This window comes from Eschrichtius robustus, chromosome 6, assembly GCF_028021215.1.
Source record: "Eschrichtius robustus isolate mEscRob2 chromosome 6, mEscRob2.pri, whole genome shotgun sequence".
Taxonomy (NCBI): domain Eukaryota; kingdom Metazoa; phylum Chordata; class Mammalia; order Artiodactyla; family Eschrichtiidae; genus Eschrichtius; species Eschrichtius robustus.
In genome coordinates, this window is record NC_090829.1 from 98,701,277 (window position 1) to 98,816,058 (window position 114,782).

Consider the following 114,782-nt stretch of genomic DNA (forward strand, 5'->3'; position numbering starts at 1 on the left):
TCTGCGTTTTAGTTTTTAAATTATGCACCTACTATAATAAGCCCTGAATACAGAAATGTTCTGCATCTCTGAATAACCTCTGACTTTAAAAAGTTTTTATTTGCATGGCTGTATTTACATTAACACTGATATTTTCTTCTCTCTTCTCGCTTCCTACCCCTTGGGGTTCAGTAGAAAACACACAAAGGAAACTGAAGCATGTACCATTCAATACTAACATTCCAAATCCTCATGGACTATTATTGCCTGTTCTGAAAAATATTTGAAACTGCACTGAAAGCTGCGTCTGTCTGTGTCTTTTCTATTGTAAATGACCTCACATGTAAATTCACCAAATAAATATTACATTCAAGCTTTTCAATCTATTCTTTAAATAGAAAGATAGGTAGCTTATTCATTTACCATAGTATTGGGTAAATTCATAGTCATTCTTTGTGGGCTCAAACTAACTTTGAAAAAAGGGACATACTGGACACATTAGTATCTGAAGCACAATAAGTTTTGGGTATTAAAGATGGAGTTTCCCCATCCTTCCTCCTGGTGAAGCGAAGCTCTAAGAACTGCTAGTAGAGCCACTTACTTTATTCCTACGTATACCTTACCCATACTTGCACAACAGCCTGGAAGGTTACCAATCAGACCTGAGGCCTGTGACTAAGTTTATACTCAAACTGGTTTCTCCAGTGAGTTTAGATCAGTTTTCAACCACTTGGAGCCTTTAAGAGAGGATACCTGAAAATATCTACCACCCTTGAGTATTTGTGGTATGAATAGGGAACAGATCTCAAAGCAATAGTAAGCAGCTTTGGCTTTAAGACACAATTCAGATCGAACTTTCTGCCCTGTGGAGACTCAAATGGTAGTTTAAATAGTCCTTTTTCCCAGGAGAGCTCAACTAATTGTCATCTTCTTAAGGCTGTTTACAAACAGGAAGACTATATAATTTACCCAAGAAATTTTTGAGCATAAAGTAATAACTACTCAAGACTGTCCTGGGTAAGTTGGGTTGTATGGTCTTTGTATTTATAAAGAAATAATATGGGAGTGGTGATGGGAGCAGTAATAATTAATCAAGCCTACCTTTAGTTCTCTGCAAAAGTGATTTGCAAACAAAGTGACAAGAATTTTAACTTGATCTATTTGTAAGCCTTAACACACTGTGACAGAATGAATAATGGTCCTCCAAAAGATATCCAGATCTTGATCCCTGGAACCTGTGGATGTTACTTATTTATGTGGCAAAAATGGACTTTGCAGGTGTTATTCAGTTAAGAATCTTGAGATGGGGAAAATATCCTGGGTTATCTAGGTGGACCCCAAATATTATTACAAATGATGTCCTTGTAAAAGGGAGATTTCAGGAGAAGAGAAGACAGTGCGACAACAGGCAGAGATCAGAGTGATGTGGCCACAAGCCAAGGAATGCTGGCAGCCACCAGAAGCTGGAAAGGCAAGAAACGGATTCTGCCCTAGAGCAGAGCTTGGCCCTGCTGACATCTTGATTTCGGCCCAGTGAAACTGACTTCGGACTTCGGACTTCTGGCCTTCAGAACTATGAGAGAGTGAGTTCCTGTTGTTTTAGCCACTAGAAGTACATGGCAGTTTGTTACGACAGCCACAGGAAACTAGTACTCCTTCGGTTATTGTGTACAACACAGCTTACAGTTTAAAGCAATTATTTTGAGTATCGCAAAGTTCAGCATGATTTCACATGCACTTAAATTTTGGCCAAAGGTGTTTTAGGCCCAGAGTGGAGGTTTAGTCAAGAGCTGGAGCATTTGTGATGTACAATACATATGATCATGGTATAATCACCAGGCCAAAAGCCTGCTCTTCGTGAGGGTAACAGTTGAGATGCCTCTGCCAATACCTAGAAGAAACATCAGAAGTAAGATGCTCTTTCCAGGTGTTTTGAAACTCTTTAAAATTAGGCAGTATGAAAACTACAGTCTGGTTTATTTCAAGCAGACAGTGCACAAATTCTGTTGGGGGTTGAGAGCTAATATTAGACCCTTCTAGGTGGCCTACATGCTAGAAGGGATTAAAGAGCCTGCTGATCACTGGGACAGGAATGGTGCTAACCAAAGGAGGGTTCGAGGAAGTTCTACGTTGGAAGAGGCTGCAGGCCAACATGACAGCTCCCGTTCAGAGCCCAGGGAAACGTGGTTCGATTTCTCCAGCAATTTTTCTAGTGCTGGAATATACCATGACTCTGCAAGTGCTGTCCTAGAGGCCATGAGAGGGTTTGGCGGATAGGGCTTCTAGAGCAAATAGAGGGGAGGAAGACCATGACTGAAACAGACTCCTGGACAGCATTTTGGGGGCTGGAAAGTTTAAAGCAAGGGGGGACCAGATAGAGCAGGTGGGATTCTCTGCACAGATGACCCATGGTCTAAATTTCAGTGAACTGCTATATTAAGCAAATTTTACTCAATTTTATTTCTCAGAATATCTACAAGAACTGTGAAGGGTCTAAGATTTTACCCTTCTTCCAAACAACAGTTTCATGAAGGCTAGCAGAAGACGTGAGATCCTGGGTCAGAGACGATGGATTTAATTACTTAGAGCACGGTAAGCAACATGAGCTTCATGTTTGCTTTGCACCCCACATCCCACAGAGGTGACCCAGAGTAATCTAGGTGGAGGCTGCACATGGAGTGGGTTTGTATCACAGCTGAGGAACTCCAGGTTTAGGAAACCCAAATCTTAATGAGCTGGCCACACGCAAACCTGCCTAACTTTTGCATCAGAGGGAAACATTATTCTTATTGTACTGGTTAGTAAAGAGACTGTCTCTGTCTTCTAAAGCTGTTCACTTTATACAAACAAACATCTTTGAAATAACAGTCTGGAATAAAAGCTATCAGTGCCTCTTATTTGCGAGACATGCAGAAACTAAAGAGACCTATGGAGGATGGACTACCCATCTCTACGTGTTCTTAGCTCTTACTAATTCACCTCGAGCTTAATCTTTCATGAGTTTAGAAGATTACAGTGTCTATTTTGGACAACAGCATAGTGCAGGGAAAAGTCTTATTGGTCTGAGAATCAGTTGACCTTTGTTCTAACTAACACAGCTTTCCACTGGCTGTGTGATCTTAAGTAAATGAAGTTCCCATCCAGCTCTAAATTATATGAAGCTATACCATGTCCTAGATCTTTCCAGATTAGAATCCCTTAGGGTAAGGGAACCATTCCAGGATATACAGAAGTTATTTAACCAGAAAACTGGCGCATGTACAAGTACAAACTGTAGGAATGAATTCACTCCAACTCAGCATTTACTGAGCACCCATTGGGTGGCTCAAGGAGCTCCAAAACTAGGATGACTTTCGGTGCCATAAAGTTATATACACTGTGGTATGGAAATACATGACAGTAATAAATTCTGCTAGGCCTTGAGTAATAATTAGGATTTAGGTAAGGAGCTTTCTAGACGATGGGGACATCACAAAACAACACACACACACAAAAACTAAGTTAAGGGACATTATGAGTCTGAGCTGAAAACAAAGCCATCCAAGTTAGATTCCAGCAAGATGAAGCTGTTTTCTTTAAACTGGTTAGGAGACACCAATAGTGGAACTACCTGTGTGAGGATTATCAGCATATACTTAAGACCATGCATGTAGATGAGATTACATCAGGACAAAAAAGACTAAAATAAAGCTGGGAAACATCAACATCTAAGGGACAAAGTTGGCAATGAAAAAGTGGTCAGAGAGGTAGTAAGACCAAGGTCACGTTGATGGTCTTGCATTTCAAGAGGCCAAATGGACAGGTCTGCAAATAGATCATTAGTAGTCTTTGCCAGAGAAGTGTAACTAGAATGGTGAGGGGGAGAATCTGTCTAAAAGGGTCTGTAAAGTAACTGAAAAACAAGAATTAACTGGTGATTAAAAAGGACTCCTTTAAGAAACTGGGTGAAAAAAAAAGTTTTTTACAGGATGGCATGGTTTTTGTTTTGTTTTGAGAGAGAAACTTTCAGAATGATCCTACAGACACAATAGTAGTTAGAATAGTTGCACACAAAGGAATACATTTGTAGGGTTTAAAATATTTCAAGAAACGCTAGGATCACAAACTGCACCTTGCCCACCGTGCTCCATTCTTCCAGATTCTTATTCATTTGGTGAATTATGAACCAGCTACCAAGTAATCATTGAACAAGAGGTAATGTCCTTGTATGTATGTGTTTTTAGTAATTTGTAGATCAGGGGCTTAATTAATTTTTTACTTCCTGATTTCAACAAGACCATTTTTTTTTCCTGAAGTCTCTTCAACAGCTATTTTTTTTTTTTACTTACCCTCCAATCTTCACTCAAGAAGAAATAATAGACCTGAATGAAGATAATAATTTGACAAGAAACTCTGACACAAAGGTGTTCATAAGGCATAAAGGAGAAAAGCCCATATTAAGCCTGCCACCCTGGCAGTATGTTTGGTGAGTGCAAACATCACAGAACACGTCTTTTCCCTTTCCATCCCCTGGCTTTATCAAACCCATTCACCACCAAAACCTATACAGCAGTGCTTAAGGAGCAGCATAAAAGACTTAAAACTAGTGCCAGTGGAGCAGAACATTTGCCCAGAAACCTAAACTTTTAAGAAACAGTAGCTGATAATGTTCTAAATTTGATGAGAACGTAAACCCAAGGACACAAGAATCTCATAGAACCCCAAGCATAAGACACATGAAGAAAACTACACTAAAGCACATCCTGTAATCAAATTCTGTAAAATCAGTGATGATGAGAAAATCTTAAGAGCAGAAAGAGAAAAAAAAGACATTACAAGAGGAACAACAGGTACAAATGACAGTACACTTCACCTCTGAGAAAGTAAGCCAGAAGACAGACAGTAGAGCAAAATATTTTAATTATTCAAAGGAAAAAAAAAGGTGAACCTAGAATTCTATAATCAATAAAAATATATTTTTTAAAATGAAAGCAAAATACTTTTTTTCAGACATACAAAAGCTGAAAGAATTAAGCACCAGCAGATCTACACTACCAGAAATGTTAAAGGATGTCCCTCAAGCAGAAGGAAAATGAATCGACTCTAATGAAGAGTACTAGAGATGATAATGTGTTGGTAAACATAAAAGACACTTACCTACTTTTAAAATCTCTTTAGAAGATTACTGGCTGTTTGTTTAAAACAAAAACAGCAGTGTGTTGTGGGGTTTATATATATATATGTTGAAGTACAAAATATGACAATAAAAAAGGAGTGAAATGAAGTATACTGCTGTAAGATCCTTACATATCAAGTGTTATACTACTTGAAGGTGGACTGACATGTTAAGGATGCATACTACAAACCCTAACGGAACAATTAAAATAACACCACAAAGAATTATCATTTATAATCCAACACAGGAGACAAAGGGAATCAAAGAATGATATTCAGTTAATCCAAGAAGAAGGAGAAGACAAGGAAAAAGGGAACAAAGAACAAATAAGATAAATACAAAATTTTTAAATGGTAGATTTAAATGCAACCATATCAGTCACATTAAATATAAATGGTCAAAAAAAAAACCCAATTAAGCAGCAGAGATTATCAAACTGGATTAAAAAAAATGTATGATCCACCTGTATGGTGCCTAAAAGAAACCCACTTTAAATATGAAGACACAAGTAAGTTAAAAGAATTGATGGAAAAAGATATATCGTGATTGATAATACTTATCAAAAGAAAGTTGGACTGGCATTATTACTATCAGACAAAGTCCCTTTAGAGCAAAAATAATAAGAGAGATAAAGTGTTATTTCATAATGAAAACAGGGCCAATTCATCAAGATGACGTAACAGCCCTAAATATGCACTAATAAGAGAGCTTCAACATACCTGAAGCAAAAAATGAGAGAACTGTAATGAGAAACAGACAAATCCACAATTATACTCAGATATCAACACCCCTCTGATAATAACTGATAGAAAAATTAGAAAATGACTACAGATATAGAAGACTTAAAACACTATCACCCAATATGACTTAATTGACATTTACAGAACACTCCATCCATAATAACAGCAGAATACACATTCTTTTCAACTGCACATAGAACATTTTACTAAGAGCATATTCTGGGCCATAAAACAAATCTCATTAAACAAATTTAAAAGTATTCAGATTATACAAGGTATGTTATCTGGCCACAATGGAATCAAATTATAAATCAACAGATTTGGAAAATCCCCAAATATTTTGAAATTAACATAAATAATAACCCTTGGATAAAGACGACGTTAAAAGGAAAATAAGACAATATTTTAAACTAAATGAAAATACATCAAAGATTGGGGATGCAATTAAAGCAATACTTAGAGGGAAATTTATAGCATTAAACAACTTTATTAGAAAGGAGGAAAGGTCTTCAATGACCCTAAGCACCCAGTTTAAGAAACTAGAAAAATAAGAGCAAATGAAACCCAAAGTAAACAAGAAGAAAGAAAATAAGAGCAGAAATAAGCAAAATCAAATCCGAAAAACAAAAGTCAATGGGACCAAAAGCTGGTTCTATTGAAAGATCAACAAAATTGATAAATGGCCAGAATAATCAAAATTAAGAGACGAGATACAAATTACCACATAATTCTCAGTCCATTGAAGAGAAGGAAATACATCCTAAGTCATTCTGAGGCCAGCAGACCCTGATTCCTAAACTAGACACAGGTATTACAAGGAAAGAAAATTCTTAAAATGTAAGCAAATCAAACCCAGCAATTTATTTTTTTAAATAAAGCAGAGGGTTTTTTGGGTTTTTTTTTTTTTAATTTATTTATTTTTGGCTGCGTTGGGTCTTCATTGCTGCTCTAGTTGCAGTGAGTGGGGGCCACTCCTCGTTGCAGTGCACAGGCTTCTCATTCAGGTGGCTTCCCCTGTTGTGGAGCATGGGCTCTAGGCGCATGGGCTTCAGTAGTTGTGGCACGCGGGCTTCAGAGTGCAGGCTCAGTAGCTGTGGCGCGTGGGCCCAGTTGCTCCGTGGCATGTGGGATCTTCCCAGATCAGGGCTCGAACCTGTGTCCCCTGCGTCGGCAGGTGGATTCTTAACCACTGTGCTACCAGGGAAGCCCCAGCAATATATTTTAAAAGAAACAATATATTATGGTCAAGTAAAATTTATCCCAGGAATATAAGGTTGGTTTATCATTCCAAAGTCAATATAATTCACAATATATAAACATAGACTAAAGAAGAAAAAGGATAAGCTTGTCTCAATAAGGCAGAAAAGACATCTGAAAAAAAATCCAACATCCTTTGCAGATAAAAACTCTCAGCACACTAGGAATAGAAGGGAATTTCCTCAACCTCACAGAAGGCATCTTTGAAAGACTAAGTGCTTTCTTGTAAGATCAGGACGAACACAAATATGTTCACTCACTAGTCTATTCAGAACTGTACTAGAGGTTCTAGCCAATGCCATAGGCCAGAATAAATAAATAAAAGAACCAGATTGGAAGGAAGAAGCTTATTTATTTTGTAAACTGTATTTGCAGACATGATCATCTATGTGAAAAATCATATGGAATACACACATATAAAAAGCTGCTAGAGTGAGTTTAGCAAGGTTTCAGGATAAAAGACCATATACAGAAATAAATATTTTATACACTAGCAATGAAAAACTAGAAATGTCTCCAAAACAATACTGCAGCATCAAAACACTTGTAGTCTTCAGGGATAAAATGGGACAAAAGATTTGCATTACTTTTATACTGGAACTAACAAATGCTGCTGAGAGAAATTAAGGAAGGCCTAAATAACTGAGGAGATATCTCATGTTCCTGAGTCAGTGATTCAGTATTGGTAAGACTTCAGCTTTACACCAAACTGTTCTATAGATTCAATGCAATCCCAGTGAAAACCCTGAAAGGCTTTTTTTCTGGGGAAATTTACAACCTGATTATGAAGTTTGTATGGAAATACAAAGGACTCAGTTTAAACCATTTTGAAAAATAAGGTGGAGGACTAATACTATCTGACTTAAAGACTTACTATAAATTTACAGGGCTTCCCTGGTGGCACAGTGGTTGGGAGTCCCCCTGCCAGTGCAGGGGACACGGGTTTCGGCCCTGGTCCAGGAAGATCCCACATACCGTGGAGCAACTGGGCCCGTGAGCCACAACTACTGGGGCCCGTGCGCCTGGAGCTGGTGCTCTGCAGCGGGAGGGGCCGCCGCAGTGAGAAGCCCACGCACCGCAACTAGAGAAAGGCCCACGCGCAGCAGCGAAGACCCAGCACAGCCCAAAATAAATTAAAAAAATAAATTAAAAAAAAAAGAGGCAAACCATTTAAAGAAAAAGAAAAAAGTTACAGTAATCAACATAGTAAGTTACTGGTGTAAAGATAGATAAGTAGATCAATGAAAAAGAAGAGACAAGTCCAGAAATAGATGAAGATATATATGGCCAATTCATTTTAATAAAGATGCCAAGGCAATTCAGTGCAACGACTGGATAGCTATAAGCAAAAAAAAAAAAAAAAAGCTTGACTCTTACCTCACACCATATACAAACAATTACCAATTCAAAATGGGTCATACCCTGAATAGCGAAAGCAATCTTGAGAAAGAAAAATGGAGCTGGAGGACTCAGGCTCCCTGACCTCAGGCTATCCTACAAAGCTACAGTAATCAAAACAGTATATTACTGGCACAGAAACAGAAATACACAGATCAATGGAACAGGAGAGAAAGCCCAGAAATAAACCCATGCACCTATGGTCAATTAATCCATGACAAAGGAGGCAAGAATATACAATGGAGAAAAGACAGTCTTCAATAAGTGGTGCTGGGAAAACTGGACAGCCACATGTAAAAGGATGAAATTAGAACATTCTCCAACACCGTAAACAAAAATAAACTCAAAATGGATTAAAGACCTAAATGTAAGACCAGATACTATAAAACTCCTATTAGAGGGAAATGTAGGCAGAACACTCTTTGACATAAATCATAGCAATATGTTTTTTGACTCTACCTCCTAGAGTAATGAAAATAAAAACAAAAATAAACAAATGGGACCTAATTAAACTTAAAACCTTTTGCACAGCAAAGGAAACCATAAACAAAATGAAAAGACAACTCACAGAATGGGAGAAAATATTTGCAAACAATGCAACCAACAAGGGATTAATCTCCAAAGTATATAAAGACCTCATATAACTCAATATCAAAAAACATACAAACAAAAACCAAACAACTCAATTAAAAAATGAGAAGACCTGAATAGACATTTTTCCAAAGAAGACATACAGATGGCCAAAAAGCACATGAAAAGATGCTCAACACTGCTAATTATTAGAGAAATGCAAATCAAACTACAATGAGTTGTCACCTCACATGGGTCAGAATGGCCACCATCAAAAAGTTTGTGAGAGAGTAGCACTGACATATATACACTGCCAAATGTAAAACAGACAGCTAGTGGGAAGCAGCTGTATAGCACAGGGAGATCAGCTCGGTGCTTTGTGACCACCTAGGAGGGTGGGATAGGGAGGGTGGGAGGGAGACACAAGAGGGAGGGGATATGGGGATATATGTATACATATAGCTGATTCACTTTGTTATACAGCAGAAACTAACACAACATTGTAAATCAATTATACTCCAATAAAGATGTTTAAAAAGATTAATAAAATAATACAGTTTAAAAAAAGTTTACAAATAGTAAATGCTGGAGAGGGTGTGGAGAAAAGGGAACCCTCTTGCACTGTTGGTGGGAATGTAAATTGGTACAGCCACTATGAGAACAGTATGGAGGTTCCTTAAAAAACTAAAAATAGAGCTACCATATGATCGAGCAATCGCAATCCTTAGGCATATATCTGGAAGAAACCATACTCTGAGAAGACACATGTACCCCAATGTTCACTGCAGCACTACTTACAACAGCCAAGACATGGAAGCAACCTAAACGTCTATGGACAGATGAATGGATAAAGATGTAGTAAATATATACAATGCAATATTAGCCATAAAAAAGAATGAAGTAATGGCATTTGCAGCAACGTGGATGGACCTACAGATTATCATACTAAGTGAAGTCAGCCAAAGACAAATATCATATGATATCACTTATATGTGGAACCTAAAAAACATAATACAAATGAACTTACTTACAAAACAGAAACAGACTCACAGACTTAGAAAACAAACTTATGGTTACCAAAGGGGAAAGGTGCGGGGGGAGGGATAAATTAGGAAGTTGGGATTAACGTATACACACTGCCATATATAAAAGACAATCAACAAGGACCTACTATTTAGCACAAGGAACTCTACTCAATACTCTGTAATAATCTATGTGGGAAAAGAATCTGAAAAAGAATAGATATATGTATATGTATAACTGAATCACTTTGCTGTACACCTGAAACTAACACAACATTGTAAACCAACTATACTCCAATATAAAATAAAAACTAAGAAATAAATAAAATAAAATGGGTCATAGACCTAAATTCATGACAAACTATAAAAAACAAAGCAATTAATTGGCCTTCATGAAAATTTAAAACTTTTACTTTTTAAACAATACTTCTTTTAAGAAAATGAAGACTTTTTTTCCTCAAACTTAGAGAATATATTTGTAAAAATTAAAACCTAACAAAGAACTTTTATCTAGAGTATATAAAGACCGCTTACTAATCAATAAGAGGATAAATAACCCCATAAAAATAGGGGAAAAAGATACGAACAGACACTTCACCAAAGAGGATATACAGACAGCAAAAGAGCACATGAAAAGATGCTTCAGCATCCTTAGTCATTAGGAAAATATAAATTAAAGCTATAATGAAATAACATTACATGCATATTAAAATCGTTAAAATTTAAACAGCTCATCATACCAAGTGCTGATGAGGATGGGGAGCACCTAGGACTCTGACAGACTGCTAAGTAAAATGGCACTGGCAGTGAAATACACGTAAGACCCCACCATTCCACTCCTAGACATTACTCAAGAGAAATGAACAAGTTGTACAAAATGTAGCTAGCAGTTTTATTTGTAATAGCCCAAAACTGGAAACAATTCTAATGTCTATCGACAGGTGAATGGATAAATGACAGTACATCCATACAATAAAAAAGGAATGAATTACTGAAGCACACACATGGATGAATCTCCAAGTAATCATGGTGAGTGAAAGAAGACACAAAAAACTATAGTATGATTCCACTTCTGGGTAATTTTGGAAAATTCAAACTAATCTATAGTGACAAAGCTGATCAGTGATTGACTGAGGATGTGAGCAGTAGCCAGAGAGATTATAAAAGAGCACAAAGAAGCTTTTAGGGGTGGTGGGTATATTCATTATCTTGATTGAAGTGGTTTCATGTATATACATGTCAAATTTTGCCAAATTGTACACTTATTTTTAAAAAGTCATTTGCCTTTTTCACTGTAGAACACTTTGGCGTATACAGTGCTGGTTAAACCGCACATGATAATGTCATCATTCTTATAGATAATGGGATGCATGTTTGTGTATTCTTTTGTTTTAAAATTTTATTTTCCAGTATGGCAAATATCTATATATATGTAAACAGTGGTGTGCTAGAGTAGAATTGCACCAGCTCACAAGAGCCAATCGAGCACATCTATTCCCAGCTTTGTGTTTAGAGGTGTTACACTGATAGCTTGAATTTGGCAGTAAGTACACCATGGAAACTGGCAAATGCTACTGCAAAATCGACTTTTTCTCAGACTGCTGGTCATTAAACATTTACCAACCCACCAATAGCTATAACATACATAAAGCTCAATGGAATTCTTAATTTTTAATTACGTAAAAGGATTCTGAAAACCACTAGGCTAAAAACTTACCTTTATCAAGCTAAAAGTGTTACTAGGGAGAACAGCAAAAAGAAAAAGAGACACTCACCCCTATCAAGAAAATCTTTTGCAGAGACTCACACTTTAGTTGCCTTGACCAAATTATGCTACTGCCACTCTCCCAGGGGGCTCATTATTGAAACAATGTTTCCCCTAAAACTAAGGGGGTCTTAAATAGTTAGCTCCTTCCTGAATTTGAAGAGCCCAAAGGCTGCTAGGAAAGGTGCTGCCATCTCCTCTAGCAAACACCAAGGATCCATCACCTTGCTTTCCATAGCTGCTCACAGACCAAAAATGTAACTTTAAGGTACTGCTCAAAGAACAAGTTTTCTACATAATGGATTCCAACTCCAACAATCAGATAAGAGGTTCATGACACAGATATATTCCTATCTGGTGAATCAACCATCAGGGATACCAAGATCTGATACTTTTACTAACTGCTTTGAGACAACTTGAACATGGAAGACTTACAGCCATCCCCTTGCCTTCTGCTCGTCTCCACCAGCCTGAGTCCTTTTTGACTATTTAATACGGTGTGGAGAATACCAGCATCAGCTGGTGCTCCACCATCTCAACAGAGAGCTTCCTATCCAGGAAGGGAAAAGGCGGAAGTTAAAAAAAAAAAAAAAAAGAATCTCCATTAAAGAATTCAGAAGGGAGTTGATTATGTCGTAGAAACATATCTTCCTGTTTCATGACACGTTGGAAACACAAACATTAGGGCTTTTTCGCCTCCACTGCATAGAGGTCTGATCGCTTCTGGCTAAAAATGGGGATTTGCTGGCGTATTTCAGCCAACTTCTTCAGGTCTGCAAAAACAGAAAAGTGCAGTATTAGTAAGATGTAATTCCTTACCGACCGATGGGAATTTCTTCCCCAACACTATAAAAACAACCAGAGCCTCAGCAAGTAATTTTCTCACAGGCCTTGTCTGGAGGCACAGACAGCCTGGCACTGCCCCTGTAGTCATTTCAAACCAAACCAAGAAAACTCAGGCTGAGATACAGCCCCGGGGCTTGGCCAGAGAACCAAGGATAAATGAGGAGGGTGGGGCATAAAGGAGCCCCTCCAGGTGACAGGGTTTCACAGCTATGGAATCTGGCCTCAGAGAAGGGGGACACCAGAGACCTAAACTGTGCCAGAGCTAATCTTACCTATGTCTGAATACACGATCATTTCTTCAGTGCCAGCTTTGACGATGACCTCCCCCCTGAAAAAGATTCAGGGGAAGGATGAGTGGATTCTCTGATGTTTGCTGATATTCAAGGTCTCTCTGTTTTTCCTCCCCATCTCACAGGCCAAAGGGGAAGGAATCTGAGATTTAAAACAAGAAGGTAGGGGCATAAATTCCTGTTCTACCACTGAAGTAGCTGTGTGGCCTTGTGGCAAGTCATCTGGAATCTCCATTTCCTAATCTATAAAGTGGAAATACGAGCTCTGTGAGGACTTGGTGAGAAAATTATGGAGTATATTTTGTAACCTGCAAACTGCTAGGGAATGGTAATTATTCTAAGATGTGATGGAAGAAATTTTCACATAATGAGGTATGGGGAAGTCATTCTGGCTTATACATCATTTAACTTAAACTTTATGCTAACTAGAACAGCCTGTCTTGTGGCCTATCACACATACATTGTACATCTGCTTTAACCATTAAAGAAAAGGGTCCAGAAGTAAAGAATGTTCGTTCTGAAGATGGAAATAAATGCCTCCCTTCCTGAGACATCAATGCTAATACTCTTTCTATGTAAGGCTCCCTTCCCAAGCACCAAGGCCATACCACTTGCTGTATACATGCTGATCTTTTTTTTTTTTTTTTTGAAATCTTGAAGGAATGTACACCTGTTGTGTTTGACATTCCTTGTTCTGACAAGATATAAAACTGTGCAGCAAACCATGCTTCTTCAGAACAGTCCCTCAGAGCTATCTGAGAGGCTGTCTCAAAGGCTACAGCCCTCAGTTTGGCTTGAATAAAACTCTTTTCTATTCCTATTATAGATTATTTATTATTTCTGTCGACAGATGTAAACATCTGGGAATAGAGACACCTATAACCAACAGGAAGCTCCATCTGTCCCCTCGTGAGTACATTCAAGACCCCTTTACCAGGGTAGTCTCGCTCTGTTTCTTCACACCTCCCAAGGCTGCTACCCAACCATGCGGATGGTGAGGCTAGCCCTGGGCAGGGCCCAGATCTGCCTGGATCTCTGGTCTCATGCCCGTGATCCCTGGATCCCTATGTTAATGGCTTTCAGGTTTCGAGGGAAAGGTTTCAACCTATGGGGCCTGGGTAGAAGTGGTAGAACCATGCCCTGGCAGGAACCCCACACTGGAAACAGCAACACTCCATAAATCTGAGGAAAAGCTGATCTGGAAAACTCTTTCCAGTGCTGAGGCTCTTGGCCCAAAACAGAGCTTCAAAAACATATCTGTGAAATGAAATTTCTCCAAAGCACAAAACAAAGTAATCTGATACAACAAACAATCTGACATAATAATTGGTTCCATCTACCAGATGGCCACAAATTTTTGGCACAATGAGCTACAAACACCATCATTAATGGCCATCTAACTGAATCCTTTTCTAGTCTCTTCTGTTTCTCCCCCATTTGCCCTGGCATTCAAAGATCTCTATGTTAACCCCAGGCACCTATCCCAACGCTGATATAAGCCAGAGGGCTCCCAAACCGAATGGGGGGAATTCTGAAAAGGAAGAAATAAAGGTAAATCTTATACAACTACTTTGTGTCAGAGCAGCCAGCTTGATCAGTAACAGAGTTCATTAGGAGAACCAGCTGGGGAGCAGAGCTGCCCGAAAGGTCAGGAAGCTGATCACTAACATCTGCAGAGGAACTTGAGTCAAGTTTAAGAAAATTCTGAAGCCAACTCAATCCTTCCAATCTTTCAATGCCTCCCAAATCCTAGTGTGCAAGAGGCTCACTGGGACTCTCTCGCTGGTCACATCTTCCAAGGCCTTCCCCACCACACACTTTAATCTGTGGGTCCTGTAAAGTCAGCAGAGAGAAACTTTAGGAACCCCACAGTGACATTTAAGCCTTTGCAGCCTTGTTACTGGCATATTTATCCTGAAATTGTAGGAAAACATATCTGTGTGTGTGTGTGTGCTTGTGTGTCTGTAATCATACAGACATATGAGAAGTAGTATGGAATAAATCTCAGTTCTGAATTCAAAAGTCTTGGATCCAAACACCAGTTCTAGCCACTTTATCCTGTAAACTTCAAGTCTACCATCTATAAACTGGGCTAAATAAAGATAAGTCCCTGAGAGTTCACGTTGAGATAATGTGTGTGAAACTACTATGTAAACTATACAAATGCCAGTAAGATATGTCTATTAACATAGGACTGTATATGTATCTGGGCAGACTTCCATGCTGGTTTCACTAAGTAATAAAATGCTTTTCCCTCTCACAGAGGACAAGTTCACAGCTCCCCTTAATTCATCCCATCCTCCACTCTCCTCTCATCATTATGCAGGGAGCAAAATCCTCAACCTGCAACTCATTCCTGCCCTAGGACCAGTAACCTAGTCTAAATTTTAACCAAAAGCCAAGAGTTTGGGAGCCTCTTTTACCAAAACCACGCACCCGTGACTGCTGCCTTGTTTCCAGGTTTGGTTGACATTAAAAGTCACTTAGAAACTCAGAAGAGGGCTGAGGCCAAGCACTCAGTCAGGAGAGCAGGACCGTTTCTCTCTCACATGGTTTTCAAGTGGAAGCTTCTCTCACTGAGAGACCTGGAGACCTGGCAGGCATGTGGGGAGATGGGGGTGGAGGGAGGGGCAGGACCAGTCAGGAATCAGACAGCCCACTTGCCCAAGTGCCATCTCCCGAGCTCCTAGTGAGCCTGTCCCCGCATAGCCAACTCACCAAGGACTCACAACGGTGCTGTGTCCCCAGGCAACATAGGAGGCTTTGTCATCCCGGGCGGGAGATGCCGTGGCCACGTACACCTGATTATCAACAGCGCTGTAGTTAATGGACAGAAAAGAGGTAAATTATACAGTGATTATATAGATCTGTGACTTTTTATCCTAAGTGTACAGATCCTTCTTTCAAAAACTAGGACAGGACAGGCTGGCTCAGATGTGGAAGCCACAGAACCCTCTCTTCAAAAAAGATCTTATTGCATAAGCCAGTTCTCAACTAGAGCCATTTTGCCCACCAGGGGACATGTGCCAGTGTCTGGAGACATTTTTGACCGTCACGACTAAGGGACTGCTATTGGCATCTAGTGGGTAGAGGCCAGGGGTGCTGCTAAGCACCCTGCAATGCACAGGGCAGCCCCTACACCAGAGAGTCATCCAGCCCAGGATGTCAGTACTGCCGAAGCCGAGAAACCCCGGCCTGAGCCAACCTGTAACATGTAAAGAGCAGAGCTTCTCTGGTTAATGCAGTCAAGGTGGCCAGAGAGAGCGGACTGGCCTTGCTCTGGGACAACACACCTTGCAGGGCTGCAGGGCACTTCCATGCCAATGTGGCAGCCCCATCGTCTCAAATTAGGCAAGAATTTCGGGTGGCAGCCGGATGCACCAAAGCCACCTGACCCAGAGCCCTCTGGGCTCAATCAACAGATTCATGCCAGACCATCCCAGTCTCTCCCAAGCTTCTCTCGCTTTCAGCAAGGCAGCGCTTATTAATCCTCATGGGTATCACGTACCCCTACCCCGCCTTCCGTCATGCAACCAGCCAGACACTCCTACATCCCCTTCCAATAAACATTACCACCATCTCCAGGCATGAGCATAGCGGCTACCCCTGGGCGGAGAGAAGGGAGTACTGACTGGCAAGGAGCAAAAGGGAGCATTGCAAGGCGCTAGAAATGTTCGAGACGTTGATCTTGGTCATAGGTGAATAGAGACGTAAAAACTCACTAACCTGTAAACTTAAAACTAGTACACTTTTCTGTAAGTATAGAACACCTCACTTTAAAAATCTTTTAATGAAAAAAACTGTCATCTCTGACCAGCATTTCTTGTTTTGCAGAGCACTTTACACAGTCACACTCCTGTTCCCTTCCATGTTACACGCACCTCTGCCATCTGCCCTTCACCACTCCTCAGCCTCAGGGGACTAGGGAAACAGCAACTGTGGCATGCACAACATAGCTGTGCAATGCTCAGGACTTAGAGGTTAGAAGAACGAGAACTTATGACGAGTTTCTTGGCACAGTGCCAAGACTAGCAGGCCACCATGGAGGACGGAGTACGATAAACACCCAATCTGAGCAGCACAGGGTCCGTGGGGTGCAGACCACAAGTCTCTCCCTAGGGCTGTCAGGCTAAAATAACCCCTGCCTTTTTCCTTGGCTTCGGACACATACATTCTGTGGGTCTCCAATTCTCTGTAAAAGTTGCTGGCAACTGTATCAGAGACACCAATCCATGCCTGAACACAGAAAAATGAAATTGCTGCCCACCTGATGCAGTGAATGCTCTTGGAAATTCAAAAATCACAGTCCCCAGAATCCATGAGACTGGTGCTGTGGCTTCTGAGGAGACGGTGCCCTACACTAGAAGCCCTCCTTTGGGACTGGAAGATGAAAAGAGTCACCTTTTTGAACTGCATTTGGATGCCGGGGCATTCTGAGTCAGAGGCAGCATTCCATACGGGGAAGGTTGGTGCTTCCACCAAACTGGAAATGTTTCCACAAAGAAAACACTGAGACGCCTGAAGGTATGCTTAAGATGCTTTCTTACCGGCCTCGCTGAAGCAACTCCCAGTGGGCTGGTCCGGTGGTCAAATTAAAAGCTGCAGGGTATACCAACAGCTGGCAGCCTTGGGGAGAGAAAGGCCAAAGAAGAGCAGATGCAGGTGGACACCCAACCACACTAGCCCCTCCCTCTATTCCTTACCCAGCAGGGACCAAACTCAAACTTCCCCAGGCATAAAAAGATTCAGCCAAGTCAGACAGGGTCAGCAGCATTAAGTATGGCTCTAAATTCCTCTAGACACACAGACACAAAACACATACACGCAAGAAAAGTGGTATCGACAACCAAAACCACAACATGTGACTTTGCTTTAAAAAAGTGGAGAACCTGTCATTCGAATTCCTCTCAGCATCATGTGGTCGGCTCCCATGGCCAAGGACCATGTTTTGTGATGCTTGTCAAATGGAAACGAGGGGCAGAGTAGGGGCTCTACTGCTTACTGCTAAGACTCAGCTGAGACTGCCAACCCAGAGCCCTTGTGCCTCCACCTTCTGCTGAGCAGGGAGTCAAACTGTTTGCACCCACTTCACTTTCACCGACAGATAAACTGGGATCAGAGTATCTTTGGCAGTCTAGTAGGGATGCTAATATTTGCTGAGTACCATATGAGGAATTCTGTAAGTCCTCTCTCCTTAATCTTCACACTGTTCCTGTGGAGATGCACATTTCTCCAGAGATAAAGGAATTTACCCAAAGTATTGTGCCCATTAAGGGGAAGAGTTGGAACCAGAACCCAAATCTTCTGATCTGACTTGGTGCTTCTCCAGGATGGTAGGACGCTCCTCTGGACCAAAACGTCACTGACTACATTTCAACTACCCAACATCTAGGACTAGTAAGTGGTGAAAGCCATGTGCACGTAGACCATTTCTACTGGGCCCCGAGTGACTGTTTCCAAACACAGTAGCAAGAAGGGCTCAAAGGGTAGAGCAGAGGTTTAGTTTAGGAGTATGGTTCCTCCCTCAGCTATGTGGCATGTTAAAATTACAACCCCCAAAAAACCATACTGTCCGTACGCAGGAGAAGTCTGAGAATTCATATGCAGGTAGAGAAATTTAAGACCTCTCCTCCAGGTTTTCTGACCAAGGGTTCCCTCTACCCACAAAGACCAGCCCAAATTAAACCTCCAAGCGTTTACACAACATAACTGTGGTGCTGCCTTACCTCTCTGTGCATAGATTTGTGCCAGCTCTGCAAAGCGGATGTCGTAGCAGATGCCCAGGCCCACTCTGCAGTAAGCTGTTTTCCAAACAGAAAATGTACAAACAAAAAGTTAAGCTCCTGCCTCATGGTGCAGCAGGGGAAAGCCTCCAAGATCTAATGATCACAAAACACTGACGGGAATACATTCACGCAGGGCCCACGGATGGGGAAAAGATATAAGCTTATTCCTGCCTGGACTTCACCTCGTGAAAACATCACTTACAACAGCAAAGCGGAGATGAGAAATCCGTTCTAACTGAATGCTTCTTATCTAAGTGGGAGGTGTTCAATCGTGGCCTAATGGGTACAGGCTGGAAGCTATCATACTAATAAAAGGCTGTGACCAAACGGAGGAACGAAATCCTGTCAAACCCTTCGTTGTCCATTCAGCCCCCCCTTTCTAGATCTCTGACCATTCTCTGCCCTTCTCACTTCTGGCCTTTCAGTCAGGTTTTGTAAAGAGGTTGGGAAGGGGGGGAAGTGAAGAACAGGACTACCTGATCCTCTTCTACAGGGACTGCTAAAAGAGGTGAACTTATCTGGTACGTACGAGTATCAAATGTGGAGAAACTATCACCAGGACTCAATGTTTTAGATTCTTGAAATGTGATTTTCCCAGGAACATCGATGTCAAACAGGTGGAGCTGCATCACAAATAACGGATTCGGTTACCTCTTTTCTGCAGGGTTCATGGCAATAACAACAAACATCTTTCCATGGCCAGCAGTGGGGGTGTTCTAAGATCAACTGTACAAACAGCACCCCCAATCTGCCCTCAACCCACCCCACAAGCTGACTGACATCATATCAAAGAAATTTCTACCACAGGCAACTGGAAAAACGATGCTGTAGGTTTTATGACCCTTGTTTCCTTAGTGGGGCGCAAATCAACATCTAGATTTCTTATGGAAAGCAACTGATGTGCAGCTTTTTTAACTCAGTGTAAATGCTAAGTCAAGACTTCTCAGAATCAGAATCAAACTGATACATTGGCAGAAGAGGCGGAGAGTGGGTGAGCAACCAAAAATAGGTAAAATCTTGCAAACCCAATGCAGCAATATATTAAAAAGAAACACATCGCTTCCAAATTGGATTTATTCAAGGAAAGCAAATGTGATTTAACATTAAAAAAATCAATCAATGTGATTTACCACATGAACAAAATAAAGGGGAAAAGTCATGATCATCCTAAGAGGTGCATAATGAGCATTTGGTAAACTTCTCCATCCATTCTCATTTAAAAAACAGAACAGGTTCCCTTCTAGGAAGGCAACCTCCTTAATCTGATAAAGAGTATCTGCAAAAAAAAAATCTAAGGAAACATCATATTTAATGGTGAAACATTAAAACCCTTCTCCTATTGAGATCAGGAACAAGGTTAAGTACACCTGCTATTCAACACTGTACCAGAGGTCCTAACCAAAGCAACAAGGCAAAGGAAAGGAATAAAAAGGATAAAGATTAGAAGGAAAAAATTAAAAGCCATTATTCTCAGATGATATAATTGTATACCTAAGAAATGTCAAAGGAAATATACAGATGAATTATTAGAATGAATGAGTTTAAGCAAGGGTACTACATACAAGGTCAATATTTTAAAAATTAGTTCTACTTCTGTACACTAGCAAGAAACAGAAAATGAAAGGGCATCAAGAAATACCAATTAGGAATAAATCTAGTAAATGATATACAAGACTATACCCAAAAAACTATTTAAAAAATTTGAGAGAAATTAAAGAAAGCCTAAGTAAATGGAGAGAGAGATATATATCATATTCATGGACTGGAAAACTCAATTCTGAAAACAAGCACTTTAAAGAGTTGGGTTAATAGCCCAATGCTGGGACTTCCCTGGTGGCTCAGTGGTTAAGAAGCCACCTGCCAATGCAGGGGACACGGGTTTGAGCCCTGGTCCAGGAAGATCCCAGGTGCCGCAGAGCAACTAAGCCCATGCACCACAACTACTGAGCCCGCATGCCACAACTAATGAAACCAACACACCTAGAGCCCGTGCTCCGCAACAAGAGGAGCCACCGCAATGAGAAGCCTGCGCACCGCAACAAAGAGTAGGCCCCGCGCTCCACAACTAGAGAAAGACTGCACAGCAACAAAGACCCAACACAGCCAAAAAATTAATTAATTAATTAATTAATTAAAAAGAAATACTTAACTTAAAAAAACAAAAACATAGCTCAATGCTGGGTCCTCTTCCACTAATGGCAGAGTGGCTCCTATCAGACCAGCTTTCTCACAGATAACTATGAACTCTGGACAAAATAAAAAACAACTACTTAAAAGCACTTGAGAATAATCAAAATCAGGCAGAAAGCGAAGAGAAGTCAACACTTGGAAGAAGGGACTAGTGTTGTGTGAGTTTCCCATTTGTTTACAGCTTTTAGTTGGAAGCAAGGCCCCAGCTGTTGCTAGGACTGGTGGTGACAACTACCCACAATCACACCAGCTGAGGAAGCAGAGAACAGAGTTTCATGGCAGGTGGAAAGTGAGGGGGAAATACTGAAAAGGAGAAAGCCAAAGAACAGCCCTAAATTTTACATGTAAAATCTGTCCAAATCTCTGACTAGACTAACTAATGAACTAAAGATGTGTGGGGCAGACTCCAAGCAGCCCAGCTAAAGCTAAACAACTTTACAGTAGAACAGAGCAGCTGAAGTTGCTACCCACCTCACAAAGGAAAAAGAGTTTGGTGTTTGAGTATGCCCAAATTAACTACTTGCTAAAATAAAAAATTCAACACTTTTCAGGGGAATGTAATAGAAGTTAGAATCTCAACAACATACAATCCAATATACAATCCAAATTACTAGATACACAAAGATATGACCCAAAGTCTTAAAGAAAAAGCAGCAATGGAGCAGACCCCAGTAAGACCCAGATGTGATAATTATCAAAGACTTTAAAGCAGCCATTGAAACTATGCTCAAGAGAGTAAAGAAAAACAAGCTCTTAATGCATAAACGAACAGGAAATACAGTAGGGAATAAAAGCTATGAAAAAGAATGAAATGAAAATTTTAGAACTGAAAAATTCAACATCTGAAATTTTAAAAAATTTCACTGGATTGATTTACAGGAGAGTGGAGATTAAAGAAGAAAGACTCAGTGAATCTGAAGATGGGTCAATGGAAAAATGCCCAATCTGAAGAAGAGAGAGATAAAGCGTTGAAAAACAAAAATAAAAAACAGAGCCTTGGTGACCTGGTTTGGTGAACAGTATCAAAACTGGAGTCCCATTAAGAGGAGAATGGGGGCTTCCCTGGTGGCGCAGTGGTTGAGAATCTGCCTGCTAATGCAGGGGAACACGGGTTCGAGCCCTGGTCTAGGAAGATCCCACATGCCGCGGAGCAACGAAGCCCGTGCGCCACAACTACTGAGCCTGTGCATCTGGAGCCTGTGCTCCACAGCAAAAGAAGCCGCGACAGTGAGAGGTCCACGCACCGCGATGAAGAGTGGCCCCCGCTTGCCACAGCTAGAGAAAGCCCTCGCACAGAAACGAAGACCCAACACAGCCAAAAATAAATAAATAAATTAAATAAATTAAAAAAAAAAAAAAGAAGACAATGGGACAGAAAAATATTTAACAAAATAATGCCCCCAAGTTTCCCAAATACAGTGAAAGACTTAAATTTTACAGATTCAAGAAACACAAAGCAGGACAAATACAAAGAAAACCATATCTAGGAATATAGGAGTCAAAATAGTGAGAACTAAAGATTATGAAAAGACCTTGAAGGCAGGTAGAGAAAAACATGAATTGCATGCAGAAGAACAATACAAATTACCACTAACTTCATATCGGGGGTAAAAAAAGAGGCTAGAAGATAACTGAATAATAACATCTCTCAAACTTCTGAGGAAAAAAAGAAAACTGTCAACCCAGAATTCTATTCCACCAAAAATCTTTTTTTAAGAATAAAGGCGGGGACTTCCCTGGTGGCGCAGTGGTTGGGAATCCACCTGCCAATGCAGGGGACATGGGTTCGAGCTCTGGTCCGAGAAGATCCCACATGCCGCAGAGCAACTAAGCCCGTGAGCCACAACTACTGAGCCCGTGTGCCACGACTACTGAGCCCACGTGCCACAACTACTGAAGCCCGCGTGCCTAGAGCCCATGCTCCACAAGGGAGGCCACTGCAATGAGAGGCCTGCGCACCGCAGTGAGGAGCAGCCCTCGCTCACTGCAACTGGAGAAAGCCTGTGCGCAGCAACGAAGACCCAACACAGCCAAAAATAAATAAATAAAAGTTAAAAAAAAAAAAAAGAAAAAAGGCAGGACTTCCCTGGTGGTCCAGTTGTTAAGAATCCACCTTCCAATGCAGGGGACGCGGGGTTGACCCCTGGTCGGGGAAATAAAATCCCACATGCCGTGGGGCAACTAAGCCCCGTGCACTCTAGAGCCTGCACGCCACAACTAGAGAGAAGCCCGCACGCCACAACTAGAGAGAAGCCCGCGCGCCACAACAAAAGATGCCGCAATGAAGATCCCATGTGCCGCAACTACGACCCAACGCAGCCAAATAAATAAATATTTTTAAAAAAAAGAATAAAAGCAAAGTAAAGGTATATTCATAAATAAAACCTAAGATAATTCATAGCTAGCAGATCCTCACTACAAAAATGCTAAAGGAGGTCTTTTTGTTTGAAGATACACATACCAGACAGAACTAAGATCTTCAGGAAGAAAATAAAAATACCAGAAATGGTAAGTATTTGGGTAAACACCAAATATTTCTCTCTTAATTTCTTTAAAATACACATGACTACTTAAATTAAAAATTAGTGTTTTGTGGGATTCATAATGTATATAAATGCAATATGTATGAAAACCATACCATAAAGAAAGGACCTATATGACTGCAAGGTTCTTAAATTTCACATGAAGGAATATATTATTAACTAAGTAGACTGTGACAATATAAGTGTGTATATTGTCACAGGGCAACAACTTAGGGAAAAAAAGGAAACTACTACTCAACCCAAAAGAATGCAGGAAAGAGGAACAAAGGGAAAAAATAATTAAATGGTCTATATGCTTAAAATCCAACCATATCAATAACTACATTAAATATAAATAATCACTCCAGTTAAAAGGCAAAGACTGTCAGAATGGAAAAAAAGCAAGACCCAACTACATGCTGTCTGCAAGAGAAGCATTTTAAATATAAAGAGACATATAGACCGAAAATAAAAGATTAGAAAAAGATGTACCATACAAGCAGTAAGTATAAGAAGGCTGGAGTGGCTACAGTAATATCAGAGCTAAACTTCAAGACAAAGAGTACTACAAGGAAAAAAAAAAGAGACATATAATGACAAAAGAATCAACTTACCAAGAAGTCTTAACAATCCTAAATGTATATGCATGCACTTCTACTGCAAAGATGTCAACTCTCCCCAGAGTGATCACTATATGTTCAATACCATCCTAATCAAAATTCCTGTAGGTTTTTCCTTGGCTGAAATTGATAGGCTGAGTCTACAATTTATATCAAAATGCCAACAGCCAAGAACAGCCACCTGTGCCAACTAATCAAATGCCTGATGTGTGTACCATATGATGAGAGTTACTGGGAACTTCAAAGCGAATTCTCAAGAGGCATTGAGACTTGCCACATTCTCTACTTACCTTTCTGTGCTTTACCAGTAAAGTTCCATCAGGCCCAAACACGGCACAGGTATTATATAATTTCCCAGCATCCTCTTCAGGAATGGAACCTTTCATTGAGAGGAGAAACACACAGACACAGAAAACACTCTGAATAAAGCATTCTTTTGTGATAACAGGACAAAGGCTTGATAAAGTTTACTATCTTCTTGGGTCCAACAATAACCTTTACTATCTTCTACGGGTTATTTAATCATGCTTTTTTCTTCTTGAATATGATTTTTCAGAGACCAACTTCAGAGTGTAGGTGAAATATAATTAGGTTAGATGCCAAAGAAAAGTTTCAAAATTAACCGAACTGTTTCTGAATTCGGCTTTGATCTTGAGCAACACTTAATCTGAAGCATTGGTGCAACACGGGGAATTCACTGTTGCTCAACTTAAATTCACCAGGTCTTGCAACATAACTGTATCCAAAAAGGTCTTGAGGTGGGACTGTAAGCCAGTCTTACCATCACTGAATATGCTTCCTGCAGTTCTATCTCTTCTTGCTTTGCCTTTTCTCCACCTCTTATTCATTTCTAATTCTTACTATATGATAATACAGAAATAATTTTGTTTGCTATATTAAACAGAGTTTTATTGTATTTTTATTTAAACAAATAGAACACTTTATTTAAACAAAACCACATAAATAAAGCTACTTTTTTAAAATTGAAGTATAGTTGATTTACAATATTATACTAGTTTCAGGTGTACAACATTGTGATTCAATGTATTTTTTTAGATTTTACTCCATTTAAAGTTATTACAAAATAATGGCTCTATTTATCTGTGCTGCACAATATATCCTTGTTGCTTATTTATTTTATACATAGTAGTTTGTATCTCATAATCCTCCATCCTTATATTCCCGCTCCCCCCCTTCCCTCTCCCCACTGGTAACCACTAGTTTGTTCTCTCTGTGAGTCTATTTCCATTTTGTTATATACATTCGTTTGTTTTCTTTTTTTAGATTCCACATGTAAATGATAGCATTCAGTATTTGTCTTTCTCTGTCTGACTTACTTCACTAAGCCTAATACTCTAAGCTAGCTTTGATGTATGCAGCCTCTTTATGGGGAAAAAAAAAAAATCTTAACACTGTATTAATGAAAGACATTCAGATATGGTTTCTCTTTCCACCTTTCCACCTGCCCCTGTACTTCCAACTCCTTCTCCAGAGAAAATCATCATCAGTTTGGTGTGTGTCCTTCTACAGTATTTACTATGTCTTACATACATAAATACATATAAAAACATACAACCTTCTTTTGTGTGGGGCATTAATCTGTATGGAAGTACCTGCTCATTTCATATTAAACTTGCTCTTTTTCCACTGAACAGTGTGTCTCGAAGATCCTTCCGCATTCCTAAATACAGATCTACCTCATTCTTTTTGATAGCTAATTTGTATTCCATGGTTTAAATGTAACAACAAAAGTTACTCAGATGTTTTTAATGTTTAGGCCATTATACCTTGAGCGTAGGAAGTTACCTCCAATGACATATATGCCGCACTCCTTTGCTACTTCAGAAAGCTTCTGTGTGGAGTCACCAGGAATTTTCTCTGCATATTCAGGAAAATATTTCGTGCCATATGGAGAATTAAAGCATTCCTAGAATAATGTTGGAAGAGAAAAAGGGGAAAAAAACACCAAAACACCCAACTCACTTTAAAGTTCTACTGTAAAAAGACATAGCTCTCAAAGGGGTAAAACACAGCCCAAAAGAAAAACATGGACACCTCAGGGCTAAAGAGCCTGTGGCCACAGACAGGACTCGGCCCCTGGCCCAGGTGGGGCTGGAGGAGACAAGTCAGCGTGCTCTCCCAGATCCTGGTCACCTTGGCAAAAGGCCGCACTTGCCTCTCCCTGAGTCCGCAGGAGAACTACGCCTTCCCAGCCTTGGGCACCCAGGCCCCACTACCACTGGGCTTACTCACAGGACTCTGGGTGTTAGGATGAATCCATAGTCTCAATACTATATTATTCACTATGTAAAGTAATAAAGCCTGTGTTTTTTAAAAATACAGAAGCTTTGAAAGCCACAGAGGTTAAGGTGTTTCCTCATGTATAAAATGATCTATTTCTAAGCTCCCTTCCAGCACTATCATTCCGATCCTGCAAAATCTCTCACTCCCCTGAATATGTCTCAACAGCTCTGTGATAAAAGAAAAGCAAAACCACTAGATTTCGACTCTAGTTCATTCATTTCGCATTTACTGAGATTGCCTGTGCACCAGGCACTGTGCTAGGAAACTCAAGGCTGAGGATCACCAACTTGTACAAAACACGTGTTAGGTAGAGGGGAATTCAAGTGCTTTCACTCCTGGCCTTTAGACTCTTAACCCTAGCAACTTAAACCAACAAGAGACCATTATCAGGTGCAAGTACAGGTGAGTCCCATGCTGCAAAATTAAGATCTCGAGCTCCCTTGTTGAAGATTCCTACTCACTGGCCACACTTGTAATGGCCTGGAGCCTAAAATAAAAAACAAGTTAGCCCTGAAAATTCTCCAGGGTTTGCTAACGGCTGCCTCCTCCCCATAGTGGGGTAGGGGGTGTTCGGGAATAGTTCTCCCACTGACCCCAGCAGGCCTCTGCGAGTAGATGCATGTCCTGACACGTGCAGGACCTTCTCTGGGGCCGACCCTGTACTTGCTGACAAACAAATGTGGCGCAATCTTCAGCTGATTCTGTTCTAAAAGAGATGACGTAGGAGACAGATGCAGAGTCCTACTGGCTTACCACACTTCGGAAGATACCACAGACTTCCTAAATGTCTCTAACAATTTTCAGTTTTCAACAACTTTCAACAATTTTTTTAAATGTTGGAAGCTTAGTGCTAAAATCAATATGTCCTGGTCCTGTAAAGACTTAAGTACACAAGGAAAGAAGGTAAATATCCGAGGCACTGAGTATTTTAGCTTTAGGTAAGCCCCTCAGCCTACTAGGCTTCTGAACCGAGTAAGTGACCTAAAGTTAAAAACCTGTAAGCATGCTGGCACATCCTATCACAAAGACTCTGGCTAGGGTCATCTTCCAGACAAACATGGAACAATCCTGGGGCCCCAAAGGACCTTGCTGGACCCCAGGACACGGAAGGACAACCAGAGCTAGCGGACGTTATTCTGCTGGGACAACAGTTCCCAGAAAGGGGTGGTTGCCTCCATACTTACTGGCAGAGAAACTATCTTGGCTCCCTGCTTTGCCGCCTCCCAGATAAGGCCACAGGCTCGAGCGAGGTTATCTGATTTGACGGAAGAAACGTGAAGCTGGATGAGGGCCAAGCGGAAAGCTGAGGATGAAGATAAAAGAAAACAGCTGTCAGAAGATCTGACTGCTGAATCACATAGAGCAGCATTTCTCAGTGGAAGGTAATTTTGCCCCCCAAGGCATCTGGCAATGTCTGGAGACATTGTTGATGGTCACAACTAATGCGGTACTACTGGCATCTAGTGGGCAGAGGTCAGGGACACTGCCAAACATGCCATAATGCATAGGACAGTCCCTGACAACAAAGAATTATCCAGTCCTAAATGTCAACAACGCTGAGGTTGAGCAACCTTGAGACACAGCCACATCCGTGGGCAAAGCCCATTCCAGGCACAAGAATCTGAAGTGAAGCAGGCAGGGCCAGCTTCTGCCTTACAAGTGAGAACGTGGCTTGAAGAAAGAAGACTGGGTCTGAGTACGCAACTATCCCTTATTATGTGACCTCGGGCCTCCAGTCTATCCCCAGTCCAGATGCTGAGCACCTCCCAGCGTAGCAGGTGAAACCCCTTTGGAAGTCTCTGCTCCACTGTGAGTTGGGGCAGCAGGCCCATGGGAAGCGGACATGCCCGTCGTCTCGACGTCCCCGTCACCAGCTGGGACACACTGCACTGGTCCAGCTGCAGGTAGAGGGGGAGCCTGGCAACCAGTGGGCTGCACATGTGCCTAGTCACAGGGCAGGGCCCCTGGGCAGGTGTGCACTCACCCCATGAATATTCCCGTGCCCAAAGGAGCACAACATTAAGTAGCAAATGAAAAATACCATGAGAGGTTGAGAGAAACACTGTGGAAGGAAAACCGAACAGCGTTTTTTCCCGCTATCTGAACAAGGGGCTCCACATTTTCATTGGAGACTGAGTCCCACAAATTATGTGGCCAGCTCTGCCAACCAGACCTGCTGTCAGCCTTGGGGCAAGCAGGTCAGCGGCTCCTCCAGGCTTACTCCTTCCTTGAGGTAGTAGCCGCACCCTCCATTTGCTTTTCCTATACAGTTCTCTTTTAGCTCTTACAGTAATCACCTTTTACTGGTTAATAGTCCTCTATATGAATTCTTTTCCTGTTCAAGTGACTGGTGTGGTTTCCGAGTCCTGCCTGGACCCTGATTGACAGTTTCTTTGCTTATGGTCTGACGAAAGGCTACATTAAAGGTTCCAAGCCATGTCGTAACCCACAAAGCTTTGCAAAACTTCAGGAATTATCAGTAATGGCCTGGCCTCGCTTCCCTACCCCACCTCTGCTGTGGAGTCTGAAATCCCACGATTAGTGACTTCTCTCTCTGGGTCTCTCCTGTAACTGTAAAAACATCCCCAGAGAGGCAACATCGACAAACCCTAGCCTTTGATGAAGGCCTGTTTGGCTCAGGGTTAACCCTAAAAGTAGGAAAACTCAGATGTTCCATTCCTTGGTTTCTCCTAAATATACTGAGAGGAACTAAATTTAACCCGGAATGCAGTCTGTCAAATAGTTTCAAAGACTGGATGAAAACCAAACAGGAAACAAAAGCTGGGATAACTACTTTGGGGCAAACAGCCTGAGCTGTCACTAAAACATCACAGACCAACTAAAGGTCTCCACTGTAACTTAGAAGGTGGGTTTGTCTCTGCTTCTGAAGGAGGGTAAGATGAAGTCCACCATGGTTCTGTTGATGGCTTCCTTTCTCGCCCATCACACCCAGAAAGGCAGCTGTCCTGCACCAGGCTTGGGACTGCCCAACATGCTGCAAAGCACCCGCTCCACAGGGGGGCTGAAGCAGGACAATTCCACCACTGGGGAGTTCCTTGAGGCTGAGGATGAGATACTAGTCACTTCATCTCCTCAGCAGTAAAATGAAAATACTTTTCATTTTCAGGTCCCTGGCTATACTAATATACACTGTAATCTAAAAATTAAGGACTTACCAAGGGGAACAAAGGATAAAATATCTTAAGTGAAGGGACCAGCATGGAAACAGCAGAAGGAACATGCAAGTCCTTTACACAAGGAAGCATCTGTGAGGTATCATTAACAGTATTTTGTAGATGAGGAAACAAGAGGCTTGCAGAGGGAAAGCTGCATGAAGGCAGTCAACAAAGTGAGTGGCACAGCCAGAAGCCAAAATCTGGACTGTAGACAGAATGAGTACCTTGTTTGTTTTTGGGTGGGTGGGGCTGAGGTCATGTAACTTGAAAACATTCCTCAAGGGAGTCAGATCAACACCACCCTCAACCCCACCAAGAACCACAGCTCTCAAGTCGATCAGCCTCTTCTGAAAGATACAGTCACACTCAGAGGAAGCTGTGTAAAAGGACTTTTTTTGTTTGTTTGTTTGACTGCATTGGGTCTTCTTTGCTGCACGCAGGTTTTCTCTAGTTGCAGCGAGCGGGGTCTTCTCTGCTCTGATTGCGGAGCACAGGCTCTAGGTGAGGGGGCTTCAGTAGTTGTGGTGCGCGGGCTTAGTTGCTCCGTGGCATGTGGGATCTTCCTGGACCAGGGATCGAATCTGTGTCCCCTGCATTGGCAGGCGGATTCTTAACCACTGCGCTACCTGGAAGGTCCCTAAAAGGACTTCTATACCCTGATCCTGAGGGTTCATTCAGCCACCGACTTGCACTGCGCTCCAGGAGGTTGAAATGCAAAACAGAGAGCACTTCCACAAACCTTACCATCTTGAGGGAGCCTCACTAGCCCTTGGTAGGAACAGTTTATGTCCATTTTAAAGGACAGGAAACTGAGGTCCAGAGAGATCAAATGACTTGTTGACATGGGCTGAGCCAAGGCTGTAATAATCCCGGTCTCCAGACTTTGAGCCTAGAGCACTCCACTACCTCATGTAAAAGAATCAGGCAAAGACCTGGGAACAAACACAGCTAGAAACTCATCCCTGGGGCTGATCCAGAATGGGGATGTGTAAGGAACATGTAATACCTAACCTGAAAGCTCAAGGTCCAGGTGCAGAAAAAACTTGCCCTGGTTTTTGTTTTTTTGTTTTGTTTTTTTTTTGTCAAGAGAAGAGGGCATTCTGCAGTGGGTGTGAGGGGGGCGCACTGTGGAGCAGATTAATCAGTCCTCTTACCACAAAAACGCGAATCAAAGAAAACAGGTGCTTCATTTTCACCTGACAGGGCTCAAACTACAAATAATCAGGGTTGGTGCCTTTGCAAAACTCACGTTCAAAACTCAATCTAAAACCTAGCAACAGTCTCCAAGAATCCCACGGGACAAACTCTCACATTTGAAGAAGTATAATAATTACTCAAAGTGCACAGTCTTCGGGTCGCGGAGCGGGGGCAGCGGTGAGAAACAGGAAAGACCACAGGGAGGGTGCGGAAGTGGCGTTTTAAATGAGCACCTGCCCCCGCCCCTTCCCGCGCAGGTGAATCTGGAGTAGGTGGGCCCGGAACGCACCTGGAATCTCTGCCTTCCGTTTCACACAAGCCCAGTGGGACGCAAGGCGCGGGCCCTTCCGGCACGCAGGCCCGACGCTCCCGCGGCCCCGCCGGCCCTCCCGGAAGCCCGGAAGCCCCGACTTGCGCCGCGCTGTGCTCCGCGGCCTCCCCCTCCCCGCCCCGCCCGCTCCCGCCGGCCTCGACGCTTGGGCCCCGAGCCCCGCGGCCACCGGAGCAAGGAAGGCCATGGGCGCGGCGGGGACACGATGCGGAGGCGAGGGGCTGAGCCGGCGAGACCGTCCGCCGACGCCGCACCCGAAGCCTCCCTCCGGCCCAAGCTCGGGCCGCGGCGCTGCTTACCTGCCATGGCTCTGCCGGGAAGCACCACCAGCACCGGAGCCTGAGCGGAGGTTTGTGGGCCACCGCGCCGGCGCCGCGAGGGGCGGGGCCGCAGCGTCCGAGGATCCGCCCCCGCCCCGCCCCGCCCCGCCCCGCCCCGCCCCGCCTCCGGACCCGCTGGATCCGCGGAGAGGGTGTTTTCTTTCCAGCGCGCCTCAAACACCTATTAATCGCCCGCTGTTTATGTAACATCCTTGTAGTCAGATCCCCGGAAGGCAAGGGACGATCAAAATCCGGGTGGTGCGCTAGTCAGTGTTTACCAACTGGCCTCTTCGATTCTCAGAGAAAGAACTGACTGAGCCTCTTGCTAGTTGCATCACCTCTGTGGCCAGGGGAAATACCAGAGGCTGATTGCCTTGGGCTATTTGAACAAGTCGCCGTGACGAGGATAGAATTATCTAGGTTGATTTAGGCACTCAAGACGACAGTAGGATTGGACTACAAGGCTGCTACGTGATTGGGGAGGGGAAAAGAGAAACTGGGTTCAGACAGAATAGCCTCAACAATTCAGTCCTCTAATATGCTGAAATCTGCCAATCATGTTTCAGGATATTTGCATTTATTAGTCAGGATTGCTTTTTGATTTTTGTGTTTTGTGTGTTTCTGCTTTTGTCAGGCTTGGGGATCAAAGATCATAAAACGAATAAAGTTTGCTATTTTCTTTTTAATGCTCTGGAATAAACTATATTGACATGTACCTTAGTTTTTAAAAGGATACTATAGGGCTTCCCTGGTGGCGCAGTGGTTGAGAGTCTGCCTGCCGGTGCAGGGGACGCGGGTTCGAGCCCTGGTCTGGGAAGATCCCGCGTGCCGCGGAGCGGCTGGGCCCGTGAGCCACAATTGCTGAGCCTGCGCGTCTGGAGCCTGTGCTCCGCAACGAGAGAGGCCGCGATGGTGAGAGGCCCGCGCACCGCGATGAGGAGTGGCCCCCACTTGCCACGACTGGAGAAAGCCCTCGCACAGAGACTAAGACCCAACACAGCTATAAATAAATTAGTTAATTAATTAAATAAACAAACCCAAAGTTTAAAAAAAAAAAAGTAAGCTGAAATATTTTTTTTAAAAAAGGATACTATAAAAACATTCTGGGGACAATTAGGGACATTTAAATATGAACTGGATATTTGATGCTTTAATGAATTTTGTGTGATAACTGTGATTATGCCAGACATTGTCTTCACTCTGAGGAGATGCATGCTGAAGTATTTAGGGGTGAAGTGTCAGAATGTCTGACTTGAAAATATGTGCTCATATAGAGATAAACCAAATATGGCAAAATGTTAATTATTAAATCTCGGAGGAGGATATATATCTGTTCATGGTACTATTTTAAGACTTTTTAAAAGTTTAAATTTTAACACTTTCATAATAAACTCAAGGGGAAATGCATAGCAATTATGGGGTTTTTGAAGCTTTAACAGACTATCTGGACCTGGCTTTGCAGCAGGAAGATCTTTAGTAACCTCTTAAATTCTGCTATACTTATAGCCTTTTGAGGTTCCTTAGCCTCTTACAATCTGTAAAAAAAAAAAAAAAAAAAAAAAAAGTCACCCTTCATTTAGACTTGGAAGTTTATTGGCATAAAGTTGTATCCAACAATGGTTCCAAACACGGCTGGACGTGCTATTGGAACATCCGGGTAGAGATGCCCAGTAGGCAGTTGGACATAAGCCTCAAGCTCAGATGCCCAGCCTGGAGACTGATTTAGGAGTCATCAGAAGTTTAGACCAAGATGGAGCTCTGAATGTGAATGACAACACTCAAGTGGACTGTGAAAGGCACAGGCAGAAGAGGGGCCTGTGAAGCCTGGGAAAGAGCCATCCAAGAGGCAGGAGAACCAGGAGAAGACCATCAAGCGCAAGAGCCGGTGGGTGCTGTGTTCCTTACATCCCATGCAGGGAAACTGCCAACCTGGATTCTAGAGAAGAGGAAAGTAATAAAAATGAAAACTGTTTTTGAGCTTTCCCTTAGAACGTTCTGGGCATAATAGAAAAGCTAGATGCTGGGTTCCAGTTTTGGCTCTGCCACTTATTTTATGTTAATACCTAGGGCAAATCACCTCACTCTCAGGACCTTGTCATCATGTGTAATACAAAAGGATTTAGAGGCAGAAGGAGAGAGGTGGGTGAGCTGAGTTTGTGCAGCCCTTCCACCACTCCACTCCCTGCCCCTTCAACCGCAGCAGCTCTGCCTGCGTGTTTCCATATTCCCTTTCATCAGATATTTGAAAAGCAGCCAAAGAGTAAAATCACTACACTAGATGGATCTCTAAAACCTAGCTAAAATTCTGCTGTTGCCAACCATGTCTCACCGCTTTAATGACCATGTCCAGGCTGGTACTGATCAGATTTCCATTTTTACTCCAGAGGAGCTATTCCAGCATCTCCAGCCATCTCTATTTATACGTCTTGATACCAGTTCAAACGCAACTGTCTGAAACTAAATTTATCCCCTCTAAGAGCTTCTCCTCCCCGCTTTCCTCTTTCACTCACAGGCACCACCCTTTATACTGTTTTCCAGTTCTCTCTGCTCCCCATCCCCTCCTCCTAAAAATCTAAGTCCCTTCTGTGTCTTTCAAGTCTTTTACCCCCAACCTCTGGCTAGCGACAGGGCGCTTCTTACTCTCCTGAAGCACCCCTTGATTGCTGCCCCTTTTTCTGTCCCCACGACCACCATCCACAGCAAGGTCTTCCTCATTTTGGGGAGACTACTACAGGCAACTCATACTGGTCTCCTTTCCAGCAGCATCTTACCCTCCAGTCAGTCCTTCGTAGTATTAGGGAAATTAGTCTGGGGGAGCATGAGTTCAATTTTGGGGGTGAGGTAGGTATACAAATGACTAAGAGAGATGAAGGACTGAAAATCAGGAGGAGGAATTGGAATCATCTGCACCAGAAAAAGAGCAGAAACTTCAAGAGTGGATGAGATCCTAGAAGAATGTTTGATACTACAAAAAACAGAAGACTCAAACTTGGGAATTATCATATTGGGTTTAGAGCTTTGCAGAGGGTGAGAGTCGAAGGAGAGGGGTGGTGTGTGTGTGTAAACGTTATGTATAACTGCTTCTAAATTTCTGATGCAATTGTCTACAAATCAGAAGACTAGAGTTCAAAACTTTGCTTCATCACCAGAAGGCCATGTAACTCTGGGCAAGTTATTAGCAGCACAGGGATAGCAACTTAAAGTACCTACATGGGCTAGAAAGGTACCTATGGAGTGAAGCTGGTGACTTGAAGAGAGAAAAGTGAGCAGTGACCTGATAGACGCCCCTAGCTCTGGCCTACTGTTTCCAGACCCCAGCAAAGAAGTCAGGCATAGCCTATCAGTCATGAGCATGAACTCTGGAATTGGATGGTCCGGTTTTAAATCCTGGCTCTAACACTTATTTGCTATATATCTTAGAAATAGTTATCCTCTTTGTGCCTTTATTTCTTCATCCATAATATGGGGATAATATCACACACAGCCTAAGACTGTTGTGAGGATCACACTATGACCAACTGGGATTTACCCCAGGAATAGGAGGTTGGTTTAACATATAAAAACCAATTAATGGAATAAACCTTTAATAAAGAAGAAGAGCCACATGACTATCTCCACAGATGCAAACGACTTCTGACAAAAATCCAACACTGTTCATGATAAAAAATACTGTCAGAGGCAATGTTTGTGTACCCCTACAATTCATATGATGAAACCCTAATCACTAGTGTGATTTGGAGACAGGGCCTTGGGGAGGTAATTAAGGTTAGATGAAATCATGAGGATGGGGCCCTCATCATGGGATTAGTGTTCTTGTAGGAAGAAGAAAGAGCAAGAGAGCTCTCTTTGAGAGCATAGAGGAAAAGACATACAAAGACACAGTGAGAAGGTGCCCATCTCCAAGTCAGGAAGACAGCTCTCTAGAACCTAACCATGCTGGTACCCTGATCTCGGACTTCAGCTTCCAGAACTGTGAGAAAATAAATTTGTTGTTCAGGCCACCCAGTCTATGGTATTTTGTTATGGCAGCCTGAGCTGACCAATACAAACACTCAACAGCCTGATAAAGGCCATCTATGGGAGATTCACACTTAATGGTGAAATTCTAGATGCTTTCCCTCTAAGATCAGGACAAGACAAGAATGTCCGCTTTTATCACTTCTATTCAACATTGCACTGGAAGCTTTAGCAAGGGCCATTATGTAAAAAAGGAAATAAAAGGCAGCCAGATTGGAAAGAAAAAAGTAAAACTATCTCTGTTCATAGATGATAGAAATGGAGAAAATCCTAATGAATCCACAAAATACTGTTAGAACTAATACAAAATTCAGCAAAATTGGAAAATACAAGATCCATTAACAAAAATCAATTATATTTCTCCACATTAGCAATGAACAATCTGAAAATGAAATTAAGAAAACAATTCCATTTACAATAGCATCAAAAGGAATAAAATACTTCGGAATGTATTTAATAAAAGAAGTTTAAGACTTGTACACTGAAAAACTATAAAACATCATTGAAAGAAATTAAAGAAGACCTAAATAAATGTAAAGACATCCTATGTTCATAGATTAGAAGGCAGTATTGTTAAAATGCCAATAATCCCCAAATTGATTTACAGATTCAATACAATACCTATCAAAATCCCAGCTACTTTTTTTTTTCAGAAACTGATAAGCTAATCTAAAAATTCATATGGAAATGCAAAGGGCTAAGAATAATGAGAAACTAAGAAATAGTCTTGAAAAAGATCAAAGTTGGAGGACGCACACTTCCCAATTTCAAAAGTTAACTACAAAGCTATAGTAATCAAGACAATGTGTTCCTGGCCTAAGAATATATTTACAGACCAATGGAATAGGAATGAGAGTACAGAAATAGAACCTCACAGTTATGGTCCACTGGTTTTCAACAAGGGTCCCAGACTGTTCAATGTGAAAAAAAAATAATTTTTTCAACAGATAATGCTGGGACAACAGGATATCCACATGCAAAAGAAAAAGTTGGACCCCTACCTCATATTCATATACAAAAATTACTCACAATGGATCAGTGACCTAATTAAAAGAATTAAAACTGTAAAGCTTATAGAAGAAAACATAGGAGTAAATCTTCATTACCTCTGATTAGACAACTGATTACTTAGATATGACACCCAAAGCACCAAGTGACAAAAAGAAAAACAAAGAAACTGGACGTCACCAAAACTAAAAACTTTTATGGTTCAAAGGACACCATCAAGAATATGAAAAGAGAACCCAGAGAACGGGAGAAAATGTATCTGACAAGAGATGTGTACCCAGAATATGTAAAGAACACTTACAACTCAACAATAAAAACAAATAACCCAATTTAAAAATAGGCAAGGAATCCAAATCACCAGTTCTCCCAAGAAGTTATACAAATAGCCAATAAGCACAGGAAACTCAACCACCATTAGTCATTAGGGAAATGTAAATGAAAACCACGAGATACCACTTCACGTCCTAGGATGGCTATAACAAAAAAGACAGGAAGGCAAAAAAAGCAAGGAAGGAGAGAAACTGGAGCACTCATACACTGCCAGATGGAATGTAAAATGGTCAAGCTCCTCTGGGAAATAGTTCGGAAGTTCCTCAAAAGTTAAGTGTAGAATTTAACATATGACAGAGTAACTCACAGATACCTAAGATAATTGAAAACATGTCAACACAAAAACTTGTATGTGAATATTCAAAGCAGTATTATTCTTAATAGCCAAAAAGGAGAAGCAATTCAAATGTCCAGCAATTAATAAATGAATATAAAAAGTGTGATATAGCCATACAATGGAATATTATTCAGCCATAAAAAGAAATGAAATTCTGACAGATGCTACAACATGGATGAAGCTTGAAAACATCAGGCTAGGTGAAAGAAGCCAGACACAAAAGCCACTTATTGTATGATTTCTTTTATCATAAAATGTCCAGAATAGGCAAATCCATAGAGACAGAAAGTAAATTAGCGGTTACTAAAGGCAGGAGGGAGTGGGGAAGAGGGGAGTGACTGCTAATGTGTGTGGGGTTTCTTTTTGGGGTGATGAAATGTCCTGGAATTTAACAGTGGTGATGGTTGCGCAACTCTGAATATACTAAAAACCACTGAATTGTAGACTTTTTAAAAAGGTAAACTTTATAGTATGTGGATTATATTTCAATGAAGTTTTTTAAGTTCAAGATGTTAATGGTAAAGTTGAGATATTATTTTCATCACACATTCAACCTATGGAGTTGGGTCTCCCCCAAGTCAAACTGTCAAATTTTAAGTAGAATAGAACTGTCAACCTATGGCAGTTAGTTTAGTATGTTAGAGTATCATGCTAAGGAGTTTTAATGGTCCTGTATGAAGCATACCAGTGGCAAAATGGTTGAGTATATATCAGTAAAAATTTATCATCTCTACTAGAAAACATGTTTTATTAATGGTGGACAAGTGACATCAAATATTACATAGGGGATTAATTTTACACCTTAATAAGCAATAATAATTCCCAGGGACTGGGGAGAGATGAGGGGTACTTTTTCTCTTCACTCAATTTCTTCGAGCCTTGTTTTTCTCATCTTGAAAATACAGAAAATACCAACCTCACAATGCTGCAACCCCTGCAATCCTTAAGGGTCCACGAGAGGTGGATATCCCAGAGTGAATTCTAGTTCTCTGGTTATCGGGACAGCGAAGGGAGGATAAGCTACATAAGTATCTAATACAATCAACGGAATGTCTTTTCATTTGATATTCATGACTAATAACTGGGCTATTTCAGATGAGGAAACTGAAGTTCAGGTGAGTAGTTCAAGGGAGGAATTTACTACATGTAGAAAGTAATGTAATTAGTTTTAAACTACCTCTTTCCTCCTCCCCATCTAGAAGAACAGAAATAGGAATCTAATACTTTAAAACCTAAAATCTGAACATTTAAATTCCACTGAAAGGATAGCCCTCAATTTCCTAATTTTGTGGTATCCATAGAGATTTACAAATGGGGGGAAAGGGAGAAAGAGAGAGGGAGAGACACACTGTCCTTAAGAACAAAGTTTTGAGCAAACTGTACTGATTTATTTACAATTGTAATTTATAAAGAGTAACACAAATATCTTTACACTAATATTATGAAAGAAGTCCCATGGCTGAAATGGGCAACAAATGAGACTTCAAGACATTTCTAAAAGGGGCACCAAAAGAAGGGAAAAAATGCAATACAACAGTTGTGGGGAGAGTTATAAATACCAAGTATTGCACCAGGTGCAATTTCATGCAAATGTCTTCAACCACTCAAACTTCATTATTTAGATATTAGAATAAAATATCTTGAACTATGTTGCCTTTTTTTCACTTGATTTCCATTAAGTAAATTAAAATAACTGGCTGTAAACAGAATACATCTAAATAGTTCTCCTATCAACCCCTCAGAGACAATCCATTACATTTTAGGACACAGCAGGTTGTGAGGATTTGCTACTTCCCAAACAGATTTTATAAGCAGTCATTCCATGGCCCCAAACGTGTTCCCGGATTTCTTTCACCAAATGTGTCTAATATGAACCTCAATGAATTAAACTGAGAAAGCTGCAAAATAAACCAGACCACTTTTCAGTTTTGTCATATTAAGAGACTAAAAATCATTTCAAACCACTGGAACTTTAGTAAGAGAACAAAAACCAAAGAAGAGAAAGAAATTTCAGGAAGGGATGATAAAAACTAGTTTAGACAGCTCTCTGATTATCTGGCTTTTCTTTAGGTGGATAATAGTGTGGTCACAGATATAATCTCACTGAGGATAAATCCATGTGTACTCAACACCTGTTTCGAAACATTCTAAACCAAATATTCCTCTTGTAATAAAGACCAATGACATTTTTAAAGATACAAGTCAGTCCCCCAAGTGTTAATTTTAATCTTAACATGCCTACCTACTTATTATAATGCTTTTAACTGCTCCTTAGAGACAATTAGGATGAAGTTTAGTATCTGAAGCACTAAGTGTTCAAACTATTAGCTAATGGTGCAAAGATGACTTAGAAACTGATGTTTCAACATTCCACTAGCTGGTCTGCATTTGAGTTGGCTGGAATCTTCATCCATTGCATGAAAAAAGATTTCACTCTTTTTAAGAACAGAAACAGCAAGCTAATTATTAATCTATGTAATACTTTTTAGTTTCTGATACTGCTCAGTGGATAAACCCAAATGTAGCAATTAAAGGGGTCTCTTCAACGAATTCTATCTCTAATTTTCAGTGAAGACACTGCAAATATATATGTGTATGGTTGTTTTTAAATCTAAACTGATGCATGTTCCCTTAAAGCAGCTCTTCAAAACAGAACTGCATTCTGCACCCTTAGTTCTAAGGGCACAGGGTCAGTTACTTCAAAGTCATTTAATAACTGACCTTTATAAGAAATCATTTTATAAAACCAAAAATGCAAAAGAAAATTTTTAAAAAATTTAACTTTCCAGAGATTGATTATAATAATTTACACCTTCTTAGACTTGCTATTCAAGCACCCCCATAAGCAAATGAAAGTCTCCGGTTAGTATTCAGTCAGGAAAATATGTCCATATTTCTCTTGGTTGCCTTAATTTCTTTTGAAATAATTTTCTTTTATATTAACTTTCCAAAGCATCCAAAACTTTCATGATCTGTTGTTTTATGGCTTTGGTAGCATCTCCTGCATTTGGAATCAAATACCTATGAGGGAAAAATATATATATTAATATAGAGCCTTCTGTTCAGGACTCAACTTAGATATCACTTCCAATTGGGAAGTAACCTACAAATCAAGCACAGATGCCCTCCTATGTACTCCCCATCACTTATTTCAACATATACTCAAAAGAGTTATTTTGAAAGAAAGAAAATCTAAATGCAAAAGCAAGGTGATTTTTCATATTGCATAGAGCAAGGTGGAATGAACTGGAGATCATGAGTCAGGAGGGCTATATTTGGTTCTAACACAAGTGTGAAGATCTGGAAGTCATTCAACCCCTCTGGGCTTCACATTTTTACCTGTAAGATTAAAGATGGTTTAGCTTCGATAGCAGTGTGGTCTATGGCCCTTGTGCTGGTCCATGAACTGTTTGTCACTGGTCCACAATGAGATAAGGAAGAACTTGTACCAGACTTGTACAGGACTTGTAAATTAACTACATCATCCAGCACACTGCTTACTTCGTTGATACGTTTTTAAAACAAGAATTTTTTGATGAAGGAAAATAAAAGCTCCTTATTTAATTGCAAACCAGCATTTAGTGTAGCACTGGTGTAGATTATTCCTAAAGACCCTTCTGTCAAAAAGTTTGTGAAATTAGCTACTGCACTTAATGAAATCATGTGCTAATGGCTAAACCATATATTACTACAAATTTGTAAGAAAAAAGATAGCGAGAATACTAATAAAAATGGTTCAAGTATCCTGTTCCACCACCCATTCCCCAAAATAGAGAAGCAAACCGTGTTTAATAATGAACTAATTCAGTAATTCAGATAACATCATCCTAAGAAAATCTTACCTTTCGATTGCCAAGATTTCTATTCCTGAAGTGCTGCTGTTTCCATACTTGAAGGTAATTAGCTCAGGATGTTTTTTTTTGGATGTTATTTTAACCACAGAATTTAGTGCTTGTCGAGACTGTATATAAGCCAATCCTTTCCGTGAAAGAATCTCCCTTAAACAGTACATATGTGTTGCAGTAACCAACAGATGACTTGAGAGGGACAAAAGCATTAAAAAAACAAAAAGAATTTAAAGAAATGTCATTTAAAACAGCTATTACTTCAACAGCTCCAATTATATAAAATGTTCAACTCCAGCTGAAATTACTTTTGAGTTAAAAAGTGAAGGCAAAGGATCGTCTGTAAACAAATAAGCTACCTAGTAACAGCTTTTAATTTTCCTTTAGTTGTATGCAAAATTAATGTTTTATTAACAGATAATCCTCTAACTGTTTAAGAGCAAAAATTATATTTAATATACTAAAAACTATAATACAATTAGAAATCATTAAAATAATAAATTTTTAGAATCTATTCTATATGGTATTTGGAATATACTACCTTTCAGATTTTTAACAGTAAACTATCCTCATTCAACATACCATAACATATACTTTATGTCAAAGACCACTAAGCAATACCTGGGCTGCCTTACATATTTAATAATATTCTGTAACTGGATCCTAAAGGCAAAATAGGGATAGAATTATTAATACACACACCCTGCTTTGTGTCTCAGCTCACTTTTAGTATAGTGATAATACTCGCACACTTTTATGAAATACAGCAGGACAAACATCAGATATCCAGACTGTGGGACATTCCGCAGAACAGTTGGCCTAGACTCAAAAAGGATTCATTCATCATGAAGAAAAGGGGGACGTGTGGTGAGGGAAGCAGTATTGTTCTACACTGGGTGAGACTAAAGAGAGATAACAGGCAAATGCAATGTGTGAAACAGGACTGGATCCTGGACCAGGAAGAAAAAAACAAAGACTATAAAAGATACTTTAGAGACACTGAAAAATTTGAGTGTGTTCTGTATGTTGAATGATGTTCACTAATTTTAAAGCTTTTAAAGATGTGATAGTGCTACTGGAGCTGTGGAGGAGACTGTTGATATTCTTTGGAGATTTACGCTGAAGCATTTGGGGTAAAGTGTCGTTTCTGTAAGCTTCTTCTGAATGGTCTGACAAAAAGAAAGTGTATGTGTATGTGTGTATGTATATACAAACATAAAAAGAGAGGTGGGGTAGTGTGAAAAAAAGTTAAAAGCTGGTGAGTCTGAGAGAGGCTTATAAAGCTATTCAACGTACTATTTCTTCAACTTTTCTGTTTAAGTTTTTCAAAATAAAAAAATTACATAAGAAATATTTTTTAAAAATCAAGACATATAATACAAGTTGACAGAGGGAAATTATATCTCATTGTGTGTGTGTTGTTTTTTTTTTGCTGCACTGCACGGCATGTGGAATCTTAGTTCCCTGACCAGGGATTGAACCCGTGCCCCCTGCAGTGGGAGCTCAGAGTCTTAACCACTGGACCGCCAGGGAAATCCCCAGGAAATTATATCTTATTGTACTTGGATACATAAAATTTCTTCTGCAGCTACCTTTTATATCATTACTTCCCTAAATTCAATTTTACTTCTGAAGAAGTTATTTTAAAAAGTACCTAGGAAATATGTGTCCACTTTCTTTCACTTCTTTACAAGGAAAATGATGCTTGACATCTGGCTTGTTTATCCAAGTCTGAATGTTTACAACCTCTTTTCTGTCATCATCTGACATTGAAGAACTGTCAATTTCATCTATAAAGAATTATAAGATGTTAAAAGTGGGTATCACCAACTTAAAAAATGATACATTTTTTTAATAGCCTGAAAAAAATTTCAGTAGTATTTTAAACACACAGCTTGAAAAAAAAAATCAATTCTAACCCAGCTACTATATTTCCTTATGCCACTGGTACTACTATAAAAGCATTATTATGAAACATCACTCTATATGGTAAGAAAATCAAGTGAAAATATTGAGAATATACTTTTAAAATATTAAACTATGAGGAATTTCAACTTTTTTGATTTATATAACATAACTTTAATCTATGACTAGTCTGTAGAGAGATGGCAGAATTGTCCAATAATAATAATATTGTCCAATAATAATATTGTCCAATAATAATATTAGCATCTATCCAATAACTGTCCAATAATAATATTAGCATCTATCTTGAGGGCAAAGATGGCAGAGTTCTTTTTCTCTTGCTGGTTTTTTTTTTTTTTTTTAAGTATAGTAGATTTACAAAATTATATTAGTTTCAGGTGTACAACATAGTGATTCAATATTTTTATAGATCGCACTCCATCTGCAGAGTTGCTGGTTTCTGATTTTAAGGAAAATAACAACAACAACAAAATCCATGCTGGGATAGATAAGTAAAAATCTATTTAGTGGGATTTTTTTGTGAGAGAAATAGAAGACATTCTAGTTATTTTGTTTTTCTAATTTAACAAAGGGGAATTACACTCCCTAGAGTTAATAACTGTAGATATTCTTCTCTTTGCTTTTTAAGAAATCAAAATATAAAAAGACATAATAAAAAAATGAAATCTCACATATCTATTCACTTCTAGCTTAAATAAAAAAGTGAAGCGCTCATGGATTTCTGCCCAGTTACATCCCCCTTTCTTCCCCACTAAGAAACAGTGACTATGTGAATTCGGTATCTCATCTTTACTTTTAACCCAACATGAATATTCTTAAATAATATACAGTAGTGTTTTGCATTTTAAGTAAAATTTATATAAACAGTACACTGTTCAATTGTATTCTTCTGCAACTGTTACCCTACTCCCAACATTGTAAAATTTATCCATGCTGACACACATAGCTCTAGTTTTCTTATTTCTCATTACTGTGCAATCTTCCAGAGTGTAAATATATATGTGTATATATACATGTATGATATGTGAAATATACCATCATTTATTCATCCATTTCCCTCTTCCCTTTGTTAATGGAATAACAAATATTTAGAGAGAGATAGAGACCGACAGGTAACAGGAAAATGGCAAAAGAGGGGAGGAAAAAGGAGAAGAGGAAGAGCACTCAGAAGTGCATGAAACAGAAGATAAAGAATAGCTAGAGAAGGTGTTGGGGAAAAATCTATATAGAAATAAAATACAATATACTGATTATTTTACTATAATATAAAATGAAAGAAGAAGTGTATTTTTAGATTTTATATACAGGAATATAAAAATTTTGTGTAGGAGAAAATAAAAACTCTGTGTATTTGCTTCAAAAAAAAGAAATAACATATAGAAAATTACATTTACCTCAATGCAGTTTTCAGGAAGTTGACTCTGTAATATCCATTAAAATGTCAAATGTGAGTCCCTCTAATCTGGCAATCTTACTGTTAAGAATTTACCCTCTGGATATACTCTTGCAAAAACGCTTGCAAAAGTTTACCTAGATATATGCATAAAGATAGCCATTGCTATTTGAAACAGAAATAAAACTGGAAAACTACCAGTGTCAATTGGGAGAAGAATGATTTAATTATGGTACGTTTGTGTAATAGGAAGAGAATTGTGAAGGTATACAGGCTGAGGTGGAAAATGTGAAACATATATTACTAAGTGGAAAAAGCAAGATGAGATTTGGGAGTATTTTTTTCTTATTTGTACTTTTACATACAACATATACTTTACATACCATACATATTTTTAGGTATTTTTTCTAACTCAATACACATTAATATTAATTATGATTACTTAAGCAGGGTAATCTGGGCAGTGGGATTATGAACCAAAGTAATAAATTATTTTTTGAAATATAAAGAAAGACAATCACAGAGGATGACAAACTTCCCTGGCATAATATCCCCATCTTGTGGCCCTTTAGGCTACTGCCTCCAGTTTCAAAAAGGCTCTTTTCAGATGTCTCAATTTTGGAATTTCCCAAACTTCAGCCCCACAGCCCTCAATCTCCTACCTGGGTGGATCAGGGGGATTTAAATCCAATCCCATGGATTTAAATACTATTTATATATTGATAATTCCCAGATTATCACCAGCTTAGACTTCTCTCCTCAGCTAAAGACTCCTATAATCAACCGCCTACTCAGCATTTCTATGGCATAATTTAAGATGTCTAAAACCAAACTCTTAATAGAAAAACCACAGACTCTCCAATCTCCTCTACAGAATCTCATTGTGTCTTTTTTTTTTTTTTTTTTTTTTTTTAAAGCAGTTGTTCAGCTACTCCCAGAATGATCTCTATAATCACTACTGGTGCCTGAAGAAAGCAGTCTATAAATAAGTGTATTGCTATACCTGTGTCGTATTCTTCTTCATCCCCAATGCTGAAAACAGGCTTTACACCACGGTAAGGCTTGCCCACTCTGTCACTGCTGCTCACATGCCTATATTCAAAGAAGTTTAGGAGGGAAATCATCACTTAAGTTACCAAAGATTTTCACCAAGTATCGTTTGAGTATTAAAATAAAACACAAATGTTCTGTGTGCCCACCATGTACCACCCAGTTCCAGGAGAGCTATGTTAAGGAAATTGAAACAAGATAAGGAAATTGTTAGCAAAAGTGGCATAAGGTCTTGGTATGTGGAATGTTTTCAAATCTGTAAAAATTAAATTTTAAACAATTTTAATGTTCATTTAAAACCAATGCATTGTGAAGTTCCTTAACCTCTCTGTGCTTCTGTGTCCTTATCTGTAAAATGGTGGTAACAATATCTACCCTTCCTGGTTACTGTGAAAATTAAATCAGTTAGGACTTCCCTGGTGCCGCAGTGGTTAAGAATCTGCCTGCCAATGCAGGGGACACGGGTTCGAGCCCTGGTCTGGGAAGATCCCACATGCCGCGGAGCAGCTAAGCCCGTGCGCCACAACTACTGAGCCTGCGCTCTAGAGCCCGCGAGCCACAACTACTGAAGCCCGCGAGCCTAGAGCCCGCGCTCCGCAACAAGAGAAGCCACCGCAATGAGAAGCCCACGCACCGCAATGAAGAGTAGCCCCCGCTCAACGCAACTAGAGAAAGCCCACGCACAGCGACAAAAACCCAACACAGCCAAAAATAAATTAACAAAAAAATTAAATCAGTTAATATTTGGTAAAGCTCTTAGAACAGTGCCTGGCATACAGCAAGTGCTACATACATGTTTGTTAGACAAAATAGTTTACGAAACCAAATATTCAAATTCCAGTAGGAGTGCCTAATTCTCATATGGGTACAAATGTCTTAAGGTTTTGCCTCCCATTTTTTTTTTCATTACTGTTACTTTTGTTTTAATAGAAATGAAGATGCTACTTCTTTTACATAAATAAACCATGAAAATGAATTTGCCTTTCACTTTCAAGTGGCAGAAACATAAACGTAAACTCAAACTTAGTAAGTTCTGCAGGAAGTATGACCTCTTTTTTAACATAAAAATCAATACCTCATTACTTTTCAGGCAACCTCAAATAAACCAAGAAGTAAACTTAAAATATTTTGACAAAATACCACGTTTCTGGAGAAAGAGTATTGTATTATTTGTAGAATAAGGTTCAGCTAAGATAATCTATGATGAAGGAAAACTGTGGCTTTTTTTTTCCTTGTCATATATCGAGAGTTCAATGTGGAAAAAAATCAAGTCACGTGTCTTTACTTAGTCTTAGAATTCAATTTTTCCCGAAGACAGAGATCAAATCTGTATTTTAAATAATTTCTTAATACATATCATCAATAAAAATCAAGACCTAATTTTGTTAAAATACGCTTAAATCTTTATTTCTCCCAAAACAACATTCCCCAACAGAAAACCAATGAGAGTTGAGTGTATAACAGAATTATAAGTTAGATTAATCAATACACTGCTTACATTTTAAGTTATAAAATCATTTGATTTTTATGTTAAAGCACATCTAATGTAAAATTATCCAATAAATTATCAAACTATGCTCATTAAAGAAAATGAAAGAAATAATTCAAATACCTATGAAACTCAGATTCAGCTTTCTTACAAAAGGCAAAGATAATACAGCTTTGTGTAACAATACTTTAGTGCCATCTAGATTATAAAATTGTATGAGATTAAGTTATTGGTTTTCTCCTGATGTTGAAGTATAAACTGCTATAACATAGAAAGTAACAAAGAAAATGTTTACAGTAAATGCTTGAACCAGAATATAAGTAACATCCAAAAAAAAAAGCTGGACTCTTTTTAAAAAGCAGTATATCTATGCTTTTTTAGCAGAAACAAAATCTACAAGAGTTTGACTAGATTTTAACCTGATTTACTGACCTCAAAAACCAACCCAATTTATTCTAACTTTTCACTAAACTCTATTTTCAAAATGGATATATCTGCCTGTGGACTAGAGAAGATAATCTGAATGTTTAAAAAATTATTTGCAATAAAACTTGGGAGTTAAAATTAGACTAATTCAATGGTCCTGTAACAAGAGAAAACAGAAAGATGACTCACAAATAGATTATAATTTTAAAAGAAGCAATCTCCTTAAAAATTATAAAATTATAATAGAAGCTCTGTAATTGGCATTGACACTCACAGTAAATAAAAACTCTTATCCGTAAGTTGAAAGTAAACTATTGTTAAAAATGCTACTTCTAATTCACTGAAAATATTGAAATGACCTGCTAAAAAAGTCAACTCCATTATTCCAAAGCTTAACTTACATTCAAAGTATGATTAGAATTTCTTTTTAAATGTTCATAGGGATTGCTATAATTGATATTCAAATTCAAATTGCAGAAAAATCATGAGTATAAAAACTGTAAAGCCATACAGTATAATGTTCTTTTGTTTATCCTAATTGAAGATCCAGTAGATTTCTAAACTTTAAACCTATGGAATCTAATGACAAGTACCCCATTTTATTGGGGTCAGAGAAGAGATGGATTACATTTTAACATGTCCACCATGGCCTAATTTCTTTCAAGGAAAAGCAAGGTAGAACCCTAGAACTATAGTTCGTTGAAACCAATTTATATAATGTTAACTCACCAACTTAAATACACACATCGTATTAAGAAAAACCTAGCAATATTATAAAACTACATAGTGTACATGAAATAACAAAAAATTTGAACAACAAACTGTGCCTTTTTTCAGATGCTATAATTTTCCCTACTGTTAGAGCACAAGACAGAAGTAAATGATCTCCAAAGCTAATACCCTCTTAACTCTGAGACTACATATTTTCTTTGTTTCACCTTCCTCTGTCTCAGAATAAAAACTGCAGGTTTTATAAAGTTGTTGGGTTTGAATGTACTTGATTTTCATCTGAGGAATGGGAGATATAAAGAAGGCAAGGAAAAAAATTAAAATGATCGAGCAAAAAACCAAAAGGAAAACATATCAGCATCACACACTCCTAAAAGCAGAATGAGAAAAGTTTAGCACTTGAAACAGCTGCATGAAATTTTAGCCAAGACAACACGAGGCTTATAGACAGCATGAGGCATGCTAAAGGAAAAGGATGGTCCAGTAAAGCTGCTCTACTCATTGGCTTACCGCTCGGTACATGTTCTGTCTGGCCAAGGAAGATTGAAAGACATTCTATAGCAAATTGAGGCAGAGGACAGAACAATATGATTATTAAAAATGCAAAAGCTTTAAAACAAAAATATAGTATAATCAGTTTTTCTAACCCAGAGGGTATATTAAAAAAGAATGTTTTGATCATCCCAAGTACAAAGAAAAATGAAGAAAAGCCAGTTTCAAGTGATTCTTTAACGAAGAGAACAAATAGTCTTTTCAACTCGGAATTAACACTAGTTCATTTTAAAATAAAATTTTAAGTGTTCATGCTACAAAATGTACCAATAATAGTACCCTAATTGAGAATGCACTAACTAAAAGGAATTTTAAAAATAAGGCTTTTGAAAGCAGACATAATTTTAATGAGCAAAAAAAACCTTTCAGCCTTGATAAAACACTTTAACATTATCAGGTGTCCATTGTAGACAAGGTACAATTTTTTGGATTAGTGAAAATAATCTACATCTTCTTTGCTATTTACTAAATGGGAAAAAAATATACCTCTGTATGCATATGTACTTTATTTAATAAAGTGAAAAATAGTAAATGCCTTATATTCAGTTCTTAAAATCAAATACTTCAACTTTCCTAGGATGCTGCAAGTAAGACATGAGAGTGAAATTAAATACTATAACACATTTCCAAGATCAGGCTTGCTTAGAAACAAATTTCACGCTGGAATTATTAGGTTAGCTTTGAACTGTAAGAACAAGAAAGATCAATGAGACCAACATGTGGAGGGAAAAAAAACATACTGTGCCCTCAGAGTTCCAGTAAGAAACAATATAACAGACATTCTTAAACTTATCATTTGTTAGCTGGATACTTCATTTGTAATTGGGAAAATAGGGGTCACACATGCTGTGAACAAAATTCTATGAAGATCTGAATTCTTAAACTTTACAAAAACGGGTTTCTGCTTTATTTAGTATGACCAAATTTTCTAGGTTTTAAATTCCTGAAGCGGAGAAAGAGATTCCTGCTATGAGATTACTGCACTTAGCAGATGATTCCCAACCATGTGACATGTGGGAAGCAGCTGCTATATGAAGTGTCATATACATAATAGCATTGGAATATTTTTTTTCTAATGAATGGCGTGAAGGGATAGAGTTATTACTTGCCTCCTATTCTGAGCAGTGGGAGAAGAGAGAGTAATCTCTATAGTAAAATTTTATAGCAATAAAGAACATCTCTGTGATGATGACGAAAACTGGAATCATCTAATAAAAAAATGTAATTTACGATCCTTTTCTAGAACACATTCTATTCAACTAACATTTACTGTTAAGATACTTTTCTACAGTTTTAATTACTCATCACAAATTCATACTGTATAAGCAACTCACCGGTCCACAGGAGTTGATGTATTCTCAATAAAACTGATAACTTTTTCCCTGACATTAACGGATTTTGTCTTCAAAGCAACAGTCATTTTATTTACCAGTGATTTCATTCCTCTATCATTTGAGCCATTAGAAGATTCACCCTGAAAAAAAAAAAAAAAAAAAACCAACTTACTGATGGATTAACTGCTCTCCAAATGATTAGCAAGATACACTACTGCTAAAGGTTATCTAGATGCTATGCCCTGAACTGGGTGCACCCCCCAACCATAAATTCGTGTGTTAAAGTTCTAATCCCCATGATACCTCACAAAGTGACTGAATGTGGAGATCGGGCCTTTAAAGAGTAAACTAAGGTTAAATGAGGTGGGCCCTAGCCAATATGACTGATATTCTTACATGAAGAAGGGGATACATCAGGGATTCACATGCACAGCAAAAAGGCCATGTGCCAACATCACAGGAAGGTGGTACTCTGCAAGCCAAAGACAGAGGCCTTAGGAGAAATTAAACCTGCTAGCCCTTTGATCCCAGACCTCTAGCCTCCGGAACTATGAGAAAATACATTAAGCCACCTAGTTGGTTGTATTTTGTTATGGCAGCCCCAGCAGGCTGATATACTGGGTGAAACCATTTTAGGAATGGAAGGTAGAAATGAAAAATGAGGATCTGTATTACACACATAAATGTGTGGAGGCTGAAATTACCTTATTTATTCAATAAGAAATAAACTTATTGACCTTTTCTTAACTCAGCTTACTCTATAAAGATAAGCAAAATTATAATCAGAATATCATTCATATAGCTAAATTTTTAAACATTTATTCCTTGTAAATTTTTGCTGTTTAAAACATTATTACTTAGGCCTTTAATTTCTCAAGAAAAGTCACTCTTATGTACCTCGTGTAATAGATGTGAGTATAATTCTTGAGTTGTATATAATTGCTCCTTTATACCCTACAGGGGAAGCTGGTAGTAGATGTCAAAAGTTTTAAAATGTGCCTGTCTTCTGCTTATTAGTTCTTCTTCAGAATTTATGGGGAGGAAATAATCAGAAAATGCCCTAGGATTTAGGAACTATTTGATGGAAAACTATACTGATACTAAAAAAAAAAAGCATTTAAAAATACTAGAAAATGCTCATAGGTTCAATGAGAAAGCAGAAAATAAAACTGTATGTACATTCTGATCACTACTTTTAAAATAAAATACTAAAAAAAATATGTATTATAAAAGGTTCAAACTATGAATAGTTATTATCCATGGTTGGGTTATAAATAATTTTGATTTCTTTATATTTTTCATATTTATATATGATGCTACAATGAACATGTATTATTTTTATTTTTAAGAGAAGTCATTAACTAAATAACACAAAAATCATGTTCCCATTTCCATATCCAAATTCAAAACCAAATTAAACTGACTGTGGAAATTCTTTGGTACTTCTGAATGTAACACATCTTTAAGACAGTTATCTTTAATAGCCTCAATCATTGTTTTTCAAATCTGAAGACAAAAAGTTCAATACAAAGACTATCCCAAGCTGTGGACAGAAATATAAATTAGAATAATGTTTTTTGAAGGGCAATTTGACAATAATGCAGAATTCTAAGGATTTTGACATGTAATCTTCTGATCATGTTATTTCACTTCTAGGACGAAATAATGTCATATGCAAATATATTACTATAAAACTTAATTGTAGTAGTGTATATAATAGAAAAAGACTAGAAGCAATGTAAATATTCAACAATAAGGGGACTAACTGAACACATTAGAATACGTACATACTATTTAGATATTCAAAATGAAAACGGCAAATATTTATTAAATAAATGGTGAGCGCCTAGATACCTAGATCAAGCTGAAAACCTAATTCTCAGAGAAGACTTATCTGTTGATAATTTGACAATAATTTGCCTTGACTTACGTGGCTGAAGATAAGCCTCAATTAATCATCGAATGAGTTACAATTTTATAATAACTACTATAAGATATATAAGTGACAGGTACTACACTTTACATTCACTTGCACATCTAATCTTCGTGTCATTATTGTGAAGAAAGCCGTGTTATTATCATCACCCCTATTTGCACAGGTGGAGAAACCGGAGTGGAAAAGATCTTGCTAGAGATCATGAAGAAAGTAAACTGTGAAGACAAAACCTGAATACCCAGGTGAGTCAGACTGGTAAGCCCAAGCTTGTAACCATCAGCCTGTACTGGAGTTTTCCCTCTATTTCTGATTTAAAAGAATGACCTTTAGGTAGATGAGAAAATGATCTAATGACACCTAGCTCAAATGACATGAAATACTGAAAACACAAAAGACTTATTGCCCAGATATTTCCAAAGTAGAACAGAACGGATTTACCCACTACTGCGAAACGCTGCAGTAATGTACATCTCAATAACTAAAAATCAAATATAATGGGATTGGCAACTGGTTCCTGTCTTCCTCTGCCTGGCCCATTCTCAAATATGGGTGGACTGAAGTTTTAATCATGTAGGTATGTGGTGGGGAGGAGAGCTACAGAGACAGTATGCTGGAGATGCAAACACGAGCCTCAGTATTCTCCTGGCCCAGACTGATCGGGAGATTCCTAGCACCAGCTCACTTTAGAGTCCTAGCTAGTCACGGGACTCAGAATTATCTCCACTGACATTTCAGCTGGGGTAGAAAATTTTCACTAGGTGATACCAAGCTGCAGCTGGAGAGGGAGAAATCTGAATTCAGCAGGCAGACCACCAGAACTCCTGGCTAGTTTAGCTGTGCAGGCCTGCTCCCACCATTTCATCAACCTCGCAATAATAAGGTTCCTCACTGCCTGTGTTTGAAATATTTTTACTCCATTCGTTATGGCAGCTGTTTAGCTGTTAACCACCTGGGCGTTTATCCAAATCGGCTGACATAGTCTACATAGACACTTACATCAACAGGAGAATTGATACCGCTCCTTGAGCCTGAGGTACTAGCAATCCAATGGCCATATCCATTTTCTGGTCCATCCACATTAATGTCTGCTAGGTGTTGCTGCAGCGCTTAAAGATAAACAGGAAGAAGAAAAAAAAGATCCTGACATATCAAACCCTCTGGAAAGACTCAATACCAGAGAAGTACAATAAACACGTCACAGCTGAATGAAAAGGATCCAAGGGCATAACCACAGGTATTTCTTTCAGCGCCTCTGTAAAGGAATAAAAGACCCCAGGCTACAGAAAGCCTTCCTTTTCTTCTTCCGTCCAAAGCCCTCTCTCTATACATACATAGCTTTTCTTAATTGACCCTAAGGGTAACAGTAGCTATATATATAGGCTTGATGTTTTCCTCTTTGGAAGGTAATCCTTCAAGTATTAATAAATAATCTTAGCAATGGTTTTATGACATAAAAGATTAATAGAAAACCTGTGGTGGCTTTTGTTTACCATAAGGAGACATCCGTTAATCCTTCCCATAATAAAGAAGCAGTCTCAGGCATTAACTGCCATGGAAAGAGAGATTATTCTTGGAAAAGAAATAATTCATAGTTTAGAAAAAAGTTCCTAAAACCTAGGATATCTGTGCTATAAAAGAATACTTTTCAGACTCTCAAAAGTGTCTTGTATCACGACAAGTTTTGTATCACGTCCTCAGAACTTCCAATAAATAACACTGGGCCTTAGGCCAATACTTGCTTAACACTAGTACTTATCTAAATAAGCCCTTTTGTAGATCACTTTGGGTATGAGCCTCAAGGGTAGTTAGTTATCAGGCCATGATATACAGGAGAAATAATTCTTGCTAATAACAACAAAGACCAAGAAGAAATAGACCCTAACCTATCAAAACGTCTAAGTCATAACATAAGAAAATCATATTAAGTCAGCACTTAATCCTTATAAGACTCTTATGATTCAAACTCAGGATTTCTATTGCCTCCAACAAATATTAATTTGATTTTATCATTAATTTTCCTAGTAATTATAGTTCAATATTTTTATATCTCTTTTCCTAATGAAAGGCTCCTTATCTTTTAATTGAAATATATTTGACATATAACACTGTGTAAGTTTAAGGTATACAAAACGTTGATTTGATACATTTATATACTGTAATATGACTTCCACTGTAGCAACAGTTGCACCTCTATCATGTCACACAATTACCATTTCTTTTTTGTGGTGGGAATAATTAAGATCTAGTCTCTGCAAGTTTGGTGATTATAATACAATATTGTTGTCTATATTCACTATACTGTGCATTAGTATACTGTGCCTTAGTACTCCAGAACTTATTTATCTACTAGTTGTAAGTTTGTACCCTTAAATAACATAATTTGTAAAAAATTAAAAAAAAAGAAAAGAAAAAAAGATAGTCTTTTTTTAACCTTATTACCCTGACCTACTCCTTTATGTATTCTCAAATATTTGCTGGTAGGGAGTCTGTCATTTTACTATCCTGAATTACCAGATATTATCTGCAGACTTGAAAATATCAACTTATTTGTTTTATTCTATTCAGTCAACATTTTTTCAGCAGCTAATACTCTCATGTAGTTCAAAAATAAAATGAAAACAGAGCAAACAAAAAAGCAAATAGCACAAAGAGTATAATACAGTGAAAATTATTCCTCCTACTCTTGTTTCCCAGTCCTATCTATCCTTCCTTCTCCATAGAAACAAATCATGTGGGGCAGTTTTTCACCCATCTTTACAAAAACATTTTCTACAAATACAAGCTAATTAATACACATCCACTTTAATAGTCTTCCACTATATATTCACTCATTGCAATTGTCTATTGTGTTTGTCTTTATCTATATGTCCTGCTGGCCTTGCCTTTTCTGAAAATAGTGAATGACTGAAGAGAAAGTGTACCCATTAACTAATTTGGTCATTCTAAATCAGCTCCAGTGATAGTATAATTTCCTCTGAAAAGTAGGGACAAAGGGATTAATAAATTAAAACCTTACCCATAAATCCTCCACTGGCAATGCTCACATATTCTTTGTTTTTCTGAAATGGAAAATAAAGTTTAAAATTATTCCCAAATGCAATTTAATTAAAACTTCTGGGGGCTTCCCTGGTGGCTCAGTGGTTAAGAATCCGCCTGCCAATGCAGAGGGCATGGGTTCCAGCCCTGGTCCAGGAAGATCCCACATGCCACGGAGCAACGAAGTCCATGTGCCACAACTACTGAGTCTGCGCTCTAGAGCCCGTGCTCTGCAACAAGAGGAGCCACCGCAATGAGAAGCCCGCGAACCGCCACAAAGAGTAGCCCCCACTCGCCGCAACTAGAGAAAACCTGCGTGCAGCAATGAAGACCCAACGCAGTCAAAAATAAATTAATTAAATGAATAGATTTTTTAAAAATTCTATAAAACTTCTGATAGTTCTATAAGCATTGACAAATGTAATATAAGGTTATATACTAAATTTCTGGATTTTTTCTTTGACATTTTGGACTTTGGCACAGAGAAGTACATACATTTATCTTGTGTACTGTAAGGTCTGGTGCTTGAGTGGGAAGAAGGGGACAACTTCATGGCTACTAACGAGACTGTGATTTTACTTGTATTATAGTCCCAACAGTGCAATACAGAGTCAAACCAAAATCAGTTACACTCTATTTTCGGATGTTACTAGAATGGTTTTTAAAAGCTTGCAAAAATATTTTGGGTCTTTTATAAAAAGGAAATACAAAAGCAAATACTACAGCTAATTATGAAGAAATGACAGAATGTTGACATTTTACAAACTACTAAAAATTAATGAATCTAAGCAATGATAAACAAACAAGGACACAAAAAAGAAAGATATCTGGGCAGTATTTACCTCCTGAGGAAGTACACACTACCCAAGACTTCCTATCCCTCCCACCCCCAAAAGTAATCTAACAAGTCCCTAGGTCTAATTTACCAGTTTACAGGAAATACCAGGGATAGAACCCGATAAACAACACAAGTGTGAATGCAATCAGCAAAATCCAGATTGTGGGAAAATATAAGACAAAGTAACCAGTTTTTCCAAACAAATATATACAAGGAAAAAAATTAGGAAAGGGAACCTATAAATTAAAAGAGACTTAAAAGATACCAACCAGAGTGCAGTGTCTTGTTTTAGATCCTGAGAAAACCATGGAAACTTGAACACTCGTTACTTTTTTTTATAATAAAGTGTAATAGTGATAATGTGGTTATGTCTTTACAAAGAATTTATAGAGTTCAATTCTCCCTACTTGTGGATTTGTTTGAAATTTTCCACGATAAAAACTGGGGGGGGAAATTCCTAAAACCACATTAAGAACTCGAATGATTAAAAGAAGTCCACAATATTCCAAATTCTTGCCATCTGACACCCTTCATAATATACACCCTATACCAGGCCATTTTTAGAATAGGTCAATTAAATTTATAAGTAAAATGAGTTTGTGAACCTATTTTTGTTATTCTGTATAAACTTCTAAAATCTTTCCCCCAGTAAAGCATAACTTTATCTTACAATCCCTCTCCCAAATACCTTGCTCCTTCTCTGATTTTGTCTTTCAAGGATTGTCCTTTAGACCAGCGGTCCCCAGTCTTTCTTGGGACCAGTTTTGTAGAAGACAATTTTTCCACAGATGGGGGGTGGGGTGGGGGATGATTTCAGAATGACTCAAGCACATTATATTCATTGTGCACTTTATTTCTATTATTATTACATTGTAATATATAATGAAATAATTATATAACTCACCATAATACAGAATCAGTGGGAGCCCTGAGCTTGTTTTCCTGCAACTAGATGGACCCATCTGGGGATGGTGGGACCGCCTCAGCTGCACCTCAGATCACCAGGCATTAGATTCTCATAAGGAGCACGCAACCTAGATCCCTTGCAGGCGCAGTTCACAGTAGGGTTTGTGCTCCTATGAGAATCTAATGCTGCCGCTGATCTGACAGGAGGCGGAGCTCAGGCGGTAATGGGAGCGATGGGGAGCGGCTGTAAATACAGATGAAGCTTCACTGGCTCGCCCGCTGGCTCACCTCCTGCTCTGCAGCCCAGTTCCTAACAGGCCACCGACTGGTATCCGTCCATTGCCCGGGAGTTGGGGACCCCTGATTTAGACTAATTTTCTCAAACCAGATTCCCAGTAAAGTGGATGTAAATTGAGTGGCTTGTGTAACAGCATGCCTATCGTCTTCCTGATTCCATAGTTCAGGGCCACACAAAATGAGGACTTTAATGTATAAACTACCAAAGAATACCTAATAAACAACCATTTTTATAAAGAAAGAGCCATCACTGAGTGAGGCTTTGTAGAAAAGGTAGAGGGGACAGGTTGCATAAAATCGCTGATACAAATTAGTTGTGCTGAAGACAACATTTAAACACAAAAAGGAAAGGTTGCTAAGTGTCATGAATACATATACATGTACATTTATTCAATTTCAAAGTGAAGATATTAAAATGAATTATACAGCAACTGTAAAAAGTTCTGAGGCATGAATAGGCATACAGAACAATGCAAAAGAATAATCCAGAAATAGACCCCGATTCATTGAGGAATTCAGTATATTAAAAAGGTAGTATTTCAAATTGACAGCACAACTGGTTAGCTATTTGGGGAAAAAATTTTTTTTGATTCCTACCTCACTTCTTACACAAAAATAATTCCAGATGGGCCAAGATTTAAACATAAAAATATAACACATAAGCATGCAAGAAAAATCTGGGGGAGAAGACCTTTGTTGGCAAGACACAAAACCAATAATGTGTTAAAAAAAAAAAAATACAGATAAATTTGACAAGGTAGACAACACACAAAATTACCTAGGAGAATTTCTTAAAGATGATAGCAGTAACCAAGGAAAACTGAAATAATCTGTTGGCTTACCTGTAAAAAGTGTGCCAGGACCATGTTCATATACATGTCTTCTTCCTCTCTGCCACTGCCCATGAAACAGAGGTGCTCCCCACCAGCGATGGAGCCAGACTCAATGGACTGCTTCTGTGCTTCCAGCAGGGATTTTACTGACTGTGCAAACTCAGACGGATTCTGGAGCATCTAGACAATTAAAAATTTTTTTAATGTGGCAAGCCTGTGTTTCTTATACATTTGCAAACAAAATATTTTCCCAGGGCGGGAAAAAAAAACCAATATTTAAATTGCCACCATGAAATTATTTTATTTTTATTTTTGTTTGTTTTGGTCACGCCACGCAGTTTGTGGGATCTTACTCCCCCCGCCAGGGATCAAACCCAGGCCCTCAGCAATGGAAGTGCAGAGTCTTAACCACTGGACTACCAGGGAATTCCCCAAACAAAGGTTCTTATAAATAAAATCCCTGAGATAAAGAAATGTGTATAAATGTACCTATAATACATCAGAAAACAAAAGTTGAAAATTCACAGAAAGATTAAATTATGCAAAGAAAACACTTTACTAGACAAAAAAAATTGTTTTTGTTGTTTGTTTTCTAAGCTTCAGTGTCTTTAGGTATCATGACAAGAAAAGTTTAACAATGAGCGGAAGGGTCCATGACAAAAACAATATATCGAAACAAGCTATATTTTTGTTTCCACTTACATGGCAAACCATGAATTTCTTAGAGGACAGTCAGAAATAGTAGAAGCCATTTATTCATCAGCACTACTCTAGATACTAGAGATACGAGGATGAAAAAATTAATTTCCTACCCTCAAGAAAACAAGTATGCCAATAAATACAAAAATTTGTTCAAAAAACTGTTCATAAAAAGCACAGTGAAAATCCAATAGAAAAATGGACAAACCACAGAAAAGCAATTTGCATTGATAAAAAAAATACAAATTAACAGCACACTTGAAAAAATATGCACAACATCACTAGTAATGACCACAGGAATGACCATCATTCTTGTAAAATAAAAAATTGGTAATGTCCAATAATGCTGATGGTATGAAACAATCATTCTCACTTAGAGTTGTAAAGTATCAGTTGATTCAGTCTTTCTAAAGGGCAATACGGCAGATTCTAGTAATATTGTATATGCCCACAACTCTCAACCCAACAATTTTACTTTTAGGGGTCTATTTTACAGAAATATTTGCACAAGTCCACAAAATATATATAAGGACGTTAACTATAGCATTGTTTTATTACAAGAAAACTGAAAACATTGTAAATGTACATCAATCAGGCAATAAATTATGGTATATCTGTACCATGGACCACTATACAGCCATTAAAAACAATGTACTAAAATGAAAAGATCTCCAAAAAACTGTTAAGTGAAAATGCGAGTGAACTGTTAAGTGAAAAATCAAGTGGAAAAAAAAAAGTGAATAAGAAATATGTAAATACATATTAAAGGTCTGGATGATTAAACAAACTGAGAGTAACTGTCAACTCTGGAGACATTCTTTGAGTTTTTTAAGAATAATCAAGTTATTAATGATGAATAAATTTTAAAAATAAGCATAAAAGAAGGACCATTTAGGTCTTCCTAGATGAATCAAGGAAGAGAAAGGCACAGAGTTCACTTTTGGGATGCAAACAAGCTACGATTGCCTTCTTCACCTATAGCACCCCAAACTCTCTGGGTTGTTTTACCTCCATTTTCCATGAGTTTCCTCTTGACACCACCTATACCTTTCAACATGCCCTTTCAGCTTCAGCGTCAACTTTTTCAGACAAGTTGGGAAGAAGGGCAGATAGAATGGTCAGCAAAAGAAGTTATTCCTCTTTCTGCCTTCTCCATCCCTGAGGCTCTAATAACCCCAGAAAGGCTTAAATGATGTCAGTCCCAGTCCTACCAAATGCTCTAAGCATCTCTGACAATATTTAATTATCTACTTCATCTAGTCCTTCAATTCAAGTGACCCTAGGACAGAAATGTGAACAACTGAGCCCCTATACACCAGACACCACCCTTATTAAATATTACTTTATTATATGCATAAGTACTCATGATGGAAAAAAAGGCTTATAGACTAATTACCCAATCATAAGAAGAGCTAATATTCACAGAGTACTTACTAAGTGCAAGACACTATGCTGAGTGCTACATCAGGTAGCTCACAGTAAGAAGTATAGAATTTACTGACATAACAATGGTAAGCAACAGTAAGCCATAGTTAACAGCGCTTTCATCTACCCTTTATGATGCCAAAAGGGTGTCCTAGGTGAAAAGGAAACCTGAGGCAACACTTTTATAAGGGCAGAGACTCCCTCCTTAAGCAGAAAGAAAAACATCCCCAATCTGGTACATGTATATTTATTTATGGGCTAAAGAAAAGAAATCCATTTCTTCTCTTACTTCTTAAAAATTTTTAATCAGCATTTATACTAACCAGATCTGAATCTAAGTGGAAAGCAGTTGATAAATGCCCAGCATTATACTGTTCTGCAGGACGGCAATCCACCACAAAGAACCGGACTCCTTCCTAAAAGGGAAACATTTGACAAAATAAAATTTGCCATGAGGGTCACATTTTACACAATATAATATTAACAATTAACCAAAGAAGGGGAAACAGATAGATTAGAAATGGATCTCACATAGGAGGACCCATACAGACTCAAGAAAATAACCTCAAGATCTTAAAATAGTTTTATTCATTTTAAATAGTTAAAATACTCTGTATATACTGTTCTTGACTAGAAAGTTAAAATATGTAGCAAAAGAATGTTAGTTTGAGCTATAAAACTAATTATACTGGAATTTAATAATTTAATGTATATCATGTTAAACACTTTTAAAAACACTATATAGTTATAAACACAGATGTAGATACAATTCCTGTTTCTGAAAATAAACACAGATGTAGATACAATTCCTATTTCTGAAAATAAGCCCACACACTTATCAACAATGCAATTCACATAAGGATTAAATAAATGTCTTTTGCGGGTGAGAGGAGGTTCTCCAGTGCCAGTCTGAACTGAAGAAGTCACATGGGTCTCTTTAAACTAGATTACATGTTTTGATTTGTTTTTAAGTAATAGTTCTAATAAGAAAAATATGTGAAATGCTTGTTTTAAAAAGATCTACTGTAAAAGCCCTGTCTTTCTACGTCCGTTCCTCTTCTCTCCATCTTCGAAATACATCCCACCTTCCAAACACACACACACGGTTAACTGTTGCACTATTAGTAAAAAGATTTTCATGAAGACAGCAATAGACAGAAAATCATGGTATACTCAGTTCTCCTTTGTAACATGCCTTTTGGCATTAAACCATGTAATTCAATTAGCTGTATAAGTATCCAGAATTTAACTGTTAAATGCTAAATCCACCCTTTTAAGTACTTTATATAACATTCAGTTGCTTTGCTAAAATATGAAAAAAGATTTGGCAACTTACAAAAATTGGTGTCAAAAATAATTAGTTGTTGACAAGTAAAATACCACGCAAGCTGGCAGTTTAAAAATGAGCATATGGACAGAAGATCTAACACATTAATCATTCAAAAAAAGCAAAACAACTACATTGTTATAGTAAATTAATTTTGTGAGAATCAACAAACAGGGAGGAAATGTTGATTCCTTGCATTTAAAGGGGATAGTCTTCTGATAAACAGTGGGGTTTTTTTTACTTACCCCTTGAAGCTGATTTGCTTGAAGGATCTCTGACACGGAGGTGGCCAGACAAAGTGCCTGACTCAAATCTGCATCGTCATCCTTAATTCCCAACAAAGTACTACCAAAGAGATGGTGATTATCCTGTGTGAAGAGGAATGTTTGAAACGTTATGCAGAAAAAATAAAATCAAACTTTCTTCCTAAAACTATTCTCAATAGACCAAGACAAAAGGTAAAATAATTACGTAACATCTTTGAGTCATGTGATTTAACATATCCTCTCATATCTTACAGGCTAAAAGCTACAAAAAGTCTACATACCAAGTCCCCATTAGATTTCACACAAAATGAAAGACTAAGAAAAAATAACACATTCTACACAGCTATTTTCTACACTATCACCTATATTTAAATAGTAAATTTTTAAATGGTTTTTATATTTTAATAAAATACTTTAATAAAGTATTAAAATAAAACTTTAATAAAAAAACTTTAATAAAAAAAACTTTTTATATTTTAATAAAATAAAAACAAAAACATGGCATAAATTGTGTAATATGCTGCTAAAACCTGCTCTAATTAGCAACTGCTAGTGCAGATTATTTATGTCTGAAGAATAAAAGCTATTCTCTTAAAAGACTGGAAAGAAAAGGATAAGACTTCTTTTTCATCCAGTATCATAACCACTACCCCACCATCTAACTTAGTCAACACTGTTGGGAAATGAGGTGATCTACATAAGGCAATTATTAAAATAGCTGAAACTAGTCCCTAGAAATAGATCTCCTTTGTAATTAATTAGTTTTGAGGGAAATGTTCTTACAAGGTTTCCCTTATCTGCCTCCTGAACACACCATATTGAACATAATTTAATCTCATCTTAATGTTTCAGTGACACGATAACTTCCAACTAGCAATTATGATGGTAGAATGCCTTAAAAAAAAAAAAAAGACAATAATGCTCTCATGAGCACCTGAGGTCACAAATTGTTTATAAATGGTACTCCTGTGCCTCCCCGTTACTAGCTTTTGCTTCTTAGAGTTTTACTTTCTAGGAGCTCACAGCACTTGGGCTTCTAATCTGGTGTCCTTTCTCTTGAAAGCACTTGTCTGATCTGAGAAAGGTTCTAGGTCTCTATGGAGCTAAGTGACCCTTTTTTGTTTAAAAGACAGCTCAGCAACATTAAAGTTGTGCAAAGCTAAACTCCAGATAAAGAAGGCATAATTATATATCCTCCATCAGATTTTTGTAATATTTACATTTTTTAAAGTCAAGGAAGCATTAATTTAAGAAATACCTTATAGTCAATAGTCTCATGATCAGAAATAATAATCAGAGTACAGGTGAAATGGTTCCTAGCATATTTGTATAGTATCTTTTTTAATGTCTGTTCCTCCATTAGGGAGAGTATTTACAGTGAAAAAAATCACACAAAACTGTAACACATAAAAAGAAAAGAAGGACAACCTAGAGTATTTTAACTGAAGTGGATACAACATAAACATAAAACAATGCACAAAATGTGAAATACTGAAGTAGGTGATTTCTTGTCTGATACCTTCCTAAATGAAGCTGGTGTTTTACTGCAATAATACTGAGCCAGAGAGAAAAGGTCTTCTATATCTTCTAGATTCAAACTGGATGGAGTATTTTCCAAGAACTCTGAAATACGATTACAAATATATTATAATATTAAAAAGTTTTTTTGTTTGTGAAAAATACAGTAATGAACATTATTTACATATCAAAGTTGGTTTATCTTTAACATTTTAACTACATAAATGGAATCTCAACAGCGATGCACTGAAAACTGCTTGAGAAGTGGATTTTCCCCAAAGGAACTGAAACTGTTAATACAGTTCTGCTCTTAGTGAATGATGGTGTCTGGCAATCAAATCAAATTCATTAGCCTCGACTGGAATAGTGTGATTTATTCAATGAACACATAATAAATGTCAGGGCCCCTGGAAATAAAAAATGACCAAGAAATGGTTCCTGACTTAAGGAAATTTGCCTGGTTTGAGAAATGTGACGATAAATCATTATAACATAGTGAGATAAACACTGTAACACAGACAGTACAAAGTGCCAGGCACTATAGAGAGGAAGTAACTAAATCTGTGTGGGAGCTAGAGTGGGGGAGAACCCAAACGAAGAACCAAGACTTCAACAACGGATATACTTGTAAGAGCTGAGTATTCAAAGGCAAACTAAGGAAGAAGGAAGGGAAGAGGAGAGTGAGAGGAGGGCAGTTTATCTGAACAATGAAACCAAAGAAAGAGTATATGGAAAAGAATTGAAAGAGTGAAAAATACATAGAAGGAATGAATGAGGGTGGCAAATCAGGGGCAAGAGTCTTTAAGGTCTGTACCTGGAGAGTGTGTAAGAGTTGAATGGAACCTCAGAGCTCTTCTAGAGTAATCTTCTAAATTTATAGATGAGGAAACTGAGTTTCAGAAAACTGACTTGAAATGCTTTCTCCACATTAAATAATACTTACGGATAACTTCTTCTTTGCTGTCAGACTCCTGTGCTAAAATGACTTCTCTGTAAAAAAGAGAATCAAATGAATTTGAGTTAAATATTAACAGAGCACCCTGAGAACAGAGAGGAAAAAATCTAGCCAACTTGATACTTACTTTGCATTAACAAGGATTATTAACATTAAGAAATAAATAAAAAATGGATCTGCTTGTTGTAGATATCCATCCCATATTGCCTGAGTGACTTCAATGGAACAGTAACAGGAAAAAAGACTTCCAAGCTGTAATCAGGAAATGAAATGAGAGATATAAACCACTGGCAACGACTTGTTCTTTTAAAAGTATTCAGGCAAATGTGTAACATTATATGAAACTGTCTGTACCTGATATTTAACTTGTACCTTAACTTTACTGTATGTAATCCAAAGGCAGAACATGTGGATTCAAGGCACAATGAAGCCACTTACTAGCTGTATGACTTAGGGTATGTCACTTAACCTCTAGAGCTTCCACTTCTACTTCTGTTTTCAAAAAAAAAAAAAAAAAAAAAGGAATACTACTACCCATCCTCTACCACTCTTGTGGTAAAGAGGAAGACAACTAACCTAGGATATATACAGTAACTAGCACATATCTGCCACAGCATAATAACTAGCATAATTACCCACGAGCTCTGTAAGGGTAACTATTATAGTACTTAACTTGCAAGGTAACTGTGAGGATCAAGCATGGTAATTTGAGTTACGAGCATCAAATGAAATTGTAAGGACAATTTAAAGGCAAATTGTTCCCCAATCTTAGTTGTACATCATTTGAAACAGATGAGACAACATTCATGTCCCTCAAAACGTTTCAGGAGCTCTATGGTTTTCTACTTCAAATAAAAGAATTGTTAATGTGTAAGTTCCTCTAGAGCCCAACTGTGTTTTAAATTGCATAACTTCAGTGATATTCTTAGATTATTCCATTTTTATTAGATACAGAAACAATTCCGTCTAGAAGTTAAATTTCAAACATTCTTAATGGCTAAAGGGAGCTAACGAGAACACATACATTTAGTGAATATTTTGTGCCAAGTACTAAATTACTGCCACATATCTTTTATTAAATATCTCTTATTCTAAATATTCTCACAACAGTCCTTCAAAATAGACATTTTCCTCCCCATATTATAGGTAAGAAAACAGACGTCTATTAAATAACCTTCCTAACATCACAGAGCTAGTAAATGGTGATGTTTGGGCTAGAAAAAGCCTGACACTCCAAAGCTGATGTAACTGCTATTACAGTTGACCACAAAGCTTTTAAAGTACATAATGCTTCTAATGTTTTCTGTAACTGTTTAAAAATTACTATTACAAATACAGAAGATGCAAATACAAACAGAATAGCAAGATATGGTCATCATTAAATTCAGTTAGCTAAACTAAAGCTACCACTGCATCATTCATAGTTATGAGTTCTCAAAGTTTAGGAATTCGTTTTGTTTCATCTCATGATTGAAAAAAAAAAAAAAGACTCCATTCCATAGACATGATACTAGTAGCAAGAATGAACTACTTGGGGCATTGACAAAGTGAAACTGGTAGTTTCAGTAATCAGTTAAAATCTGCTAGCAGCACTGAGTACTACTTCAGAGTTCTGGTCACAGAAATGGCATTTCCCAGGCATAATGTGACGAGAGAGATCTCTATTAACGTATCAGAATGCTTAAAGAAAGTTTCTTACTTCAACACAAATAAGTAGATTTAATAGCAACATATGAATCTCAGAGAAACTACAATTTTATTATTTTTACTCAAAGTGAGAAGACTGCAGCCGAGAGGGAATGAAAGAATAGGCTGCTGCAGTATGAGATTTAGTATGCCAGGGCTGAAACCAGCTGCGATTCTCTAGTCACAATTTCCTGATTACTCATCTCATCACCTTCTGAGATAGGTACTATTATTAGTTGCATTTTACAGATGAAGAAATCGAAGCTCAGAGGCTAAGTGTATTAAATCACACGGTTAATAAGTGGCAGAAATGGAATCCTTCCTGAAGAAAAGCTAGGTAAGACATGATCAAGGAATACATTACAATTTTTGAATATACGTATATTCTTCTAGAACCCAATCACTGTTTTAGAAAGATCTTCAAGTAACCCTAGAAGAGCAGTTCTCAAAGTATGGTCTGAGGAGCCTTGGAAGTCCCCAAGAGTATTTACAGGGGATTTGTGATGTCAAAGCTATTTTCATAATAACACTTAGATTTTGCCTTTTTCACATTCATTCTCTCACAAATGAACAACAGAATTTTCCAAAGGCTACACGAAATATGGTATCATCACAGATTCAATAGAGAAGTAGATATGAGAATGTACCTGCCTGTGCTCTAACCAAATATTGAGATTTGCAAAAATATTAAAAAATGTCACTATTCTAAATTTCTTTTTGGAAAATAGTTAATTTTCATTTAAAAATAGGTTATTTATGTTAACATGTATTGGATTTATCACTACTTCTAAATGAAATAATAAATGGTTAAAACTTCTTAATTTCTAACCAACATAATCCACATAAATCGTGGCTCCTCAATAAATGTTGAGTGTAAGAGGTCCTGAGACCAAAAGGTTTGAGAACCACTAACCTAGAATAATAAAACTTCCCATTCAAAAATACAAATACAGGGCTTCCCTGGTGGTGCAGTGGTTAAGAATCCACCTGCCAATGCAGGGGACACGGGTTTGAGCCACGGTCCAGGAAGATCCCACATGCTGCGGAGCAACTAAGCCCGTGCGCCACAACTACTGAAGCCCGTGCGCCTAGAACCAGTTCTCTACAATAAGAGAAGCCACCGAAATGAGAAGCCCGCACACCGCAAGGAAGAGTAGCCCCTGCTCACCGCAACTAGAGAAAGCTCGCGCGCAGCAATTAAGACCCAATGCAGCCAAAAATAAATAAAATTTAAAAAAATAAAAATACAAATATAGAATGACAGAGTACTGAGATGTACTTTTTAAAAAATTTTTTTAATTTATTTTTTTTTTTGGCTGTGTTGGGTCTTTATTGCTGCGCGCGGACTTTTCCTAGTTGCAGCGAGCGGGGGCTACTCTTTGTTGCGGTGTGCAGGTTTCTCATTGCGGTGGTTTCTTTTGTCATGGAGCATGGGCTCTAGGGCACGGGGGCTTCAGTAGTTGTGGTGTATGGGATCAGTAGCTGTGCCTCGCGGCCTGTAGGGCGCAGGCTCAGTAGTTGTGGCACACGGGCTTAGTCGCTCCGCGGCATGTGGGATCTTCCCAGCCCAGGGCTCGAACCCGTGTCCCCTGCACTGGCAGGCGGATTCTTAACCACTGCGCCACCAGGAAAGTCCCTGAGATGTACTTTATATTCTTTTATATTAATCATTTGATAATCTTATTTTCCTTGTCATTGGATATCATTTCTTATACATACTATCAACAATTTAATCACACAGTTTTAAAGTGAACTGATACATATCATATATTTATATATATTACATATATATATTATACATAAGTAAACATATCACATATATTTACATATATTTGTAAAACAACAAAAGGCTAAACTTCATATTAAATAATTTAAACTAATGTAAGTGAAGAGCAAAAAAAATCATTTTTGAAGTGCCAATAATTTTACTCCTTTGGTTTAAATAGTAATAGTCTATAATTTAGTACTTTTCTTTCTCTTCCTTGGGGGGAAAAAAAAAAACCTAACTATAGTTTTATAGAAAGCTATTTTTCATTAAGTGTTCCTACTTTCACTTTATTACCCAGTTGAGTGCATAGGAGCCTGGAGTAATTTTCTTTGTATCAAGAACAGAACAAAGCTCTGGCTCATGGTACTGGATGAGTAATCGGAAAAGATGAAATGGTCTCCCCTTCAGGGAACAATCCCTAAAAAACAAAAGAAGCAAAGTTTCTTGCATTAATAGGTCAGAAATGATCATGTCAGTAACCGATCCTCCTGCAATACCCACCTCCCCTCCCTACCCCAGAACATCTGAACACCACAGCACTGACAACAGCAAGCCTGCCTGATACAACCGGGCAGACCTCTCTTGCTAACACCTAATATACCTGACCTGAAAGAAAGTCTGTAGAAACATCAGGTCTACAGCCAACTCTAGGCAGAGTCTTTCCAGGTGAACCCAGGCAGCACTCAGGAGAAAGGACTACAAGGACCAATGAAAACAGTGGGACCACTTAGGTTATTTTGATAAGTTTTGGATCCCAAAAGGATATCTGGAGAGTCCTGAGGAAGTCCAGCTCCCTTCTTCCCTGCCAAATAAGAAGAAACTCCTAGAAAGGCTTCAGGTTAGCTCCACAGTTAATGTACTCAATTAGGAATCCTTCAGCAAAGGTACAAGTCTGAAATGGCAACAGATGAACATTCCAAAATAGTGGGCCCAGAGCCTTAGAAGCTGTTGAAGTGGCCTGGGTATCAGGTGTTCAGAGTGAATCCTGGGAGGTGCCAAACACTGACCTTATTGAGTAACTGTACTACTTCTTACCTTGTTCCCCTATGTCTCATATATCATTAAAAATTTAAACAGCTCAAAGCACAGGCCATCATAATAAAAGTCAGTATTTATTGAGGAAATACCATGTGCCAGACACTATAATAGACACTTTACAAAGTTACCTCATTTTATCTTTACAGGCAACTCTATGAAAGATACTATTATCATCTTCACTTTACAGATGAGAAAAATGAGGCTTAGCTGCGGTCAAGCAGCCCATCCAAGGTCATGTAGCTAAGAAGTGATGGAGCTAAGACTTGTACACAGAAACTGGGCATTAAACCATTATGCATACTACCCTTCCACATATGTAATTTAATATTTCAACAAGTGGTATTCTGGTAGATGTACAGTCTAAAAAAAGCAAACTATAAAAAAACTGAAGGACTTCCCTGGCAGTCTAGTGGTTGAAACTCCACGCTTCCACTGCAGGGGGCAGGGGTTTGATCCCTGGCCGGGGAACTAGGATCCCGCATGCTGCAGGGCATGGCCAAAGGAAAAAAAAAAAACACTGAAACAAGGTAAAAGGCTTCATGTAAAAAAGTTAATGAAATGAATGTCAGTTTTAACATAAAAGCATTGATAAAGAATGTTTCAAAATGCTATTCCAATGGGAATAATGAAAAATAATTTCTACAAAACTAAGCTCTAAGGTCAATGCCAGGATTTGGTATGACCCTCTATCTACCATTTTCTAATACTGCAGATAACAGGGAAGTTTTGTAGAAAAAGCCCTAAATTGGTAATTCAGATGCCCAAAGACAGAAGTAGATTCATATTGGCAAGATTACCTCCTCCTTAGTCTGAATACTTTCCCCACTCTACATATGCAAGGCAATAGACTGCTAAAACAAAACACATAAACACAGGTCGTAAGCAGAGTAGGGACACACACTGTAAGGACAATTGCCTCGTTTGCCTCAGAAAAAGTGGAACATCTCAGACAGTCAGCCATTGCAACAGCATCTATTCATTTAATAGCTGTGTATTACAAAGTTACTCTCCACTGCAAAGCACTGTGCTTGATAGAGTTCTACCCATGTTATATCTGAATCTGTAATAAGAAGATATATTATAGTGGAGCTGTTCTAGCAACATTTTGTGGGGCTGGGCCCTATGCAGGGGTGTTAACACTGACCCTGGCTGGAGTATTGTGTTACATGTGGAACTCATGGAAACAGTAACCGGAGGAACCTGACCAGACGGTATGTTACACAGCTCAATGTAAACCCCAATCCCTCTACTAGTAACTACCACCGCCAACATTCTGTAGAGATAAAGCTGGAACATCATGTCCCTTGCTATTACTAGCTCTGTTACACTGAGAGGTGGTAAAATATAAGCAGTTGAGAGACTTAGTGTAACAGAATGACTCCCAAATATGAATTCCAGTCTCAGCTTTACCATGACCTTAGCCCTGTATTCTGGCATCTCTGGGTCTGTTTTCCTAACACGAAGCACTATCGCTTCCAGGTAGCACAGAGGTTCTCCACTCTGGAGTACACTAGAATCACCTGGGAGTTAAAACAAAAACAAAAACAAATACAAAAAAAACCCTACATGGCTCTACATGGTCTATTTACATTTGAAACTTCAAGGACCAGTATGTTTTAAAAGTTCTTTGGCTGAACAGACACTTCTCCAAAGAAGATATACAAATTGTCACTTAGCACATGAAAAAATGCAGAAAATCATTAGCTGTCAGGGAAATGCAAATCAAAACCATAATGAGATACCACTTCACACTCAGTCTGGCTATAATTAAAAAAAAAAAAATGTTGACAAGGATGCATAGAAACTGGGATCTTCATTCATTGCTGGTGGGAATATTAAATGTTGCAGTTATTGTAGAAAAGTCTGGCAATTCCTCAAAAGGTTAAACACAGATTTACCATATGATTCAACATTTCCACTCCTAGGTATATACCCAAAAGAAATGAAATACATGTCCACATAAAAACTTGTACACAAATGCTCACAAATGCATTATTCATAATAGCTAAAAAGTGGAAACAATCCAAATGTCCAGCAACTGTTGCATGAGTAAATAAAATGTGGTATTTTATTTATATTGTGCATACAATGAGATATTACTTGGCAATAAAAAGAAATAAGTAATGATATATGCCATAATATGGATGAATCCTTAAAAGACTATACTAAGTAAAAGAAGGTAGTCACAAAAGACCACATATTATATGATTCCATTTATATAAAATCTCCAGAATAGGCAAATCCATAGAGAAAGATTAGTGGTTGCCTAGGGCTGAGAGTGTTGGGGGAAAATGGAAAGTTGACTGCTAATGAGTATTGGGGTTTCTTTTGGGGGTGACAGAAACATTCTAAAAATGATTGTGGCTATGGCTGCACAACTCTGTGAGCATACTAAAAACCACTGAATTGTACATACTAAAAGGATGAATTTTGTAATATGTGAATGATACTTTAAGCTATAAAAGAAAAAAAAAGTTCTTCAGTTGATTCTAATAAGCAACGAGGGTGGAGAACCTTATTAGTTAAAGCACAGGTGTCCAATCAAACTTAGGTTCAAATCCTGACTCAGTCATACAGCAGAAGTGTAATCCTGAATAAATCATTTAATGTCTTTCTTTGCCTCAGTTCCTACAGCTGTAAATCAGAGATACATACCTTACAGTGGTCACTGTTTAAATGAGAAAATACACAAAGGACCTACACCTAACACAGTGTGTTATCGCACAGAAAAGCAGAAAACAATGGTAGCCATTTAACTATCAAGCTCCAGAATAGCTGCACACTGCAATCAACCGAGAAGCTCTAAACCTCAACAAACATCAGCGCACCGATGTCCTCCTCAGAGATGTGATTTAATTAGTCAGGTATGTAAACGGGCATCAGAATTTTTAAGAACTCTCCCCAATGATTCCAATGTGCATCAAAGGTTCACTGTGCAGCCAAACCACTGGTCTAGATTATGTCAAAAGTTCCTTTTGGCTCTAAAATCCTGACTACCTGATCCACAGCACTGAGAACTATAAGAACTCTTTCTGGCCTCGTAAGTGCCACATCTGCTACTACCCACCCCCCTCCCCCTGCCCCCCACAACGACCTACACATCTGTCTAGACTCAACTTAAGTGTCACGTTCCCAGAGGAGACCTCCCTGACCTCCAGGACAAGTTAGGTCACCCCCATTATACATTCCCATAGCACTCTATATTTCACCTTCCTGACACTCAGCACACTTCTAATCACTTGTTCAACGCCTGTATTTCTAGGACTATATTCCAAGCTGTAACCCCAGCACCTCATTTAAAGTAGCAGCACTCCAAAAATTTTACTTTTTACTTAGAAACTATAATGTTACTTTTTTATAAGTAAAGAAATCAAAAAAGTATGAAGAGTTATACAGCATATATAAACCCTAGAAGCATAAATTACTTTTTTAAAAATTGGAGTATAATTGCTTTACAATGTTGTGTTAGCGTCTGCTGTATGATGAAGTGAATCAGCCATATGTATACATATACCCCCTCCCTCTTGGACCTCTCTCCCTCCCACCCCCACTCCACCCATCTAGGTCATCACAGAGCACCGAGTTGAGCTCCCTGCGCTATACAGCAGGTTCCCACTAGCTATCTATTTTACACGTTAATGTGTATATGTCAATCTAAAAGCACTGAGCTGAGCTCCCTGTGCTATATAGCAGGTTCCCACTAGCTACCTATTTTACACGTGCTAGTGTATATATGTCAATCTAAATCTCCCAATTCATCCCACTCCCCCTTACCCCCCATTCTCTACATCTGTGTCTCTATTCCTGCCCTGCAAATAGGTTCATCTGCACCATTTTTCTAGATTCCACATATATGCGTTAATATATGATATTTGTTTTTCTCTTTCTGACTTACTTCACTCTGTATGACAGACTCTAGGTCCATCCACATCTCTACAAATGACCCAATTTCGTTCCTTTTTATGGCTGAGTAATATTCCATTGCATAAATTCTTAACTAAAGAATCCTCTAAAAAATGTTTATAACCACAAAAATAAAGTCAAATAACAATTATGATTCAAACAACCTTAAAAATTATTTGAACCTTTTACTTTACCATAAAAATAAATCTAACCACTTTAGTTCAAAACAAACTAGACCTTTATTCATTTATAAAAGTGTAATAACTAAATCATATTTTACCTGGGAATGTACTTATTCATGATAGCATAAAAGCAGTTGTATAAATCGCTGCGTGGCAGTTGAAGACGCACCAACGGTTTGAGTAGATGTATCCAGCTAAGGGACGTGCTATATTTAATGTTACGTGATTTACAATAAAAGGTAATTACAGATTCAATATCCAAAAGTAATTCTGCTGCCTTCTCTTCGGGCACTGAAAGCTGGTCTAGAAAATAAGTGTCAAAATAAAGTTACCAAGGGCCTGTTAGATGCTCAGTTATTGGACAAAATACTGGGTTACAAACATACAATACCATCTTACTGTATTTAGAGCATGTCAAGGGCAAAATAGAACTGCATAAAAGCACATTTTTCCTTATACTTATTTATATTCACTAGCTATTCAGTATTTACTAACTTAACAATACTTGATCTATATATATGTTATATAGATATATATATCTTATATATATCTATATAACATATAGATATATACAAGAATGGACAATCTGAAGCAGGAAAGGTAAGCGTAACCCACATTCCTGGAAAGCAAAAAGTGTTTTCCAAATAACGGATTATCATCTACCCCATAATGGGCAGCTGCCACTATAGCTTTGTCAAGGGGAGGGAAAGTGATTCATTCTCCACCACCAAATTCCCTTTCCTTTGCCCACATCAGCAATAATGTTTCTGTTGAGGTTAGCACATGAAAGCCTATTTAGTCAATAATTTAACTAAAATATGACAGAGAGAGAAACAAAAAGACCAATGGACTACAGATGAATTAAAAAAGAAAAATATAAACCAAATTAATTTAATCTTCAAAAGACCTTGTGGGGTGATTGGAAACCTATTCACCCATGATTGACAATACTTTTTCTATAGCAGATCATGACTTACAACTTACAGATAAACTTTCGGAACACAGCCCCCTTAAATCTGAGGACTGTATACAATCATACCGATCTTCAATTATACAAAAAACAATTTTAAAACTGCCACAAAACTGTAAAGGTACTTGAAGAATTAAACATAATTATGTTAATGTTTAATCAAACATAATGCAAAAGAAACACTAAAAATCAGACTCTCTTAAAATATTAGACATTATTTCATAAGAATTTCAAAAGAGAAGTTCTAAAGCTATTTATTAGCCCTCTACAAATTCAACATATCCCAAATTATAACAAGTTAATTCTACTACAGAGCGACTCCTCCATCCAAAAATCATTATTTGAAAATTTTTTCACTGTTTGAAAACAATTATTAAACTTACCAATAAACTCCAGACAATCTTTGTGAATCGTGTTCTGTTCTGGCAGGTCTAAAATACCATCCCATGATGCCAAACTATCTCCTTTTCCTGCAACATTTAGAGCAATCTGGAAGAAAGATAAAAAAAGCAAATAGCTTCATATGTTATTTCTCATTCTTGGAAAATATGCTGTAATAATGGAGGCCTGAACTTAGGAATAATGCACACTTCAAAGATTACAAAGTAATGTATCTATATCAAATTTTACTACTTCATGTTAATCCAGTGAATAAAATGAATTACACAAAATATTTACATAATTATATATGTAAATTTATTTCAAGCAAACATCATTAATGCTATAGACTGAATGTTTGTGTCCCCTCACCCAAATTCATTTATGTTGAAACCTAACCCCGATGTTTTGGTATTTACAGGCAGGGCCTTTGAGAGGTGATTAGGACATGAGGGTGGAGCACTCATGAATGGGATTAGCCCCCTTATAAAAGAAACCCCAGTTAGCGCCCTTGTCCCTTCAGCCACGTGAGGACACATTAAGGAATTACTATTCTTTTCAATTTAGTAGTGTTATGGTTATTTTAAAAGTCTTTTATCTTTTAGACTTTCATACTAAAATATTTTAGTGTGCTACCAAGGATCTGCTTTAAAATAATCCAGTGGGCGGGGTGGGGCGGAAAGGATAGAATACTAATCAAATAAGACTGGCCAAATGTTGGTAACAGTTAAAGTTAAGTGATGGGTAAATGGGGGTTCACTAACAAGTCTCTCTACTTTTGTATGTGTTTTAAATTTCTATGACAAAACATTCAGAATGCTATACACAGTTGTAATTCCATTTCTGTTACATATATATGTGTAGAATGGAAAAAATAAGATGTGTCACCAAGGCATTATTATGTGTTTTACCTATAAGTGGTAGATAACAGATGGTTTTTTATCTTATCCTTTGCTTACACGTTTTAACAAAGGGAACTACTTCTTTTTTCATCATAAAAAAATCTTAATTTAAAATTTAAAAATGATAATACACATGTACTAGAGAACAGCTGAAGCGGAAAATAAAGCAAAGGAAAATCTCCTGTAATTCTAACACCCAGAGACCTGTTTCTTCTCCCTCCCTTTTTTTTTTTTAAACATAGCTGAGATCATTCCATATCTGCAATTATATATCCTATTTTACTCATTGGTTGCATTTTCCCATTTCACTGAACAGTCTTCATAAACATCATTTCTAATGGCTACAAAAGAAAGCACTGCCTTTCAAAACCTGAATTATTAAATATACCAAACACTACAGAAACACACATTTTAGCAAGCTGCTCTGTTTGATAAATTTTCTAAGTGTGGCATGTGCTTCTGCAACTAAGACAACTGAAAATAAAAATTCTAAAATATTATTCTTAAGTTATTACATTTTATTTGTTTCAGTTTCTAGTTACCTTCCAAACTTTAGCCCTCAGATCAGCAGGCAGTGGTCTCCCTTGAATTATATTTCTCAAAGTTTCAAGATCACAACCTCCTGCTTCCAAAGCTTCTTCAAGATCTTTTTCCCTGAAAAACAAGTCCCATTTATTAAGATAAATTTTATTTCTTGTTTTTCCTTCCTCAGTACTCATTTATAAGTATGACCTATTAAAGGTTATGTCTAAGAAAGAAAGGTTCGTGGCAGCCAAAATGTAATGCCAAGGCATACACCACATTCTGTTTTCTTGAAAGGAAATCTCAGGTTTCATACAGTCAATTTACTCTTATTTTACACTTAGTTCTAGCAAGCTTAGTTATCTGTTTTCTAAGATTAAAGAAATTTAAAAACAGGAAACAGGACAAACAGCATTGAGAAGTCATAGTAATAGTAATATTCATAGTAGTGATAATGACTAATAACTTTCTATAGCACTAACTTTGTGCCAAGCACCGTTCAAACATTTCACATGCCTTTAAATTCTTGCAATAACCCTATGAAATAGGTTATATCACTGGCCCTAGCTTACAGACGTAAAAACTGAGGCAAAGGGGGGTTGTATAGCTTATAGTCACACAACTAGTAAGCAGTAGAACTGGGATTCAAATTTTAACAGTCTGGTTTCAGAATTTATGCTCTTAACATTATGCCAGATAGTGGCAAGAAGGAGAAACCATAAAATTGGGCCAAGAATTCAAGGTATGGGAATACTAGTACAAAACTATACAGGTCTCATGCCTAGAAAAATACCTGTCTTACAGTGAAGATTCAATAACTGTTAGAGGAACGAAAAAAACTCTAATGGCATCACTGTATTTATTATATATTAAAGCAAAATAATACCACATCCTCAAGTAAATTATCAAGTAAATCATCAAGCAGTTATGTTTAGTCTACTATGTTTAAGGAGAAAACTAAGTATGAAATAAATTTTATTTTCATTTGTATATGGTTAAAATAATACTTAAAAAAAAAAACTTTCACAAGTTATGAATTGTTTTTTAGCCAGGAAATAACTACTTAAAATAGCTAATTCCCTCAGAATTCTCAAAAGCTAAGGTTCCAGTCATTGTTTACAATTTTAGTATACAATACATAAGAAATCTGTACAAATAAAAATCCCTAACTTAGCCAATTTCTAAAATTCTTTGGAGCAGGCTAAAAGGCAGAGCGTCCCACTAGGATCAGAAAACCAGGATTTTGTCATTTTTGTGGTTTTTGAGGAAAATAAATTACTCCCATTACATTCTCTCAATAAGATAATGTAAATCCCTTCCTCTACTCATAGGATTCCAAGAATATTAGTTTAACTGTATAAATTTCCCAAAGTGTTGCCCCCTTAAGGGAAAGGAATTAAACGAAAATGTAATCACTTGGGTTCATATTCAACAGAAAAGCAGTGATCAAATTGGAGTGATTTCTTAACAAAGCTACTACAAACTCATATGTTTAAGAATCTAACTAGTAACCACACAAGAAACATTTCGTTCTTTTGCTATCTGGTCACCAAAGTGTTGGACCAGAAAGTGAAAGAAACGTCATGTCTGCTGTTGAGACAGTTAATTAAGGTTTATAGTTGATAAAGACTGGGGTTTATCTATTCTATTTGGCCAAAATGTACACAACAGCCTGTTAGAATTTGAAGGATTGTTTGTAATCATTACACAAAGAAAATATAATGGAATCTTTCTTAATAAATACCATACTTTTAAATGAGTAAATGTGTAAATGAACTGAAAACACCATTTAATGAGATAAAATTCTTTTTACCGACAGTCAGCTCTACCCACCACCAGAGCCTCCCATCAAGCCTCTTAGATAGCCTCAACCACCAGAGGGCAGACAGCAGAAGCAAGAAAAACTACAATCCTGCAGCCTGTGGACCAAAAACCACAGTTAGAGAAAGACAGACAAGATGAAAAGGCAGAGGGCTATGTACCAGATGAAGGAACAAGAAAAAACCCCAGAAAAACAACTAAATGAAGTGGAGATAGGCAACCTTCCAGAAAAAGAATTCAGAATAATGATAGTGAAGATGATCCAGGACCTCGGAAAAAGAATGGAGGCAAAGATTGAGAAGATGCAAGAAATGATTAACAAAGACCTAGAAGAATTAAAGAACAAACAAACAGAGATGACCAATACAATAACTGAAATGAAAACTACACTAGAAGGAATCAATAGCAGAATAACTGAGGCAGAAGAATGGATAAGTGACCTGGAAGACAGAATGGTGGAATTCACTGCTGCGGAACAGACTAAAGAAAAAAGAATGAAAAGAAATGAAGACAGCCTAAGAGACCTCTGGGACAACATTAAATGCAACAACATCCGCATTATAGGGGTCCCAGAAGGAGAAGAGAGAGAGAAAGGACCAGAGAAAATATTTGAAGAGATTATAGTCGAAAACTTCCTTAACATGGGAAAGGAAATAGCCACCCAAGTCCAGGAAGCGCGGAGAGTCCCATACAGGATAAACCCAAGGAGAAACACGCCGAGACACATAGTAATCAAAGTGGCAAAAATTAAAGACAAAGAAAAATTACTGAAAGCAGCAAGGGAAAAATGACAAATAATATACAAGGGAACTCCCATAAGGTTAACAGCTGATTTCTCAGCAGAAACTCTGCAAGCCAGAAGGGAGTGGCATGATATACTTAAAGTGATGAAAGGGAAGAACCTACAACCAAGATTACTCTACCCGGCAAGGATCTCATTTAGATTTGATGGAGAAATCAAAAGCTTTACAGACAAGCAAAAGCTAAGAGAATTCAGCACCACCAAACAAGCTCTACAACAAATGCTAAAGGAACTTCTCTAAGTGGGAAACACAAGAGAAGAAAAGGACCTACAAAAACAAACCCAAAACAATTAAGAAAATGGTCATAGGAACATACATATCGATAATTACCTTAAACGTGAATGGATTAAATGCCCCAACCAAAAGACATAGACTGGCTGAATGGATACAAAAACAAGACCCATATATATGCTGTCTACAAGAGACCCACTTTAGACCTAGGGACACATACAGACTGAAAGTGAGGGGATGGAAAAAGATATTCCATGCAAATGGAAATCAAAAGAAAGCTGGAGTAGCTATACTCATATCAGATAAAATAAACTTTAAAATAAAGAATGTTACAAGAGACAAGGAAGGACACTACATAATGATCAAGGGATCAATCCAAGAAGAAGATATAACAATTATAAATATATATGCACCCAACACAGGAGCACCTCAATACATAAGGCAACTGCTAACAGCTATAAAAGAGGAAATTGACAGTAACACAATCATAGTGGGGGACTTTAACACCTCACTTACACCAGTGGACAAATCATCCAAAATGAAAATAAATAAGGAAACAGAAGCTTTAAATGACACAATAGACCAGATAGATTTAATTGATATTTATAGGACATTCCATCCAAAAACAGCAGATTACACGTTCTTCTCAAGTGCGCACGGAACATTCTCCAGGATAGATCACATCTTGGGTCACAAATCAAGCCTCAGTAAATTTAAGAAAATTGAAATCATATCAAGCATCTTTTCTGACCACAACGCTATGAGATTAGAAATGAATTACAGGGAAAAAAACGTAAAAAAGACAAACACATGGAGGCTAAACAATACGTTACTAAATAACCAAGAGATCACTGAAGAAATCAAAGAGGAAATAAAAAAATACCTAGAGATAAATGACAATAAAAACACGATGACCCAAAGCCTATGGGATGCAGCGAAAGCAGTTCTAAGAGGGAAGTTTATAGCTATACAAGCCTACCTAAAGAAACAAGAAAAATCTCAAGTAAACAATCTAACCTTACACCTAAAGAAACTAGAGAAAGAAGAACAAACAAAACCCAAAGTTAGCAGAAGGAAAGAAATCATAAAGATCAGAGCAGAAATAAATGAAATAGAAACAAAGAAAACAATAGCAAAGATCAATAAAACTAAAAGCTGGTTCTTTGAGAAGATAAACAAAATTGATAAGCCATTAGCCAGACTCATCAAGAAAAAGAGGGAGAGGACTCAAATCAATAAAATCAGAAATGAAAAAGGAGAAGTTACAACAGACACCGCAGAAATACGAAGCATCCTAAGAGACTACTACAAGCAACTTTATGCCAATAAAATGGACAACTTGGAAGAAATGGACAAATTTTTAGAAAGGTATAACCTTCCAAGACTGAACCAGGAAGAAACAGAAAATATGAACAGACCAATCACAAGTAATGAAATTGAAACTGTGATTAAAAATCTTCCAACAAACAAAAGTCCAGGACCAGATGGCTTCACAGGTGAATTCTATCAAACATTTAGAGAAGAGCTAACACCTATCCTTCTCAAACTCTTCCAAAAAATTGCAGAGGAAGGAACACTCCCAAACTCGTTCTATGAGGCCACCATCACCCTGATACCAAAACCAGACAAAGACACTACAAAAAAAAGAAAATTACAGACCAATATCACTGATGAATATAGATGCAAAAATCCTCAACAAAATACTAGCAAACAGAATCCAACAACACATTAAAAGGATCATACACCACGATCAAGTGGGATTTATCCCAGGGATGCAAGGATTCTTCAATATACGCAAATCAATCAATGTGATACACCATATTAGCAAATTGAAGAATAAAAACCATATGATCATCTCAATACATGCAGAAAAAGCTTTTGACAAAATTCAACACCCATTTATGATAAAAACTCTCCAGAAAGTGGGCATAGAGGGAACCTACCTCAACATAATAAAGGCCATATATGACAAACCCACAGCCAACATCATTCTCAATGGTGAAAAACTGAAAGCATTTCCTCTAAGATCAGGAATGAGACAAGGATGTCCACTCTCACCACTATTATTCAACATAGTTCTGGAAGTCCTAGCCACGGCAATCAGAGAAGAAAAAGAAATAAAAGGAATACAAATTGGAAAAGAAGAAGTAAAACTGTCACTGTTTGCGGATGACATGATACTATACATAGAGAATCCTAAAACTGCCACCAGAAAACTGCTAGAGCTAATTAATGAATATGGTAACGTTGCAGGATACAAAATTAATGCACAGAAATCTCTTGCATTCCTATACACTAATGATGAAAAATCTGAAAGAGAAATTATGGAAACACTCCCATTTACCATTGCAACAAAAAGAATAAAATACCTAGGAATAAACCTACCTAGGGAGACAAAAGACCTGTATGCAGAAAACTATAAGACACTGATGAAAGAAATTAAAGATGATACCAACAGATGGAGAGATATACCATGTTCTTGGATTGGAAGAATCAACATTGTGAAAATGAGTATACTACCCAAAGCAATCTACAGATTCAATGCAATCCCTATCAAATTACCAATGGCATTTTTTACAGAGCTAGGACAAATCATCTTAAAATTTGTATGGAGACACAAAAGACCCCGAATAGCCAAAGCAGTCTTGAGGGAAAAAAATGGAGCTGGAGGAATCAGACTCCCTGACTTCAGACTATACTACAAAGCTACAGTAATCGAGACAATATGGTACTGGCACAAAAACAGAAACATAGATCAATGGAACAACATAGAAAGCCCAGAGATTAACCCATGCACCTATGGTCAACTAATCTATGACAAAGGAGGCAAAGATATACAATGGAGAAAAGACAGTCTCTTCAATAAGTGGTGCTGGGAAAACTGGACAGCTACACGTAAAAGAATGAAATTAGAATACTCCCTAACACCATACACAAAAATAAACTCAAAATGGATTAGAGACCTAAATATAAGACTGGACACTATAAAACTCTTAGAGGAAAACATAGGAAGAACACTCTTTGACATAAATCACAGCAAGATCTTTTTGGATCCACCTCCTAGAGTAATGGAAATAAAAACAAAAATAAACAAATGGGACCTAATGAAACTTCAAAGCTTTTGCACAGCAAAGGAAACCATAAACAAGACGAAAAGACAACCCTCGGAATGGGAGAAAATATTTGCAAAACGAATCAACGGACAAAGGATTAATCTCCAAAATATATAAACAGCTCATTCAGCTCAATATTAAAGAAACAAACACCCCAATCCAAAAATGGGCAGAAGACCTAAACAGACATTTCTCCAAAGAAGACATACAGACGGCCACGAAGCACATGAAAAGATGCTCAACATCACTAATTATTAGAGAAATGCAAACCAAAACTACAATGAGGTATCACCTCACTCCTGTTAGAATGGGCATCATCAGAAAATCTACAAACAACAAATGCTGGAGAGGGTGTGGAGAAAAGGGAACCCTCTTGCACTGTTGGTGGGAATGTAAATTGATACAGCCACTATGGAGAACAATATGGAGGTTCCTTAAAAAACTAAACATAGAATTACCATATGACCCAGCAATCCCACTACTGGGCATATACCCAGAGAAAACCGTAATTCAAAAAGACACATGCACCCGAATGTTCATTGCAGCACTATTTACAATAGCCAGGTCATGGAAGCAACCTAAATGCCCATCAACAGACGAATGGATAAAGAAGTTGTGGTACATATATACAATGGAATATTACTCAGCCATAAAAAGGAACGAAATTGAGTCGTTTGTTGAGAAGTGGATGGATCTAGAGACTGTCATACAGAGTGAAGTAAGTCAGAAAGAGAAAAACAAATATCGTATATTCATGCATGTATGTGGAACCTAGAAAAATGGTACAGATGAGCTGGTTTGCAGGGCAGAAGTTGAGACACAGATGTAGAGAATGGACATATGGACACCAAGGGGGGAAAACTGCAGTGGGGTGGGGATGGTGGTGTGCTGAATTGGGGGATTGGGATTGACATGTATACACTGATGTGTATAAAAGTGATGCCTAATAAGAACCTGCAGTATAAACAAACAAACAAACAAAACAACTAACACTAAACTTTCATTGGGTTATTTGTATGGAAATATGTTAATATAAATGTTTCAGACTTTACATGAAATTTCTGAAAATCTTATATTTGTATTTGTATGGAAATATGTATGGAAATATGTTAATATAAATGTTTCAGACTTTACATGAAATTTCTAAAAAAAAAAAAAAAAAAATTCTTTTTACCAAATTAATGAAGAACTAGAATTTTTCCATTTTTCTTTTTTTTTAATATTTATTTATCTATTTGGCTGCGTCATATCTTACTTGCGGCACGTGGGATCTTCGTTGCAGCATGCGGGATCTTTCAGTTGCTGCATGCAGAATCTTCAGTTGCGACAGGCGGGATCTTTAGTTGTGGCATGTGGGTTTTAGTTCCCTGACCAGGGATTGAACCTGGGCCCCCTGCATTGGAAGCACGGAGTCTTAGCCACTGGACCACCACGGAAGTCCCTAGAATTTTTGCATTTTTCAGTGTAAAATCCTTGGTTTCTTTTTGCACTTTGCCAAATCCCTTACTATTCCAGACAACAAAGTCAGTACTTTGGGGCAAAATGTCCAATCCTCAGTGTACTTGATAATAATGATAATAATGTACAAGCACATCTCTGTTGATACAGCTGCTATTGGATTATTTGATGCTGCCCCCAGGGAACCACAAATGTGGTTTCCAGGAACACAACCACGAGCAAGAGACCAGAAAATGCTCCACCTTAAGTCGTCAAAGGCACTTCTCACAAACTAAACAATTAAAAGTAATGTTATCTTCTGAACAAGGTGTTCAAAGGTTTAGTTATCAGACCTTCAACATTACAAATGTGCATGTAAAAGTAGTAAAAGAGCTGAAAACAGTAAAGCTAATTCATAAAAGAGTCAATTTCCTATCAAGAGATAGGAACTCTATGGCATTTAGCTCTCAGACAGAACTTTCCTTCCCGGAAAGCAAATTTCTTTTTACTTTTGAACAAGCAATACCTAATATCCAAAAGAAAAACTTATGTCTGGTGGAGTATGACTGGGCGGGTTGCGATTTTTTAAGTCTTCTTTGATTATGGTGGCTTCTTACTATCCTTACAAGATAAAGTTGATAGAAATGTACTGGATATTCAGACAGGTCTTAAAAATAGAAAGTACAGGCCTTGTCCATTTATCCTAGGAAATATGAAAAATAAGTAATTGTCTTCTTTGCTCAAAGATTTAAGGCAAAACAAATCCAAAGTTTCAGGGTTGGAAAGAAGCAGAAAGGCATCTCTTCCTGACTCTGTACCTTTAAACTATAACATTTGTTTGCATAACAGTATAGGGCTTCCCTGGTGGTGCAGTGGTTAAGAATCCACCTGCCAACGCAGGGGACACGGGTTAGATCCCTGGCCTGGGAGAATCCCACATGCCAAAGAGCAGCTGGGAGGGCCCGCGCACTGCAGCTGCTGAGCCTGTGCTCTAGAGCTCATGCTCTGCAACAAGAGAAGCCACGACAATGAGAAGCCCGCTCACCACAACGAGGAGTAGCTCCCGCTTGCCTCAACTAGAAAGCCCATGCACAGCAACGAAGACACAACACAGCCAAAAATAAAAACAAATTAATTAATTAATTTAAAAAATAGTATAGGTTTCTGTCAATGATCTATCAATGACATATTTTCAAAACTTAAATAACACTTAACAGAATTTCCCCATACCTGATGTTCTGTGGCAAAATCACCTAAGCACTGTAACCCGATCTGCTAATCACAGCAAGGCAAACAATGTGACTAAATTTATATGAAATTATTTTAATGATTATATTTAAGTTAGCAACTGAATTAGATTTTTCTTCCTCAACCAAATGGTGAGTAATTTCTAGCACACTGAAGCATTTGCACAACCCAAGTTAAGGGGGTGAAGGGACATGAATTTTCAAACACTACCAAATTAAGCATTCATTTCTAAATGCTTCTAGGATTAATAAATTCAATTTGAAATTTTGTAATTATTTTCCAAATAAGCTGTACATTGAATCATATTTAAAGTTTTAATTTTTAAAAGCAACTAGATTATACTATATGTTGTGTTCCTAAAACTTAAAAAGTTACAGAAAATCTGCCACTGGGAAAAACTAACTATATATTACGCTTTTTTATAAATTCTGTTTTCTTCCTAATCATGTTCTAAACACTTCTCTTCCCTATAATTTCAAAATGTTTGCAAAGTTTAATTGTACACACTCCAAATAGGAGATGAAAACAAGACAGTCCATTGCCTAAAATTTTTTTACATATCTTTCTGCACTTAAAATCCATATTCATTATCAGCCATTCTGAACTCCCCTATACCCACCTCTCAGAGCCTGGCAACCACTGATTTACTCTCTGTCTCTATACGTCTACCTATTCTGGACATTTTATATATAGAACCATATATACATGGTCTTTATGTCTGGTTTCTCTCACTTAGCATAACGTTTTCAATGTTGTAGCATGTATCAGCACATGCTATTTATTGCCAAAAAATATTTCACGGAATGTACTATATTTTATCCATTCATCACTTAATGGACATTTGATTTGTTTCAACTTTGTGGCTATTGTGACTTTTTTGTTTTTAATTTTATTTTTTTAAATTTATTTTTGGCTCCATTGGGTCTTCATTGCTGTGTGTGGGCTTTCTCTAGTTGTGGTAAGCGGGGGCTGCTACTCTTTGTTGCGGTGCGCAACAGGCTTCTCATTGCGGGGGCTTCTTTTGTTGCCGAGCATGGGCCCTAGAGCACACGGCCTTCAGTAGCTGCGGCACACAGGCTTAGTTGCTCCACGGCATGTGGGATCTTCCAGGACCAGAGATAGAACCCGTGTCCCCTGCATTAGCATTGGCAGGCGGATTCTTAACCAGTGCACCACCAGGGAAGTCCATGACTGTCTCATAATTTTCCACATTAATATCAATAATTCAATTGGTTAAGTGTATGATGCATACATAATACTTATTAATTATTCATTCTTCCCAAGAAAGTCTGGAAGAATTTAAAAATCAAGTCTATTAAAACTTCACACCCATTAGAATGGCTATTATTTTAAAAAAGAATGAAAAACACCCCAGAAAATAAATGACGGTGAGGATGTGGAGAAACTGCAACTCCATGCACTGCTGGTGGGAATGTAAAATGGTGTAGCCACTTTGGAAAATAGTATGGCTATTCCTCAAAAAAATTTAAAAGTAGAACTACCATATGCTCCAACAATTCCACTTCTGGATATATACCCAAGAGGAGTGAAAGCAGAAACTTAAACAGATATCTGTACACTCATGTTCATAACAGCATTATTCACAATAGCCAAAGGTGGATGCAACTTATATACCCTTTGATGGATTAACAGATAAATAAAATAGGGTGTGTGTGTATACATATACATGTATGTATGCATGTATACATACACACACACACACACACAATGGAATATTATACAGCCTTAGAAAAGGATATTCTGACATGTGCTACAACATGGATGAATCTTGAGGACATTATGCGAAATGAAATAAGCCAGTCACAAAAAGACAAATGATGTACAATTCCACTTATATGAGCACCTAGAATAGTCAAATTCATAGAGACAGAAAGCAGAATGGCGGCTGCCGGGGACTGGAGGCAGTGGGGGAATGAGGAGTTTGTGCTTGATGGGTACAGAGTTTCAGTTTTACAAGATGAGAAGTGCTCTGGAGATCAGCTGCACAACAATGGGAATATAGTTAACATTACTGAACTGTATACTTAAACGGTTAAGATGAGAAGTTTTATGTATCTATTCTACCATAATTTTAAAAATTCAACTATATTCAATATATCATAAAAGTTCATCATGGGACTTCCCTGGTGGTCCAGTGGTAAAGAATCCGCCTTGCAACGCAGGGGACACGGGTTCAATCCCTGGTCAGGGAACTAAGATCTCACATGACACAGGGCAGCTAACCCCGCGCACCACAACTACAGAGCCCAAGCACCCTGGAGCTTGCACGCCACAACTAGAGAGAGAAAACCTGCACGCCACAACTAGAGAGAAGCCTGCGCACCACAACAAAGAGCCCACACGCCGCAACTAAGACCCAATGCATCCAAAAATAAAATAAATAAATCTTTTAAAAAAGTTCATGAATCCAGGCTTTAGAGTCAGATCTGAGATCCAGTATTGGCCCAACTCAATAGCCATGTAATCTTAAGCAAGTAACATATATAGAAACAGTGCCTATCTTAGATCAGTTAACACTTAAACAAATTTCTGAACACAAAGCATTCTGTGCAATACTTGGCATATAATAATTCTTCAATAAATAGAAGCCACGAATACTATTACTGTTATTATTACTGAACAATAGCTGACTTTTAAAAACTGACTTTTTGGGACTTCCCTGGTGGTGCAGTGGTTAAGAATCCGCCTGCCATTGCAGGGTACACAGGTTCAATCCCTGGTCCAGGAAGATCCTACATGCCGCGGAGCAACTAAGCCCATGCGCCACAACTGCTGAGCCTGCACTGTAGAGCCCGCGTGTCACAACTACTGAGCCCACGTGCCTAGAGCCTGTGCTCCACTACAAGAGAAGCCACTGCAACGAGAAGCCCGTACACCGCAACTAGAGAAAGCCTGTGTGCAGCAACAAAGATCCAATACAGCCAAAAACTTTAAAAAAATAATAAAAATTTTTTAAAAAAGGTAGAACCAGCATTAGAAAACAAATAATTCATTTAAAAACATTGAAAAATAAAAATTGACTTTTTTTTATCGTAACAAAATCAAAGGGGATTTCCAATGTATTTTGACCTCCAGGAAGAAATGAGACAGGACTGGAACTCGGAGCCCCCAGAAAAGGCAATAAGAATATTCTGATCAGAAGGTGTGCAAAGCCAGAAACAGGCAGAAAAGGAAGTAAAGAACCAAATGGGAAGAGTGAGAAAGGATCTCAAATTAGCACAGACAAGAGGCAGGCACGGTGCAGGTCTTAGATCTGAAAGCAAGAACAACACTATAAAACTTTTAGAAAGAAAAACACAGGAGAAAATCTTTGTAACCTTAGTTACAAAGGAGTTCTTAGATGTGTACCAAAAGGATGATCCATAAAAGGAAAAACTGATGAATTAGATTTCATTAAAATTAGAAACTTCTCTTGAAAAGAAAAACAAGGAAAGGACATGCCACAGATTGAGAGAAAAAAATGTAAAATTTCTGATAAAGGACTGTGTCCAAAAAATACACCAAATGCTTACAACTTAATGAAACGGAGCAGGACCTTATGGTCCTTGCCCCCATGTCCTCAGCCAGCCTTTTGTGTGTGGAAAACCTTCAGCCAAAGAATAAGTTTAATCAGAGAAGTGAGAAAATGCAGAAACAAAGGAAAACAGTCCAACAAACTAAATAATAATAGTTTAGTCATTAAGCATAGTCAAGGACCTTTAGTTCTTCTTTAAGGGCTACAGATAATATTCTGAGCCATATCCTGTGAGCTGTCTTATAGATACTAAAACCCCCACCAGGTGGGAGAAGTTAACTACTTGACAACCAGACTGCAGCCATGACATAAGCTGCCACAATTCTGAGAGCTGGCCTCAAAGAAATGGGAACAAACCAACCCTGGAACTGAAGATTAACTGTACTTAAAACAATCAAGATGACGCTGATCAGACCACCCCATGTCCAATTTCAAGGTGACTGTCAGAGCTGCCTATGCTGTTTCTGCATGTAGTCCCCTCTTTTCACCTATAAAAGCTCTTGCCCACTGACTGTCAGTGGGTGGGAGTTGGCCTATGGGCAGGAGTCCACCCCCCACCCCCCTTCTGCTGGCCCCCAAAATAAAACAAACCTTCCGTTCCACCATGCCTCTTTATTGGCTTCAGAGCAGGGGGCAGCCACACTCCCACTTTCAGTAACATTAATAGTAAGACAAAGCCTGATTAACAAAAAACGGGCAAGTAATTTGAACAGACACTTCACAAAAAAGACATATGAATGGCAAATAAGTACACGAAAAGAAGCTCAACATCATTAGTCATTAGGAAAGTAAAATAAAAATCAAACCCATAATGAGACAGCGCTACATTCCCACCAGAAAAACTAAAAGACTAACAGTAACAAATGTTATTTATTGTAGGGCGAAACTGCAACTCTCATACAAAGTTGGTAGGCATGAAAAATGGAACTGAACTTGGTATCCAGTTCGGCAGTTTCTTATAAAGTTAAACATAATTTTTTCCATTCAACCCAGCCATTCAACTTCTAGACATTTACCTAAGAAAAACAAAAGCATATATTCACACAAAGACTTATATATGAATATTCATAGCAACTTTGTTTACAACAGCCCCCAAATGGAAAAATACATATGTCCATCACACTGATCATTGGAAAAACAAACTGTAGCATAAAGTGGAATACTACTCAGAATTTCAAAGGCAAAAACTATATGTAACAACATGGATGGATCTCAAAAGCATTATGTTTTTAGTGAAAAAAGCTAGAACAAAAGACTAGTATATACTGAATGGTTCCATTTAACTGAAATTTTACAAAAGGCTGAACTATAGGGATAGAAACAGATTAGTGGTTTCCAAGGCCAGGGGTAGGAAAAGGGGACTGACTACGAAGCAGTACAGCGAACTTTTTGGGGTGATGGAAGTGCAGTGCTGGCTACATGATTGTACACGCTGGGTAAAACTCATCAAACTGCACCCTTAAAATTGGTGCATTTTCTTGTATTTAAATTATATTATAAAAAAAGATAACTAAAAATATGTAAGGCACCTTAAGATTCTTATAAATATATTTCATCATTATAAAGTTAATGGTGTTACTATTAATAAAGAACTTGGGATAGCATATTACTATGGGATTTCTTTATATGGAATTTCAAAATAATTTAGGGATCACATAGTCAAATAATTTTTTTTTCCGCCCCCTCCCCCAAATAATTTATTTTTAAGTTTAAGTTAAACCAAGTAAATAAATGCATTAAATATTGCCTCTCTTTAATATGTGAAAATGCTTCTGAGGATAAATTTTCTGCTTTCTTTACTATCTTGGCGAGATTTTTGTTCAGTCATTTTCATAAGAACGGCACTCCTTGTGACCAGTATTTATGAGTGAAGGAGTAAGGCTTGGAGGGAAGTATGTGGCTCTAAAATGGCTTTTTCTAATTCTGAACAGCTAACTGGTCTATATGGCACTTATATTTTCTGTTGTGGCCTTTTTCAGTAAAACAGTCAAATAAAAATTCAATACACTATCTTGATATTACTTTATTTTAATGATATTATCCCATTTTTAAAAGTCATTTTAGAGAATTTGGCCAATGTATAAAAAAATTTAAAAACCAACACAAGTCGGTGGGGGAGGGATAAATTGGGAGATTGGGATTAACATATACACACTACTATATATAAAATAGATAACTAAAACGGACCTACTGTATAGCACAGGGAACTCCACTCAATACTCTGTAATGGCCTATATGGGAAAAGAATCTAAAAATGAGTGGATATATGCATGTGCATAACTGATTCAGTTTGCTGTACACCTGAAACTAACAAAACATTGTAAATCAACCATACTCCAATTAAAAGTAAAAACAAAAAAACAAGAAACAACCACAATTCTATTACCATAAGATAAACACTGTTAACATTCCATAAATAACTTTTCAGTTCTTCATATATATGTGTGTAAGTGTATGTGTGTGTGTACAGAAACATATATGCACATAAAAACTGTATTATATTGAATATATGTATATTTTTAATAAGCGTATTTTAAAAAATATTTATTTATTTATCTATTATGGCTGCGCCAGGTCTTAGTTGTGGCACGCAGGATCTTTAGTTGCAGCATGCGGACTTCTTAGTTGCAGCATGTGTGAGGGATCTAGTTCCCCGACCAGGGATCGAACCCGAGCCCCCTGCATTGGGAGTTTGGAGTCTTACCCGCTGGACTACCAGGTAAGTCCCTATATTGAATATATAATTTTATGCTCTGCAGGATTCACTTATTTATATTTTTCAAAAATATCATACACATTTCTCTGAGTCATTCAATACTCTTAAAAAATAAGATTTTTAATGGCTGAGTAATTGATTTGGCTGTCCCCCTACTGCTTGGTATTTATGTACTTTCTAAATTTTCCTTGCATTAATCTTTTCCCACTTATCCTTAGCACAAATTCCCTCAAGAATTATTCAATAATCAATATTCTTTAATGTTAAAAGTTAGGTAATGCAGTCATCAAATATTATTTAGAATTATGACAGCATCCATTTGAACAAAAAACAAAATCGTGAAAGGTGGGTACTTCAGAGAAATGAAATAGGAAGGAAACTTTCACTTCTCACATAGCATCAGTCAGTACAGCTTGAGTATACTTATAATACATATTATATTCGTATGCACTGCTTGAATAATTTAAATAACATTTATGGATTCCTTTTTAACATATATACCTTTCACCAAGCAATAATTAATAATGAGTAAAGTGAGTCAGCTACAGGCATGTTCAAAGCAGTGCTTATTTTAACTATGAAAAACTACAAACAATGTAAATTGTCCTAAAATGAGGAATTGATTTAAATCAGCAGATGGAATACTAAGCAACAGTTTAAAATGCTAAAAAACAATTAATAACATGGAAAATGTTTATGATATTAAGGACATGTATTAAGTTTTTAAGAAAAAAAGAGTTTTAAAATTAACATCCAGGGAGGAACCAAGATGGCGGAGTAGAAGGTATAATGCTATGTCATAATTCTAGTTATTACTTTAAAATGTATATCTCAGAAATAACTAAAAAAAATAAAATAAAATAAACATCCAAGCATACATGTTTAAAAGAAAAAGTACATTATCCCCACTCCCCAGCCAGTCTTTCCCATACACATGGGGAAGGATATAAAAAAAGTTTATTTCTAGTGGTTTACTTACAGGGGAATTTTAATTTGTTTTGTTTTGTTTTGTTTTAGGGGGATTATTATCTGAATCCTCAAAAATGAACAAATATTTGCAAGGAGAAAAAAGATGATAATTCTCACCTCAAACATACATGTCCTTGCTTAAAGTATTAAGTATCTACTACTTAAGAAAGACTATTTCACATAATCAGTAAGAAGAAAACAAAAATCAGTAAGAAGAAAACAATGTGGCATGTGTAACATACATATATTAATTTATTTTAGTTCTCTCATACTGAATACTGAAAGTGTAAAAAAAAATAAACAAGTGCAACCCATACTGACAACAAACTTTTCTAAAAGTTTAAATATATGATAAATTTGGAAGGAAGTTAAAAGATGTAAAAATATTTGTTTCTATTTTTGAGCATGGAAGAAAATTAATTTTGGAGAAGGGATGTCCTCCTCATGCTTCCTGTGTAAGGAGTTAAAAGTAGAGGGTGGAAGGGTGGCATAGATTTGCTATAAGAACTTTCATGTGGCTTCACTTTATGTCCTCAGTATTAATTCCATGGCCTAAGACTTCAAGAACATTCTTAACACCCTGAACTTCACTCCTTTGTCTTCCTGCCACATTCAGAAAGCTGCAAACTCCTAACACCAGGATAATCTAACCAGTTCTGCCTTCTTTGTTCCTATACTCTGCTCACTGAGGACTTCATGGGAAAAGAAATTAAGACAACTTCATGATGCTATCATAGATTCACCACCATCTATTTCTTCTAGGCATCAATACTACCTGAAAATCTTCCCCTATTTACTACTTTCTTCAGACTCCCTACCCAGCCACTTTACCTCAAGTGACATTACTTCTGACTCCAAAGAGAAAATATAGGACAGCAGGCTTCTCTTCCCTTTGATCTCAGCCACTCTCCAAAACCAAACATAAGTAACTTATTATCCCAGACATCATTTCCTTCTTCCCTATATGCACAGATGTCTAGGCATTCTTTCTCTAGTCCAAGACTGATAACTTCACCTAGGTCTTATCTCCCTCACCCCTCCCTCCCCCCACCCCCTCCGCCCCACCCCAACTCCTCTGGAGCCATGTGCCACCAATTATCCCCCTCTCTCCTATCTTCCACTTCTCCTTCTCCACTGGCTCTTTCCTCTGAGCCATATACTCAAGTATTGCTATTAGAAACAACATCAATAATGAAAACCACAAAAACTCCTCCAAACTTTCCTTTCATGTAGGTAACCAAACTCTTGGTTGTTCCTTTCCCAGCAAAGCTTTCTGAAAGTATTCTTGATAACATATGTCACCACTTCTCCCTCATCTTCCACTCAACTCCTCCTCTTACGCACCCAATCATTCCTCCTCCTTCTCTGACACCCACAACTCCAGAGGGACCACTCTCCCTATGCTCCTTCCTAATAATCAAATCTTTACCTTAATTTGACCTTTCCAAGGCACCTGACGACTCTCCTTTCTCCAAAAAAAAAAATACACAGGGACTTCCCTGGTGGTGTAGTGGTTAAGAATCCGCCTGCCAATGCGGGGGACACGGGTTCAATCCCTGGTCCGGGAAGATCCCACATGCCGCAGAGCAACTAAGCCCGTGCACCAAAACTACTAAGCCTGCGCTATGGAGCCCACAAGCCACAACTACTGAGCCCGACTGCCACAACTACTGAAGCCCTTGCACCTAGAGCCCGCGCTCCACAACAAGAGAAGCCACTGCAATGAGAAGCCCGGGCACCATAATGAAGAGTAGCCCCTGCTCGCTGCAACTAGAGAAAGCCCGCACACAGCAACAAAAACCCAACGCAGCCTAAGTGAATGAATGAATGAATAAATAAATAAAAACTACTCATGTTTCTTTAAAAAAAAAAAAGATACTCTAATAGCCAATAAGTACATAAAAAGACACACATCATCATTAGCCATTAGGGAAACTCAAATAAAACCGCAATGAGAAAAAAGAAAACCCACAAGGAGATGCCACTTCACACTCACAAGGATGGCTAATACCAAAAAGTCATAATAGAAACTGGAACCTTCATACATTGCTGGTAGGAATATAAAATGGTTCAGCTATTTTTGAAATTGGTTTGACAGATCCTCAAAATGTTAAAGTTGCAATATGACACAGCAATTCTACTCCTAGGTATACATACACAGGAGAGAATACAATACATACACCACACAAAAACTTGTACATAAACCACAATGAGATACTATACAACACATCCATTAGGATGGCTAGTATCAAAAAAAAGAGGGGGGTGGACAGGGCAAAAATATGGAGAAATTAGAATTCTTGTGCATTGCTAGCTAGTGGAAATGAAAAACGGTACAGCCAACTGTGGAAAAGTTTGGCAGTTCTTTAAAAAGTTAAACACAGAATTACCATATTACCTAGCAATTCCACTTCAGGGTATATACCCAAAAGAACAGAAAGCAAGGATTCAAACAGGTATTTGTACATTCATGTTCACAGCAGTATTATTCACAACAGCCAAAAAAGTGGAAACAACCCAAATATTCATTGACGTATGAATGGATAAACAAAATGTGGTACATATATATATACAATGGAAGGTTAGCCTTAAAAAGGAAGGAAATTCTGACACATGCTACAACATGAATGAACTCTGAAGACAAATGTTAAGTGGGAAAAAAAAAGTCACAAAAGGGCAAACAGTGTATGATTCCACTTATATGAGGTACCTAAAATAGGCAAATTCATAGAGACAAAAAGTAGAATAGAGGTAACCAGAGGCTGGAGGTAGGGGGCAATGGGGAGCTATTGTTTATTCGGTAGAGAGTCTCTGTTTGGGATGATGAAAAATTCTGGACAGTGGTGATGGTTGCACAACATTGTGAATGTATTTAATGTCACTTAATTGTACATGTTAAAATGGCAAATTTTATGTTACGTATGTCTTATCACATTAAAAAAGGCAACAACAAAAAACTTCTAAAGAATATTTATAACAGTAGTATATTATTCATAATGGCCAAAAAAGAGGAAACAATCCAAATGTCCATCATCTGATGAATAAATAAAATGTGTATTCATACACTGGAATACTAAGCAATAGAAAGGAATGAAGTTTTGATAACATGCAACACATGTGTGAACCTTGAAAATTATGCTCAGTGAAAGAAACCAGACACAAAGGCCACATATTATATGATTTCATTCACATGAAATGTCCAAAATATGCAAATGTATAGAAAGTAGATCATTAGGACCTGGGGTGACAGGGGAATAAGACAGATGCTAATGGGTATGGGGTTTCTTCGGGGGTAATGAAAACACTCTAAACTTAGATCATGGTGACGACTGCTGGGAATATACTAAAACCCGTGAACTGTACAATTTAAATGGATGTATTTTTATGATTCATAAATTACATCTCAATAAAAATGTTACGAAAAAGTAACTTCATTAGAAAAAGTTTAGAGACTCTTTAATTTAGGGCTTTAAGAGGAAGCTTTTGTGTCAACCCTCATTTACTATTTCAATGAAGGGAGTGTATCACTATGAAGGGTCCAAGCCACACCTTAGCGTTGTTAAGGGGATAACAGCTTGCCTTGCCTCTTTAACTTCTCAAATTGATACTACTTGTTAACTACCAGTGTGGGAAAGGAACAGACTCCTAAACAGTTGCCATGGCAGCTCAATAGCAAAAGCATCAAGAATTAAGAATATAAAGGCTTAGAAACAATGTGTTACAGAGAAAATAATATAAAATTTAAAATCAGAAAACATGACATCAGATTCTATACACTTTTAACAGCTGTGTGACCTAAGATACAAACTCAGTTTCTTCACCTGTAAAACAGGGATAGTATCAGATACCATCCAATCAAAAGAGGTGGAGAGTACTTATACAGCACATGAATTATCTTCTGTTCTACTAGACTATCACTCCCACTCCTCTTTCATTCCATCTTAATGACTACACCTTGCCTGAATTTGTCCTTTCCAACTTTCTTTTTCAGGACGGTCTCCATACAAGACTCCACAGGCATTGAAGATTCACTGTTTCCCCAAAAAGAAGTGTGTCAGACAGTGAGTTGCTGTTCACATGAACCACTGCTGGGTACACGTGACACAAATCCTGAGGCACAAATGAGACAATAGCAAAGTGTGGAAAAAACTAAAATTAGAAGACAAGCGAAAACACGAGTGTAGGAATACTAAGTAACTCTTCATTTAGTCAAGATTAAATCTTTAAAGACAAAGTAAGCACTCAAGTTTTTTTTTAATAGAAAGCATACATATGAAATAATGAAGTAGCCCTAGAATTAAGCAATTAGCAATCATTCCCAGCAACTTATTAGATGGCCTGTATGACTTCCCATAGCCTATTCAACTTCAGAATAGACTCTTGTCACCCAAAAGCATACTGAGATAAATTGCTAAAACACTTAAGACAGAATGTTTTCTGGGTTGGAAACAAATCGTTTTAATTCATCAAGCTTCTCAGTCTACCAAGTAAGCTAAGTCAACTTCACTAGTTTTCAAAATTCTTTAAAATCCAATCCTTTTCTGTAATTATTTTAAAAAATCAAAGATTATAGTAGTTCAAAAAGACCACTTAGGACCTAGAATATACATAATCACCTAAGCTTAAATGCAGAGTACAGAGAAACTAGAGAAAATCCAAATTACCAATTTTTTAAAAAATTAATTTTGTGTCTTAAAGTGGTCAGGATCTAAGATGCATTATTATGTGATTAAAAGAAAAATACAAAAGCCGCATTACAGGGGAAATCAATAAAAGCCCAACACCTGCTGTGTAAACATCTTAAATGTGTTATTTCTACTGCAAAGGATATTGTTCAAACCTCTGACTGCTAGCAGTAGTATAGTCATCCCTCTGTATCGGTTGGAGATTGATTCCAGGACCCGCTGCAGATACCAAAAACCCAAAGATGCTCAAATCCCTTATATAAAATGGCATAGTACAGCCGGCCCTCTGTATTCCCGAGTTCCAAAACTACAGGTTCTACACTCCTGTATATGGAACTCAAGGATACAGAGGGGCTACTGTATTAAACAGAGCCAAGAGGTAAAATGGACTCAGAACTCTTCACTGAAAGTATTCTTAGCATTCAAATATATAAAGAACAATATAGCCTATGATTATTCTCCTTTCCCCCAATATTTCCACATTTGCTTATTCAAAAGGTCCTACGTGTGACCTCCCTTTCAAAAAGTCATCTCTCTCTTTCCCTTTATGGTTCAACTCCCTGCAAACTGTAGTCTCCACTTGCCTCCACGTCATCTCTCCTCATTCACTCAAACCCTCCATTGCTCTAATAAAACTGCTCCAAGGAGTCATTAGTCATCTTTCCTGGTCCTCATCTTCTTCACATACTCTGCAAAGTTAGATTCTCTCATTAAAACACTCTGCCTTCAGTTTGCAGTACTTCTCCTGTAACTCTCTCTAACCCATGCTCTGAATTCTTTCCTCCCTAACAAAAGTATTCTTTTTTCAAATCTTCAATAAATATGTATTGAAGCACCTACTACATGCTAGCCACTGTGTTGAGGCACTGAAGATCTAGCAGTAAACAAAGCCGGTGCTCTCATGTAGCTTACAGTCTAGCTGGCTCCTCCAAGGTTTTAGCCCAGGTCCTATTATCTAATCCCACTGAACAGAGATGGGAGCGGCTCTTTTTGAGCTGTAGTTCATTCCAATTTGTTTAGAATGTAAACCGCTGATGAGCACAGATTAAACAATGACAGGCCAGCTTGCTCATGTATACACATTATACCCAGGCACAAGCTTCTGATCAATTATTTAAAACTCAAAAATAGCCAGCTAACTAGTCGTGAGCACCAGCAAATTGTGTAACAGTGACAAGTTGCACATGTTGAGCTGTGGTTTCATGACTTAATTTGTGCCATCAGACTTCTGGTTATTTCTTAACGCCCAGGTCATGAGACATCAGCACCAAAGCTTTGTCTGAACTTATTTTGCTACTATTGTTAGCACACTTGTTACAAATTACTACCAAACCAAAACTCCTTACTTTGTTCCTGAATATTTTGTGTGACATTTGTTCGAAATGGAAATAGCAGAACTTTGTTACAGATTCACTTGTAGATATGGATGGAGTTGACCATAATACGTATTATGCAACTTATTTTTAAATACCAATCTCAAATTATCAAAGCGTTCTAACAGCAAATAGTATGATGGCACATTTGGAAATGACCATGACACCTTACAGTCCATGAGAGCACAATCTGTTAATTGTGAAATCTTGAAGTTATCTGGATTCTTGTCAGTCAGACACACTTACAGTATTTTAACAAAATGTATATTTGAATGCCAAGGGGAAAAATGCCATACACCAGCTTGAAAAAACAAATAGTGAAACTATGTATCAGGATCAGATCCACAAAAGCAGCTTTGGGAGATTCCCCTATCAAATACTGTAATCCTCTGCAGAATTTGTGTTTAACTAGGATCTTGGCCAAGTAAAGAAGGTGCTAAATCTAGTCCTCTTGGCTTGAAGGGACAAACAAACATGATAGCTACAATATTTCAGCACTCTGCAATAGGCAAAGGAGACAGTGATCACAGACGCCGCTCTGTAAACTACTAAAATTAACTACAGTACAAATGGACCAGATGCTTTAAATTTTCATAAACTTATTTTTGATCCATAATCCACGTAGATCAAATTGCACCAATGGTATACCTTCCTCTGCTAAGAAAAAACTCAGGAATTTTTGTGTAAGCACTAAAAAAAAAAAGCTGCTTATAACTTTACCATATGTGTAATGTTGCAATGCATTCGCTGTAAGACTTGGCTTACAAAATGGAAGAATATCTCTCTACTAATGAGTAGCTAACTTTAGAGAGTGTTCTAAATCCTTTTCCTCTTCCATGCTTCCTCAAAATAAAAAGTCCCCAACACACTGTTCTTTTCTATACATATAAGGTGACTTCCTAGCACTTTTAAGGCACAAAGAAATGCATCAGGGTCTTTCCCCCCACCCCCCAACCAAAGCACTAGTTTATCTGGAAACTGAAAATAGTGTATACCTTTTGCCTCAAAGAAAGAATGGGATGAAAACAGCACAAGTCAACACAAAACAGCAAATTACCTGTTTCTATTACAAATTTCCACTTTACTCAAAATGTAATGAGAAAAGAAATACCCCCAATATTCCTTTTCTTGTAACCATCATTTTGGAAGATAAAGGAACAATTATTGCAAATGAGGTGACAATACTTTGCAACATTCGGGCAGTTCTTTCCAAAGGTACTCTACCAATGGAGATCACAGTTTGGCAAAGAAATACATAACGGATTTATTTTTTAAACCTGAATTCCAACATTAGTGATAACTCATTCAATAAAATAGGGTCTCATTTATTTTCATGTCAGTGGTTAAATCTAAATGCAATCTACAAAATAAGCTCAAGAATGTTTGGTATTCAACTGCACACCCATGAGATGAATACATCCTTCTGTGTGTCACTTTTATACTTCAAAACAGAGACCAGAAGCTCTTTACAGAGGGACAATAACCACAAGGAAGCTACTTTAAAAGCAAGTTTCTTATTCCTCCAACGTCACTGAATAAAAACAGTGAAAAAATTACTGAGGTGAGTTATTAAAACTGTGCAACTGTTTACATGTTCTAATTAAATACCACTACTGTGCTCTCACAAACTAAATAAGTAAATCAAAAATTATAATTTTACTTACATAAATGATAAGTATACATATAATTGTTACTTATATATTTACATATATTTAATATATCTTATTACATAAATACACTTAAATATATAACATATTATATATATAATCTAGATAATATTTGTAACCATATCTTTTTAAAATTTTTTATTTATTTATTTATTTATTTTTGGCTGGGTTGGGTCTTCGTTGCTGCGCGCGGGCTTTCTCTAGTTGCAGCGAGCGGGGGCTATTCTTCGTTGCAGTGCATGGGCTTCTCCTTGCAGTGTCTTCTCTTGTTGCAGAGCACAGGCTCTAGGGCATGCAGGCTCTAGAGCGCAGGCTCAGCAGTTGTGGTGCACGGGCTTAACTGCTCTGCGGCATGTGGGATCATCCCGGACCAGGGCTCGAACCCATGTCCCCTGCATTGGCAGGCGGATTCTTAACCACTGCGCCACCAGGGAAGTCCCTGTAAGCATAATATCTTAAGAGAAAAAACTAATCTATTTAAGTGATTTTTGGCAAGAGATATGAGGACACATTATGCAAACCATAGAGATATAAAGTTATAGTATATAATGCTCTGTATCATATCGCACCATATCAATCATGAATTGTCCCTTCCTGTGGATGCAAGAACAATAATGTGTTTCACAGCTTATGCATATCCTTAGAGACTTGTAAAGTGCCACAGAAAATACACACCATATGTTCAACAAAGCACAACTCTGCATATTGTATGTTTCAAAACACATGGTTGATTAAGTATAGGATTAGCATATTTTTAACTGGGTTCTCTCTAGCTGTCTGTTAAAGTGTTTGTGAACTATACACTGTACACGCAATCAACTTTAGAAAGAGCACAGGGCTTAAAGAGCCATGAGTTGAAGTCCCAGATTTTCCGCTCACTGGGTCTATTGTCTAACCTCCCTATGCCTGTTCTCTCATCTCTAACAAGGAAAGGACAATAATTCATAATTTCCCTTCTTCATAGAATTGTTCTAAGAGCCAAAATGAGATAGAATACAAAGGATAAAGCCCTACGTAAACATAGTATTTTCTTATATCTTCTTAGTGAAATTATTAAATACCACCATAGCAACTAGTTTTATGTAACAACTGCTTTAACGTAAGGAAAGCACATGCTACAGCATTCCCACCCAACTACAAAATGCTATGTCAGCTTAAGGATAAGAAAAAACTCCTTTAACCTTGGAGAAGGAGGAAGATGTGAAACAAATTATTTAATTAGTCATCATTTTCTCAACTTAGGTCAAAAGGTAAGACAGACCCTTAAAAACAAATATACATTAAATTTCAGGAAATAGGTTTGTTTTTTTCTTAATTGGCTCTTACTGCTCTTGCATTTCCACAAACAACAATTTGCTCTTATGAACCTAACATATGGGACTGATTTGTTTTCCATGTGTAATTCTCAATATCTAAATAAGTCACTTCAAGCACTGTCCCTTTTCAAGCTGTATAATCCTATTCTACTCTGCTAAAGCATGTAATTTCCAACAACACAAGTACTTAAGTATCTTCAGAAGATATCTTCATGTATCTATTCCTAGGGCTAAAATGATGAAAAACTGAAGTGCCCAAGAATGTCAGAACAATGCACAGTTCTGGTTTAAATGTTTCAAATTTTTCCTACAACACTACAGAGCAGCTTGAATATAACCAGTATTTAGTTAATGTTTGCTGAATGAATTAGGAATGCTTTGCCTCTATTTTGCTTTTTGATACATGGGGCGCGGCGGGGGGGGGGGGCACTGTCTTTGGTTTATACCAAGTAGAATCCACATTTCACCATAAGCAGCAGAAAAGATTTGCCAAGCATACTTTATCAATTCTGTTCAGAAGACACCTACTCATGAGTTGGCCGTGTATCGCAGTACACTTAACTAGTGCTCCAGAATTACCTGAATTGCCTCACTATACTCAGATAGGGAATGCACCTGTATTCTCAGCAGTGAGTACAAATAAATAGAAATAAATTAATTGAATACATTTCTTTAGCGTGCAAAAACCAATTACTAACTCTTACCTGTGGATATTAAAACATCCACAGGAACGAAATCCTAAAAGTGAATTACTATTTAGGAATTACCTCTAAAAACAGTAAAATCTGAATTATAATAATAACATTAATGTAAATACTATAAACAAAGTAAGTCTTCCTAATTTCTAATTTTTGTCTACCCTCTACTTACAGTTTACAAAATCAAACAGTTGTCACTTAAAAACTCCTAATTCCAGCCAGTAAGGATCATTTTCTCTTCATTTTTTGTAAGGTAATATCTAGTCTTCCTAGAACTACAAGCTACCAAGATCCTTCTTAAGCAACGGGTTACATTGTCTTTCATATTAAATGTATTTCTTTATTGATTTTATCATGTCTGAAACTGCAATCACCTGCTCCCTAAGTGACATTTTAAATCTCTATTTCAATGCTTATGAAATGGAAAGCACTGAGAGTACTACTCACAAAGTGCACAAAACTTTGAAAGAGACCCCATTATTCTCAAAACAATTCCTATTCACATTTCAAATTACAACAATAGAAGCTTCTTTATGGAACTGATATTTCTACAATTTTAATAGAAGTTTAGCAGCAATTTAAGAAAAGTTGTACAAAAAATTTTAACTAAGCAAACTCAGAATACCAACAGTTGTTGTACAATCAATGTGTACACCAAAAAAATTTTTTTTTTAATCATGACTTTAGATCTTAAGGAGTTATTTCAGAAAGAAAGCCTCAGAAAATGAAAGCCTCAATTTCAAAGCTGGTTTCTTCAATACCAAGAAGAATAATGACCAATCTTTAGACTGTAATAATTTAACATTTCTTTTATTTTCAAACCTGTAGCTTATACTAAGTTTTTAATTAAACTTAAATCATTTCAAACTGTAAACATTTTTACAAGGATTTCTCCATGCCCTCTGAGCTTACATGGCTGCAATTTCAGAAAGTTTGAGAGCTGAGGCAGTTTCTGATAACCCTGGTTTTCCATAAAAAATGAGCATTACACCAGCAGACAATTACACAGCTCACAAAAACAATGGAGTCAGAAAATTTATATCAATTGACAGCTTGGTATATTACTGCACATGATTTTACAAAAGTCTGTATTCATTCATGCACACATTCAGACAATAAACATTTACTGAGCCACCTGCTATCAGCACTGCCCATGAGAAGTTCACTAGCTAAAGAGCAATGATAAATCATGTAGTCAGATAAATTATAGTATAATTAGGTAATATATATACTATAATGTATTAGGTGATACACTATAACATACAGAGAGATAAATTCCTCTGACCAACTCATTCGGAGATATACATCATCTAGAACCTTGATAACTAGAGTATGGTCCCTGAACCAGAAATGCCATCACCCAGTAGCTGGTCAGTCAGAAATATGGAATCTCGGGTCCCAAGCAAACCTACTGAATCAGAATCTGCATTTTAACACGCTCTCCAGGTAACCCCAATGCACATTTAAGTTTTGAGAAACACTGATCTAGAACATAATTGAAAAACAGTAAATAAGTAAAAGTGACATCTTGTACTTTTAAGCTCTCCGGGCCCCATCCTGAGCCTTTTTACAAATGAAGAGATAATTTAACAAGTTCAGCTACTTACCTTCACAGATCAGGAACAAACTGGGAGATACCACTGACAACAAAGAAAGAAAACAGGAAAAACTACTAAAAAGCAATCTCAAAAAGGGATGGCTATAGGGGACCATTTAAACAGCAACAATCTACCCTTTCTGCCTAAATAGGCCCGAAAGGTGTCAGTGTGTTACAGAAGTATAACAGTTATTGATGTTCTTAAATGTGTCTCCTCTAACTAGACCACAAATTCCTTGAGGACAAGGACCTAGTTTTATTCTTATACACTTACGTTTGTAAACTGAATGACCCTAAATCATTAAGATGAGTTTGGTTTAGGCAATGAGATGTATAGTACATTTCAGAAAAATTTCTATCTAAAAAAATTACAATAAAAATGTCACAGCATTTTTTTTTAAAAAAAGAATAAAGTCTCTCCATTCTATAACAACCCAATCAACAAGCACTCTAAGAACAGAGGCCTTACTGAACTTGTGGCTCCAAATCCGAATCTTTTCTGACTCTATTCAAACTCACTTCTAGGGGACCAGTGCGTGGAGGGAGTAGAGAGAAAGATTAGAAGAGAATGGAGGGAGAATAAAAATCAGAGAACACTCAGGGTTCCTCCACTCGTGAAAATAAAAAGAGAAAAATGGGAAGCCTCACCAAAGATACAGAAACGCCAGAAGAGAACAAATACTACCTCTAGCAACCGTTGACTCCATGGTCCTTGCCCCTGTGAACCAGACACCTGCTCACAATCCCCCTAACCTAAGAACTTAAAGACACCTTATCTCTAGAAACACTTCCCCTTGTGGCCTTCAATCAGCTATTACAGTCAGTTCATAATACAACAAATTCACTCCTCCAAAACAGCAAATTTCATGATGTCCTAGTCATTACTCTCCAAACAAATCATTAGTTTTCTTGCCTATGTCCTTGCTCATGCTATTACTTCATACAGAGACCTTTCTGCTCTGTTAATCTGACCCTGCATGTTAGCCACCAGCCATGTGTGGCTATTTAACATGTGAAATGTGGCTAAACCAGACAGAGATGTATGGTAAACGTAAAATACACATCGAATTTTAAGACTTGGTACAAAAAAGATGTAACAGTATTGTTTTTTTAACAATGATTACATGTTGAAATAATATTTTGAATATATTCAATTAAATAAAATAATTAAAATTAAATAATTAAAATTAATTTCACCTGTTTCTTTTTAACGTGGCTACTAGAAAATTTAAATTACATATGTGGTACACATTACACTTCTATTGGACAGTGCTGGTCTAGACCCTACTCATTCTTTAAGGCCTAATTCAAACACCGCCAGCCCCGTAAAGCTTTCCCCAGTGACTCCAAGTGGACATGGTTTCTGTCTCCCTGAACTTTCATATCACTTTTATTCACACTCCCAAAGAACCAGAGCAATTTTACCTTCTGAGTGTTCCTATTACAGCTCCCCAACTCCAAGATACGCAAATCGAGAAAAGAAACTACATCTAGGTCACATAAATTTTCATCCTACACCTTGGAGAGTGCATGTACTAAAGTGATGCTTGATGTCTGCTAATTGAGAGTTGAACTTCTCAATTACTTTATTATCTACCCCTTTCACCGATTTCCATTTCTTTCTGAGGAATTAAACTCCATGTCTACAAATGTCCTGGATTGTAATTAGACAAATAGAATGCCAGTGAGCTGTACATATATGATGAACAAGCAGATGTAAAACTATCTAATACCGGTGGTCAATACACTTACATCAATTGTAAAAATTCGACAAGCCTCTAAAGGTTCCACTTTTTTTTTTTATGATGCTGTCCCTAAAAGTGTATTGTGAAGATCAACTAATTCAGAAATAGGAGACTTTCCCAGAGATTAACGACACTGGGTGACTAAAGTCTACCAAAAATTGTCCGAGATCCTCCCACAACCCTGAGTATAAATCACGTAAGCATACAAAGGCTTGAGTAAAGCAAGAGCAGTGTCTTATATCGCACCCAAAGCTCTGAAATCGAGCTGTGAGGAAAGTGGTAGGAAGGGAAAAGACGACTTGTGTGCAAGAGACGAAGGGTGTTAACTATTGGAACGCGAAACGACAAATAAAACCTAACACAAAAAATGTCTGAATTATGTGGGAGGGATCCTCCCTGGGTGTATCTCTCAACCTCTGAACCCTCAGGCAAAGGTCGCGGTGGTCATTTCAAGTGGTCTTTTCTTCAAATGGTATTCCAGTGCCTGAGATCTGCATCCGCGAATCTTCCTTCCTCACCAGCCTATTCTGACTCCCCGGGCCAAGAATTCCGGCCAAACCCAACCCTGAAGCCACCCTTCTCCAGCACAGTTTGGAAACCGGCGGATGAACGGGGAGGGCCGAACTGAGACCCAGCAGCTGGACGACACCCCTCTCCCTTCGAGTCCGGGCTTAGCCCCTGGGGCAGGACTGGGCTGGCAGAGGAGAGCCAGTAGGCAGAGGGGGCGGGGCAGGGCGCCGGACTTCGAGGACTGGGCTTCCCGTTCCATGCCGGCGCCTGCCGGTGCCGCGGGGACCCGCAGGGTGGTGACAAGGCAGAATAGAAAGGCAGTGCAAAGCAGCCCGGGGCTTTCACTCACCAGCCGTCGCCGCCCGGCGTTGGCAGTGGCAGGACCTCTTCGCCTTCCGCCATTGCTGTTGACGTCCACGTCACTTTGCCGAAAAGTGGACCCGGCGCCGAGACCGACTCAGACCCAACGTCGTAAAAGGTCCTCGGAAGTCTGGGACTGAGCTTCTGGAGAGGGAAAGGAAGAGGGAAGAGGCGACGACGCGAGGAACGCAACGTCACGACGTCCCGAGGGCGAAAGGTAACTTGGAGGAGGGAACGTGGAGAGCCGCTGCTCCTCCAAAGACTACATGTCCCAGGATGCCGCGGGGCCCGGGCCAGGCGCAGTGGGCGGGGCTTGGCGAGGGCGTGCGTCCCAGTAGGAGGCCCTTGAGAGCGTCGCTTCTTGGCGTCCAGTTAGCGTCTGCTTTGCGTCTTGGCGTCCTGCTTAAAGTCATATTTGATTGTCTTAAATAGTGGAGAGGCGAGGGGAGGTGGGAATTCCACAGGGAAGGCGGAGATAGGAGCATAGCCACATTTGGGCCATTTCCTAGTGCAACAGCTGTGTTTGAGAAAAGAGTGGGATGTAAGGAAAAGGCACGCTCACCCGTGTTTGTGGGGCGCGGTCAGAAGTACAAATGGAGGCCACGTACTTTATGTTTGAATACTTTAAAAGTTTTTTTTTTTTTTAAAGCTAAACAGTAAAGGAAATATGTTCTAGCCTCCCACCTTTATAAACATATCTTTCTAACAACATAGAAGGTCAAGTCTAAATTTAGAATTCTAGAACTCTGGACTTCCAAGCAAGGAGAGCTGCCACGTTCCTTCTCTTCCCACCCTACTTCCCCTTCACTCCACGTGGATGGACTCCTCGGCCTCCACATCCAAGCTCGGTGTCTACCATCACCAGCAAAGCACTGGCTTTTTGTTTTCCCTTGACCATCCCTGGGCGTAGGGCTGAGCACAGGTGCAGGAAGATGGACCTAGGGAGATGCTTTTGTAAGCCCTGGACCTAATGCTGATGAAGTAGAGCCACATGTAACAATATGGATAAATCTGGAAAATATGATGTTAAATGAACAAACATTGCGGAAGGGTAGGTAAAGTATGGTGTGATTTATATTTGGCTTTAAAAATAGGCAGCACATGGGCTTCCCTGGTGGCGCAGTAGTTAAGAATCCGCCTGCCAACGCAGGGGACACGGGTTCGAGCCCTGGCCCGGGAAGATCCCACATGCTGCGGAGCAACTAAACCCGTGCGCCACACAACTACTGAGCCTGCGCTCTAGAGCCCGCGAGCCACAACTACTGAAGCCCGCACGCCTAGAGCCCGTGCTCTGCAACAAGAGAAGCCACCGCAGTGAGAGGCCCGCGCACCGCAACGAAGAGTAGCCCCCGCTCTCCGCAACTAGAGAAAACCCGCGCACAGCAATGAAGAAACAATGCAGCCAAAAATAAATAAAATAAATAAATTTAAAAAAATAATAATAATCCTAAAAATAGGCAGCACAATATACATTTTTATAGTATGTATGTGCTTTTAAAAAATGCACAAGATGATATATAGAAAAATTGGAATGGCAGTTCTCAAAGATAAACAAAACCAGACATTAGTTAAGTAGTGAAAACAGATGTTATTCAGAAACTACAGACAGTAGGGGAATGGGCTGAGCTCCATTCTGATTTGTGCAGAGGTGATTAGGGGTTTTAAGGGGAGAAGGAGGGAGCAGGGAGAGCGGGACTCAGAGTCAGACAAGTGAAAAATTACAAAGCATTGGTCAGTGTAATTGTGATTAGACCAGCTGTGTCTGCTAGCTGGCAATTTTCGAGGTTAGGATTCTTCCCTCCCACACAGCCTGAGAGACAGAGACCCTGCCCTTCTTGATGATTACATTTCAGAGGAATGGCTCTCAGGTCCTTGAGAAGGACACGTCTAAGTTGTAAGAGATACATATTCACAGATGTAAGCCCTTTGTAGTAAATGCTCCAAGAGATGTCAGTAACCTATCATCAGGTGTTGGCTAGATCAAACAGTAAACTCTCCTGGCAGCCATTGCACTTTCTCAATCAGGCATTTTAATGGGGTACATTGGAGGCCAGGGTCATCCTAGGGACACAGCCTTAAGTTGCTAAAAACCATGCTAGAGTTTGATCAAGTCTCTTAGTGCAAGGTTTGGACAGAGCTGTTAGGTGCCAGGAGTTCTGCAGTTCTCACAGTTACATTTGTGGGAGGAGAGGAAATGGCTTCAATTATATTTTTAATATTTTGTTTCTAAAGAGCTGAGAAATGGCTACATAGGTGTTCAGTATTCTTTATAGAGTCTATACTTTGGTATCTAAAATATTTCATAATTTTTAAAACTATTTGATTAAATAAGCACAAAGCATAGTACAGCTCTTGCATTTACAACCAAAAACATGTTCATTCTCTTCCCAAAGGGGAGATAATACAGAGCCACATTATTGCACCTACTTCTAAGCCAAGGATCTCTGCATGATGTTCAGTCCTTCTATGGGGAAAATTTCTTTTAATATGGAGTGAGAGTTTAGATGACAGCTATCAAAAAGAATAAAAGACATGAATCTAGGTCAGATTACCATCCTGATATTCAGGACCTCTGCTGGGTCTCTTCAATTGCTGTCAGTGGATTTTCAGAAGTTTTCTAAAATGTTTTGTAAAACTGTTAATTCAGTGACATGACAAGCAGTTGTTCATTGATTAAGGTGATCATAACCCTCAATTGTAATTCATTCTCAGTGTAATTAAAACAGTGACTGCTTAATACTCCATGTGGTAAAAGTATTATTCCATTTAAAATATATCAAGTGTTTGCTTGTGTTTGATATCCAGGCTCCTGAGTTAGCGTAGACTCCGTGGTTGATGAGTTTTCTGATAAGTCCTTCCTCTTCATCTGGATCCAGTTTGTCCATATTTTCCCCAACATGCCTCACTTCCTGAGGTGACAAGGATATCACTATGCCCAAAGAACATTTTATAGCTGGCTACAAGTTTTTATGGGTGTAACTTTCTGAGTATTTTTGTGCTTTAAAAAAAAATCTCAAAGTCCTGCCTTTTACCTGGATTGTTACGAGCTTTAAAAAATATAAGCATGGGATTACAAGTAGAATTTGTTAAATTCTAGTAGTAAATCTCTGCTTAAAAAAAACAAAAAATTTTCAAGAGCTAGAGAAGATTTTATTATGAAATTATCTCCCTGTATTTTCTTTCTTTACTCTTTTCTCCTAATTATGAGAAGATTCCATCAATGACACTAGAAGCTCTCCCTGCTTTTATATATCTTTATATCTTTCTGGAACAGAGGAAGTTGGAATTTCTTTTTTCATAGACCTGGTGATGCTAATAGTGGTGACCATCTGGATCTGTACACAATGCAGCCATTCCAAGATGTGTCTTCAAGAAAGGCACATCCTATCACCCACATAGGGTGTGTTATCTGCCTGCACTTCTGCAGCTATTTGTACTCCCATGCCCAAATAGAAAAGTATGGTATTATTCTATATTATCCTTGGATAAAATCAAATTGCATTTTTATAAAGGGAAAATTAAAGTTTCTTGGTTTTGAATGAAACTGTAAAAAAAAAGAATATTTTTCATCTATTATTTGGTGTTGTGTGCCATATAACTATGTAATTATGTAGTTCATATTGTATTATATGTACTTAAGTCATATTATGACACAGTCTATTCTCAATAAATATTTGTTAAATGAACTGAAGATTTTTTTTGAAGTATTTTGGAATAGATGAAGTCATTCACCTATATAGAAACAGCTGGTTGGGATTGGGGGCAAGTGTTGAGCAAACAGTGATAAAAAGAGCTGGAAGCTATAATATTTCTCCCTTATCCTTCTAGTAGTTGTCTTTGCTAATTGAAGTTGACTCTTAATAGGTTATATAGATGGACCCAAAGTAAACATTTGGACAGGGATTGACCCATTCTTGGGTGTGGGATAGTTATGCTTTAACGTGGGAGCCTGTTTCACTCTTTCCTCATTCCAGATTTGTTCCCAAATGTTCCAGACAAAAGGCTTTTATTAGGGTTGAGTCACTGCTGGTTAGAAACAGAGATCGTAAACAATATGTTAGCTGGAACTAGCCTTCATTTTAAAAACTTAACTTCTTGCTTTTTGTGGGTTCACACACTCACAATATGTAAACAGTATCTTTAGACAATGGCTGTGCTATTCTTTACGTATAATCTGTCTCCATTCACCTCATACACTTATACTCACCCTTCCTTTTAGGCATATGTCTTTCCAAATAAAAGAGTTAGCAAGTAACCATCTAAGGTATTTGGATGAAATTGCATGATATATGCTTTTAACGATATGTGTAAAAAATACAGGTATGTATTACAATTTCTATGAATATGTTATTTACAGACTGGTTTCTCTAATACCCATGCTAAATTGTACAGCTTATCCCACTCCTGGGCATATACCTGGACAAAACTATAATTCAAAAAGATACATGCACCCCTATGTTCATAGCAACACTATTCACAATAGCTAAAACATGGAAACAACCTAAATGTCCATCAATAGGTGCATGGATAAAGAAGATGTGGTACATATATACAATGGAATACTACTCAGCCATAAAAAAGAATGAAATAATGCCATTTGCAGCAACATGGATGCAACTAGAGATTATCATACTGAAGTACGTCAGAAAGAGAAAGACAAATACATATGATATCACTTGTATGTGGGATCTAAAATATGGCACAAATGAACCTATCTACAAAACAGAGAGACTCACAGACATAGAGATCAGACTTGTGGTTGCCAAGGGGGAGGAGGGGAGGGAGAGAGATGGACTGGGAGTTCTGGGTTGGTAGATGCAAACCATTACATTTAGAATGGATAAAGAACAAGGTCCTACTGTACAGCACAGGGAACTATATCCAATCTCCTGGGATAAACCATAATGGAAAAGAATATAAAAAAAAGAATGTCTATATGTGTATAACTTAGTCACTGCTGTACAGCAGAGATTGACAGAACATTGTTAAGTCAACTACACTTCAGTTAAAAAAAAAGGAAAAAAAAAGAAATTGTACAGCTTATCACTGTCATTTCTACATTCCAAATTCACATAAGAAGAATTAAAAAATTAAGTAAAAAGAATTCTTAGGATATAATGAATATGAAAATGACCACAGAAACAAAAGCATTTAAAACATTTAGATGAAGAATTTCTTCTCTATAATTTTGCTCACACTTTTTTCTAGACAATATCAACTACTACTGTGTTGTTAACTTCCATCTGTAACCTAACTCCTAAATCTGTATTTCCAACCCTGGCCTTTCATAGTTTGCATCTATGAATCTAGCCATCTGCTGAGAGCTTGCACTTGGATGACCCACAAACACTCCAAACTCAGTATTGCTAAAACCAAACTCATTATGTCTACCTGCTCCCCAGTCCATTCCATTTCTATAGAGGTAAATGGTTTTATTATATATCTAGTCATCTAAGCCAGAAACTTGGGAATTATTCTAGCTTTCTTTCCTTCTGATTTCCCATGGGTCATCATGGACCTATGCATATTTTCCTCCCTAGGCATTTTTCAAGTCAGGTCGTTCTTCACCACCCCTGCAGTTTTTCTCTTGCTTTTGCTCCTCATTTTGTTTTGCATGAAGGGATTCCTTAATTAGTCTCCAACCTCCTTCCACTCTCTTCCCCAAAGAGTCAACACAGGCTCTACACTAGGGGTTCAAACTGGCAGCCCTCAGGCTAGATTTACTTAGCAACTTTTATTCTCTTGTCATTTTTAATCACTTGAATATCTTTATACACTTTTCACTTTGTCTCCTCCACCACTCCCCACCACTTTAGACCAGCCCCCAATTTACACATTTTTTATTTGCTTGATCCTCAGAGGTATTTGAATTTGTGCCTCTTGTTGAATATTTCTAAAATGGAAGTTTACCTAAACTCCTTCAATTGCCCATTATCCCCTATAAAGAATGTCTAAATTCTTTATCATGGATACAATACTCTCAGAATCTTGAGTACTTTCCCATCTTCCCTTTTAACATATGCTTCAGCCATTCTACATTTTTTAAGTCAGTTGCTTGATTTTTTAAAAATATTTATTTGGCTGTGCCGGGTCTTAGTTGCGGCACACGGGATCCTTAGTTGTGGCATGCAAAATCTTTCTTCTTTTAGCTGCGGCATGCGGGATTAGTTCCCTCACCAGGGATCGAACCCAGGCCCCCTGCATTGGGAGTGTGGCGTCTTAACTGTTGGACCACCAGGGAAGTCCCTCAGCCATTCTATATTTACAGGCCCCAGATATGCCCTGCTACTCCATGACTTTATGTCTTTGTTAAAACCTGCTTCCTCTGCTTTGTTACATTCTAACTTCCTTCAACTGGTTACGCTTAGCCATATGGCTTGAGCAACATTTTCTTTGTAACCCTCTCTCTCAAGCAGAATTATTCATTCCTGCCTTTTGCTATCACTACCCCTTAAATATTCCTCAAAATTGTATGCTTATATATTTGTTTTCTCTGCTAGACCTGATATCCTTGGGACCAGCTTAATATGTCTTCACATTTCTAGTGCCTAGCATAGTACTTGATACATAGCTGTAATCTGCTGTATGAGTAAATGGACGAATGGACTGTGTGCATGTGTGTGTGTGTGTGTGTGTGCGCGCGTGTGTAACATTATTGCTGCAAACACTTATAGTCCATTTACCATGTCCTAGGCATTGTTCTAAGCACTTCTGTTAACTCATTTAATCCTCCCAACAACCCTATGAATTAGTAATGAATAAATATGAAATCTGAAATCAAGTTAGATCAAATAGGCAAGTAGTTTTCTATCATGATTTAAGAAGCATTTCTTTATTAGTAGAAATGATTGTCATGTTTGTATTAAATTTAAAAAATAAGTTAATGAAGATACACAAAAGAAGAAGAAGAGAGACAGGGCTTCCCTGGTGGCGCAGTGGTTGAGAATCTGCCTGCCAATGCAGGGGACGCAGGTTCGAACCCTGGTCTGGGAAGATCCCACATGCCGCGGAGCAACTGGGCCCGTGAGCCACAACTACTGAGCCTGCGCGTCTGGAGCCTGTGCTCCGCAACAAGAGAGGCCACGATAGTGAGAGGCCCGCGCACCGCGATGAAGAGTGGCCCCCACTTGCCGCAACTAGAGAAAGCCCTCGCACAGAAACGAAGACCCAACACGGCCAAAAATAAGTAAATAAATAAATAAAAAATTAAAAAAAAAAAAAAGAAGAAGAAGAGGGAGGACATTACTTCAGGGTCCTTATATATCACAAGTAGGTGCAATTGCTCAATTGAGTGTTTCTGCTTCTGCTTAATGAAATCCTTCCTGGGAGAGGCAAAATCTTGTGTCATCCTTTCTAACCTGAAGCAAAATAATTTCTTCCTGCCATAAAAACATTATTATTTTTTAAATCTTTGATTTGTATAAAGCATTTGGTGATAATCTGTGAGCAGAGACAAAGCTTATATTCACAGATAATGATACTGCTTCAATTTCATCTAGCCACAGTCTCTACAATGTCCTATGAGGCTCTACATAATCTGCAACCCCAGTGTTCCCTCCATCTGGAAATCTCTTTGCCCAGATATATTTAGGCTCAGTGGGTAGATAGTGTTCAGGTAGGCAGAGATAAGGAAAAGAACTTCAGGGAGGGACTGACAAGATCAAATGCAGAAAAGCACCAGGCATGTTGGAGGTTCAGAGAGTAGGCCAGTGATGGGAGAGACAGTTCAGCCAGGGTCTGGCAGGGAATGGAGAGCAACTGAAGGTTCTCAAATGTTAGAGGACTCTATGACCCGAGGACAGTTTTACAAAGATGAACAGGGGATTGAGTTCAGTTGGATTGAAGGTAGAAGAGATCAGAGACAGGGAGGTCAGCCAGGGGCAAGATCCTAAACTGGAATATTAGCCACAGAGCTAGAAAAAAGTAATAAAAATGAGAAAGATTGTGGGAAGAGAAAGATTATGAGAGACTGAGTTCCTGATCAGATATGAGACAAAAGAAGGGGGTGTGTGGTCCTGATGATAGTGGCCACAGCAGGAGCAGAACCCTCAGGGGGGGATCTGTTGCAGATAGAGGTTTGATGGAAATGGGATATATTAGGCAGTTGGAAATAGGGCCGTGGCCCAGAAAATGGACTAGGTCTAAGGATACAAATCCTGTAAAATTCGGATTCTTGTTCTTTCTGTAGGATGAGAGGTAACCAATCAGGAGACAGAGACTGGCAATGGGCACTCTCATATGCCACTATGGGAAGTGAATTTGTGCAAATGTTTTTGGATTAGAATTTGGAAATACTCATCAACATCTGAAGTATACGTACCTTTAGAAATATTCTCTGTAGAATTTATCTTACAGAGATATTTGCACAGTTGAGCAAGAGTATACACAAGGATGCTCACTGATGTACTGTTTGGCTTGTAATGGCAAAAAAAATTGGAGTCAACTTAATTGTCCATCATTGGATGGTACCTCTATATGATGAAATACTATGTTGCTGTTAAATATAACAGAATGAGGTAAAGCTATATATAATGACACAGAAAGGTGTCTACCATGTATTAAGCAAAAAAACAAGTTGTAGATGTGTTAATTAACTAGATGGGAGGAATCTTTTCACAATGAATAAGTATATCAAATCATCACCATGTACACTTTTTTTCATGTACACTTTAAATATCTTTCCATTTTGTCAACTATACCTCAATAAAGCTGAAAATTTTTCAATTAAAAAAACCTCTTAAAATTCCCCTCCCACCCCATGACCACTAACAGAAGAGTTCAGTTGGTGCATGTTCTGGTTCTACCTAGCCTTGAAAAGCTGGGTCCAACAGCAAGTCACTTCTCCATCCCCCAGGAATTGTGTTAACCATTTTATTTATTTTTAAATAAAACAAAAGGGTGGGGAGAAAAGCAAGTTGCAAAATGGTGTGTCTAATATAATTCCACTTTTCAAAAAAAGTGAGATATATATTTGGACATGCACACAGAAAGGTCTAAAAGAATATGTGGAATTGTTAACTGTGATAGTTTAGGTTGGGCACGACTTGAGGGGACATTGACCTTCTACAGCTATAAATTGTTAGACTTTTTTCCACTGAGCATGCATTATTTGTAATAAGAATAAAAGTTTGGAATTTTATTAAAAAAACACTTTCAGACTTTCTTAAGGAGGTCATTCAGTCACTGGTACTAAAGGTGAGATAAAAGTAGGTCAAAGCAAGGCAGGAAAACGTGCGGTGGACTGAGTATGTGAAAGCGGTACATGTTGTGTATGTATTGATATATGAAAACGAGCGGACGGGCCCTGCCTGGTTTGGCACCTCCTGAACATTCTAGCCCCCTTTCATAGCACCTTCCCCTCCCCCTTACACCGGCCTCCTGTCTGTTCCTTGAATAAGCCTTTCAACACATGGCCTCTGCGCATGCTGTCTCTGCCCTGAAAAAATCCCCACCCCAAACACACAGCCTCCGACATATACACACCTTGCTCTTACTTCACATCTCAGCTCTGTTGTCACTTCCTCAGAGAAGTGAGAGGGCAGCCTTTCAGAATAGAGCAGGCCCCTTTGTTACATGTGTTTCTAAATACGCTACACGTGATTTGAATGGGAAAACAAATTTAAAACGGGAAGGTAGAAAGACGGCAGAGAGTGACTAATGCTTTAATGG

General features: G+C 38.0%; 2 protein-coding genes across 5 annotated transcripts; both read right to left on the minus strand.

Moving 5' to 3' along the window:
* Window positions 1-10,655: 10,655 nt before the first annotated feature.
* On the minus strand, window positions 10,656-31,529 carry NIT2 (nitrilase family member 2). 2 transcript variants are annotated; one of them, XM_068546855.1, is made up of 10 exons: window positions 31,448-31,529; window positions 27,629-27,747; window positions 25,947-26,067; window positions 24,431-24,519; window positions 19,338-19,431; window positions 18,749-18,823; window positions 17,570-17,648; window positions 15,741-15,839; window positions 13,005-13,060; window positions 10,656-12,659 (listed from the first exon to the last, which is right to left on the minus strand). In XM_068546855.1, exons 1-10 carry the CDS (start codon window positions 31,452-31,454, stop codon window positions 12,568-12,570), a joined length of 831 nt encoding a protein of 276 aa, XP_068402956.1. In that variant the 5' UTR covers window positions 31,455-31,529; the 3' UTR covers window positions 10,656-12,567. The 2 variants fall into 2 exon arrangements, with proteins under 2 accessions (XP_068402956.1, XP_068402957.1); XM_068546856.1 differs by lacking the exon at window positions 10,656-12,659 and having other exon boundaries at window positions 13,037-13,164.
* Window positions 31,530-37,891: 6,362 nt separating this feature from the next.
* On the minus strand, window positions 37,892-105,251 carry TBC1D23 (TBC1 domain family member 23). 3 transcript variants are annotated; one of them, XM_068546857.1, is made up of 19 exons: window positions 105,103-105,250; window positions 75,310-75,421; window positions 73,871-73,976; window positions 72,616-72,820; window positions 67,689-67,812; window positions 64,068-64,192; window positions 63,929-63,975; window positions 62,987-63,090; window positions 61,447-61,569; window positions 60,198-60,290; window positions 57,760-57,930; window positions 54,857-54,899; window positions 52,837-52,946; window positions 49,905-50,044; window positions 48,529-48,573; window positions 45,328-45,416; window positions 42,660-42,795; window positions 41,003-41,197; window positions 37,892-40,181 (listed from the first exon to the last, which is right to left on the minus strand). In XM_068546857.1, exons 1-19 carry the CDS (start codon window positions 105,153-105,155, stop codon window positions 40,100-40,102), a joined length of 2,103 nt encoding a protein of 700 aa, XP_068402958.1. In that variant the 5' UTR covers window positions 105,156-105,250; the 3' UTR covers window positions 37,892-40,099. The 3 variants fall into 3 exon arrangements, with proteins under 3 accessions (XP_068402958.1, XP_068402959.1, XP_068402960.1); XM_068546858.1 differs by lacking the exon at window positions 105,103-105,250 and adding an exon at window positions 82,513-82,637; XM_068546859.1 differs by lacking the exon at window positions 48,529-48,573 and having other exon boundaries at window positions 105,103-105,251.
* Between the last annotated feature and the right edge of the window lie 9,531 nt (window positions 105,252-114,782).

Bases quoted from the DNA above. Each gene is read 5' to 3' on its own strand.
- NIT2 (XM_068546855.1), bottom strand. The intron at 19,432-24,430 runs GTAAGTAGAGAA...TTTGTGATGCAG, and splicing joins TACTGGTAAAGCACAGAAAG to CTCCACCTGTTTGACATCGA. The intron at 12,660-13,004 runs GTAAGATTAGCT...CTGTTTTTGCAG, and splicing joins GATCGTGTATTCAGACATAG to ACCTGAAGAAGTTGGCTGAA.
- TBC1D23 (XM_068546857.1), bottom strand. From the start codon at position 105,155: ATGGCGGAAGGCGAAGAGGTCCTGCCACTGCCAACGCCGGGCGGCGAC. The intron at 63,091-63,928 runs GTAAGTATTATT...ATCGTATTTCAG, and splicing joins CAGCAAAGAAGAAGTTATCC to AGTTCTTGGAAAATACTCCA. The intron at 50,045-52,836 runs GTAAGTGTCTAT...TTTTTTTTTCAG, and splicing joins GTATCAATTCTCCTGTTGAT to GGTGAATCTTCTAATGGCTC.